General features: G+C 42.6%; 10 protein-coding genes and 1 pseudogene across 13 annotated transcripts; 2 read left to right on the top strand and 9 right to left on the bottom strand.

The window, feature by feature from the left end:
* Positions 1-909: 909 nt before the first annotated feature.
* Positions 910-7,120, bottom strand: LOC146634957 (C-type lectin domain family 10 member A-like). The gene is made up of 9 exons (XM_085344138.1): positions 7,059-7,120; positions 5,804-5,872; positions 5,603-5,710; positions 5,311-5,409; positions 2,182-2,247; positions 2,007-2,099; positions 1,774-1,928; positions 1,345-1,454; positions 910-1,100 (listed from the first exon to the last, which is right to left on the bottom strand). The coding sequence occupies exons 2-9, from the start codon at positions 5,856-5,858 to the stop codon at positions 947-949; spliced, it is 840 nt and encodes a 279-aa protein (XP_085200264.1). The 5' UTR covers positions 5,859-5,872; positions 7,059-7,120; the 3' UTR covers positions 910-946.
* Positions 7,121-8,554: 1,434 nt separating this feature from the next.
* On the bottom strand, positions 8,555-15,271 carry LOC146634956 (C-type lectin domain family 10 member A-like). The gene is made up of 8 exons (XM_085344198.1): positions 15,217-15,271; positions 15,041-15,142; positions 12,205-12,303; positions 10,587-10,652; positions 10,412-10,504; positions 10,176-10,330; positions 9,438-9,547; positions 8,555-8,699 (listed from the first exon to the last, which is right to left on the bottom strand). The coding sequence occupies exons 1-8, from the start codon at positions 15,269-15,271 to the stop codon at positions 8,555-8,557; spliced, it is 825 nt and encodes a 274-aa protein (XP_085200324.1).
* Positions 15,272-17,077: 1,806 nt separating this feature from the next.
* On the bottom strand, positions 17,078-20,134 carry cyb5d1 (cytochrome b5 domain containing 1). Its single transcript, XM_085344211.1, has 4 exons — positions 20,011-20,134; positions 18,520-18,596; positions 17,421-17,639; positions 17,078-17,308 (listed from the first exon to the last, which is right to left on the bottom strand). Exons 1-4 carry the CDS (start codon positions 20,132-20,134, stop codon positions 17,078-17,080), a joined length of 651 nt encoding a protein of 216 aa, XP_085200337.1.
* Positions 20,135-22,214: 2,080 nt separating this feature from the next.
* LOC146634954 (cell adhesion molecule CEACAM20-like) lies at positions 22,215-23,090 on the bottom strand. The gene is made up of 4 exons (XM_085349997.1): positions 22,949-23,090; positions 22,624-22,869; positions 22,390-22,548; positions 22,215-22,252 (listed from the first exon to the last, which is right to left on the bottom strand). Exons 1-4 carry the CDS (start codon positions 23,088-23,090, stop codon positions 22,215-22,217), a joined length of 585 nt encoding a protein of 194 aa, XP_085206123.1.
* A 3,935-nt stretch (positions 23,091-27,025) lies between these two features.
* Positions 27,026-45,213, top strand: plod3 (procollagen-lysine, 2-oxoglutarate 5-dioxygenase 3). Its single transcript, XM_085343943.1, has 19 exons — positions 27,026-27,245; positions 32,284-32,375; positions 33,398-33,534; positions 35,715-35,878; positions 35,959-36,071; positions 36,569-36,632; positions 37,292-37,389; positions 38,336-38,431; positions 38,520-38,651; positions 38,958-39,079; positions 40,011-40,115; positions 40,963-41,088; positions 41,888-42,032; positions 42,160-42,273; positions 42,356-42,427; positions 42,559-42,663; positions 42,744-42,890; positions 43,804-43,929; positions 44,031-45,213. The coding sequence occupies exons 1-19, from the start codon at positions 27,161-27,163 to the stop codon at positions 44,184-44,186; spliced, it is 2,199 nt and encodes a 732-aa protein (XP_085200069.1). The 5' UTR covers positions 27,026-27,160; the 3' UTR covers positions 44,187-45,213.
* A 2,683-nt stretch (positions 45,214-47,896) lies between these two features.
* LOC146634952 (uncharacterized) lies at positions 47,897-52,923 on the bottom strand. Of its 2 annotated transcripts, none has more exons than XM_085344222.1 (5): positions 52,868-52,923; positions 49,395-49,584; positions 49,058-49,216; positions 48,704-48,834; positions 47,897-48,105 (listed from the first exon to the last, which is right to left on the bottom strand). In XM_085344222.1, the coding sequence occupies exons 2-5, from the start codon at positions 49,573-49,575 to the stop codon at positions 48,052-48,054; spliced, it is 525 nt and encodes a 174-aa protein (XP_085200348.1). In that variant the 5' UTR covers positions 49,576-49,584; positions 52,868-52,923; the 3' UTR covers positions 47,897-48,051. The 2 variants fall into 2 exon arrangements, with proteins under 2 accessions (XP_085200348.1, XP_085200356.1); XM_085344230.1 differs by having other exon boundaries at positions 52,822-52,907.
* A 15,254-nt stretch (positions 52,924-68,177) lies between these two features.
* On the bottom strand, positions 68,178-69,566 carry LOC146634951 (zinc-binding protein A33-like; annotated as a pseudogene).
* Positions 69,567-78,914: 9,348 nt separating this feature from the next.
* On the bottom strand, positions 78,915-80,315 carry LOC146634950 (nuclear factor 7, ovary-like). 2 transcript variants are annotated; one of them, XM_085343998.1, is made up of 2 exons: positions 80,273-80,303; positions 78,915-80,062 (listed from the first exon to the last, which is right to left on the bottom strand). In XM_085343998.1, exon 2 carries the CDS (start codon positions 79,698-79,700, stop codon positions 78,915-78,917), a length of 786 nt encoding a protein of 261 aa, XP_085200124.1. In that variant the 5' UTR covers positions 79,701-80,062; positions 80,273-80,303. The 2 variants fall into 2 exon arrangements, with proteins under 2 accessions (XP_085200124.1, XP_085200133.1); XM_085344007.1 differs by having other exon boundaries at positions 78,915-80,315.
* Positions 80,316-88,067: 7,752 nt separating this feature from the next.
* On the bottom strand, positions 88,068-95,367 carry LOC146634949 (nuclear factor 7, ovary-like). Of its 2 annotated transcripts, none has more exons than XM_085343955.1 (2): positions 95,332-95,367; positions 88,068-89,441 (listed from the first exon to the last, which is right to left on the bottom strand). In XM_085343955.1, exons 1-2 carry the CDS (start codon positions 95,365-95,367, stop codon positions 88,068-88,070), a joined length of 1,410 nt encoding a protein of 469 aa, XP_085200081.1. The 2 variants fall into 2 exon arrangements, with proteins under 2 accessions (XP_085200081.1, XP_085200091.1); XM_085343965.1 differs by lacking the exon at positions 95,332-95,367 and having other exon boundaries at positions 88,068-89,215; positions 89,429-89,459.
* A 4,551-nt stretch (positions 95,368-99,918) lies between these two features.
* On the top strand, positions 99,919-100,902 carry LOC146634948 (uncharacterized). The gene has a single exon (XM_085344075.1). It carries the CDS (start codon positions 99,919-99,921, stop codon positions 100,900-100,902), a length of 984 nt encoding a protein of 327 aa, XP_085200201.1.
* A 14,498-nt stretch (positions 100,903-115,400) lies between these two features.
* LOC146634947 (nuclear factor 7, ovary-like) lies at positions 115,401-117,953 on the bottom strand. Its single transcript, XM_085344187.1, has 2 exons — positions 117,932-117,953; positions 115,401-116,791 (listed from the first exon to the last, which is right to left on the bottom strand). Exon 2 carries the CDS (start codon positions 116,784-116,786, stop codon positions 115,401-115,403), a length of 1,386 nt encoding a protein of 461 aa, XP_085200313.1. The 5' UTR covers positions 116,787-116,791; positions 117,932-117,953.
* Between the last annotated feature and the right edge of the window lie 4,360 nt (positions 117,954-122,313).

The raw sequence follows: 122,313 nt of genomic DNA, 5'->3' as shown, positions 1-122,313 counted from the left end.
TGATGCAAGTCTGAATCATCCTCGCAAGGAAGATCTAGTAAATTGATTGTGTTCATCGTGATGTGTTTCTTCCACCGAAAACGCCGGGACATCACAGAGTGTTCTCTCACAGGTTGTGGAGTTCCACAGAGCTCAATTATTGATCACCCCTCCAGGTACTCCTGCTTCCACCAACAGTCCAAAGACATGCAGTTAGTGGGGTTATGTTAATCAGTGATCCTAAATTTCCCTTAAGTGTGAATATGAGTGTGAATTGTTGTCTGTCTCTTTGTATTAGGCCTGCGATGGACTGGTGACCTGTCCAGGGTGTACCCGGCCTCTCGCCCTGTGCTAGGCTCCAGCCACCCCACGACCCCGACAAGAACAAGTGGAAGAGAATGGATGGATGGAAGGATACTTTTTATTTAGGTTTACATTGTAGCATTGTTTGTACAACTGTAGTACAATTTTTATGTTTCAGTTGTGTGAGATGCAGACAACTGATAACTTAACACTTCACCCAGTCTGCTTATTGTTTCTGGCACCGAAAACCCAACATAGTGAGTCTATAATCAATGTGTGACATCACAGTGACTCTTGTGTACTATCTAAAACATGCACACAGTAAGCCTGTTCAGTTTGAATGGTGGTAGGTGAAGCTAAAGAGCACAAAGGGTTAGGCTTCGTGATCTGGGATAAACTGGACCTGGTGGTGTGATGTCCCTAATACTCACAGAAAGGTATTTTACTACAACAAAAACACAACCTGTAAATCATGGACTCCTTAGAGTCCCATTCATTCTGGTCAAGCTCAGCAGCGCCCCACTATGGAACAGGAAGTCCACATTAGATGAATTCTACTTAATAAGATAAGATTTTTCTGTCTTATATCTTAAAGAGAAATTTTCTTTGTAATCAACAGTAGTTGGAGAGCAGTTTGTGAGCGGAGCCAGGCAAACGAATTTGTTCAAATGTTCAGGCTGTGTTTCTGACAGATGAAGCGGAACCTGGCGGAGCAGTGGTGGTCATTCAGGCGTCCATCACTGTGAAGGTGAGCACAGTCTTCATCCCCTCCAAGACCGTGCCCAGTCCAGCTGTCAGGCTGCCCAGGTCCCCATCGCCTGAAAATGCACATTCATCAAGGGGAACACAGGTAAACAGGAGAAAATGTAACAGAAAGTTTTCAGATTTTTAATTGGACCTTGAGTTTTAAATTGCAGGTTAGAGAATATTTTATAAATGCAAGAAATAGTCATTTTCATCCTTGTGTCTCGAGTTAATTGATATTAAGTGGCCGTACACAGTTAATGCAGCATGACAGGAGAAAATAACAGAGAATTTATATTTTTTGTTACTGAAACAGACCTGCGCTCAATCCTGTATGGTGTCTGGTTCACCCACTCCCACCTCCCAGTTCTGGAGTCAGACAAACCGATCCAGTACAATTGAGGGATTGTATTACGGGTCACAAAGTCCTGGATAAAGAAACAATGACGGCATTTGGAAAAAAACAAACAAACAAAAAATTATTGTTTGTGTGTGTGTGTCTCAATTTGTTGTGAGATGTGTTCCTGCTCTTTTGAATATTTGTCTCTGCTAAGACAGAGATAAATATTCAACAGGAGGCCTTTTCCCACAATATGTTTGCAAATAAGAATTTGTATTTAATGACTAAGCTGTTTAAATAAAAATTACATTGACTCACTACTCCATCTTGTGGTACAATACAATATTGCACAATATTGCAAAAAGTGTTTCATAGTAGATTATGTGACGGGTGTGGGCAGGTCTTACCCACTCCTTGTCGTTGCGCAGAATGACCAGGTGGGCTTGTTGTGTTTCACACCAGTCTCTGGACTCGTTCCAGGACCGAGAATCACTGCTGAAGAAGTAACAGTTGGACTCAAACACAGTCCAACCCACAGGACAACAACCACCTGTAGTTGAACCTGACAGAGAGAAACAGTTACCACGGATGTGAAATTCAGTCTGCAGATGTGTAAAATGGTAAAATATGGTAAACGCACTGTTATTGATGATGTGTTCAAGGGAACATTTGATGGCTGCAATATTCTTGGTGAGTGTGTCGATGAGTGCCAGCTGCTTCATGGCCTCCGACACTGATCACACAGCACAAACAGAAGTTAAACATGATGTTTAGAGTCATCACCAGCAGTAAAATCTACAGCGGGGCAAACAGACCTGAGGTAAGCCGGTCCTTGTTGTTCTCAACAGTAAACTGTAGCTGCTGAACTTGTTTAGCTGTTTCTAGAAAGAAAAAGATTTAGCATGTTAGCATATTTGACACTGTGGCTAGTTCACTGATTAATTTAGAATATCTCAAAAATCCTTCAGATAAGATGTTGTTAAGGAACAGAAGGGCTATGGGAAAACCAAATTGTCTTAATATGAAATGGAATAGGTGAAAGGCAGCTATTTAAAAGCACCTAGTACTGAGACAGCACTGGCTAACCGGGGCCTCAAGGGAACTGGTAGCTTTGGGGGGTTAGACCTCGATGGGGTTTGCCTTAGCGAAGACCAATTGGCCTGCTGACCCTCAGAATTACAGACTTTTTTGTATCTGGAACATCACTACAGTCGTAAGGAAGAAACCTGGGGCCCGTTCTTCGTACGTCGCTTACTACATCCAAGATCAAATGACACATCCAAGATCAAATCATCGCGCTAACTCTGAGCTCGCTATTCCGGTTCCCCGAACACACCTGTTGTTGACGATTAGTATAGCTGGATGAAGTAATGTGAGATCACTGGGTGGCCCAACAGGGGCTACGCATCGATAGTAGAAACATTGATCGGCAACCCTTTGATTGGTCGGCGAAAATGTCGAAGGAGCGCGCTCGGTATTCTTCGGCAGCAGAGCAAGAACTCTTGAGTGAGGGATTTTAGGAGTTTCAGAGTTTAATTAAAACGCAAGGGAACACTGCAAAGGCTGCAAAAGCAAGGAGAGAGGGCTGGCAGAAAGTTGCTGACAAATTAAACTCGTAAGTAATTTAATAATAACAATAATAATGGAGTGGATCTATATAGCGCTCTTCAAGGCACCCAAAGCGTTTTACAATGCCACTATTCAGTCACTCTCACATTCACACACTGGTAGCTGTCACAGCTGCCCTGGGACAGAAGCCAGGCTGCCATATCGCGCCATCGGCCCCTCTGGCCAACACCAGTAGGTGGTAGGGTAGATTTATCATATCACACTATATTATCCAATATTATATTACATTATATTATATTACATTATGTTATATTATATCCCCTTTCACATTAGAGCCACAACAGGACCCACTAGAACATGGGAACAAGTAAAAGTGAAATATAAGAATATTCTACAGAATGGTAATATTTATCACTTATATTGCTTTTCGTCTCTTGGACAGAGACCCTGAAATAATCTGTTTGTTTGTTTATAACAGCAACCAAGAAAAGGGGCAGCGCAAAAAAAGACAGGTGGTGGTCCTGCACCCCCTCATCAACAAGTTGGTTAAGTGAATAATACCCTCACGGGAAAATCGATATCTCTCTATGAGCACACTGTCGCGCTGAGCTAAAGGATCCTGTCTGTCCCGCAATATATGCTGAATTCTGAAGACTCTCCTTATCAATCTTGCACCTTCCGCAATGGGTGGCTCGCGTATACGGACAGGACATGGCTGCAACAGGCTTCCCAAATCCACCTTCGCTTTTATAGCCGTGGTCTCCCATCTTGATTACACGAAGTAAATTGCAATTACTACTCTGAAATCTGAATTACATCTGTAATAATCACATACATGTAATAGAATGTTAATAGTACATTTCCCTTTTTTAGGAAATGACCTGTATGTATCTGTGTGACATCAATAAAAGGATCAAGTGCTGCATTATCTTCAGTTACATTGATGTTATTTATTTATGGTACAACAGTGGTGGAATATCGCTGTTGCTTTCGTATAAATGAAGCGGACATACCTGTGTGGCCGCGATCTAATCCTGTTTACATAAAGTAAACCTGCTCCCGAGCAGGTTTACGCTTACGGCTCTGTTGCTATGACAGCAAGTCCCGGATGGGCTTCGAAGAACCGAACGATCCAGGATCACGCGAAATCGTCAACAGTCAAATCCGGCTAACTTACTTAGCGAGGTACGAAGAACGGGCCCCTGACCTTGTTAAGAAGGTGGAGTGACATTGGTAGTGATGTGGCCTGTGTGCCGAAGCTTCGAAGCATGTGTCGGGTAATCTCGGGGGAGTTTTGATTATTAATCTGATTTCTGTCTTTTAGTTTATTAAAAAGTGAAGCGCCACACACTAGTTTGTGTCATTATCCAGATGTAGATATAAGCATGATTACACAGTTAAAATTCTGTCCTGATAGTTTCCACTTTCTCTTTTGTATCAGACTGAGACAATATTTGGGGTAAATAACTATGAAAACAATTTATTTATTTAGTTTAGAGGTTTACACATCACATCATTATAATCACAGAGCCTGTTTCACTTGAATCGTCCACTTGATGGCGCAGTAGAGCAAATGAATCATCACAATACTTGGAACCATATTGGACAGTCGACCTGTTGGATGGAAAGCTTCAGTTCATCACGAGGCTTCATCTCACCATCACTAGACCTTGGCCTCACTTCTCTCTAAAGGAAGGATTGTGGAATCACAATCCCAGAAAGTGAAAGTCACCTCTATGAACATTTAGCTCACAGAGGGTAATCCTTTTGAATGTGCGCACTTGTGCAGCAGTTGAGAACACCAAATCTTCTTGGTTAATTTTTGATCGAATCCTACAGTCCTTGTTGGGGACTACATAAATCGCCGTGGTGCCTTTAAAAGCTCATGTGGGTGACATAGTAGACACCTGTAGATTGCAAGCACTACCCAGTCTGATTTGAACCAGACTGGTATTTTGTTATTTCACTTCTGTACCAGGCATCACAAACATCATGTTCAAGGTGGCTCATAAGTGCATATGGTGTTTGAGCGCCGTAGGCTAAGGGTCAGTAATTAACTTTGTTGTCATATATTCTGATCTTATGTCTTAGACTCTCAGAGAGAAAAGCAGCACTGTAAAGTGATGACTACGTTCTAGTGACTTGGATTAGATGAATGCTGCTGGTCAGACCCAGTTATCCCAAATGACTGGAAAGACCTGGAGCAGGTCTTGTCTTTAGGGAGCCATAAAATTCTGGATGTTGTGGGTTACACTGCAAATCCGCAAATCTGTTAACTTGGAAAGTCTGACTTATAAAGTCTTTACATATGAACTAACCACATTTAGTTTTCTAATACTATGTGTGACAAAGACATTGACTAACAGGCATTTTACCTTGAGCTTGATGCAGTGAGGTGTTAAATGACTGGATGATGTCACTCATGTTGGAAACTCTCTGATCCACAGACCACAGATATTTTGATGTCTTTGTATCTGAACACAAAACGACAGCAAATAAAAATAATATTTAGCTAAGCTTGTGTTATAGTAACTAAAACAGTGAGCATAGCCTGTAATGTAATAAAAGTGACAGCCTTACAAAGCATATCAGCATAATCACAAAAAGGTCAGCGGAGTAAAATTAGTCATAAAGAAATCTCTGTTTATGTGTCTGTTTTATACTCACTGGTAACTCCAAGCACTATGATCAGAATCAACAGGATCACAGCAGTCAGACCAGGAAATAACCAGCGTTTGAACCTGGACATCGGTGAGACGAAGTGCGGTGGAGAATCTGACAGACAGAGGCAGACATAGTTACTGCTTCACAAGTAGATCTTAAAATCCTAAAATCAAATAAGTTGCTTACTCAAGCTCAAACAGATACCTTTGGTCCAGAGGGCAGTGTTGTCCCAATTATTCTCATAAGGTACGTCAGACATCGCGGCTACCTAGTCTGGTTAAATAAGAAATTTAAAAAAGCAAAGAAATCTGCTCAAAAAGATTCTCAAAAAAACAGCTATTCTAATCCTATTGCATTAACAGTGTGTTTGGGATCGTTGTCATGCTGAAAAATGAAGTGTTTAATTTTTTCATCTTTCTCAATGATTTGATTTTCAGATACTGTTTATCTGCAGCACACAGTTTTTTGTTGTTTTTTAGACCTGCCACTTCTTTGTCCAGCCAGTTTTCTGATTTTCTTAAATCAAAATTTTCAGGTAATAGTTATTTGGGAATCACCTTGTTGGTGCAAAAATACTTGATTCCTGTCAAACTGTATTATATCAGATAATTTTCATAGATTGAGCCACAAAAATGGGAACTAATGGTGTGTTTTTGCAGCAGGCTGCTGGTAACAAAGTGCCTAAAGATACAGTTTTAAAATTGGTTCGTTCTATAATGACGGTGATGTAGTTGTGGAAGGAGGCAATCAAAAGGATAGTTCGATGGTTTGAGATATTTATTCATGAGTGGGTCTTATTGTTCCCATGTGACAAAGACACATCCACTCCACATTTACATTTATACCTGCTGTTGCTTCACCTTTGATATCATATATGAGTATGCTGAAGACCCTTCTCTTGCTGGAGGTCTCCTGACCTCAACCTCCCCCGGACCTGCTGTTCCTGAAATAGTCTGAGTTACAGGGTACACGTCTCGTATGCTCCCCTATCCTAACCTCAAACTGGGTTCATTAGACTCTTGTTCTAATTATAGAGGTCAGCAACATTTGTTGAGCCTTAAAATGTGCCCAAAGATGGAAGTTCTTTATGTCCCCATCGGTAAATGCGGTCTATGCTGAAAATGTTAAGGAACTGGACTGACAATGGGTGAAAAAGCAGCCAATGGAAAAAAAAGACCTTAAGAAAGCCTGGAGAACTTCTGCTCAAGACCATCTTAAAGTCTTGCTGCTTGGAAGCAAAGTATAAAGAATCAGTTCTGCATTTTAATTTAACCTGTTATAGATTTGAATCTTTATGTTGAAAAGAATCAAACCAAAGCAGTTTAAATGTAAACTCTAACTGCATTTATGTATATTTTCAATAAATATACAAAGCTGTGTTTAAAATTACTAAACTGATTCAAATATCAAACCCAATTCACACTGTTACAAACAAATTAATAATGAAAGAGTTTGTCACCTTTGTTCTGCCTCTGAAGTAGCAGGGATTCTCAGACATAAAGATTGATATTTCCTCCTCTTCCTGCCCTTCATGCAACTAGCTGTGTGAAAACACTCACTCATCATTTTTATGGGTATGTCACAACATTTTGGGGGTCTTAGCTTCGTGTTTATCATCCTATTCGTTAGATTTTAAAGTGAATCAGCCCAAGTTTTACAGAAGTTGCTTTCAAAACTTCCTTTTTAACGAGAAACAGGCAGCCATTCCCTGCCAAAGCGCCACTTTTCAGTTGATACTTCCCCAAAATCAACCAAAACCTACAAAAACTGTATGCAATCTGTGTGACGATTATACCATCCTAATATCTGACACTGACACGGCTTTATTCAGATGCTTTAAAAAAGTTTTGTTGCTATAAAGCAGGGGTGTAGATATAGAGACCAAAACTATTTTTTGTAATCAGGCTGTAACATTTTTTATTTCTGCTTTGAACTTGGACATTTGAATGTGAGAGTCTGTGGGTAACTGTCCACTAAGTTCGTCCCCTAGCTTGGAGTGGCCAGCATTTCTACTTCAGGACCACAGACTTAGATAAGTTTACAAAATTACCACATCATGGTTAACTGACTCGAAGCATGGTTAAAGGTTACAGTGAAAATACTGTTAAAATATTATTAGATCTTGCTAATTATTTGGCACTGATGAAACACCTTACTGAGATGTTACATGGCCTAAAAGGATTAAAGCAAACTAACAAGAAAAACAAATGTGCAGCCACAAATGATTAGAAATAGCAAAATAAAATAATGTCATGTCCTAGCATATGCTTGGTCACAAGGACCCCATTTAGAGTTAGGGGTAGGGTTTGGCTAACATTTACATCTTTATACATAATTGTATTCATTCAAATCGTAGGTTTTTTGAATAAAAAGTTCCTCATTAGTATGTAGCTAAAACAAAACCCAACTCCATGACCAAGTGAAAGTCCAACATTCAAGAAGTCAGAGGTCAGCCCTCAGTGAGGTTGTCATTTAAGAGGGAGGCAGACAGCGGGGCTGAGCAGATCTCACTGGAGCGCAGTTCTCATTCAGCATCTTCATGTCCCGACAGTGCTGTTGTTGTTGTATTTCCAGATGTAGCGTTGGGCGTCAGAGTTGTAGTGCAGGTAATGTTGGAAGATCTCCTCAGATTCTCCTCTGAGCACACCTGAGGGCATCAGGACGCTCATTAAAGAGCTCATGTGTTGCAATTACAGGTCTCTCTCACTATTGTTTTTCCACAGTCTCAGTTTTAGTCCATGTTCTATTCAGTCTTTAAAGTAAACACCTTGGGAAATTTTCTACAATTTTACAATTTTCTTCTACAGCTCCATATAGCCTCATTAACTCTGGACCTGCTGGAGAGCGCCCCCTGTAGAGCAGTAAGTCCAGAAAGTGGGATATCTTCATTATATTATATGTTTTTGCGGTGTAATCTGAGAGCAGATGTGGGCAAAGCCAGGGAAGCAGGTGTGTTCAGGCATTCACGGTAGGTTTCTGACAGATGAACTGCATCTTGATGGAGCAGTGCACGTCGTTCAGGAGTCCATCATCATAAAGGTGAGCGCAGTCTTCATCTCCGTGCCCGGTCAGGTTGTCCGGCTGCCCGGGTTTCCACCGCCTGGAAAAACACACATACATTACTTATGTTTGTGAGCAAATTCTATGCAGAAGTGAGCATAATTGTCCTATTCTCATCTCCAGGGTTACAGCAGCTTTTGTCAAAGCTGGCATGGCTCATTTCTGCACTAAAAGCTGTGCTAACACTGAGTAAAGCCACAGGGAAAATGCTGCTTCTGCTAACATGCTAATTTTGTTTCTACAGTGTCTGACAGGAGGGATTTGCAGCTGGAAACCGGATATAAAATTCCCGCCAACTCTGGATCACTTTCTTTTTCAGTCGAGTCAGTCTCTTTAAGGGCAATCTGTGGACATGTGTGCATGTTTTTGTAATTTCCGAAAAACCTATTTGAAAAAAAAAAATACTAATAAAAGGCATGATGTGTCTTTGAGTATGGCCCAAACATTTGGGGAATTAAAGTCAATAAAAAGCAGGATGAAACATGGAAAAAGGAAAAAAGGAAAGTAAGTAAATAAGTAAGGAAGACTTGCAGACTCACAGACTTGCAGTCACAAAGCACAGTACAGAAAAATAGTAAATGGGAAAAAATAAGTTAAAGAAAAATGGAAAATAATTTTTAAAAAGTTTGGAATGGCTGGTTTGGCTAGTATGATGCCAGTATGGCTTTATGATTTTCATCCTCTTTCATCTGGAATTGTTTGATTTTGATTCTTTCCATATCATTAATGCAAGACAGAAGAGAGGTCACATCTGTTTGTTTGTTTTTTTTTTAAAGACCTGGGCTCCACTGTGTACGGCGTCTGGTTCACCCACTCCCAGCGCCCAGTCCTCCAGTCAGACAAACCAATCCAGTAAAAGTGAGGCATGCTCCTGCGGGTCACAAAGTCCTGGACAGAGAGAAGTATAAAGTAATTTTTTCTTATTTTCTTGTCTGCAAACTACTAAAAAAAATAAAATAAAATGCAGGATATTCATAACTTGAAGGTCATTTGTGTAAATTCCACTTTTACCTCTAGAGGGCAGCATTTAAGCAGTGGATTTGTTAACATTAGCCTTGGTACAACGTCCTCATGTGACTTTGACTTTTCTCAGCCTTCCATTTTAAATAAAAACTTACTTGCTTAGTTAAAGATGCTTTTGACTGTGTGCACATAAAGTTTTCAAATCTTTTCTTAAATCCAGAAAATGTCAGACAGTACATCTTAAACCTCGACTCTTTATCTATGAGTCATTTTGAAGCTCTTTTCTAAGTGTTTCTGTCCTACTTCAGGCCTGCTCACAAAAAAGATAAATAAAATGTTGTCTTTATGGGTGAAAGAGTTAAATTATGTTTTAAAAAGTGTGCCATGCCCATGACATTGTCCACTGACACCTCTGAGGCTCTGAAGTCTCTGCTGTCTGAATTGTTGAGATGCTGTCAACCAGACACATTTTTACAAACTAGGAAACGTTACCATTCAAATAAAGACTGGTACATTTCATGCTGAATCATGTGAATAGTGTGGCAGGTCTTACCCACTCCTTGTCGTTGCGCAGAATGACCAGGTGGGCTTGTTGTGTTTCACACCAGTCTCTGGACTCGTTCCAGGACCGAGAATCACCGCTGAAGAAGTAACAGTTGGACTCAAACACAGTCCAACCCACAGGACAACAACCACCTGCAGCTGAACCTGACAGAGAGAAACAGGTACACAGGTGTGAGCGTCAGTCTGCAGATGTGTATTTTCCTAATATAAATATGGTATACGCACTGTTGTTGATGACGTGTTCGTGGGAACATTTGATGGCAGCGATGCTCTTGCTCAGAGAGTCGATGACCGACAGCTGTTTCGGCGCCTCTGACACTGAACACACAGCACAAACACAGGTTAAACATGATGTTTGGAGTCATCACCAGCAGTATAATCTACAGGGGGGCAGACAAACCCGAGTTAAGCTGGTCCTTGTTGTTCTCAACAGCATACTGGAGCTGCTGAACTTGTTTAGCCGTTTCTAGAAACAAGGAGACTTAGCATGTTAGCATGTTTAGCAACTTGGCAACTGGAACACTTAAAACGATGAGGTTTGGTTTAGACTTTCACATTGTTAGTGTAAGTCTGCATAAACCCCTTATGAGATAAATATTTTAGTGTCAGGGACCTGGGTCTGATGACCCAGGTGTCCTCTGCAGTTTTGGACTTATATTACTTGTTATAAGTATATTTGATGTATGGTATGGCTGTCACTGGTTTCCCTGATTGCAGGTATGTGTGTGTGGGTGTGTATATGGGTGTGGGTGCATCTGGTAGGCTGGTTTACGGGCACCATTAGGCCTGGTGGGTGTGCCCTGCCAGGTGGCTGGCCACACCTGAGGAAGATGTTCACACAAACCTGCAGATGATCAAGCCTCTTTGAGGGAGCTACTTAGCAGTGTGGTGGAGCTCTCTCTGATGCTGGATCGTTTTGTGAGACTTCCTGTTAGTTTCCCAGCTGGAAGTCAGTGAGTGTGAATTTGTCGCAGTGTAGTGTATTTACGGCTCCTTCTGTTATTTTCTCAGGAGAATTGCGGGACGAGAGGGCAGCAAGCACAGGTTACACGAACACTAAGGAGCACATGCACAGAGCACTGACACTGGATGAAGACACGGCACGGGAGTCTGGGACACACGGGGATTTATTGGTGAATTGTGTTTTAATATAAATGTGTCATTTTTAATTTAAATATGTTTCAATATCTAGTGTTATCTAGTGTTACATTGTCCACCTGTACCAGATAGCTGTAACTGTCATGATAGGCTGTGTGGCAGGCAGGCCGGAGAAGTGGACCCAAGAGCAGGACTCAGAACCGGCAGGTTAAACCTAAAGCACAGCTTTGTTGCTCAGAAAAAACTCCACATGGATAAAACGTCCAAAAAACCAAAACAAAACTCTGAACATAGGAACTGAAACACTGGAACTGAGCAACTAAACAGAAGTAGAAGACAAACACACAGCATACTGAGGGTAGCAAACATTAACGACACAACAGAGGGCAAAGGCAAACACAGGGCTTAAATACACAGTGGAGTAATCAGGGAATAGGAAACAGGAGGGAGACACAGCTGGGAGAAATTAGGGCTAACGCGACAGGGGGAAGTAAAATGGACACTGACATAAGACATGGACCTTCAAAGTATAACAGAAAACAAATCACATCGAGACACAGACTTGACACAAAACCTAAAAATTAAACTCATAACCAGGACCAAACTGAAACCTAGAATAATAATAATAATCAAAACAGCACAACTAAAGAATCAGAACATAAATCATAACACAGAAGAAGAAGAATACCAAAACACAAGAAACTGAAAATGCTGGGTCAAAATGACCCAGAACTGGGACAATAACTAGTTATGCTGTGGATCTAAACACCTTTAAGTTTGATGTATTAAATCTATATAAGCTAACCACATTCAGATTTTAAGTGTAGCAGAGTAATGTACTGAAACTGTGTCCTGTTTTTGTTTTGTTTTTTTGTTTTTTGAGTGTTCTCCAAAAAGACGTTAACTAACAGGTGTGCTACCTTGAGTGTGATGCAGTGAGGCGTTCAGTGATTGGACGATCTTACTGAGGTTGGAAACTCTCTGCTCCAAAGTCCCCAGACGATTTGACATCTTCCTGTCTGAAAAAAGAGATGGCCAAGGTCAACTGTACACATCCCCAAAAAGAGGAAATTCTTCTAGTATAGCAAACTAAACACTCTATAATACAATAAAATAGTGTAATAAAGAAATTTGCTCAACAAAATAAGACAAAATAAAAAAATGTTCAGTAAAGAAAAATCATTAAAAGAACAAAATGAAACAAAACTAGAGATGATAAAATAAAAAGCTGATTTTAAAAACTGGCTCTATTACATAATGAAGATTCAATATAACAAAAACTGTAAATCAAATGACTTTTATCTTTCTATTCATTTAATAATTTAATTTCAAGATGATGTCATGTAAATATCTACTGTGTGATTAGAGTTTAGTTATCATTTGTTTTTCTCTTTGTCATGTTGAAGGATCAAAAATTATTTTCAATTACAAGAAAATTCTGTAAACCATCTTTGCAGTCACAGTGATTTTGCTACTAACGTACTCTGCTCGTGCTGATTCTAATAATCATTTTGCACATACAAGAAAAAGTTTGTAAGTGTTTATTTCACTAGAGACTATAAAGAATGCATATGAAGTGGAAAGCTGAGATGGTTGAGAGTGTGCAGTGGAGGGATCATTGATATATTGGACATATAGGAAAAGAGAAAGACCTCGAAGGATGTTTATGGATGTAGAGGTGGGATTTAGCATGTGGATTTGGACCCCAAATGCAGACCTAGACATGAACGGCTCAAGATGGTGGCATGTACGCACATATGCAGTGGCACAGTGCTTCCAACTACTGTGCACCTTTTTGTGTTTTTCTACTATTTATATTTTATTCCTTTTTTTTTTTTTTTTTTTTTGCCTGTCCCGTTTGGCTCTTTTGCCATCAGAATTATTGTCTAAAGGCAAAGAAAGATGCCCAATGGATTTACTTTACCAAATTGACCATCCCAGCCTTGCCGTATTATATTTTATTCCAACACAGTTGATGTGGGACACCCAGAATTTAGTTGTACAATAAAAAGGACAAAAGACTAGTCTATTCTATTTCTATTTTAAAAGGCAGACTGAAAACGCAGAGCTTACTTATAATATTGGTAGTGTGCAGTGATGGGAATAACGGCGTTACAAGTAACAGCGTTACTAATGGTGTTATTTTTTCAGTAACGAGCAATCTAACTAATTACTATTTCTATCGTTACAACGGAATTAGAGTTACTAACAAGGAAACGCCGTTCGTTACTATTTTTCAACAAACAGACGGTTGAAGCTGTGCTCAGCTTACCGCATCTTATATCAGTCACACGGAAGTAGCTGTAAGTAATCTGGACGCTACAGCTTTAAGCAGCTGCGCGCTCCCGCGGACGGTAATCACGATCACTGTCTAGCACAACACCTGGAGCTAAGGGGGCAAAACAATCGCATGAGTGCTGCTGTTTGACTGAGGAAGAATAAAGTAGTCGTGGTAAGACAATCACATGACCACTTAAAGACAAAGCAACAAGGTGATAGATACCAGTTTGTAAATTGTGTTGATAGGCCTCGTAAAACCAGAGTCATTGTAGCACTCTCGTGTGATGCAACAAGTCAATAATCACACGTTTACTGTCTAAGGACAGTGCTAGCAAGCACTCTCTGCTTATGAGCAAAAAATAAAATAAAAACAACAAAAAAACAGGAAGTTTTAGGAGTGACGGCGAGAGAGAGAGAGACAGCAGAAAGAGAGAGAGAGAGTTTTGAGATGTGAGAGATTTGTGATGTTTAGCGTGTTTGGAGTCTGTAGTTAATGTGTTGTCTTGTGTAGTTAGTGTGTAGTGTGTGGATAGTTTTGTGTTTGTGTCAGAACAATAAGGCGACTGCTGTCTCCAGGTAGAAACAGGAGTGATACACCTGCTGCTGTCAGACCTGCAGGTATCAGGCTGTGATGTTCTCCTTTATAGTGGACAGAAATTATGTTTTTGGAGTGGCACAAATAATTTGTGGCATCTTATTGAAGAACAGCTGATTGTTCTGTAAATAGTTTGAAATGGTTATTTTAAAAAATCAAGGTAAAAGGTAAATGGATGTAAATAACTTTGTTTGCAAACTTGTGCATAGGATTTTAAAATTGACAATTTATATTTGCATTTAAAGTTGTGAAATATGATCATTAAACATGTTTGTGGTTGTTACAGTAAAAAATATAACCTTTTCTACTTTGATCTTGTGTTTTTTGTCTGATTTTAGACCAATTGTGTTAATACAGTATGTCAAAATGAAAACATAACTGTAAATTCAGACACGTGAGTTTGTGCTGAAAAGAATGACACCAAACAAGGCAAAGTAAATAGTTTTTAAAGGTAAAATGTGGAGGGAACATCAAAAGTAGTTAAAAATGGCCAATTATACCCTGGACCCCAGAGGGTTAAACGTTTTTTTAAAGTAACGCAATAGTTACTTTTCAAGTAATTAATTACTTTTAGAATCTTGTAACTCAGTAACTAACTAAGTTACTTTTTTGAAGAAGTAACTAGTAACTATAAGTAATTACTTTTTCAAAGTAACTTGCCCAACACTGTTGATGACTCCCCCCCCGTATTCCAGTCCAGTCCGTTTCCCTCCGAGTGTGTCATTGTTGTAACTGAAGTCGACCCACAGTGTTACTAACTTGAAGAAGTAACAGTGGTCACCACATTTAACCTAAACTAGAATGTATGTATGTATGTGTGTGTGTGTGTGTGTGTGTGTGTGTGTGTGTGTGTGTGTGTGTGTGTGTGTACACGCACTTACTGGTACTTCCCATCACTATGATCAGAATCAGCAGGACCACGACGATCAGACCAGGAAACAGCCACCGTCTGAACCTGGATGCAGATGAGGGTGCTGGACTGTCTGCTTGACAGACGCTCAGTTATTACAGGTGCACGCTACAACCAAGACATTCCCAACTTAAATGAAACGGATACCTGTGAGAGAGAGCGTCGTCTGGTCCCAGTAATTCTCATAATATGATTCCTCCATTCTGCTCACCTCTTACTGTGGTTAAAATAGAGTCAGTCAAGTTACAGTACCTTTGGAGAGACGAACAAAAGTCTCAAAAACTACCCGGTGATGCCTCCCTTTATTACTTTCAAGTTAAACCGTAAAGTTATTTTAAACGTATTAAATATAAATTGGATCAAAGTAGTTTAAAGGAATACACCTGTAGCTGGATTTATGTAGATATTCAGTATATAAATACACCTATGCTAATCTCAACAAAATCAAGTTGTTCTTTCTACCAAACTCACTTAAATATCAACACTAATTCAAACTAATAATGGAGAAAGAATAAAGTGCTCCTCACCTCTGCTCTGCCTGTGAAGAATCAGCTGGAAAGCATCAGATAAAAGTTTACATCACCTCCTCCCTCCCACCCACCAAGTAAGAAACTATGTGCAAGTACCCGTTTTATTAAGCGCATCATAATTATTTTTGAGGATTTAGCTCCTGGTCTCACATCCTATTTTAGTATTTTCTGTAAAATGAGCCTCAGAATTTCCCTTTTGTTCAGAAACATTTTCTCCCAGGGAGGGAAGCATTCCTCAGTCTGAACTTCCCTAAAATCAACCACAGTGTTCACAAATTCAAACTATGTGTAAATGCAAGATCACAAACAAACACAGACATGTGGTCTTAAACTTTAACACAAGATAACCATAAACACAAAGCTCGATATAAAACAAGAGCTGCTCGGGACACAGTGTTCATCTAAACCTTAAATGGTTTAATTGAAACACCTTAAACTGTGGAAAACCATCTGGATCCGTTTTTCTATGACATTAATTCATAATCACATTAACATTCACCAGGTTTTAGGGGATGGTCTCAAGTACAATTTTAGTCACATGTTTGCATTAAACATAATGTTCCAACAGCAGCAAAAAGGCCACACTACCATTAATGGAAACTTTAAGTGTTAATACAATTTAAACAGGTGAATTTAGATTATAATTTAAATCTGAACAAAAGTAAAGGACCTATAACAGAGCCCTGTGGAACTCCATGACCTGTAAGAAAACACTCTGTGACACCCCATTCTGGGTTTTGTTACTCACAGTGTTCTCAGATGGTTATGCCATCCAGAGATACGCCAACTAGAGGCTAAAAAGCTTCAGGTCTGACTTTTACAGGCTTGTTGTACATCTATACATGTGTTTTACTGACGTTAACTTCCACTTTTTTAAGCCTTTAGTTGTAGTACGTTATATGTTATTAATATATATCTCATTCTACCTGAAATCTATTATTTGTAAAGGTTGTAAACATGTTAATTTCACCTGAAGACTTGAATATTTTAACACGGGAGTCTATGGGGCCTGACTCACTGGAGTGGACACTGAAGGAATTGCAAATGAATTAGGTTTAAACCAGGGGTGGCCAACATTTTCTCTTCATATTCATCTCGTCATATTTAAAGATGTTTAAAGATGTGAGGGGCTGAACTGATAGATGTAAAAGAAGATGTAAAATTAAGTTAAATGCAAGGAAACAACATATAGACAGATAGACCAAACAGAGTTTGGCTCTGGATCAGCCTCTTGATGCACAAAATTTGCCAACTGCTTAGCTCAGTTAGCCATCAGGGGCCTCAGCTAACCCTAACTGAGTCTCCAGTGACTTTGTGGGAGTCCATCTGTGCTAATGTGCAGCTCAGATTGGCCTTTAAAGAGAATTTAAGGTCTCTCTTTGGTGAAAACTTTCATCAAACGACAGTTAGAAAAGGCACCTGTTAGCACAGCTTTAATAAAATAACTTATGTTCTAGTCCACAGTTCAGGGTCAGAGGTCAGCCCTCGGTGAGGTCATCGTTGTAGTGGAGGAGGATGGCGGGGGTGAATGCGTCTCGGTCCAGACGCAGCTGTTCGAGCTCGAGGTCATTGTCTGGGACATTGTTCTCACTCAGCGTCTTGTTCATGTCCAGGACGGCGCCGTTGTATTTCCAGGTGTAGCTGCGGGCATGCGAGTTGTATCGCAGGTAGCGCTGCAGGATCTCGTTCAGAGTCTCCTCTGAGCACACCTGAGGGCATCAGGACACACACTGTGTTTGTAGCTAAACGTCTTTGTGACCGTTAACCACATCATGAAGGCGCAGTTACCCAAAGTGCATCTGGCTGAGGTGATGTGCTCACCTCCATCCGCTGCTCCTGTGACGTCAGCGTGTTGATGATTCGCATCCACCTGGTTTTAGCGGACAGCAGCCCCACCTCGTATCGGCTATCTCTCCACCACGGCTGTCCGATGTCGCTGTCCCAGTCGGAGCGCGGACCGTTGGGGGGGATGTGCAGGAAACGCCCCCTGGGGGTGTAGTACGCCACACAGCAGGTCAGAGGGTCCACGTACTTCAGGATCTGAGGACAGGTGGGAAATTAATTTACTATCTTTTTACATTGACAGCACAGGAGCATAAAACCACCAGATGCTGTTTCAGGTTTCAGGTCTGAGGCGGGCCACTGCCCACAGACTCCAGATCAGAGAACTGAAATATCCTCATGAAGTAAAAGCAAAACCTGCTGGAGAAAACAGTGAAGTGTGTTTACTTTAACTGTCCAAGTACAAAGCAACAGAAAATGTTGTCTGATTATCTTTAGCTGAACTGTGATAAGAATTTTTATTTCTCTATATTTTCTATACGAGAAAATTATGTGACCTGGAAACTGATTCTGACCACTCACACAAGCCTAGAGAGCAGTCTGCACTCCCATGGAAACCACAGGTCTCTAGGAAAAAGTGTTTTTTTTCCTGAAAGTTGCTCGAGGTTGGAAGGATTTGGGCTGACTGAGGCTCGAGGCCTGTGTGACTTGGGCTTAAACCTCAAGTGAAGCTTCCTGTAGAGAAGATTAAACAACAGTATCTCAATTTTCTCCAAATCAGAACTCAGTAACAGGCGAGTACATTCAGGTGAAAACACTCTTCAGCAGGATTAGGAATGCACGACTATTACTCAAGCTGCCCTTAATGACAGGTGTAGGAGATGACTGAGTGTGACTGTGGCTCAGGAGGATGTTTGATTCCAGCATGCTGTAATGCCCTTCAGCAAGACACTGATCCCCTGAACGGTCCCAGAAGCATCCATACAAGCAGTGCGAAAGTGCCTAAAGTTGAAAGATGAAGTAAAATCTAAGACATAAATGTAGCTTAAGTAGTAAAAATGAACTCTTGGGTCTGTGCTACAGTAGAAAAGCTCTGCACAGTCTAACACCAGTCCACGTAAGTTTGATCGGCACTCACGTCTTCAGTTTTGGGGTCAAACCAGCTGCTGATGTCCTTCCCTGCAAACTCCATGATGGGCAACAGCAGAACATCACCTGCAGACAGAAACACATGTTACCCTCATAAACACCATCTTTCTTAATACTCTCCACCTGAGAACTCCCACAGTGGTGTCTGATTTTAACCCACTTACATTTTAAGAAAGCTGTAGGAGGAAATACTACACAGATGTTTACTTATACTCTTTCAAATTAACATTACAAAGGCTTTCAAACAGCAACAAAACAAGCTGATCATAGAGTCTAAAGCATGAAGCCAGTGTTGATGGAACAAAAACTGCAGTTCCTCTAATGTCCACTTGAGGCTCCAGCAGCGAGTCAACTTTAAGGAAAGATTATTTTAAAGTGTCTTTGTTTTCAAAATAAAAGTGTCCAATTAGTAATTGGAAGGTAATGTTAGGTGAGGTAAGGTAATGAATGTTATGAAATCTCACATTTTCAAAATAAAACCTAGAGTTAGTTAAAAGAATTCATCATTTTCAAAATAAAAGTGTATTAGATAGGGGATGGTAACAGGATGCTATGAAATCTCTGATTTTCAAACTAAAATTCCACCTTTAGTTATAGGAATGCATCAAAATGCTTAAAAGTGTAATTTTTTCAGAGTAAAACTGTCCGATCAGTTATTAGAGGAAACAGGATGCCTTGAAATATTAAGATTAACTTCCACACAAAGTTAATTCATCCAAGCGGTTTAAATATTCTCTTTCAAACTATTTGGGTCATTTACCCACCTTCGGCTTTTTCATCTAATCTAATTTATGTATTTATACACATAATTTAAACAGTAGCTGATCTAGTTCATCTTTAGATGTTACAGTCAATCATTAGTTGTGTCTTTAAAATATTACAAGCAAAAACACTTTTTTTTTTAAATCGGTCTTTGACGCTTCAGTGCAGAAATGCCTGAAATGACCACCAGAGGGCAGCCTCTTGTAGTAAATGACTTGAGGTCCTCGTGTCATTTCATCCACGAGCTCCATCATAATAATAATAATAATAATAATAATAATAATAATAATAATAAGAAGAAGAAGAAGAAGAAGAAGAAGAAGAAAAAAAAAAAACCCAATATGCAGCAAGCACCATCTTTTGCATACAGTCTATGGATTAAATCAATGAACTGAGTGGGAAAACTGTGATCCACGTTTTCAGGGATTATTTTTTATTTATTTTTTCCCTTTGTTGTCATTTTGTGTCTTTGTACTCTGCGAGTCTTCATGTCGGACACACAAGTCTCTCACACACAGTGCAACTCCTTCTGGTTACTCGCTGTGTGGATTAGCAGCAGGAACAGACACTTCCGGAAACTCGTTTTCCTGTTGTGTAACTAAAGAGTCAAAAACAGGAATCACTCTCACTGACTCTGACTTCTCACAGAGGCACTTTGTGCTTTTCAGCCTGCCCTGTCTTCAACTGGTGACGCAGTAATCTACCTGCTGCGGCTCACCTTTGTACTGGCTCATCAGCGGGCTCAGGTCGTACACTTTGCCCAGAAACGACACCCACAGGTCCTCCGCCGTGTTGTGAGCCGCCACCTCCGAGGGAGTGAAGTACCTGGGCCGTCCCATCATCTGCAGGCGGGTAGCTGTGTCCAAGTCACGGAGAAACGCGGAAAAACAGCCCCGGTTCAGGTTTCGCCGTCTCCATGGAGCGCTGTTGACACGCTGCCATGGCAAGAGACGCCGAGGGCGGGGCTTCTGTTCATTGAAATACACGTGTTTATCTCGAGATCTAAAAATGACCTGAATCGATTTAATCAATAAAGATAGGGATGGTTTTATTTCCTAAACATTAATAAACTAATTAAAATTAATAAATTAACTGTATGTATTTGTTAGAATCATTACTCTCCGGACAGTAATATATATATGAAAAATTTCAACTCTACCCACCTGTAAATATCACCATGTTGTCTCATCCCGCAGCAAATTAAAATAATGACCCAGGAAACATCAATTTGAAAATAATCAAATGTATCTGACTGATCAAATGATTATCAGAATGATTTGATCAATAATACTGTTTTTTTCCTTAAAGTGTCCTTAATACTCAGTAGTTGTTCATCCAGCATCTGCACCAGCCTCTATGCTTCTTTAACGTTTTTATTTTGAAGGATTCAGAATGGCTCTGTTTCCTCTTATTATTTAGTGCAGTGTAGAGACCAAGCAGATCCATAAGAGTATTTACTCCTTTAATTAGACATTATAATCATTTGGTCCTTTACTTCAAGAAATTTTCTCTAACTGGACCTTTTTAAATGCTAGCTGAATACCACTCATGCCATTTTATTACAAATGAAGGACTAGTTCTGTGCTTTGTTGTTCTGTTTTTGCACATTTCTGTCCAGTTTGAATGTGTTTGATCAGGCGCTTCTTTCTTGGTCAGCACCCTTGGTGGTGTAAAACTCACTTGACTGTGGCCTAGCTTTTTTCCTCTCAACTAAGGCTCAAAGTTTGGGTTTTTTTCCAGGCCTTGGCAAACATGATTACACATCCAAATAACGTGTCAGAGCAGGTGAGCTTGGAATGTGGCTCCATTTCTCTCTCTCCAAGAGATTTTCCTAACTTCTTTAAATTTAAAATTTTCCTTCTGAGATCTTTACTGTCATCACTGAGTCCTTGGACTGTACGTAGTATTGGTCAGTCCAATGAGTGCTGACAATTTTTCACCATTCATTTTCAAGTCATTAAACATGTATTTTGTTCAATCATTCCACTCTGTAAAATGAATAAGTCAAAGAAATTATTAAAAGCTCAAAATTACCCATGAAGAGTGCATATGAACTTCTGTTTACAACTCTAGGTATGTTAAGATTAAGGCTACGTCCACGGGTATTTTTGAAAACGGACGTTTTAAAAAATAATCCCATCCACACGTGAATGCAGAAATGAAGGAAAATGCTGCTATGAACATGCCAAAGCAACAGGTGGCGATATATTCCTCACCGTGTAGAAATGTTGGCCAATCAGAAGTCTAGAAGCCTCGGTGGGAAATAGTAAACAAAGCTGGGGAATAGAAGCAGAACAGAGTCGTATGTGTGGAGGGACAGTAACTGTGTGTATGTAAGCATTTAAACACTGCAGAGAGTAGAATTAACAGTATTGTAGAAATTCATTTCACCGAAACAATAACGTGATGTCAAAAAAGGCGCACACCTTTAACGCTGCATTTTCTCCGTTTTTCTCGTCCACACTTTATAGCAAAAACAGAGTTTTCGAAAATATCCACCCTGGCCGGAGTTTTTAGAAATCTCAGTTTTCAGTGACCAAAAACGCCGTTTACGTGTGGACGAAAGGTGCAAACGCATAGAAAAAGCTGCGTTTTCAAAAATACCCAGGTACGTGTGGACGTAGCCTAAGACTCAGTCTATGCTGCTCATTTTGTCGGGTCTTTACATAAGTACTTCAAGATGAATAGTGTTTTGAAGTGATAAATCCTTGAACCTTTCCAGTTACTATTTTATGTTTTTAACTTAAATTACATTATTTTCTGGGTTAGAATCTTTTTTTTTCCTATTTCATAATTTATTTGAACACCTGGCTTAAACACAGATTTGTACACAGGCTTTGTTTTTGAATGAGCCTCAAAATCTTAGATAAAATTTACAATCAGTGCTCTTTGATGACATCCTCTTCATCCAATCCGTCGACCTCAAGAGCTCGGATGATCACTGGTGGGTGGATTGTTCCCTGCAGTCAGCAAATCAGAAAAGAAACACAGATGCAGTCTATAAAATGTTAACAGTTGTAGTTATAGACAGATATCTGTCATCAGTTCATTGATTATTGATTGTTTAATAATTGATCAGTGAATGAGTCAGTGTTACCTGTGGCTCTCTGTCGATGTAAAGATGCAACAAGAAGAGTGGAGATTAAATATGGACAGAACACCAGCAGGTAGCGAAGCAGTGTGAAGTCAAAATGCAGGGGGCGTGAGGTAGAAGGTGAAGGTGCTGATGTGGGCGGGGCTGTAGTCGCAGGTCTACCTGCAGATAGAATCCCATCTATTCAGGTAAACTTGTGGCTGAAATAAGACATGAAATGAGTGTGAAGCTCCTCACCTGTGACAGTGATCCAGCTGGATGGAGACTCTCCATGACCGCTGATGTCACACTTGTAGAGGCCTTCATCAGACCTGGAAACATGCTGGATGGTCATGTGACCTGTAGGCTGCTTCCTGATGAGGGAGCCATCTTTATAGAAAGCAGCTGGGAGGTTGGAGGGAGTGGTCTTTGTTTTACAGAGCAGAGTGACGTCATCTCCCTCCATCACAGGGAGGACAGGACTCTGCAGGATCACTGATCCACCTCAACACAGAGACAAACTACAGCATTTCATCCATTTACACACAGCTTCATCAACACTAACTCCACACACTCAGCTTACCAGTGACTGTCAGGTTAACCATGTTACTGATGGGACCCTCTCTGGACTCACACCAGTAAACTCCACTGTCCCATGTGTACATGTAGCTTATCGTATAGGTAGATCCAGACCATCTTCCAAAGTTCTTTCCACATTGAATCATCACTTTATTGCTTATGTTTCTCCTCAGAGTCCATCCAGCAGAGCTGTCATCGTCCTGACAACTCAGAGATACAAAGTCTAATTCAAACAGCTGAGAGCTGCTGGGACTCACAGTCAGACGAGCTGTGAAAATAGGAGAGGCTAGACTCATTTTCATGGCTGCTTGTGCAGTCGGTCCACACATTGGCTCACATGATTACAGAGATTATCATGATCTTGAAATATAAAAATAAAATTATTTTTTAAATTATTTTTCATCATAATATTACAATTTAATCAAAATAACTCGCGGAAGTCACACTCGCGGAAGCCGGTATATATATATGTATATACCGGCCAAAATGCAATGCATTTATTGAGACTTTCAACCCCAAGTAGGTAAATTATGGAGAAATGTAAGATAAGAAAAATATCTGAAGAAGATTTAATGTTGTCTGGGCAGATTTGTTTGCATTTACTTCTGACGAGAGCGGCCTACCAGTATGCCTAATTTGTGGATTGTCGATCTTCGGATCCGCATACATAATTGAGCAGCTATTCCCAACCATGAACTATGATAAAAACAAAAACCACTCACGCCTCACAGACGACAGCTCACAGTCCTGCGTAAAGATGAAAGTGACTTCGTACAGCCCCAGTCTGCAGACGCTGGGCGCAGAGGTTCAGGAACAGAAGTCCCGTTGTAAACAAACCACGGCAGACCCGACGATGTTTGCTGTACACATGCAGCTGGCTTCAGCTTTCCGGCACACAGCCCGACACATAACACAACATCAGAGAGAGCACAGACTATAAGGCGGTGTGGCTCAGGCGCAACCACCTCTCCTGCAGCAGCACTGCAGGCCACGCCCGCCATACAGGTACCAGGTAACCAGGTAAAATAAATATTCATGCAGAGATTTTGCGAATATTTATTATTCATTTTTTTAGGAGCGTAGTGTTTTTTCCAATTATTTTTAAAATTCAGGTTAAGGCTCTACATGCTCCGAAAGCCCAAATGTGATATAAGGATCAGTTTTTGTTTGCTACATGGATAATTTAAGTTCAGCTTTTTAATTGATTTAAATTGATTTTTTTGTTATAAATTTTTTAAGAGTTTAAAATGTGTTCATTACATAAATAAAATTTCATTTACTTTGTAGCATTTCGTGGACTTCATAAACAACACACTATAGTGGTTTATACAAAGCATAAAGGTAAAAAACAATGTATGCAGTGTTCTCTTCATTTTAGATGTCAAAAAGTATTTGCGGCTCCCAGTGTTTTCTTTTCAGTGAAAACAGGGTCCAAATGGCTCTTTGGGTCTTAAAGGTTGCTGACCCCTATTTTAGCCCAACACAGAGGCATATCAGTGGCCTGCAGCTATTACCGCTGCTGTTGGGAGAGGCGCAGTCCGAGGTTCTGAGCCTGCCGGCAGCCCCACAGCAGAGCTTCGATGACATCGGCAGGGCCATTTTGGATAGATTGGGCCTCTCTGTCCAAAATCATCGGCAGAAGTTCTGGATCATCACATGCAGCCAAATGACGGCAGCAGAACAGCTGTTTGGGACGCTGACTCTGGGGAGGAGACACTTCTCTACCCTGACGGTTTGTACCAATTTGGCTCATTTCAGTTACCTTCCAGAGCCTCATGGACCGGGTGCTGTGGCTGCATGCTGCATATGCTGAGACCTACCTCGATGATGTGATCCTGCACAGTAACACCTCGGCAGACCATGTGCAGCGGGTGGCCGTGGTTCTGGAGTCCCTAAAGCAGGCAGGCAGACCTCAAGGCCAAACTAAAGAAGTGTGCAGTTGGATAGAGGGAGGTACGGTATCTGGGATTCCACTTGGAGGGAGGGCAGGTGTGTCTACAGATGGAGAAGTAAGCCGCCATTGCATCCCGCACACACCCCAAGACAAAAAAGGAAGTGAGGCAGTCCATGGAGCTGCCTGGGTACTATGATCAGTTCATGCCTGGGTTCGTGGGCCTGACCTAGATCTGGTCTCATGGATGGATCAGTGCCAGGCGGCATTTGTGCAGGTGAAAAATGCTCTCTATGGGGAGCCGCTGCTCCACACACTACGAGGTTGAGGTGAGTCTTACCTCCTCGACCACCTCTTGAAACTGAAGTGAAACACATCAAAACTTTGTTAAGTCATGGTCATGTGACCTGGGTGTGTTGAACCATGCTTCCGTGCAGTGTTTTGAAACATATGAGCTTAAGAAGCTCAACACAGTCTTGAAACAACTGTTTCAAGATTCCCATCCCTAAAGATTATGAGACACAAAGTGATGAGCAAAATCTGGTGTGGATTCTGGGGGGAAATTGACATTTTCTGGATTTAAGCCTGGAAGAGATTGGACCTTTAAACTTTCACTGTAAATAAAGTGTGGTCACTTGGATCCCTGCCTGTATGTCCTCCCTCTTTCTCAAATGTGTACCTTAAAGCAGATAACATAGGCTGGAGGAAAGCATGTATAATGTAAGCAGAATTGGTCTTAGCACAGAACCCTGTGGAACTCTATAATTAGCATGATGTGGAAGCATGGTGTGTGTGACTAGTGCATTTATACACTATTCTGAATTTAATCATCTCTGGATCTCTTCCATAGCATGCCTTTGTCATGTTTTGTTAAAACATCCTGCTATGTGTTCCAGCATAATTGGTCACTTCCCACTAGTTAATCCAGGGATTACTGTGATATGACTGAAATCTGTTTAATAAAAGAAAAAATACAATAACTAAATGTCTGATTGTTGTAATTGCTAACAAAGTGTGGCTACTGTCTCTTTCTCCAGATCTTTACTTTCATATCTTGAGTAAAGAGTTAAAGAGTTTAAGAGTACAAAGAGTTAAATACTGTCTTTAAAACAAATGAAAATTAAAACCAGGTCAGTTTGAAAGAAAATGGTTTTTAAAAGGTATTATAAAACCTCTGCCTCCTTTTTATACATCTATACTTGTGTTTTACTGACATGACCCCCCTATTGAATAGAATAGATTTAATTGTCAATGTTACAAGAACAACGAAACACAGCACAAATTTTGCCTCCGTGGGGTCAATAAAGTCTTATCTTATCTTATCTCATCTTATTCTTGGTCCCAGTTGATTAACACTGCAGTGTTAATCAACTGGGACCAGGAATAAGATGTTGGGCCCCTTGTTGTGACACTGTGGTGTAGATTGTAGTTTTATTAAATCCTGAGACACACAGAAAGAAACCAGTGATCTAGAGTTTAGAGCATCCCATACATCCACCCTCTAATAACGTATGCTTTTAGCTTACTAGATGGTAAATGTAGAATAAATGCTGGATTGCTGTATTTACAGAACAGCTATGTTTGCAGTCTCTTCACCCAGTTCTTTACTTTTATATTTTGAGTCAATTATTTGGGAGAAAGTGATTTTTTACAAAAGAGCTAAAGAAAAACGATTTTGAGAGTTTATTCATGCATGCTATGTATGTCAGGAAAAGAACTCGCAGTGTTAATATTTCATTAGGAAAATGTTAATTGTTTCTTAAATAAATTATGCAAATAAATACTAAATTATGAATACATTTTGGGTGTAATTATAATGATTAAACATCATTATAGATTTTATTGCAGACATGCGACTTTAAAGCTATATAAAACCTCTGCCGACGCACGCTCTCTCTCCGTTTTTCCATGTCCTCGCTATGTCTCTCCCTCTCCCTCCCTCTCCTGAAAGCCTCAGACGTGGCAAAGATTCACGTACTCCATTTTTCACAAACTTTCTGTGGTTTAGCCCACCGAAAAACGAAGAGAAAAAAAGTTCCCATATGTCTGCCTCTTATTGGCTGGTGGATTTCCGACTATCTGTGCTGATTGGATACCAGCTCTGTCCGTCAAAGCTGTATCGCGTCATTTCTGTTCTCATTGGCTGGATAGCTTTTTGCGGTTTCTGTTGACTTTCTTTTAAAAGTCGGAAAAGGTGACGAGTATCGCGAGAGTCGGGTGCCGACTGAGCGGTGAACGTGAAGAGAGAGGGCCGGGAAGAGAGGAGAAAGAGTGGACTAAAGCTACGGCCTACAGTCTAAACGGAGCCGTGTCCAAACATCCAATATGTCCTCCAGTTTTCTTCTCCGCCTGCTGTCTCTCGCCTTTTTCCAGGGCGCCGTGTGGGCCGAACAGCGGAAGCTTTCTCCAGGTAAGACCGCTGTGCGGGGTCCCCTGATCGGCCGGGCGGACCACCGTGACCCGCTGGAGCTGTGGAGCTCGGGGTGGGTTACGGAAAGGCTGCTCATCACGTCACAAACCTTTTCACTATTTTCAGAGTTTATTCCGTTATTCAGCCGCTGGGTGAGTTTAGGAAGGATGTTTATTAATTATTAAAACCGTTAGCGCCACAGGACCGTTAGCAAACTTTAACAGGGGGTTGTGTTCATGTCAGAGCAAAATGTAAATATCACAAAAAGTCTCAATAATGACCCCAAATACTCACCCGAGGGGCTCACGGTGGACCTGCTCCCTTTATAACCTCATATACTCTTATTGTAATCCCTACAGGTTATTAATGATTCCCTAAACTCTGGAAAATCTTAATGCGCAACTTTGTTTCCTGGATCTTTATTTCCATTTTTCCACGTATAATCTACCACACAGCGTGGTTAACATGTATCAGTTTTAATCGCAGAAACACAAAGGTACAAAGTGCTTCGCATATCGGATAAAATTCAAATATTAAAGAAAGTTAGACATCCCCACAAACAGACACATTCACGCAGGGATGCTTACATCCAGCAGTAAAGATTACAAATCACTGATCAACCCACTCAAACGAGGTTTTACAGCCTCAAATGAGAGCTGGGACTTTTAAAATAGTGTGATCATTTTGATTGCATATTTTATAATCGTATTAGAATAAAGAATTTTAGTTAACTGCATTTAAATGAGTAAAACATTTATTGTAAGTGGATTAAATTAGGTTTAAAAAGCCACTGTGGGAGCCCACAGCACGTTTTATGTAGCAGGATTAATGATTTCCATCATGAACCTCTCACTGGCAGGTCTGTGAAGCAGAATAAACGTTTTTCAAAAGAATAGCCGGTTTAAATCTGATCTGTGTTTTCCATCCTGTCTTTGGTGCGTCCCTGTGAGGTTTGTTTGCTCAGCTGTGGTTTGTATTCATGTTTATATTACTTATGTGAGGCGTTTTTAAAGGGAGCAAAGTGAGACTGAGGACGAGATGTCCTTCTTGTTGTAAACCTGTTTTTTTTTTTTTTTTTTTAAAAGTTCAGACACTCAGATAATAACAGAAAAAATAACTGAAAAAAAATAGATTTTTAAATATTTGACTGAAATCTGAGGCCATTTTCACTCATTCATGGGATCCAGTTTAAAGACTTCTTTTGCTTTATCTCGAGATTAATTCATTGATCAAATCAATAATCAGTTTACAGGTTCTTCCTCCTTCAGGATCCTTGAGTATGGCTGCTTGTTTATAGTTGAGACACCGAGTCAAACAGAAGTCCTGAGCACTGTCCTCATAGTTTTGGTCTTTTGATACATAAAAGTGAATTCTTTGCTTGCACTTTTATCCCAGTCCTGATGCTTATTCTTCAGAGGAACGCCAGGATTGTTATATTTTAGTAAAACACCTTTTTTGTGTATATAAAGAAGCTGTTAAATTGTTAATAATAGATAATCAGCTGGTTGGTGTTTTAGCTCATCTGAAGGCTTCAGATATCTGAGCTCACAAGAAGTGTCTCAGTTTTTCTCAGGTTCTGTGGCACATTTTAAACACAGCTCAGCTGAAGACGTATTTCCCTAAAACATCTCAGACAATCACAGACACAGTGAAGTTAACCCCGAGAGGCTGTACCTCTGTCACAAAGTGAGTTTGTGAACCAGTGAGAACATCTTACTTAAACTCGCCTTCTTCCTCTGGGAGGTTGTTGTATATCTGAGCACTTCCTCCATGTTGTGCTCAGCAGCTCTGAATCTGACTTGTGACACTGAGCATGGCGAGTTTCTATTGGCTGAACGTAACAGAGTTTGTGTTTCATCAGTTTTTATTTATTTTTTACATTTCTGTGACAGACTTTTATAGGAGTCATTTACAGTGTTGACTCTTCAAATTTTATTTGTCACGTACACAGTCACACACAGTACGATATGCAGTGAAATGCATAAAGGGTAAATTTAACTGGGAAAGAATAAGATCAAATATATAAATTAAAGTTAAAAAATAACTGTACAACAAAATACACAGTATAGAACTATATAAGAATGTATGAAGAAATATAAATAAATATATACACAATAACAACAGCTGTACAAGTATTAGCTGGAAATGAGGAGTATAATGTCCAGTGTTGTGCAATCCACATTATGTCTTGTGCAGTGCAAATATGCTTAAAGTGATTTAAGTGATGAAGTGAAAACAATGTCCAGAAAGTCCAGTGTGTGTGTAAGAACCATATGTGTGGGTCAGTACTGTGTGGTGGTGTGATTGAGAGACCGTATCGCCTGCGGGAAGAAGCTCCTCCTCAGTCTCTCTCTGTTGGTCTTCAGGGAGCAGAATCGCTTTCCTGACCTCAACAGAGAGAACAGTCCGTTCTTCTTCATAACTCCTGCAGATCTCTGTGGCTCTTAGTTAACCACAGTTTGTGGGCTCCTGTTTGTCCACCTGCTTTTTAAGCACTGATCATAGATTGTGGATCAGATTAAGATGTGTCCATGGGCCCAAGATGTTAATTTGGGGATCTTTTCGAGGCTCTGTGTTGTCATGTCTTCTGACACGGTGCTCCCATCAGGCTGGAAAATGCTCCTGGCAGGTTGGAAGAAGGTGGTTTTTAGTGTGGTTGGTCCTTAAAAAGCAGAACAGGGATCAGCTCAGACATGGTCGGTAGTAGGGCTGCCACAAATGATTATTTTGATCGTCGACTAGTCACCGATTATTTTTTCTATTAGTCGACTAATCAGATCATCATCCACTGGACGTAAAACGTACAGCTCATTGCACCAGCAGCATCTGCTCTTATATAACTATCATTAGCTTACAGCTTTAAGTGTTTAAGGTGCTAACTAAAAATAAAGACAAGATGATAGTTTATTAAATTTTAATGAAATTTGCAGATTGTTTGGGTGAAGTTTAATAAACTCCTTGCTATCTAAAATATAACAGGACACCGGAGTAAATTCTCAGCATCTCACACTTCTGATAATCAGCTGTCTGCTTGATGTTTATTCAGCTGTGTAAAAACTATAACTTTGATCTCAGCCAAACCAATTTACTCAGGAACAAATAAAATACTGAAAAAAGCCAAACAATAACATTTTTAAGTTATCTAAGTGACTTATATATATGTTTAACCCGAGTAGAGAATAAAAATGTCCAGATAGGTTTAACTTCAAACACCTGAACCCGGCAGGTAGTTCTGAACGGTCTGTAGGCCTGCATGTGTGAGGCTCTGAACGGTTCTGCTTGTTAACACTAGCACAGTGACATTATGCTAACATTATTTGGACAAACATTAAACGTTTATGCTGATATAAACTTCCTGTATTTCCTTCATATGGGCCGTTCCTGTGAAACGTTCCCTCCTGACCCCTCACAATCAGCTGTAGTACCTTCATAGTATGAACTGCTTGTGTTTAAACTGTGCTGACAACGTGGAACTTATATAGCTAAGAGGGCTATGAAACGAGTAAAAAGTGCCACATTTGGGCCAATATTTCTTTGTACTTTGAGAGCCTGTAACCCTAAAAACACTCAGGTGGAAAAAATTTTGGGCTTCATTAGAAGAAGAAAATCCCCAGTACTCGATGTTTAAGTGTTCTACTTGTCTTAAAAAATATTTGACCAAAGCTGAGAAAGAATTCAAAATGTGTTTATGATGTGCGCGCTGTGCAAACTGATGTGAAAACGAAAGAAATGAGCCCACTCAGATCTGCTGCTTGGATCTGTAACATTCTCCAAGGCTCCACACCTCCGGCCTGGTCCCACAGATTCAAATCAAGGAACGGAAAAAGGAAGTCTTTACATTTTTTACATTTTCATCATGCATGTCAGGAACATATTTCCATGAGAGTCGGCAAACACACAAACATCTTTGTAAGAAGGAGCGAAATATGAATTCTGCTCATATTTGGTTATGGAAATGATTCAGTATAAACATGGAGGGAAGACCTGGGCAGAGGTCACTTTATGGATCGTTTGTCAGGATGTGTTTATAGTTTCAGAGCTGATGTATTCCGTAATCCTTCCTTTTAGTTCGAGACCCAGAGTCTGCCCTGCAGGCAGCTGCAGAGACTTTCATGGGTTGTTGACAATGCCTTTTGACACACCCCTAGGAATCTATTCAATTCAATTCAGATTTATTTATATAGCACAAAGGCATAACCACTTTACATTTTAGGGCAAAGACCCTGCAATAATACAGTGAAAACCTCAACAGTCAGACTGAGTGAGCACTTGGCAACAGTGGGAAGGAAAAACTCCCTTTTCAAAAATCTAGAAGTTCTGAAGAATAAAAACGATGGTTAAAAACAGGAGAATTTCCTTCCATATGCACTCGCACAGCTCAGCTGAACTCAAACACAACTACTCATGAGTGCTGCTGGTGGGAAGGGGACGTCGTTATTTAATGACGTGTTGAAAAACCGTGACACCTGGCTGGAAACTTCACAGTAAACTTTCGAGACACTTTCAATCAAACGCTGCCAAAAAAGGGGAGGGGAGGGGAGGAGGAGGGGGAGGAGGTTTTCCCATGTTTGGTTTGATGGTATCTGAACCAGCTGTTTGCACAGAGAGTGGATGGGAGCGATTTCTCGGGATATTTAAGGAGCTTTGTTGCACAGCCGAGAGCTGTTTTCTCGGCGCTGCAGTGAAAGTGTTATTGCTCTCGCACGTTAAAACACGTCAGACCCTCAGGAGCACAGCAGGGGCTTTGGTCACAGACCCTCTTCTCCTCCCCCATGCTACGCCTCCCCTCTTTGACTTTCCTCGGAATTTCAGAGGAATTCTGCTCCCAATTCCTAATAAAAGCCTGCAGGGAAACTCTGGCAGCTGCTCGTGTCTGCAAACAGGACTGAGTGTTACCAGCATACAGCAGCACATCCTCCAAATATTTCAATATTTGCCAAAATGGATCGTTATATATTTACGAGTTGTAAAAAAAACAAAAAACAAGAGTTCTCTGTTGATTTGACAACGTCATGCTGATCACCTGATGTGTTTGCAGAAAATTTGCTGGTCATCACCGTGGCAACAGAGGAGACGGACGGCTTCCTGCGCTTCATGAGGACAGCCCAAGAGTTCAACTACACTGTGAAGGTAACACACACACACAAGTTACATGCTGGGTAACTTTGTGTTAAAGAGTAACCTGTTACCTGGTGAGGTTAGTGTCATTAAAGAGTAATCCATTACATCCCTGGCTGAGGTGCTGCTGATGTCTGATGCACGGCTGCACAGCCGTCGCTTGCTGAAGTTTGACTCAGGTCTGAGATTAAATGTCGGATCGAAGCGGTGGGTCTGTACAAGTGTCCACACAGCTTCCCTCCATGATACTTGGAGTCAGCTGCTCCAAAGTTTGCACATTTCCAGCCTTATTTAGAGGTTTAGTGAGTTAGTTTGTCAGTGGAGGTGTTTTCATACCTGTGGTGTTTAAATCAAACCCTAGACTCGTTTCCTCTTTTGTCTGGTTCATTTCTGAACACCGTAATTACACCACATCATCCACACTGAAACCTTTTGAAGGAGGTGGTCTCAGGCCGGTTCCTAGCAAACTCCAGTGCATGCTTTACATTCTGGGTGCCATAGATTTGAGAATATCATTGAAATTAAAGTAAATTCTTGGTGTTCGGTTCCTTGTGTTCAGTCTAGATCTCATCACCTCCTTCTGGTGTTTACCTTTGTTGCTCCACTCTGATGAGTTTGCTTGGATTTGTTTCTGTGTGTTCAAACTGCATGTGTGGAAACGGCCTTAAAGCTAAAGTGCTTCAGTCACATCTTGACTGTTGGTAATATGCAGAGACTAAAGACTAATGTGTTGTTGTCCAAGTGGTCGGTACCTGAAACAGAATGAATGAGTGAATGAGCCGATTGTTCCTGTACAAAGTTCCTGAATGCAGGGAGGACCTGTCGGGCCACACAGTGCAGCTCTGACTGCAGTAAAACGTCTTTGTTTAAGGTGTAGGAACAACTCCAGCAGAGAACAATAAAACTGTTTCTGTTTTTTTGTGCTGCAGATCCTTTAGAAACACTTTCAGTGATCACATGAGCAGATCAGCTGTCAGAGGATTTATTGGATACAAATGAGCAAATGAGTTTAATGATGTGATGGTGGTGTACAGGTCCTGGGTCTGGGCGAGGAGTGGAAGGGAGGCGACGTCGCTCGAACGGTGGGTGGAGGTCAGAAGGTGAGATGGTTGAAGAAGGAGGTGCAGAAACACTCGGAGAAGACGGAGCTCGTCATCATGTTTGTGGACAGGTAAACACCGTGTGTGTGTGTGTCATATACTTATCGTTCCCATCAGCTCAGTCCTGATTTCTGTCTTTTCACAGCTCTACTCTTCCTGTTCTTTATCTTGTCAGTCTCAGTTTTCGCTGCTTTTGTTGTGTCTTTACTTTTTCTTTCTGACCTACTTTGACACACACGAGGACAAAGCTTTTCTCACAAAAATGAATGATATGAGTTTTCGTATTGTTCGATTAGCAGATAAGCAGTGAAATCAGAGCTCAGGCACCACCTGTGACCTGTGCAGGGATTTCACTGGTTCTGAGCTCCAGTGTTGTTACTGTTAACTAAAGCTAAAGTTCAGACCAGTCCAGAAATACAAACCCAGTCACGGAGGCCTATGGAAGGATGGGTGGCCACTGGTTGTTAGGGGAAAAATGTTTCGTGACAAGTTAGCAAATGATAAACCATGAAGATGGAAGAAGCACACGGTGCTGCACTGAAAGCTTCCTTTTTTGGATCGCTTTCGTCTTTAATAGACTGCCACGGTCTTGAAGGTAAGGTTCGGTCGACCTTTTTCAAGTTTGACAGTCACATGGTGGTAAATTAGCGAGCGTTTGCAGACAGGTCATCATCTTTCATGGCAATCTTCTTGCAACCAAAGCAGTCACAGGTTTGTAGTCCAGCGACCTCCAGTGGCCACTCACTAACAGTTTAGGTCGTACAAATACATTTTTTCCTAGCAGCTGGTGGTTCCCAAACTGTCTGTGTAGCTAGGGTCCAAATTGTGGACCCAAAAATAACAAATAAATTAAAATACTATTTTGGTATTGGTCAGTCTGACAGGTGCTATCAGCCAATCGAAAGAAAAGCGTCTGGACTTCTTTAAGTTGCTTGAAGACGTTTCAACTCTCATCCGAGAAGCTTCTTCAGTTCTAAGGTCAAATGGTGGAGAGTCCCAGATATAAACCCAGTGGGAGTTTCCCCCCAAAGAGGGACAAAAGGACCCCCTGATGATCCTCTACCTAATCACATGAGCCGACACGTGAAAACTTGTGTAGGCCCCAATCAGCCAGGGTTTTGGGTGTGCTCATTGTGAAACCTGGCCCACCCTATCATGTGATGTCCTGAGGTCAGATGGCCCAGGATGTGAGTGGGCGTTAAGGCGTCTGGGAAGGGATCTCAAAACTGGATTATAGATGGCAGAGAGTTGGTGTCGTAAACCCCCGCCTCTGTTCAAAGATGGTCGCTCACAGTGGACACAAATGGCCTCTTTGGCTCCCACTGGGTTTAAATCTGGGACTCTACACCATTGAAACGTCTTCAAGCAACTTAAAGAAGTCCAGACGCTTTTCTTTCCAAGCTCCTTAGACTACGATGACCTGGATGACTGAGAACCTTCACAGACATACTGTCTTCCTCTTATTCTGCCAAGAGAAGCCAAGTGTAATCAATCATGATCTCTAACAGGAAGTATATATGCTTTGGCCTTGCCCAGCTAAAATACACTATAGAACCTTCAGCACCACAAAAAATTTAACTGAGTGAATGCATATATTTGACCCTTACAGAGAAAAGGTTAGAGAAAATCCAAAGCACAGTAAATTCAAACTCAATTGAGTTTGTTTTGGTGATGTCTGATGTTTGCTGCGCAATTCTTCCACCCTGAAAAAGCCTGGGACAGTTAAATAAATCATGGAAAGTCCAGAATCGCCATGAATTCATGCCCTTGAAGACTGTATTTAAACCTCTGACCACAACTGTAAAACCCCCATTTCCTCCAGTATAACCCAGTTGTGGAACATCACAGAGACGAGGTGATCATCTGGTAGAGAGGAGACCACAGCAGGAGCAGGAGACCCCTCTGTGTCCTGTTTTAGGTTTTAATGAACACCTTAAACTCTGTACTGGAGCTGCTGTAGGCGGTCATTACTTCAGCCTTTCTGGAAAGAGACGGATAAAGTTGGGAATGAGCCACACTCGACTGTGGAGGTCTGCAGCTCACGCTGAACTCTTACTGTTCTTCCATTTATCGTCCTTTAAATGTTTTTCTTTCCTGTTTACATGTAAGCTGATGTGGCTCTCACTCTTTCTAGCCACTGCTCAGTGTTCAGTCCTGATTGTTTCTGTCATAAACATGCTCTCTGTCTGCTTATCCCACACATTCAAACTTGCAAACAGTAACAGGCCCCCCTCTTTCTCTCTCCATGCAGTTACGATGTGATCTTTGCATCGGGTCCTGAGGAGCTGCTGTCCAAGTTTTCCCGTATGGGTCACAAAGTTATTTTCTCAGCTGAGGGTTTCTGCTGGCCTGACCAGCGCCTGGCCTCCAAATACCCCGAGGTGCGTACTGGGAAACGCTACCTGAACTCAGGAGGTAAGGAGCTCACTGCTATTCCTTTAAAATACTATAAAAAGTTTAAAGCAGTAAGTAACACACGACTTCTTGCCCTTCAGGGTTCATCGGCTATGCTCCAGAGATCAGTGCAATTGTCCAGCAGTGGAAGTACAAAGACAGCGATGACGACCAACTTTTCTACACCAGGATCTACCTGGACAAGACGCACAGGGTAGAAACAACTTCACAAACATTAAAAAAACAAAAGTAACCCACAGTTTTAAAGCCACTGTTGGAGCCACTAGAACAAGTCGCAGTCGCAACAGGAACATTTTCATGTAAATACTTTTTCTGTACCAATTGTAATGTAAGTTAAAGAACAAGACCATCTCACACTCTGTTCCCTTCAATGACAGAATAATGGCTGCAGTTCACTTTGCATTTCTTGTTACCATTAGTAACAAGTAACAGTCTGAGGTTGGCTCCTTTAATGTTACCTCAGGTCGACGGTCTTTGACGTTGCAGACAAAACAAGTTAATCTGTACTGCTGGGTAAAAAACTAAATTGTTTCCAATGTTTTGAACATATTCTTAGAAAACTAGGCCAGCAGTGATTTCAGAGAAGAAGAGTTTTTGAATCTCAGATATTCGCCCAGCTTGTCATGTCTGAATTTATCTGTAAAAGTCTAAATCTTGACAAAGCTGCTCTGTTTATTATTGTCACATCAGACCAAGTTTAACATGACCCTGGATCATCGATCCCGGATCTTCCAAAACCTGAACGGAGCTGTTGGTAAGAAACACAGATATGTGAGAGCTCAGTTTACACGCGAACCAGCTGTTTCACATGTAGCAGTCTGTCTCCATCCAGCTGTTATTCAAAGAGGCTACACTCCTGTTAATGCAACTCTAAGCCTGTTGTAATGAGGGGGGAGATTAGCTACAGAGACAAAAACAACTTTTTGTATCAGGCTGTAAACATGTTTATTTCAGTCTGTGGGGAATGACTCACTTTACAAGCATACAGTTTAAACCTGAGTAAAAAGTAGAGGATCGATAATAGAGCCCTGTGAAGCTCCACGATTTGTAAGGAAACATTCATTCTGGTTTTTGTTACTCACTCTACTGGTTACTTCATCCTGAAAACCTCTGATTTGAATGTGAAATACTTCAATTCAGATATTAAAAGGTTTATTATACATGTGTATTCATGCCTTTCTGACATAAATCTGTCCCTCCAACTTTTTCAACGTGCTATTACTGTACTCAGGCTCTTATGAGGATATATCTTTGGTCTGACTGAATCAAGGTGTATCATGTTTGTTTCTACGGTAAAGTTGGACATTTTAACACGAGCTTATGGACTGACTTCCCACTGGAGCCTCAAGTGGACATTTGAGGAACTGCCGTTTCTTATTGAGCAGAAACACTTACACTAAATCTCCTCTCTAGATGAGGTCGTCTTGAAATTCGAGAGGGCAAAGGTCAGAGCAAGGAATGTCGCCTACGACACGCTTCCTGTTGTTATCCATGGCAACGGACCCACCAAGGTAACACGACAATGTGATGGTAAAACCAGAGCACAGACAGATTTTGTGATCAGGAGTCAGGTGTGACGTGTTAAGCTGGGCTCACACTGCGATTTCTTTCAGTCGCATTCAGCTCCTGCTCAAACTGCACGATTGACTCACAGGGGTTAGAAGTTCGTAGGTCACGGTGCAGGGTCTCACACTATACGGCCCGATGCTCTGATGCGACCTGAGTGCTCACACTGTGCGTCCATAACATGAAGGTTATAACAGAAAATCTGTCGCTCACTCCCTCTCTGTCTTTCACTCACACAGACACACCACCACCATCAACTTTGCTGAATTGCTAATGAAAAACATTGATCAGGCAGCTGTGATTGAGCAGCAGTGTAAATCCAACTATTTTCACGGTTGTTGAGGTCGTGATAATTTTGTGAGGCCACATCGAAAAGGCTCGGATGAGCTTTCCAAAGTTCTACAAGTTGTGCCTCCATCGCTTGTGTCCAGATCACAGGCTGCACAGCTGTGCTACTCCGTCATTTTCACCGACATCTATGTGTTCGCGAGTGCGCAGTGTGAGCGGCTGCGGTGACAGCCTGTTTGAAATCCTCACGACTGTTGTGAGGATTTCAAACAGGTTTGAAATCCTCCCGACCAAGCGATTGATGATCGGGAGGTGTTAATCGCTTCCTGTTACCCCACATATACACGATGCACGACACACGATGAAGGCCAAACTCGGGCCGATCACCAAAACGGTCGCACGACTGAAATATTGGCTCAAAATGGGCCAAACATGGCACAGTGTAAGCCCAGCATTAGAGTAAACCACTGTGCTGCTGTTTAAAACTAATGAAGACTCTTTGATCTTCTCACACTTGAAACTGTTCCTGCCTATCATTAAAAATCTGATTATCAAACACAACAAATATATTTAATAATTCTGCACATCTGCTTGTCTCTGCAGCTTCAGCTGAACTACCTCGGTAACTACGTCCCCACGGTGTGGACCTATGAAACCGGCTGCGGGATTTGCGACGACGACCTGCTCTTCTTCAATGAGGTGCCTGCACCACTCTCGGTGGAGGACATAATGAGGAGAAAAAGTTTTCCTGTCAGTGTTTGAACTCTACGTGTGTTTGTGTGTTCAGGACGAACAGATGCCTCTGGTCTGCGTCGCTGTTTTCATCGAACATGCAACTCCCTTCATGGAGGAGTTCCTGGAGCGCCTGTCCACTCTGAACTACCCAAAAACGAGGATTCGCCTCTTCATCCACAACAACGTACGATGCACACTCGCACAGAGTTCCAGTTTCACTGCCTTCACTGGAACATCAGAGGGAGGAAAAAGATTCACAATTAAAGAGTCAGAATTGTCTCTGTGGAATTCACCGAGAGATTTTAGGCAACTTTGACACAAGGAAAAGGTTCCTGACTGTGGCTCAAGCAGAGAGTAGTTTGAGTAGCCTTCAACTGTGAAAAATGTTTTGCCTGTTCACGAAATTTAGAGCCAAAGTTCATTTTTGCAGCATACAGAACTTCCTTCCTGTGTCATGTGCTTTCTGACCTGTTGTGTCCCTGTACTGCAGGTCGTGTACCACGAGCGTCACATCCAGAAGTTCTGGGAGCGTCACAGGTCTCTGTTCCCAGACGCCCGGGTAGTCGGACCAGAGGAGAACCTGAAGGAGGACGAAGCCAGAACCATGGCTGTGTGAGTGCACAACCTCTAAGGACATTATAAAAACTTTAAAACAGTAAAATATAAGAAGTCCTGGAAACAGGAGATATGACACCAAAACGAAATGTAGGTTTCAAAGATGTTATCAACACTGTCAGCAAAATTGGTCTCAAATATGTACAAATATTTAACTATTTGCATTTTTAGTACCAACCTTTAAAACCTTTATTTTATTTTTTTTACAATAAGGCAGAAATCAACAGTAGTTTTCCTTCTGTGGTTTTATTTGGATTTATGTACAGCTCATAGTGTTCATCAACTGCATGTTGCAGAACTTTGCCAACATATAAATGAAATAAAAGTGAGCAATTAATTCATCTGAAACAAAAGTTTAAATTTAGGAAAATCCAAAAGATACGATAAAACCTAAATCCCCAAATAAGCACCTGCAAGAGGCAGAGAATAAATTCTGAGGACAAATATACTCTACAGGTGGAAACAATCAGAGAATCGGGAGCAAGACAAAGACAGGAAATAAAAGGACAAAACACACGCAAAGATCAGGAAAATAAAGGTAGACATATTGACGAGACGGAGAAACATAAAAAACATGGAAAAACAACCAGGAATTGAGCACTGCTGTATAAAACCTTGAACCTTGAATCTCTTTCTTTCCTTAAAACCCAGCATTAGCAACCAGGACTTGTCCTGCTTTAAAGTTCCTGCCATTTAAAGACGGAAATGAGGCAGAACAAAACACTTAAATTGCTCTGTGAAGCATATTTATAAACCAGGAAGTTAAATCTGTTTAATGAGAGGAGCGTATTTAGAACAATTACATTAAAAAAAGGTCAGATTCCGTCTGTAGTAAGATAAAAAATACGTCTGACCATCACCTTTATGGAAACTCTCTAAATACGAAGGTAATGAACCTTCCTGGCTGTTTGTGTTTGTTTGACTGCAGCGAGGTGTGTAAGAAGGATCCAGAGTGCGACTACTACTTCAGCATCGACTCCGATGTGGCTTTGACGAACCCCGACATCCTGAGGATCCTGATGGAGGAGAACAAGTACGTAGAAGCTGTGTTTACACCATCAGTAAAACCCTGAGCATATCCTGCACTGGATGAGACTCTCAAAAACTAAAAAGACTACAAAAAAATGTCGCATATTTGTTAAGTTTTTAAAAACTGACAGCCAAATATTTAAATGCTTCAGGCCAACGAGGGTTTCGTTGTGGAGATTCAGCTTATGATCAGGACTTCTTCATGGTGACTGATCCAGGATTGATCATTTCAGATTTCCTTTTTGTGACGTTTGGTTCATTTTTGCTATTTTCCTCCTGGCCTATGATGGTATTTGTGTCCAGACTATCACTCCAAGGTCAAATTCAGCTTTCCTAAACAGCTCTGACACGAACCGAGAGCTCAGGCCACATTTTGCCTCAACGTTCATTGCAGGCTCTACCCCAAATCAAGATACTATCCCAAGCTCTAATACAGATCTCTTCCAGCTTAGACATTAACCCCCAAAGCTCAGTCCAGACTCTGCGCCAAGGTACCATCTAGACCCTAATAGCATAGAGGGTGTACGAGACGATGACCATTAGTGTAAACCCAAGGTTCAGTTCAAGCTGTCTGGAGTTTAATGGATGCCTGAATGTTAACAGCAACACTGATTATTCTACTGGAGCCACATAACTTTGACTATTTTGAGCTCACTGTTTGATTTTAAAAACGGCTAATGGCTTCAGACTAAAGGAACCTGCGTCTATTTTAATACTCTCAGACTACTTTCTGTTACTTCTTTCCAGATATTAGGCGCTATGTGTAAACACCTCAGTACTCAGGCTTTATGTTAGATTCTGTTGGTTTTTATTTTAATGCAGTTCCCTGAAATCCTTTGCTGTTCTTGCAGGTCTGTCATAGCACCCATGCTGTCCAAACACGGAAAGCTGTGGAGTAACTTCTGGGGCGCTCTAAGCCCTGAAGGATACTACTCCAGATCTGAAGATTACATTGAGATCGTCCAGGGCAAGAGGGTGTAAGTAACACACAGAAACTGGTTAATGCTGCCTATTGTGGCCCAGTACACTGTCACAAAAGAGATAATTTCAAGTTTAAATAAAGGTTAAATGAATGAAACAGAAGCACAAAACCCACCTATAGCTGTTTATCCATTTCTAAATTTTAAGGTAATAAAAAAATGGGTCAAACTGATTCAGTGATTTTATTTTAGATTGTGCTATCGCTTTGTCTTAAATTTTCCATTATTTAGTGAATAGATATGTCATAATGAAAATAATAATAATGATGTATGTGTTGCAGTTGGTGTGTTCAGATTTTAATTCTAAAAAATATGAGAGACTACATATGTTTTTAGTTTTTTCATTGAACGAATGAGCCCTCATGTGAAAGCGAGTGATTTCTAGTATCCAGTGAAGAGGTGACTGTTTAACATCTGGTTAAACCCAAACCAACCCCAACCTTAGATGGGTTTCCCATTAAAGAAAAAAAGTGATTCTTCTTCTCCTTTCAGCTGATCTCTTGCTCTTAAGTGCCACGGTTGTGTTTCCAGTTGTTGAGATTTTGCTTTGGCTATTGTTTTGGGGTAACTGGTGTTTCAGTTTCTTTGATCCCTGTGCCAGATTCTATAGCATAGATAACCAAATGTGGGATTCAAACATGCAAAAATGGCAAAAAAAAGCATTTGGCAGATTAGAAAAAGTCCAGAAAGTCAGCAAGTCCAACTACAGATGAGTCCATAAGACTTAAGAACCAGCACCAAACTCTGAGACGCGACATCCTGTCTGTAAAACAACCTTCTGCCTGTGTTTGTGCAGAGGTCTGTGGAATGTGCCGTACATCACTCAGGTCTACCTGATCAAAGGCAGCGTGCTGCGGACTAAACTGTCCCAGGTGAGCCTGTATATGGATGAAGGGGGCATGGACGCTGACATGGTGTTCTGCAGGAGCATCCGAGACCAGGTAACACAAACGTTCTCTGCTTTTAACTGTAAGCACAGTCAGAGTGGATTACAAAAAAGCTCTTTTGTAAGCAGCAATGCTGTTGTTTCATTGAACTTTATACAAACAAAACTTAATATGTCCACAGGGAGTCTTCATGTATGTGTCCAACCGTGACGAATTTGGCCGTTTGGTGGCCTCGTCCAATTACAACACGTCCAGGCTCCACCCAGACATGTGGCAGATCTTCGACAACCCTGTGGTCAGGAAAATGTACATGAACACTCAAATTAGATGATGTGGGTAAAGCTAAAACAACTCGGACTGTCTGTCTGTATTTGCAGGACTGGAAGGAGAAGTATGTCCACGAAAACTACTCCAAGATCTTTGAAGATGAGAAGACTTATGTAGAGCAGGTAATAAAGTCAGGAAGGGGAATCAGGAACCAGAGGCAAAAAAACCCCACCTCCCATGTAGAGTGTTTTCAGATTATTATTAATGATTGTTACAGAATCATCGTGGGTTTAACAATCTCTCTGTATTTCAGCCCTGCCCAGATGTTTACTGGTTTCCAACTTTCTCAGACAAAATGTGTGACCATATGGTAGAAACCATGGAAGACTGTGGCGAGTGGTCTGGTGGAACGCACAAGGTAAACATTTATTCTAACTGTCACACAAGGGCAGAAGTAAGTACTAAGACTTAACAGTTTTGTGTTTTCTGTGTTTCTAGGATGAGCGTCTGGCTGGCGGTTATGAAAATGTCCCAACTGTGGATATCCACATGAACCAGATCGGCTTTGAGAAGGAGTGGCTCAAGTTCCTCAAAGATTATATTTCCCCCGTCACTGAGAAACTCTATCCTGGCTACTACCCCAGGGTACGGTAAAAGCCTAACCCCAGTCTCACGTTCAGACTCCCTACCCCACCAAGGAGTTCAATCCACAACCTCCCTCACGGGAGAGCCCAGAGCTTACTCCAAAGTATAGTTTACACTCTAACCTAAGGGTTCAATTCAAGACTTTGTGCCAAGGTATTGCTCAGGAGATCCTAATCCCACAGTACAGTTTAGACCCTCTGAGTCCACACTTTAGCCTAAAGTGTAGTTTAGATCCAAATCTTGGTTTTCAGTGTAGAGTCTTTGCCAAAGTACCATCAATACCCTAACTCCCACCTAAATATACAGACCAAACCCTAGGTTTAGACTCGATACCAAGGTACTGTCAAGACCCTTACGCTAAGATACAGACCAGACGTTAACCAGAGGGTCGGGTCCAGACTCAACATTAAGGTTAGAGTCACCCCATGGGTTGAGGTACAGTCCACACAATAACCATAGTGTTCAAGTTCCAGATACGTTTATCATTCAGAGCCTTCCTCTAAGGTAGGGTGCACACCCTGAACACAAGGTGCAGTCCATCAGAATAACTCCTTACCGTCCTCAGAGGTTCTCTCAAGACCTTACCCAAAGTTCAGCCCAGAAATATCTCATGATCTCAGACCGATGCTTACCTCGAAATTAATCCCAGATATTGAGCCACTACAAAGGTTTTGACAGTGCAGGCATTACAGAAAAAAAACTCAGTATCTGCCCCAGGGTACGGTCAGGGTACACTGTGCTCTACTGCACTCTAAGAGAATACAAATTCACAGTGCTAAGGAGCTATACATTAATCATGTTTTTCTTTAGAAAGTTTCTGAGTCAGAGTTTTATCTGATGTTGGGAACATTGTTGTGTTTGTGCCGTCTTTTGTTAATCCTCTTAAAAATGATCTGGTACTGTCTACATGCAGGCTCAAGCCATTATGAACTTTGTGGTGCGTTACCGTCCAGATGAGCAACCATTATTGCGGCCACATCATGACTCCTCCACCTTCACTATCAACATCGCCTTGAACAGGAAGGACATTGACTACGAGGTAACGCAGCCTGCTGATCTAAAGAAGCCAAAGAACATGCTATCCTGAATAATTTCCCTAAAGCTCTGCCTTTCTTAACACAACATGTTTACTTGTGTCAGGGTGGAGGTTGCAGGTTCCTGCGGTACGACTGTAAGGTGGAGTCTCCTAGGAAGGGCTGGTCCTTCATGCACCCAGGTCGACTGACACACTACCACGAAGGCCTGCGCGTCACCAAAGGGACCAGATACATCATGGTGTCCTTTGTCGACCCCTAAGCGTACAGAGCGTGTGCATAAAAGGCTGCTGGTGTGTCTGTGTGAGCATGAGAAGATTAGCCAACCTCATCATCATATTCGTAATGGAGGAAAAGACGTGATGACCTTGAATGCATCATGTTATTATTTCACTGTGTCCTTATTTCAGGTGTACATAAGATTTGACTTATCATCGTTGACATTTCAGAGTTTTCTGTTTTTTACCTTGTTTTTATTCCTGACACTAGTGAAGCAAATAAAAACGGGAGATTTGTGGTCTTGAAGGCATCGCTGTCGGACATTTCAAAATAAGAGTCTCATGCTTAAATTCAGTTGTCACCGTGCTGCCTTACGTTTAAACGTTAACTAAATCTATGCAAGCAAAACACTCCAAGTTGTGTTTCAACAATCAGCTGTTACACTCCAAACTCTGAAAGATTAATGCCACCTGTTGTGCCAAGTAGAGGGTGTTACCCGTATTAGTGATGTGCTCGAGGGTAAATCCACCTCAAAGACAAGTCGGCTGGATTTGAGCATCAATATTCTAGACGTGCAAATCCTCAATATCAGTTAATATGATACAGAGAAAAAAGATGGGTATAAAGATGCTTTAAAGAAAACCGTGTGAATGATGTGCCAAGAAGTCTATATGTTTGGTAAAAGTCTGTAAAAACAAGATTTAAGCAAGTGGAGCTCCACTTTGAGGAGTTTTTAGACTCTTACTTTGTAAACTCTAAAGGCCTTTTATGTATTTGTTTTATTCTTTGTTGTTTATTCTTGTTTTTAAAATTTACATGTCCTCCTTAGGTTTCCATGGGGCAGTCATCATTAGGGTGTGAAGCGCCACCTCCTCTTGCAGGATTATGTCTTTATTTAAAAAAATGCTGTGATGGTTTTTAGTCTGATTGAGGTGCAGGGTTTCCACCCAGCCTCTGGTTTTCTTCTATACGTGCCTGTTTATCAAAAGTCTCTGGCTTTGTAAAAACTGCATTAAATTATTTGTTGATGACTGACTGAATAAAGTTTTGAGATTTTAATAAAAAAAAGACCTGTCACATAGTTTAAGTAGTCCTTTTTTGGGGCTATCAAACTGTCAAGAAAACGACTATGATTTTTACTCAAGAATATTCTTAAAGTAAAAAGATAAATACTAATTTACTTTTGCGAGTTTGTGCTGGTGGCACTAACTGGCAGTACTTGTCTTATTGTAGTACCAGTATTTCCCCCACTCAGTGCACTGTTACTGCACCATCCTATGTTACAAATTGGTATTACAGAAAAGTATGACCTGGCCTGTCTGGAGTCAAAATAAAAAATTTAAATACAGGTGTAGCCAAGGTGATGTTACCTACAGCTTTGAAGCCTTGATTTTAGTGCTTTTGCCACCACTATATTAATTATTTTCTAATTGCATCACACAGAGACATTCTGTTGAGTAGCATCCAAAAAAAAGAAAAACTATTTCACTCACAAACTTGGAGAATAAATTTCTTGGACACTGTCAATTGATTGCATAGGAGCCGTATTATTGGTTAGAAAATTGCACTAAAAGTGGATGCAGTGAAGTCTAACAGACAGCTAACCTTAAAATCCTAACCCCTGAAAGCGTACCTTCACTCAGTGCTGATTGGTGGATCTCTGGTCCACGGAAGCAGCAAAAGAAATTGTTGAAATGGACATTTTAATTGAAGACAGCATTTTGATTCAAAGGATTGCACACAGTACATTTACCCCAGTATTTTAAACCCTGACGTCTAATATGAATAATACAACTTTTAAAGATCACATACAGGGAGTGCAGAATTATTAGGCAAATGAGTATTTTGTCCACATCATCCTCTTCATGCATGTTGTCTTACTCCAAGCTGTATAGGCTTGAAAGTCTACTACCAATTAAGCATATTAGGTGATGTGCATCTCTGTAATGAGAAGGGGTGTGGTCTAATGACATCAACACCCTATATCAGGTGTGCATAATTATTAGGCAACGTCCTTTCCTTTGGCAAAATGGGTCAAAAGAAGGACTTGACAGGCTCAGAAAAGTCAAAAATAGTGAGATATCTTGCAGAGGGATGCAGCAGTCTCAAAATTGCAAAGCTTCTGAAGCGTGATCATCGAACAATCAAGCGTTTCATTCAAAATAGTCAACAGGGTCGCAAGAAGCGTGTGGAAAAACCAAGGCGCAAAATAACTGCCCATGAACTGAGAAAAGTCAAGCGTGCAGCTGCCAAGATGCCACTTGCCACCAGTTTGGCCATATTTCAGAGCTGCAACATCACTGGAGTGCCCAAAAGCACAAGGTGTGCAATACTCAGAGACATGGCCAAGGTAAGAAAGGCTGAAAGACGACCACCACTGAACAAGACACACAAGCTGAAACGTCAAGACTGGGCCAAGAAATATCTCAAGACTGGTTTTTCTAAGGTTTTATGGACTGATGAAATGAGTGAGTCTTGATGGGCCAGATGGATGGGCCCGTGGCTGGATTGGTAAAGGGCAGAGAGCTCCAGTCCGACTCAGACGCCAGCAAGGTGGAGGTGGAGTACTGGTTTGGGCTGGTATCATCAAAGATGAGCTTGTGGGGCCTTTTCGGGTTGAGGATGGAGTCAAGCTCAACTCCCAGTCCTACTGCCAGTTTCTGGAAGACATCTTCTTCAAGCAGTGGTACAGGAAGAAGTCTGCATCCTTCAAGAAAAACATGATTTTCATGCAGGACAATGCTCCATCACACGTGTCCAAGTACTCCACAGCGTGGCTGGCAAGAAAGGGTATAAAAGAAGAAAAACTAATGACATGGCCTCCTTGTTCACCTGATCTGAACCCCATTGAGAACCTGTGGTCCATCATCAAATGTGAGATTTACAAGGAGGGAAAACAGTACACCTCTCTGAACAGTGTCTGGGAGGCTGTGGTTGCTGCTGCACGCAATGTTGATGGTGAACAGATCAAAACACTGACAGAATCCATGGATGGCAGGCTTTTGAGTGTCCTTGCAAAGAAAGGTGGCTATATTGGTCGCTGATTTGTTTTTGTTTTGTTTTTGAATGTCAGAAATGTATATTTGTGAATGTGGAGATGTTATATTGGTGTCACTGGTAAAAATAAATAATTGAAATGGGTATATATTTGTTTTTTGTTAAGTTGCCTAATAATTATGCACAGTAATAGTCACCTGCACACACAGATATCCCCCTAAAATAGCTAAAACTAAAAACAAACTAAAAACTACTTCCAAAAACATTCAGCTTTGATGTTAATGAGTTTTTTGGGTTCATTTAGAACATGGTTGTTGTTCAATAATAAAATTATTCCTCAAAAATACAACTTGCCTAATAATTCTGCACTCCCTGAATATGTGACAGCAAGTGGAATCCTAATCTACCAATCAGTATTGGGAAAAAACTGGTCAAGAGAGAAAAAGTTCAAGAACTGCTCTTTAGACGCTCCCGGCTGAGCTATATCCACAGCAATAGCTACGCAAGTACCCTAATTATTCAATTCAACACTTACCTCTTGGATATCAGCTTTCACTCCTTATACCTTTGAGCTTTAGTATTCAGAACTCTGAAGTGGTGAGACAAGATACCCTAGCAACAACAAAGTCATGGCTTGAAGTCCACACTCCAGCCTGCATGACCAGACATTTGGTTAAATTAATTATTTTTTTCTTTCTCTAAAAATGAACTGAACATTTTTAATTGATGAACAAATATAAATCTGCAGAGCCTTGTTCTGTACTTTATTTCAGGGTCTTCTACATGGTTCAGGAGCTGGTGATGAGTTTTTACACTTTCAGCATTCATAACATTTAGCTTGTGACACTGTATTTACATAATTAATACGGAGAATTAGAGTTCATAGTCTGGTTGACACGTTGCTCATAAAGTCAGCGAGAAACCCTCGGATTGGCCGGTTTGGTGGGTGTAGTGGAGTCAGACGCCTGAAAAGAAAAATTAAAGAATTTAATTCAGATCATTTAATTCCTTTAAATGTATCCTTTCCTAACTTTGTCTCAGAAAACCGACACATCTCTGGTTGCTTTAGGAAGTCACTCTTTGGATGGCCCCAGTGCTGAACCATATCTGCAGGTTTACAAGTAGCACATGCCGCCATCCAGACGACACCTTTCTTACTCCAGCAAGACGATGCTAAATCAAATTCTAGTAATGAGTAAAGCTGTTAAACTGGCCTGTCTGTAGTCCAGAACCGTCAGCCACTAGAAGCATCTCAAACTCTATGAAATCAAAGTAGGACTATATGGAGCAACTGAAATACATCAGTGGAAAGATTTGCCTTTCAAAGTATTACAGGTGATCAGACATTTTTTAAACATAAACAAAATTTCTCAGTGTCATCGTTTCACACATTGGTTATGAATGTTATAAAATAAATGGATAAAATAAATAAAGGCTTTAAAATGTTTCTGAATCTTTACATCATGGCTGCTGTGTTGTAAGGTTTTAATAAAGTTAGTTTGTAGTCTTAATGAAAAGAAGGAAAGCTGGAGAGCCAGACGGAGAAACGTTGTTTCTGCTCACCTGTCTTGATGCTCTTCCTCGCCCTGAGAAAACGGTGGTCATTCCCTTTTGCGCGGGGACGTGTCGGAGGGAGCGGTTTTTGGATTCCTTCAGTTCAGAAAGGAGCTCGGGGCTGGACAGTGACAGACGAGCTGAACAAAGACAATAATTTTAGTTTTCATATGGGTCCAACCAAATCTCTAAAACACAAAATGCCACACCCAAGAGTGGAGCCTGTTTGTTTTACATCAGCACAATAAACCAGTAACAGCTCGTCAAAGTCTCTCAGAGATATGTTTTCTATTAATGGGTCCTCTCCACCAGGGCGAGCTAGTCACTTCACATAGGTTAGGACAGTACTTCCAGCCGGCTCACCTTGTCTGTCCTTGAAGCCAGGGGACGGCGAGGTGGATGAAGAACTGGAGGGGGAGGAGGAAGGAGTGAGGCTGAAGGGGGAGGCCACAGGGGAGGTGGTGGAGGAAACCCCGCTGGATTCACTGTCGTCGCTGTGAGGCTTAAATTTGTTCCGACACTCTGGAAAGACAAAGATAAGAAGACATTTGTGGCTGTTTGTGCTTGAGATTTGGGGTTTTGCAATTCTTCTGTGGTAGTTTGATACAGAAACCCAGGACCACCCGGGCCCCTCAGGGCCCTGTTTCAGGTTCTGTTCAGTTATCCATCAACACAAAATTGAGCCTTAGAAAAAGGTTACCTCTTAGAAACTCTGCTTGCAGCTCAGGACTTCTGAGAGACAGAGTAAAAGGAGGAGGAGGGGGAGAGGATGAAGAGGAGTTCAGCTGGGTTTGTTTCCCAGCTCTGATCGAGGTAGATGTTGATGCCGGTGATGATGATGATGATGATGATGATGGAGGAGGTGGTGCTGAAGAATTCATGATGAACACCTGCAGTGAGACAAGCTTTAGTGAAGTTTTAATATATACATTTACTTATAAACAACATTTCACAGTTTTTCAATTTAACTAAATTTTGTTTATATAACATCACCTCAAGGTGCTTTATATTGTAGGGTAAAGACCCCAACAATAGCACAGTGGCACACTGAGAAAAAAACTCCCTTTTAACAGGAAGAAACCTCTGATAGAACCTGGCTTTTCTCAAATCTTTGACAAGAAACGACGGCCTGGATACCAATCCACAATGTTCAGGTGAGGATGAGTCCAGGTGAGATTGTTTCTTGGGTTTTGAATTAAAAACATTTAGCACAGTGATGTGGGAAGCACACCTGCAGGGCTCGATGAAAGTTTCATTTTGCCTGTCAGATCAGTGATACTCAACAGGGTTTTGAAAACAATCCAGATTTAAAGAACAAGAAAAATCAGTAACAGAGTGAGCAGATGAAGGCACAGCATTTTTGCCAACATTTTATTTTACTTTATTTACCAAATAAATACAATTTATTTTTTAATAATAAAAGTAAGAAATGTTAGAGAATACCTGTTAAAGAACACGTGTAAGTATGAAAAAGCAGGAGATACCTGTCTGCTTATTTTTATTAAAAGGACATTAAGATTTCTTTTACTGAACAATATAATACTGATAAAATATGCAGACTCCCTTTTCTCATTCCTTCACATGATGCACTTTTCATTCGGTGGTTTGGACCTTCTAACTGCAGACGAGCTTCATTTATCCAAAAGAAATGACTCTTTGAATGCCTGTCTTTTCATTAAAATCTCTAACAAACATTTCTGCATCCAATACTGACTCTAACTTAACATTAAACAAATCCGATAAAGTTCAGTGGCATGCTGGATGATAATATGCTGACTGAATAACTGTTTAGGAAGGGTAAGCTCTATATTAAAAGACAGACACAGACAAAAGTTGTGAAAACTCCATGACTTGGTTAATTACAATATAGCACAGATAATGTTTAGAGCTAGAAATAATCTATTACCAATCAATATTCAAGAGAGATGGAGGCTACAATCTGAATGGGAATAAGGTTTTTAAAAGATTTTTAAATAAGATTTGTGTGTCTGTGTGTAGGGCTCAATTGTGGAATGGGTTAGGGGCTAATAGGGGGATAATGTTGACGCGCCCGCTGTTCAAAACATAAGTCAAAGTTCCAGATTAAAAACTTCTTTATTTGTTATCAAATCCTTAAAATCTGTAGAAAAACAGTGATCAAAATAAACATTCTAAGCTTGAGCGGTGAGCAAAAGTCAACTTCCCCCATCACCCACTCATTCACAAAAATTCCCTCGGGCTGTGAACAGGTGATATAGCAATCACTATTACTATTACCGACACCACATGACCCAAAGCTACGCCTATCCACAACAAGTTGTTTTCGATATAGATATGTCCAAAAAACACAGACTAACAAATAACGCAGTTCTTAAAGATGACGGCGAGTCCACCACCAACAAAGGAGCACTATTTTGGACAGAGCTCAGTCAGATGATTTAATTCCAAATTGTGCTGCCAAGTCTTTGTTACGAAGTCCAAATTCTCTTGACTGAAGACATCACTGAGAAGAATGAAATTAATAGAGCGAGCACTGGGGAGGGCCATCCTGATGGCAAACGTGTGTCAGCAATCTCACAAACCGAATCGACAGGTGCCCGTGCAGATGTCATACCATCATAATCCACAGATTACACAGGTTAAGGGTTGATGACCTGACAGAGCCTCCCACAGACCACCAGGACACAGAAAAACCACACAGATTTCTGAGTCTGACTACACCTTGCCTCCAAAGTTGTCTCAACTACTGTATGTTTCTTTGGACTGGGATTATCTCAGTCCCCAACCAGCAACAGATACAGGGGTTCAGCTTGGAGCATTCACCATGCACTTAGATCAGGTCAGTGGGCTGCAGCACTCCACAAAAACTCTTGAAGAATGGCTTGATGTGCAAAGACTTCTATGTGAGAGTCAAAGCTGCCTGATTTTAGTGCCACAGACTTTTTAGAAACCAATGAGAGACACTCTTCTTCTTCTTCTTCTTCTGGTTGCTCCCTTTAGGGATCATCATGGCGGATCTGCCTACCTCACTAACAGCCTTCCTTTACTACATCCATAAACCTCCTCTGAGGTCTTCCTCTTTTCCTTCTGCCGCTTTTGTCCAATATATCCACTCTCTATTCTGTCTTGTTTCTAATGACTTTTATTTCTCTCATCTCCAGGGCATACCTCCACCTACTACCTACCACTCCTGACTTCCTCATCTGTAGTGCTCCTTCTCAGCATGAAGCTATACTGCTGCTCAATAGTCACCTCTCTTCTTAAAATAACGGCTCTTTCCTACACTGCATGCTCCTATCCATGCTCTAAATCCTTCCCTACTCAGCTCAATCCTCCAATGGGTCCATAAGTTACAAACTGAACACCATGTTGTATTTGATAAGACCTGGAAGTGGAGACTGAGACCATAAACTCATTAGGAAAGTATTAACTGAGGTGAGAGATAAGTTGTGTAATAGGCTCATTTTCTCATAGACTTCCATACAATCGGACCCCAGATGTCGCCCCCATAGGGCATCAAGAAGATTGCAGGTTGAATGCACTTCAACAGTGGCTACATCAAAGACCTGCTGTTGGAGAATGTCGTTTTTAATTGATTACCTGAACAACAATATTTCTGCTGTGCAGTTAATTGTACTAGCAGACCATTCAAGAAGTCTGTGAATGAAATTCTTGGATTCTACTTGGACTCAGAACTAATGACCAGGTGTCTGTCTGTGTCTGTGTAATGCTCCTCACTCTATGGATGCAGTCCAGAAATCAGTCTTCTATATACAATCAATTATTTTCGTTCTAAAACAAAGTAAATCAAATACTTTAAAATACTGCAGTGGGAAATGTAAGATCAAACGAGCGGCTCTGGATACTTCCTGGAGCGACTGCCATTAAGTCATCAGGAGGTTCAAACAGCTGAGTAACCACAGGTAGAAGCGATCACACTGACCATGAAAACTTTCCCCCCAACTTTGATAAACCATAATATTCTCATACAGAAGTGTGTTAGTGTTTTCACCTCATATATAAACACTGGCCCTGCTATGATGTCACAGGTGAGGCCTTCAGTCACATGACTGACCTCTGAGCTGGACCTGCAAGCTCAGATTGAACATAGGATCAGTGACACAGGCATTAAATGTGGTCCCCCTCACCCCCAGCTGTGAATCTGTTCTTCCAGTTCTCCCAGTTTGTACTCACTGGCTGGTGTGAAGTTCCTCGGCTGGTCGCAGCGTTGTTGGTGGTGTGGCGACTGAGCGACAGTTTCCTGCATGCAGGGCAAAGTCTGCTCTGCTCCCTCCCTCCCTACACACACGTGCGCACACACACTGACACCTACACACACACGCAAGCCCGTTCAGCTATCTTAGTGAGGACATTGACATAATGCTTTTCCTAGCCCCTTACCCTAACCCTAACCATTAAAAATGAAATCCTAACCCTAACCCTTACCATCAAGTGATCTTTTGCTTTTAGCTGTACCAAGGTCGAGGCTGGTTCATAGAGGTGATCGAGCATTTGCAGTCGTAGCACCTAAGCTGTGGAATAATTTACCCCTACACATCAGACAGGCTCATACTGTCAATCTTTTTAAATCTCATCTTAAAACACATTTTTATTTACTGGCTTTTAATACGGCATGAGAGTTGTTTGTTAATTCATATTTGGTGTTTGCTTTTAATACTCTAAGTTGTTTTATTATGTATGTTGTATTCTTGTACAGCACTTTGGTCAACGCTCCTGTTGTAATTATTGTGCTATATAAATAATTAAACTATTAAACTACCATAAAGCTAACCATAACCTAATTGTAATCCTGACACTAAAACCACATTTTGAGCCTCAAAAAGGCCTTCAAATTTGTGAGGACCGGTGTGTGTGACTGTTGGCTCTCACAAGACAGCTAGACAGGAACAGACACACACACACACACACACACACACACACACACACACACACACAGACTGTAATAACAGAGAGAGAGAGAGAGAGAGAGAGAGAGTGTGTGTGTGAGGAAAACTTTGAAAGCACGCACACGCAAAAGTCCATATTAATTATTGACGTGCTTTTATGACAACGTTACCATGGAGTCCAGGTAGGAAAATAAGCCAGCTGGACTTTTACCCTCCTAACACACACCGAAGACAGAGTGACTAATGTTCAGACTTTACATTTAAATACTCTCTCTCTTTTTGTGTTACAGCAAATGTGTGTGTGTGTGTGTGTGTGTGTGTGTGTGTGTGTGACAGAGAGAGAAGGTGATTAGGTCTTAATGTGGTCCTGATTCCACCTGTTACGGTGGCCCTGAGAGGCCAAACGGACTGCAACTTCAGAAAACACTTGCAAAAAGAAAAATGCTGCAAAAGCAAAAACACCTGCAAAAGAAAAACACCTGCAAAAAGAAAAACACCTGCAAAAGAAAAACACCTGCAAAAAGAAAAATGCTGCAAAAACAAAAACACCTGCAAAAGAAAAACACCTGCAAAAGAAAAACACCTGCAAAAAGAAAAACACCTGCAAAAAGAAAAATGCTGCAAAAACAAAAACACTTGCAAAAGAAAAACACCTGCAAAAACAAAAACACCTGCAAAAGAAAAACACCTGTAAAAAGAAAAACACTTGCAAAAAGAAAAATGCTGCAAAAACAAAAACACCTGCAAAAGAAAAACACCTGCAAAAAGAAAAACACCTGCAAAAAGAAAAATGCTGCAAAAACAAAAACACCTGCAAAAGAAAAACACCTGCAAAAACAAAAACCCCTGCAAAAGAAAAACACCTGCAAAAACAAAAACACCTGCAAAAGAAAAACACCTGCAAAAAGAAAAACCCCTGCAAAAGAAAAATGCTGCAAAAACAAAAACACCTGCAAAAGAAAAACACCTGCAAAAACAAAAATGCTGCAAAAACAAAAACACCTGCAAAAGAAAAACACCTGCAAAAACAAAAATGCTGCAAAAACAAAAACACCTGCAAAAGAAAAACACCTGCAAAAACAAAAACCCCTGCAAAAGAAAAACACCTGCAAAAACAAAAACACCTGCAAAAGAAAAACACCTGCAAAAAGAAAAACACCTGCAAAAAGAAAATTGCTGCAAAAACAAAAACACTTGCAAAAGAAAAACACCTGCAAAAACAAAAACACCTGCAAAAGAAAAACACCTGTAAAAAGAAAAACACTTGCAAAAAGAAAAATGCTGCAAAAACAAAAACACCTGCAAAAGAAAAACACCTGCAAAAAGAAAAATGCTGCAAAAACAAAAACATCTGCAAAAGAAAAACACCTGCAAAAACAAAAACCCCTGCAAAAGAAAAACACCTGCAAAAACAAAAACACCTGCAAAAGAAAAACACCTGCAAAAAGAAAAACACTTGCAAAAACAAAAACACCTGCAAAAAGAAAAATGCTGCAAAAACAAAAACACCTGCAAAAGAAAAACACCTGCAAAAAGAAAATTGCTGCAAAAACAAAAACACCTGCCAAAGAAAAACACCTGCAAAAACAAAAACACTTGCAAAAACAAAAAAGTGTCCAGAGTGAGGACAGACTGAGGGACACACTGCCACTGGCATGCACAGATAGAGACGAGGTGGTGCTGAAGCACTTGCCCTTTTGCCCTCAGTCCAAAAAAGTGCCCTTTTGAAAGACGTGATTTTTTTTTTTTTTAAAGCTGCGCGATTTAAAAAGGTGTGAAAATAATGGCTTGATTTGTGCCCCTTCTTCAAAGACACCCGAACCCTGTCGCTTTTTCACTGTCACCGTGTCACGTGAACACGCTTGCAGTTCATTTGTTGTGAGGCGTGTAGCAGCGGCATGACATAGGACTACTTGGAGTAGGCATAGTAGGCTAACTATAGCGACTGGGAACCACGGCGGACAACACGGCAGCTCTTTCCCTTCCCAACCAGTCAGGTAACCCATGAATCGAGTGAAATTATTCTGTTTGCCCTCTAAGACCAACCTGCAATTGTTTTGTTGTGAAGTAGCCTGTCAGAAACTGCACATGACAAACTTTGCCAGCTTGCCCCCTCCATCCATCCATATGTATAAACAAAAAAACGACACATTTAAAATGTAACCTAAACCATTTAGGCAACCCTACTCTCCATCAATTCCGACCTTTTTGCATACACTACTGAAAATATCACGTTATGCTATAGGCTACATGCCGTTAGGCAGAGGGCTCTTTTGAGCCCATTTTTCGTTACAAATTTTAGGATGATCTCACGGAAATCTGTGAATAAATACAAAGTTTTCAAACTGAAATCAGTGACGGGAAGACATCACACTTTTTAGAGATGGAACTGCAGAAAAACCTAAAACCTTGACATGATTATGAATAATGGAATTATGGACGTTTCTCCGTTTTTGTGGATTAGCCTTTCCATAACTAACGTCAACTACTGTCCTACTTTGGTAAGATTGAAATTAATGTCTTTGACTGTCTTTAGTAGGTGTCTCCTGTGAGAAAGTTAGAACACCGTCCAACTGTCTAAAGATGCAGTCTTTAGCCTAACTGGTTGTTACTGACTCAGCGATGCTCGCAGACATTTACGCACTGTGTTGTGACCTGATTGTGATAGAACAGTGACGTTGTTATTGGTAGTTTGAAGGGTACGGTGTTGGGGGTGGTGCATGTTAAAAGTTTTGAGAAGCACTGGTTAGACATGTTAATTTTTTTTGGTGTAACATATTGGCAACATTAACACATTAATTTGCTAAAGGAAAAATAGGCAGTTCCCGATTGCCTGTGAAAACGACCATTCTGCCCTGTTCTTGTAATGACCACAGTCAGTCTTATTCGTTCTCATACATTTTGGTCTATTTATTTACTAATTTCAGCAAGCATAATGCCTAGGAAAGAGATGCTGAGAAAGGAGAAAGAAAGGGATCTACAACAGGCAGCCCAGGGAAGCAGTTCTCTGCTCTCCTGGATGAAAGCAAAGGAAAATGAAGATGAAAGGTAAGAGTCAAGGGCAGAGTCAGGTTCTATTTTAATGTTTTAATGTAACCTGCTCCTTGCAGTTAATTCTATTGAAAAATCTTAAAAGCTTTTCACACTTAGTTTTTAATGAACTTAATCAGCAGGCATTGAGCTAACTATTATTTTGTACCTACGAAAGTTATTTCTATGTTACAAGACTTGCAGTATGGGTTATTATTAAAACTATCTGTTTAAGCTTATTATTATGATAAATAATAATACTATTATTATTATTATTGTTCCATTGTAGTCAGTCACAGCAGGGAAGCAGCTCTATGCCATCTACCAGCATAGCAGAAGAGGGAGATATAGAAACAGATGAAGCCGCGACCAATGCAGCAACAGGTTCAGTTAGGCCTACAGACACTGATGTAGTGCTCTCTGAAGACCACAATGAGGAAGAACAGATCGATCACATAATGTCAAAGTTAGCAGCTTTACAATACCCAACAGATCCAACACACATCCATACATTTAAAATAAAGCGCAATGACAGATACGTTTCAATGTGCTGCCATTTTGATGCTCCTTGATGACATCAGTGACAGTGACCCACCTAACCTGGCCCAAGGTGATGCTCAGATGTACAGAAATGCCATTACTTTTATGTTCATTCTCTGCATGGAAATCACCACACCAGTATTCGAAGTCACTGCTTTGGCATCAGATTCTCTGCAGGAAGAAGGGTTGGACCATTCCACTGCCTACAAGGTAATTGATGGTGTGCTTCACACATTGCAAACCATGAGGTCTGAGGAGAAATTTGGAGAGATATTTAGATGTGCATCAAAGAAGGCAGAGAGTTTCAACATTCCAGTACCTACCATGGTGCCTGGTCAGGAGAGAAAGCGGAAAGTTCCAGTGCGTTTCCAACACAGCAACACAGTGTCTCAAGTAGGTGCTCAGGTTGAGTCAGTGGAGGCATATTTCAGGAGTGGTGTATATTTCACCTTTCTGGACATCATGACTGGGGAACTGAACAGGAGGTTCAAAGGGGACAATACTGGAAGCCCAACGGCCAGAATCATTCAGTCCTTCCAGCCCTTAACTGTGCATGCTAACTGGGTAGGCCCACCAAACCCAGAAGCCATTGAAGCTGTCCACATCCTCTGTGAATTCTATGGAGAAGATGAGGACCAGCTCAAAACAGAATTAAAGGTCTTCCACTCCAGCTTTAGTTCAAAAGACCTCAGAGAAATATTTCTGATACTGAGGGAAAACAATGGCCAGCTGATCTTTCCTGCCTTTGTCAAAATGATTCAGATCTACGCAACACTACCAGTGACAACTGCGACAGTTGAAAGATCCTTTTCAAAGCTAAAAATAATCAAAAATAAACTAAGAAGTTTGTGTGGAGAAGAAAGGTTGTCTGATCTCCTCTTGTTGGCCATTGAGAAAGATGTGGAGATCAATTACAACGAGGTCATCAACATCTACAAAGACATGGCACCAAGAAGGATGCTTCTTTAGAGCAGTACACTCCATTTAATGGACACTTGAGAATATGTATGTATATAGTTTAGAGTTGGATACAGATTTTATCTTTTTGTGGTGTGATTTTTGATTTTTAGAGAATGTTTTGAAATAAAAGTCAAATTGCATTTAACCTGTGCGATTTTTTTATTATAAAAAGAAAAGGTTTTCCACATATGCAAAAAGTGCCCTTTTTTCCCCCTGGAGCACTTGCCCTCCAAAATGTCTGTGCACGCCACTGCACACTGCTGCACATCATCTGTGAGGCTTTGCACCCCTGATGATCCACCAGGATAAACTCAACAGTGTGTGAGGAAGAGGAGGAGGAAGAGCCATCAGCAGCTGACAGATGGAGAGAATAGACAGACTGTTCCCTGTTTGTGAAGGACTGCTAGGAAAGTTTATTAACATAACTGTCTGTCCTGAATCAGTCTTATTAGGTAATGTTCAAATAATGTGATCATCCCAGTGTTTTCAGTGTGGGAGAAAGTACTCAGGGCCTTCAAGTTACACACTATGAAAGGCAGCAACAAGTTTAATCTTCAGAAACCTAAAGTATGTATCAGCAGCAGAATGGAGCTAAAAATAAATGTTTGTTTCAGTTCTATGAAGCTTTGAGTATTTTGGATCAGTAGCACTGCTGTGTTTGTTGCATCATATTGCTGTAATTGTTTATATGCTTTATATATTCTGAGGTAAGTTGATCTATAGTGTTACATCATATTCTATAAGGATGTTATGTGTTTGTAGACTTTCTGCCCAGTTTGACCCATTTAGCAGAAGTCAGCCTGTTTAAGGCTCTGATTTCTATTCTGTATGACTTAAAGCAGTTATGACATGGTGTGATTTTCTCACCCAATAAAGGAATATTTTATATATCAGTCTACTCCTCATTCTATCAGACACAGTTATCACAGCTCGTACATTTGCTTTTTACACATATATGTAAGCATTGAGCCAAATTTAGTAATACCAACATACTGAAGGAACAACATTTGTCTCTTATATATAATACATCTATATATGCACTGTCAAAGATACTTGTCTTTGAGTGAAGATTAAGGTGATAGGAAATATAAATAACTGCAACTTGAATCTTTGACCCAGAGTTCAAGCTCACTGCTGTAATATATCCTGTAATATCTATCTATCTATCTATCTATCTATCTATCTATCTATCTATCTATCTATCTATCTATCTATCTATCTATCTATCTATCTATCTATCTATCTATCTATCTATCTATCTATCTATCCATCCATCCATCCATCCATCCATCCATCCATCCATCCATCCATCCATCGGTCCCTCATCCTATTCGTGTAGTCCCTTCCGCCAGGGTTACTTGCGTAGTAAGTAACCCTGGCCAATATCAGGAAGAAGGAACACGAGAAGCTGGAGAAATACCAAGGGCTCAGAGAAGAGCTCGAGAGGATGTGGAGGGTGAAGGTAACGGTGGTCCCCGTGGTAATCGGAGCACTAGGTGCGGTGACTCCCAAGCTAGGCGAGTGGCTCCAGCAGATCCCGGGAACAACATCGGAGATCTCTGTCCAAAAGAGCGCAGTCCTGGGAACAGCTAAGATACTGCGCAGGGCCCTCAAGCTCCCAGGCCTCTGGTAGAGGACCCGAGCTTGAAGGATAAACCGCCCGCAGGGGCATGCTGGGTGTTTTTTTTAAAAAAAATTTATACATATATGTATATCATAATAATCTGATAATACATATAATATTGGCCATATCATATTTACATTACCACAGTGAGATGATTTTAGTCTCATGAACAACATTAACTAATTGTTATTTACTAACTAATCTTAAATGACTGTTCAGCACAGAAATGAAGCCCAACAATCATGTTTTACAGTCCCGTGGTCTCAGCCTCAGATACTCAACTAATCAAAGTGATGTCATGACAAAAATGAATGACCAACAAAACATTTTTTCTCCTTCATTTCTGTCAAACAATGCTGTATGTAATGTTTCTCGTGGTTAGTATTATGGTTGCTAGGCAACCTGAACAGTGCGACGAAGGCTAGACCGTCCCATTTCACAAGCCTCTCACTTCCGCACTTCTCGTACTTATAGTACGCACTGTACGTAGTACGCGTACTTCAAGCATGCAGACCCTGAATTGGGATACAGCCATACATACATGTTTTGGTTCGTGCATCTGATCTGTCGGGTTATTGTCTCCCCAGAAACATTTCTGTTGTGTCTTGTGTGCTTTTGCAGCGTTTTTGTTTTTGCAGCGTTTTTGTTTTTGCAAGTGTTTTTCTTTTTGCAGGTGTTTTTCTTTTTGCAGCATTTTTCTTTTTGCAGGTGTTTTTCTTTTTGCAATTGTTTTTCTTTTTGCAGGAGATGTTGTCCCCGTCCCCGTGTTTCCCCGTGTGGAGTGTGGAAGGAGTGACAGGGGGCTAGCGGAGTGGAGAGAGGCTGGAGAGAACATACACTCAACAAAAATATAAACGCAACACCTTTGTTACTGCTCCCATTCCCCATGGGATGGACGTAGAGACCTAAAATTCATTCCAGATACACAATATAACCATCCCACCCAAACAGTGGTCACAAATCAGTCCAAATGTGTGGTAGTGGGCACATCTGCTATATTGAGATAATCCATTCCACCTCACGGGTGTGCCACATCAGGATGCTGATCTGACATCATGAGTAGTGCACAGGTGTACCTCAGACTGCCCACAACAAAAGGCCACCCTGGAATGTGCAGTTTTTTGCGCTATTGGGGGTCTGGGGACCCAGAACCGGTCAGTATCTGGTGTGACCACCATTTGCCTCATGCAGTGCAACACATCGTCGCATGGAGTCTATCAGATTCTCAATTGTGGCCTGTGGAATGTTGGTCCACTCCACTTCAATGGCTGTGCAAGGCTGTTGGATATTCGTGGGAACTGGTACACGCTGTCGTATACGCCGGTCAAGCACACCCCGAACATGCTCAATGGGTGACATGTCCGGTGAGTATGCTGGCCATGCAAGAACTGGGACATTCTCAGCTGCCATCTGCCCTGAACAATGTGAACCATGATTCATCCGTGAAGCGCACACCTCTCCAACATGCCAGACACCATCGAATGTGAGCATTTGCCCACACAAGTCTGTTACGGCGACGAGCTGGAGTCAGGTCAAGACCCCGATGAGGACGACGGGCATGCAGTTGAGCGTCCCTGAGACGGTTTCTGACAGTTTGTGCAGAAATTGTTTGGTTGTGCAAACCAATTGTTCCAGCAGCTGTCTGGGTGGCTGGTCTCAGACGATCTTGGAGGTGAACCTGCTGGATGTGGAGGTCCTGGGCTGGTGTGGTTACACGAGGTCTGCGGTTGTGAGGCCGGTTGGATGTGCTGCCATATTCTCTGAAACGCCTGTGGAGACGGCTTATGGTTGAGAAATGAACATTCAATGCACGGGCGACAGATCTGGTTGACATTCCTGCTGTCAGCATGCCAATTGCACGCTCCCTCATTGCTTGTGGCATCTGTGGCATTTTGCTGTGAGACAAAACTGCACATTCCAGGGTGGCCTTTTGTTGTGGGCAGTCTGAGGTACACCTGTGCACTACTCATGATGTCAGATCAGCATCCTGATGTGGCACACCTGTGAGGTGGGATGGATTATCTCAATATAGCAGATGTGCCCACTACCACACATTTGGACTGATTTGTGACCACTGTTTTGGAGGGATGGTTATATTGTGTATCTGGAATGAATTTTAGGTCTCTACGTCCATCCCATGGGGAATGGGAGCAGTAACAAAGGTGTTGCGTTTATATTTTTGTTGAGTGTATGAAAGTGATGGAGCTAAGATAGCCTTTTTTGTTCAGTTACTCCGTGGTCAAGCCTTAAACTGGGCTCAAGCAGTGTTACGAACCAACCCGGAGATTACCTATGCTGATTTTCTCTCAAAGTCAAAGGAGCTTGCAAAGAAAGGCGTCTGGACTTCTTTAAGTTACTTGAAGACGCCTGAGACAAGGTGTGAAACTGGGTGTGGGCCCCAGTCAGCCAGAGTATCAGCCAGGCGATTAGAGGATCATCAGGGGGTCCTTTTGTCCCTCTGTGGGGGGTTACTCCCACTAGGTTTATATCTGGGACTCTCCACCATTTGACCTTAGAACTGAAGAAGCTTCTCAGATGAGAGGTGAAACGTCTTCAAGTAACTTAAAGAGCGGGGTGGCTGTAGCTCAGGTGGCAGAGCAGGTCAGCCACTAATCAGAAGGTCGGTGGTTCGATCCCAGGCTGCCTCCTGGCTGCCAAATATCCTTGGGCAAGATACTAACCCCATGTTTGCCTACTGGTGGTGGTCAGAGGGCCCGGTGGCGCCTGTGTCCGGCAGCCTCACCTCTGTCAGTGCGCCCCAGGGCAGCTGTGGCTACAATGTAGCTTGCTATCGCCAGTGTGTGAATGAATGGGTGAATGACTGAATGTAGTGTAAAGCGCTTTGGGGTCCTATGGACTAGAAAAGCGCTATACAAATGCAGGCCATTTACCATTTACCATTCTTTGCAAGCTCCTTTGACTACGATGACCTGGGTGACTGAGAACCTTCACAGACATTTTCTCTCAAAGTTTAAAAGTATGTTCGCAAGGGGCACCGGAGGGCCACCGTTTGCTGAACTTAAAACAAGGAAGACGGTGTATGGCGGACTTCTCTGTGGAGTTTTGGACACTGGCTAAGGAGACTGGATGGGGGCAGCCTGCGCTGATAAGTACCTTACTAAACAATGTTTGTGATGAACTCAAGGGCGAACTATTAATGAGGGAGCTGCCCAAGACTCTGTCGGAAGTAATCACCTTATGTGTTAAGGTAGATGAACATTTGAGGGCGTGTCACCGCGCCAGCAACTACGGTTCCCAGAGGACCGTGGGGCGAGCGGAGACGGCTTCCAGAGGAAGTAGCGATCGGGAAGTGGACCGCGGCGACGAGCATGAGCAACCTATGCAGATCGGACGCTCCCAAATTTCCCCAGAGGAGAGAGCACGCAGATGGAGGTCTGGTGAGTGATTTTACTGCAGCCACAAGGGCCATCTCGCCAAGGTCATTCCTGCACGGCCAAAAGACCTCCCCCGCCGGTAGAAAGGAGGATACGGGTGGGCGAGGTCTCCTTTTCACATTCTCCTCCACGCTTCATGCTAGCTGCTAAAGTGACTGTCCACTCTGCCTCTCACTCCCTTCAGGCGCTGATTGACTCTGGGGTGGAGCAGAGCTTCATGGATGCTTCCCTGGCTCTTAAACTTAAGATTTACACACAAGCATTGCCCCACTCGTTGCAGGTCACCGCTTTAAATGGTCAGCGTCTCCCCAACATAACCCACGTTACAGAACCCGTGTCCCTAACTCTGTCTGGGAATCACACTGACCTGTTGCAGTTTTATGTCTTTGAAGCTCCTCTCACGCCCGTAGTGCTAGGATTTCCATGGTTACGCCAGCATAACCCTGTACTCGACTGGAAGATGGAGAGGGTTCTGGGGTGGGGGGAGGAGTGTCACATGACCTGTTTAAAAGCAGCTACTCCAGTAAAAGCATCTAACCCACTACCACACAAGCCCCCTGAACTTTCAGCCATCCCGTCAGAGTATCATGATCTCAAGCAAGTATTTTGTAAGGACCGAGCCCGTTCTCTTCCTCCTCACTGCCCGTACGACTGCAGTATTGATTTGCTCCCAGGTGCACCTCTTCCCACTAGTAGCTTATACAGTCTCTCTCAACCTGAACGTGAATGCATGGAGAAGTATATTAATGAATCCTTGGCTGATGGACTGATTCACCCCTCTTCATCCCCTGTGGCTGCCGGGTACTTTTTCGTCACTAAGAAGGATAAAAGCCTTCGGCCATGTATTGATTTCCAGGGCCTCAATAACATTACCATTAAGAATAAATAACCTCTGCCACTCTTATCCTCCGCCTTTGAACTCCTGCAGGGGGGGACCATTTTCACTAAGCTCGATCTGCGGAATGCCTACCACTTAGTCAGGATGAGAGAGGGAGACGAGTGGAAAACGGCCTTCAACACGCACTTGGGCCATTTTGAATACTTGGTCATGCCGTTTGGACTGACTAATGCTCCAGCTGTGTTTCAGGGTCTAGTCAACGATGTTCTCCGAGATTTCATCAATCGTTTTGTGTTTGTGTACCTTGATGACATCCTCATCTTCTCCCACTCTCTCTCTCTCTGATCATGTACAAGTCCTGCAACGTCTCCTGGAGAATCACCTCTTTGTTAAAGGGGAGAAGTGCGAGTTTCATGTGAGTACTGTGTCATTTTTGGGCTACATCATCGAACAGGGCGATTTAAGAACCGATCCAGCTAAGGTACAAGCAGTCTTGGACTGGCCCACTCCACCTAACCGTAAGCAGCTTCAACGGTTCCTCGGTTTTGCAAACTTTTATCGGAGGTTCATTCGTGATTACAGCAAGATTGCCTTACCACTAACCCGTTTAACTTAACCTAAGGTACCTTTCTGCTGGGATGATCAGGTTCAGGAGGCTTTCTCCCGGCTAAAGAAACGCTTCGCGTCAGCGCCCATCCTCCGGCAACCGAATCTCAAGCGGCAGTTTATCGTGGAAGTGGACGCCTCGGATGTAGGGGTCGGAGCCGTTCTCTCCCAGCAACTAGAGGGTAAGCTCCACCCTTGTGCTTACTTCTCCCGTCGTCTCTCTCCTGCAGAGCAGAACTACGACATCGGGGACAGGGAGCTGTTGGCAATCAAACTCGCCCTGGAGGAGTGGCGCCACTGGCTAGAGGGCGCAACAGAACCCTTTGTGGTATGGACTGACCACAAGAACCTCGAATACATCCGGTCGGCTAAACGACTAAATGCCCGACAAGCCAGGTGGGCTCTGTTCTTTACCAGATTCTGCTTCACCATCACCTACAGGCCCGGCTCTCGGAACGTGAAACCAGATGCCCTTTCCCGCCTATTCACTACTGCAAAGGACCCCAACCGTGAGGCTCCCATTCTCCCTCCCACATGCATTATCGGAGCCCTGTTGTGGGAGATCGAGTCCGCCATACAGGAGGCCCAGCGGGCAGAACCGGATCCGGGGACTGGTCCCCCAGGATTGCTCTTTGTTCCCACGTCCGTTCGCTCACGAGTGCTATAATGGGCCCACGGCGGAAAACTCACCTGTCATCCGGGCATTCATTGCACTGTCACCTTCATCAAGCGGTTCGCCTGGTGGCCTACACTAGCCAAAGACGTCCAAGAATTCATCGCCGCCTGTCCAACCTGTGCCCAGAATAAACCTGTCAACCAGCCCGCTGCTGGCCTACTTCATCCCTTACCTACGCCAAGCCGCCCCTGGTCCCACATTGCGGTTGACTTTGTCACTGGTCTTCCGCCGTCATCAGGTAACACAGTCATTCTCACCATTGTCGACCGTTTTTCTAAAGCTGCCCACTTTGTTGCTCTCCCCAAGCTCCCCACCGCCCTGGAGACCCCCCTCTTCTGTCAACTCATGTGTTTCGCCTCCACGGGATCCCCGCTGAAGTGGTCTCGGACCGAGGCCCACAGTTCACGTCACGTGTTTGGAGGGAGTTCTGCACCTCCTTAGGGGCCCAGGTCAGTCTCTCGTCAGGTTTTCATCCACAGACCAACGGTCAAGCGGAACGGGCCAACCAAGAACTCAAAGCAGCTCTCCGTTGCTTGACGTCCACTAATCAGACCACCTGGAGCGAGCAACTGACGTGGGTGGAGTACGCTCACAATAGCCTTACCTCGTCGGCCACAGGCGTCGCATGATAAGGTGGGGCCAGGTTTCACAATGGGCTCACCCCAAACCCTGGCTGATTGGGACACACACCCGCTTTCACACCTTGGCTCAGGCGATTAGAGGATCATCAGGGGGTCCTTTGTCCCTCTTTGGGGGGAAACTCCCACTAGGATCTGGGACTAAATCTGGGACTCTCCACCATTTGACCTTAGAACTGAAGAAACTTCTCGAATGAGAGGTGAAACGTCATCAAGCAACTTAAAGAAGTCCAGACGCCTTTCTTTGCAAGCTCCTTTGACTACGATGACCTGGATGACTGAGAACATTCGCAGACATAATTTTGAAGCTATCTACATATTTAATTAATTTGAACAATAAACATTAATGCCTGAGTGTAGGGTAGACACTCTGCAACGTTAACATCAGCTAACTTTCAAATCAACAAAACACACTTTCCATAAAGAGGCCATTGTGATTTCTGTGTACTTACAAGCAGACAGTGTTGAATTTTTAACCTTTTGATAGAGAAGGAAAAGGCGTTAATCAAATAGCCAGCAATAAGAAAAATCTGGGGGATAAAAATGGACCATTTCTAGTTTGAATCAGGTGAACAAATGGACCTTACAAGGACAAGAACAATGAGTGTTTACTTTTTGAAGTTGGAAAAAGGACCATTCATAATCAACAGCAGGCACAGCAGTGGTGCACATTGCCACACACCTTTAGAAACGTTACCATTAATATTAAACAAAAGTTTAATGTGACCAGTCATATTGCATCTGGTTAACAGAGGAGTCACCTAAATATTACACTATTAACCCAGTGCTTTTCTCTCATGATGTTGAGAGTGGGCAGTAGTGAGTGAACACAGTAGTGTTCAGTACACATGCTTCTTTGGATTTAAAGAAATGTATCTATTCAAGTGTCCATGGAGCACTGTGAAAGTGACATTCCAACAAAAGCATTTTAAGGATGTTCATTGTCATAGATGTGGTGTCTCAGTGAAAACGCTAAAAAGTTACTGACACATAAAGAAGGCCTACACAACAATGAAGCACAATCGGAGTGCCCATGTCGTGAAGTAGGTTGCAAGTCTCACTTGAGAAATTACAGTGCTTTTAAGTGTCTTGTTTATCATCATCATGAGCCACAACAATCACAAATGTTTGAAGTTACTCTTTATAGTCACATAAAAAGGACAAGAACACTGTTGTCCCTATTATTAACTTTAAGGTGATCCCTCAGTGTTCTCTCTCTATTATCCTTTGGTGTAATTTGTTCTGTAAACTTGTTAGTCAATTGTCTGCTCTGTTATGCATTTAGCCTTTATTATTTTGTTTCATTGTCTTGAATAGTTTCAGCTGTGCCCTTTTCTGCAGTTGTGTCCACTTCCACTAACTATCTAGCATTTATAATCTATTCCCTTTGTTCTTTCTCAGATACTTTGGTTAAGTTCCCTCATGTGCTCCTTGTTCTCTGAAGAATTTTGGATTTGCTTTTTACTTTTCCGTCAATGGATTTCCAGATACTATCTAACTGAAAGTTAGATTACAGTTTAACCTGCTGGTAACCTGGATAATATACAATTTTATTAAATTAAATACAAGTAAATATATCACAGTTTAAAAACCTAGTAATAACAGAACTTTTTGACAATTTTAGACCCCATTGAATTGTATCACAATGGTGTTTGACCATATTATCAAGGAATTCCATTGTTCTTACATGTGAATAGATTTTATTTAATATAAAAACTTAAATTTTAACTACAACATTTTTTGTAAAAACACAACAGATGGCAAATTTACATTATTTTTCCAGTCCTTTTTAAACAGTGATGGAAAAAATGGTATTTGTCTAGCAATAAGTTTTAAGAAGTTCAGACACAGGAAATAAGCACTACTTATCATGTAGACATTAATGTGTGACAGACAGTTATACCAGGCTGGTTGTGTTGATTAAGAAAGACTAAAAACACTTTTTAAAATATCTGTTATGTGAATATGCCAACATTTCCTGTTTAAACTTGTTTTATCTAAAGTTTTATAACTACAGCAACAAATCATCTCCATTTACACATCAAATAGAAACATGAATCACTTGTAATGATTAGAAACTTGATAGAATTTCAAATCTAGTTTGGGGAGTCATTCAGTGAGAAACAGTGAAATGATTTTCCATGTGAAAAGGTGGACAGCAGAAACAGAAAGAAACAGTGAAACTAAAAGAGAAACAAAGAGCTTTGGAACAACGAGGCAGCAGGAGGACAGCTGCAGTTTAACAGCTTCAACTCACTGACAGGAAACAACATTAGAAACATCATCATCCTCAACTCATCTGCTGCACTGACACTGACACCTTCAACGGACACACCTTCAGTTTATCATAAGTGTTAATGAATGGAAACATCCTGTGAGTGAAAGTGTGTGTGAAGGTGTGTATGTGTGTGTTAGTATCAGGATCAGAGAACGACAGCTTTCCTCTGTTCCAGTCCAGATTCACTCTGATCCTGTGGAGCTTCTTCTGAACTGGGAGAACACTAGATCCAGCTGATGGTGAACATAATGAGTATTGACTTTCATGAAACCCTATTCCCCATAATCCAGACTGTATGTGTCTCTTTCTCTGGACAGACTCTGGTGACACACCCACTACCTATAATGTACTGTATCCAACCTCGACATCCCAGCTGTGAGTCCCTGAGTTAAAGCCCTCAGAGCTCAGGACAGAGTTGTATAAATCAAACCTCTCTGGATTATCAGGAAGCTGCTGCCTCTCTCCTCCTAGTCTCACACTGGTCAGATCTTCAGACAGGATGAGGTTTGGATGAGCAGTGTTTGGGTCCAGAATGAGAGAAGTGTAGGAGACCATGTCCTTCATGTTGTTCCAGATGTTGAAGGTCAGGTTGCCCAGGTGTTTGGCCTGGTCTATCAGAGCTCCTGAGGGCAGCTGTGGATCATCCAGCAGGGGGCAGCGCTGGACTCTTTCCACTGCAGCCTTGTAGTTGTGCAGGAATGAGACGTCTTCAGCTCTCAGCTCCTCCTCTGTGGCTCTGACTGTGTCTGAAAGAGCTGCTATCTCTCTGCTCAGAGCCTTCATCTTCTCCTTCATCATCCCACTCTTCTGCTCCTCTTCCTCCCTCAGTGCAGCCAGCCTGGCCTCCTCTTCCTCTGCTAGAAACTGGTGAAGCTTCTTAAACTGCTCCTTAATCTGCCTCTCTGTGTGTCGGGCCTGGACCTTAATGTGTTCTGCTGTTTGATCAAACTTCACTTGAACTTCTTCACAAACCTTTAACTTCTTCTTTAAGGGCTCCAGAGTTTCCTGAAGTTCCTTCTTGTGTTGTTGTGCAGCTTCATCGATGGGTCTGAATCTGTGATTGGTGTGATTTTGTGAGATGCAACAGACGACACACGCTGGCTGCTGATGGTCCAGACAGAAGAGTTTGAGTTTCTCAGAGTGCAGACTGCAGAGAGTCTCTGAAGCTCTCTGATCTCTCTCCTGTAAGAACGACTCACACAGATTCTTTAAAGCCAGGTTTGAAGGTGGATCATACTCTGATATTTCCTTACAAACTGGACACTCGTGTATTATTCTCTCTCTCCACCATCTCTTCAGACAGTCTTTACAGAAGCTGTGGCTACATGACAGAATAACAGGATCTCTGAAGACCTCCTGACAGACCGGACAGCAGAGATCCTTCTGTGATCTGGAAGCCATTGAGTCTGTGAGTGAAGCTGAAAACAGCAGACAGGAAGTACAGTCAGTCCTGGCTCCCCTCCCTCCTCTACCACCTTCACTGAAACATCCTTTGAGTCGTGTTTTTGCTCAAACTCACATTCAGTGTGTGGAGCGTCAGCAGCTTGAAGCAGCAGTGTTGGAGTTTTCCACGTTTCTCTCCTGTAGCTGGACTCACTCAGAGGAAGCTGCTAGTTTGGTCTGAGCTCAGTCTGATCGTCTGTGCGTCTCTCTTTACCGATGAAAAAGAACAGCTTGTTTCCTGGTTAGTTTCAAATGAGTCAGGATGAGGAGGGGAGGTTAATTCACTTTCCTTTCTCAAATACTCTCGCTTTACAGAGAAACGAAGGTGTGTTTCATTCCAAAGTTCAGCCGTTTACCTGCCGGCAGCTGTAAAACAGGTCACAGCATGAAGCTCAGAAAAGAAAGTGTGATTCAGTCGTGGAGGTGTTTGTGAGGTTTCATTTTGAAAGTGCTTGAGGGTCTTCAAGTTTAAAAAACAATCGAGTTTGTTCTTTCTTTTCCACATACCTCAGGAGTGTAATGCAGGAACATATACACAGGGAATTTTGTGTGTTTATTGGTAAAAACAACAGTTTTCAGCTCATTAGTAATAAATCTTGTGAACTTGTTTCTCAGTAAGGTTGCACTGTTTATAGTGTCTATACTAGGGTGCTGGAAAACAAAGTATGTCCATATTGAAATAATTCCACCCTTTGTCAATACTTTCAAGGAAAGAAGACTAATTATACCAAAAAAATTTTCAGTTTATTACTGTATTTTAAAGTCAAGATGAGTGATATTTCTCTTTACATATTAATCACACATTACTGATTCAGGTTGTGCTACATTATAGCACATTAACAGAGTCTGTTTGTTTCAGAGAGAGGATGAATTCAGTGAGTAAACTCTGACCTGGATAGAAAAAGATTTACAAATGATTCATGTAAAGGTACTGTTTTGAATTTTCAGAACAAAGCTCAAGAGAAGAAAGACATTAAAGACAAAAGAAGATGCTTTAGATGTTCAGATGTCATTCTGAATCCTGAAGTATGAGAATGTTCAAGCATCTACAAAGGGGAAGAGATTCAATGCGTTCAGTCAACTTAATAAAAATTGAAACTTTTTATTTAATGAACAGAAAGAATACCTTTTCAGTAAGTATATAAGATCAAAATAATCAGAGCATTGGAAAGTGAAGTGTCTTTTTTTGCATGTAATGAACACTTTAATTAAATCATTGCGAAACTGATAAATTATTAAATAAATGTAAAGATTCTCACAAAGCGAACAGTTCCTGCTGGCTCCTTCTGTCTGTTTTCTGTTTATGATGATAATTCCTCTTGAAAAGGAAGAGGAACTAGTATAGTCTGAATTTTCATTAAGCCTTAAAAAGTGCTTTAACATATGTGAAAAACTGAGAGAATTGTTAGGAATAGCTTTTTGACTTTACTATAATCCCTCCACCACTGATCCCACTGATAGTTTGGTCATGTTGTCTGACATGATCAAAGGAGCAAAATTTAAATTTCATGTTAAAAACTTTTAACACCCTGGACTCGCTTGTTGCGGAGTCGTGGTTGATATTAGCCTGAAGTACCTAATAAGAAACAGTACCACCCCACACAAGGTTACAGCATTGTTACATTTCCCGTTGACCTTGAGGTTGACATCACTGGCATTAAACCTTGTCCAAGGTTTTTAGTAGAACGATCTATGGTATCGCATTGCCTTATCTGAAGTTATCGCATTCACTAACTTATGTGTCCAAATTGCACACCCATCCCCCTCTGCTTTGAAGCAAGACCTGGCATGACAGTGTATTTATGTCCCAATTGTTTAGCTGAGCATAAAATACAAGTATGCACACTACAGCCTGTGCATACTTATAGTTGTAGCATATTCATAACATACCTTCATATTGTGTACATTATAACATATCCATAATAGACCCATATTTTGTACCCTTATACCTTTAATAGACCAATTTTTGTAATATATCTATATTATTGCCCAAGCACTTTCTAATTTCCTCTCAAACTCGTGAGTGAGGGAGGGGGCTGAGTAGGCTAGGCCGGATGGCTCCTGGCCTAAGTCGGGCAATGGGAGTATGTGGTGGGAGTGTGTTTGTGGCTATCTTCACTTTTTTATTATTACTATTGTAAATATATAAATTCCTGCACTCTCTGTAAGGCATTACCCATGACCTTTAGTGCTTTTTTGTTTTAACTGTGTCGTTTATTTGTTATGTATTGTAGACTGCTATTCTTAGTCTTGATCGTTCTGCTGTAACACAAAAATTTCCCTTGTGGGATCGAATTACCATGGAAAAAATAACTATGTACTTCATTTTTCAAACTGCATTTTACCTTATTTTTTGTTGAATAAATAATGACACAGTATAATATGTTGTGTTCTTTTGTTTTGTTTTTTATTATGTCCTGATATATAAAACTTTAAAACTGAAAGAGTATCTTTTTAGACATCATGTTTAGGCACTGGGTAAATCTAACTTTTGGGGTTTTTTTTTGTTTTTGTTTTCTAGCTGCAGAGAGGTTCATCATCATCGTCATCATCATCATCATCATCATTCTAATCCACAGTAAAAAATCTGATGGCTAACACGGGGGGTTCTCAAGCAGAACTGATGACAATGCAGGGTTTAAGATCTAGTTTCTTGAACATAATGTCCATGTGAGACTGGTCCCTTTCAGAGACTCATTACTGTTGATCAGCCACTCAAGTGGTCACTTTATTTTTCATGTTTGTTCATGTCACCATGGATTATTCTTCAGATTTATATGGTGTTTGACACAAAAAACAGAAGATTTCAACACAGTTTTATATGCAATTTGGAGATGTAATTGGACAAGTTAAATGTGTTTTTCACAATGTTTAAATGAGCACTAAAATCTTCTAGTCAGATGTTCTTAGTTCATCCAAGGTCTCGGCTGAAGTTCAGAGGTGATCATGCCTTTGCAACTGCAGCACCTAGACTCTGGAATAACCTTCCTGTTGATATTCGTACTTCCGAGTCTATTCAGTTTTTTAAATCATGTCTTAAAACTCCCCTTTCTACTTTGGCTTTTGAATCAAATAAATTTATATTCGTCACCTGTGCTGTTTGTTGGTCTGTTTGTTTACTAATGTTTTGAATGTAACTTTTTATTCTCTGTTTAGCTGATTGTGAAGCACTTTGATCAACACTGTTGTTTTCAAAATGTGCTATAGAAATAAATTTTGATTTGAAATGCGAAAAGTTTTTCCCCCTCAGCCATAAAAGGCTAATGGGGTATTGGGAAATGGGGAAACCTAAGTTTGTGAATGTGCTGACCTGATAATTTTCTATTAATTATGAAGATTAAAGTATTTTTAAAGGGCTACCAGACTATAAGGCACACTGTGGATGAATGGGTCTGTATTTATACATAAGGCGCACTGGATTATAAGGCGCATTAAGCGAAACAAAAGAGTCAGATACAATAAGTCAAACTTTACTCATTCTTCTTCTACCATTGCTTCATTAATGACTAACTTCCTATTGTTCTCCTGACTGAAGTTTGGTCCGTTTACAGCATCTTGCCATGCGATTGCATTTGTCCCTAACCATCGGAAAACCTCCCATTAACTTTTATCAAGTGGAAAAAAGTTAGCATTCATCCTCCAGCTTCACTGTGTTATGGCTGTGTAGCTAGCAATCACGTAGCACATCATTATATATCAGCTAGCCCAACTTCAGTAACCCTACAAACATCAATGCTATTTAGTTTTCTGTATTTATTTATGTTGGAAGTGATAGCAAAGCCGTACGTTTTAATTTTTTTCAGAAATCTCTCAGTCAAAACATGGTATATCATGTGTAGGTGTAAGCTATGGCCGGGAAATGATTTTTCAGGCAACTCATTCAAAGCCCATGGGCAGACACATGGTGATGCGAAAAAACTCTGGAGCGGATAATGGCCCGATTCTATTGGCCTGGCATCTGGACGTGCGCCGCCGATGCTCGTTGCGTCTGGAGTGTCAGCTGGTTAGCCAGCCGGTCATCCTGAAGGCGCCTTTGCACCTGTTACCCCTCATTGAGGTCCTGTTTGACCGTATCGGTATGGACCTCATTGGGCCATTTCACTGGAGTGCACGCGGGTATCGCTTCGTATTAGTCCTGGTGGATTATGCAACACGATACCCGGAAGCAATGCCACTGAGCATCATTTCCGCGAGAAGTGTGGCACAGGCACTGTTTCAGGTTGTCTCCCGGGTTGGTATTCCGAAAGAAATACTGATCGACCAGGGCACATCGTTCATGTCTCGCACACTGAGGGAACTGTACGGGTATTAAAGCTGTTCGGACCAGCATCTACCACTCTCAGACCGACGGGTTGGTGGAGCGGCTGAATAAAACCCTGAAGTCCATGATCTGTAAGTTCATTCACGAGGATGAACGCAATTGGGATCGCTGGTTAGACCCTCTGTTGTTCGCAGTGCGGGAGGTGCCCCAGGCCTCCACGGGATTTTCTCCCTTTGAACTGTTGTACGGCAGAAAGCTGCGGGGGGTGCTCGACCTGATTAAGGAAAACTGGGAGGAGGGTCCAAGCCCTGCGAAAAGTGAAGTTCAGTACGTGCTGGACCTGAGAGCAAAGCTACACACACTCTCACAGGAGAATTTGCTCCAGGCCCAGTAGCGGCAGCAACACCTGTACAACAGAACTCAGGCAATTTTCACCAGGAGATAAAGTGCTTGCGTTACTTCCTTATTCCAGCTCTAAATTACTCCCCAAGTGGCAAGAGCCCTTTGTGGTCACACAACGAGTGGGGGACGTTGATTATGAGGTAGTACGATGGGACAGGGACGGAGCCACGCAGATTTACCACCTCAACCTCTTCAAAGCCTGGAGGGAGGCGGAGACTGCTTCTCTGGAGAGCCTGGTAAGGGAGAGAGCTGAGTTGGGGCCGGAAGTGCCAAAATCTAACATCCCCACTTCCCTCCATTGTAGTGACCATCTTTCACAGGCCCAGAGGGCGGATGTTGCTGCATTGCAACAGCGCTTTGACGACGTGTTCTCCCCCTTACTCAGCCGTACTTCTCTCATAGAGCACCATTTTGAGATGCAGCCTGGCGTGACGGTGCGTTCACGGCCCTACAGGCTGCCGGAACATAAAAGACAAATTGTGCTCCGGGAACTGAAGGAAATGCTGAGGTTGGGAGTAACAGAAGAGTCACACAGTGCTTGGTGTAGCCCCATTGTTCTTGTGGTGAAGAAAGATGGGTCTATACGGTTCTGTGTTGATTATCACAGGGTGAATTAGGTGTCACATTTCGATGCTTATCCCATGCCCCAGGTCAACAAGCTCCTGGACCGGTTGGGTACCGCTCGCTTTTTCACAACACTGGATTAACCAAGGGCTACTGGCAGATTCCCTTGTCAGCAGAGTCCAAGGAAAAGACAGCCTTCTCCACCCCGTACGGTTTATACCAATTCGTTACGCTTCCATTCGGCTTGTTCCCCTGCCACCTTTCAGCGACTCATGGACCGGGTGGTGCGGCCCCACGCTGCCTATGCTGCTGCCTATCTAGATGATGTCATCATCTACAGTGACACGTGGGCGGAGCATGTGTGGCGTGGGGCTGCGGTATTGGAGTCTCTGAGGCAGGCTCACGGCCAACCTGAAGAAGTGTGCGGTTGGGCGGAGGGAGGTACAGTATTTGGGGTACCACTTTGGGGGCAGGCAGGTGCAGCCTCAAGTGGAGAAGACGGCGGTGATTGCATCATGCCCGCGCCCCAAGACAAAAAAGGAGGTGAGTCAGTTTCTGGGGCTGGCCGGCGGTTCGTACCAGGGTTCGCGGACCTGACCAGCCATTTAACTGATCTCACCCACAAGGGTGCCCTGGATCTGGTCCAGTTGTGCCAGGCGGCGTTTGTGCAGGTGAAATGGGCTCTCTGTGGAGAGCTGCTGCTGTTCACGCCTAACTTCTCCCTCCCTTTTTGTCTGCAGACTGACGCATCAAACAGAGGGCTGGGGGCCGTTTTGTCCCAGCAGGTAGGGGGAGCTGACCGGCCGGTCGTCTACATCAGCCGGAAGCTAGCGCAAGTCAAGGTATATTACCATGGAGAAGGAGTGCCTGGCGATCCGGTGGGCGGTCGACTCCCTTCGCTACTACCTCCTGGGATGCCCACTCACCCCCTGCTCAGACCATGTCCCGCTGCAGTGGCTCCACCATATAAAGGATGTCAATGCCCGGATCACTTGGTGGTATCTGACTCTGCAGCCCTTTAAGTACAACGTGATCCATAGGCCGGGCACGCAGATGGTCGTGGTCAATTTCCTCTCCCGCTCGAGCGGGGGGGGGCAATAAGGTTTGGCCAGATGGCCCCGGCCCCAGTCGGGCGGTGGGGATGTGTGGCGTTGGTGTGGTCTCTGGCCGGCTGCAGATGAGGGGTGATGCAATGAGCTCCCAAGGCGGCGCAGGGGTGGGGTTGAACAGGTGTGCTGGGATGTGAGTGTGATGATGTCTCTTTATATGTTCACAGTGACAGTCGGAGGGAGAGAGCAGACGTGACAGCAGAGCGGGAGTGTCTGTGTCCCAGTATAACGAAAACCACATTATAATCACAGTTGAAAATAAAGTAGTGCTGTCAGTACGTTCGTGTCCTGCCTATGATTAACGGGTCCAATGTTACAGACACATTTATTTCATTTTTCAAATCTCCGTTTTCAAAAATACCCATGTACGTGTGGACGTAGCCTTGGTGTTGTTGAATGTTTCCCCGGTCATGTCTCTGTTTGTCTCTCTCACCCCTTGCCCTCCCTCCTCCCTTGCTCTCTCACCCTCTCTCATCATGCTCTTTCGTCCTGCTCTCTTGCCCTCTCTGACATCCCTCGCTCTCTATGTTCCCCGGGTTATGTCAGATCCTTTCTCAGTTTGTGTGTTCCTGTATTTCCTTTATCCCTTTAATAGTCTCTTGCCTGGTGTGCATCATATTCAGTTTTTATGTCCCCTGTCTTGTTTGTGAGATTGTGTCCAGCTGTGCTTCCCAGGTGTCTCCTCTTAGCCATGATTCCCTCGTTTGCCCTTGTGTGTATTTATGTCTGCATCTACCTCTGTCTTCAATCACAGTCTCCCTCATTCCCTGGCTGTGTGTTCCACCTGTTTATATAGTTTTCCTACGCATTCTAGTTTAGGCAAAACACCAAAAAAGCTGTTTTCGAGTTAAGTCCTGTGTATGAGTCTGCATTTTGGGCCCTCAATCCTGCCTGCTTCACACCACCAAATGACACTCTGTTTAAAAAAGTCTTATCTCTGATTCTATGTGTATTACTCAGCAAGCAGTGCAGAGTTTAAATGGCGCTGATGTGGGTGAGGGGACTTGCCCAGTTCTGGCTCCATCAAAGTCTGGGTTTTTTCCTTGCCTTCTCTGATAAGAGCTGGGGGCCTGAGTAGTGATTTTAAAATAGTTTAAACTTAAAAATCATGCCATTGCATTTTCTTCTTTTCAGTCTCATTCTTAATATAGAAAATTCCATTACATATGAACATTCAGTCACATATGGGTAGGCTTCACTTCATGTGTCATCCATTTTATGCTATTTTACTTCAATTTCATTAGTACATTCTTGTGTACTCATTCAGTTCAACAGTATCCCTTTTAAACCAAATACTTTCATATCTTTAAAACTCTGTGTTTGTCAATCACAATTTACTCAAAACAATTTCTTTTTACTAAATTGTACACCTTAAAAGTCAGAGACTCAGAAATCAGTGTGTGTGTCTGCTCTCTCTCATGCACATCCTTACATGCACACACACACACACCTTTATCTTATCTCTACCTTACCTTATCTCTTTTGTTCAAGAACAAAGAATAAAGTTACTGTTATTAAAAGCACACAAAGAAACTCTATTATAGCACACTATAATCACATATAACAGTGGTCCCCAACCCCCGGGCCTCGGACCGGTACCGGTCCGTGAGTCGTTTGGTACCGGGCCGCGAGAGTTGAGGCTCAGGTGTGAAATGTATAGTTTTCAGGGTTTTTATCAGTTTTCAGCGTTATTTTGTTATCGTTTTGATTGTTAACTCGGTTTTCCCGGGACTTTTCACGTGTGTTATGAATAAATCTTCTTTTTTTAGGTACCGGTACTAGTTTTATTTTGTTGTATTTATCCGCGACACATTAAAAGCCGGTCCGTGAAAATATTGTCGGGCATAAACCGGTCCGTGGCGCAAAAAAGGTTGGAGACCACTAACATATAAGACTGGAGGTTGTGCCTTTTTACCCTATTTTGGACGTAATGTAATTTCAATCTCTCTATGTCCCAGTGATTAAAATACAATCAATATAATTTATTATACTTTTTATATACTAATATACTAATATATATATATATATATATATATATATTTGCATTCAAATAATGAAATACTTTAGTAATGTCTAAATGACTAAAACAATTAAAAATAAATTCAATTTACTAATGCGTCCATTATTGCCCAATTCATTATTAAAGTGCAAAATGTTTTATTTGATAGATTTGACCATAATTACTCCATAATGAATAATGATTACAGTATTTAAGCTTATGATTTTTAGGTAGATCAACATTTACAAATACCAGAAAAGATATGTGTAACAATGACCATGGATAGCTGACTATAATGTGAGCCGCAGATACAGGATGGAATCATTGCCTTTATTAGTAAATACATGCGTTGCCTTTAACATTCACACCTTTAATTTTGATACATGCCCTGCAACAACTGCCTTACAGCAAGATTAGTTAAAATTTTTATTTTTAAATATTTTTAACAACAAAGATAGCATATTGACATGGAGCAATCCTGCATTACAGTAGTATTATGATGTTAGTGAACAAAATAAAACTAATGTTTTACTCAGTGCAACTTTTTCAGTGTTCATGTTGATTAAAATTTACAGGATTGTATGTGGAATCAATCCATCCATTTGCTTCTGCTTATCCTTTTCAGGGTCGCGGGGGCGCTGGAGCCTATCCCAGCTGTCATAGGGTGAGAGGCAGGGTACACCCTGGACAGGTCGCCAGTCTGTCACAGGGCTAACACACAGGGACAGACAACCATTCTCGCTCATATTCACTCCTGCATTCACACCTATGGGCAATTTGGATTAACCAATTAACCTATCTCCACAGACTGCATGTCTTTGGATGGTGGGAGGAACAAATCGTTGTTGTCCTTATATTAATAAGTTAAAACTGTCAACATTTCATGATGAACAACGAGGCAGCAGGAGAACAGCTGCAGTTTAACAGCTTCAATTCACTGACAGGAAACAACATTAGAAACATCATCATCCTCAACTCATCTGCTGCACTGACACTGACACCTTCAACGGCAACACCTTCACTTTATCCCATGTATAAATGTATGGAAACATCCTGTGAGTGAAAGTGTGTGTGAAGGTGTGTATGTGTGTGTTAGTATCAGGATCAGAGAACGACAGCTTTCCTCTGTTCCAGTCCAGATTCACTCTGATCCTCTGGAGCTTCTTCAGAACAGAGAGAGCAGTAACAGGAGCTGATGGTGAGCGTGCTGAGTATTTGCCTAAACTGAAACCGATTTTCCATATTCCAGATCTTATCAGTCCCTTCCTCTGCACAGACTCTGCTAACACACCCAGTTCCCACCCTGTACTGTCTCCAACTTCAACATCCCAGCTGTGAGTCCCTGAGTTAAAGCCCTCAGAGCCCAGGATAGAGCTGTATGAATCAATCCTCTCTGGATTATCAGGAAGCTGCTGCCTCTCTCCTCCTCGTCTCACACTGGTCAGATCTTCAGACAGGATGAGTTGTGGATGAGCAGTGTTTGGGTCCAGAATGAGAGGAGTGTAGGAGACCATGTCCTTCTTATTATTCCAGATGTTGAAGGTCAGGTTGCCCAGGTGTTTGGCCTGGTCTATCAGAGCTCCTGAGGGCAGCTGTGGATCATCCAGCAGGGGGCAGCGCTGGACTCTTTCCACTGCAGCCTTGTAGTTGTGCAGGAATGAGACGTCTTCAGCTCTCAGCTCCTCCTCTGTGGCTCTGACTGTGTCTGAAAGAGCTGCTATCTCTCTGCTCAGAGCCTCCATCTTCTCCTTCATCATCCCACTCTTCTGCTCCTCTTCCTCCCTCAGTGCAGCCAGCCTGGCCTCCTCTTCCTCTGCTAGAAACTGGTGAAGCTTCTTAAACTGCTCCTTAATCTGCCTCTCTGTGTGTCGGGCCTGGACCTTAATGTGTTCTGCTGTTTGATCAAACTTCACTTGAACTTCTTCACAAACCTTTAACTTCTTCTTTAAGGGCTCCAGAGTTTCCTGAAGTTCCTTCTTGTGTTGTTGTGCAGCTTCATCGATGGGTCTGAATCTGTGATTGGTGTGTTTTTCTGAGGCACAGCAGACGACACACACTGGCTGCTGATGGTCCAGACAGAAGAGTTTGAGTTTCTCAGAGTGCAGACTGCAGAGAGCCTCTGAAGCTCTCTGATCTCTCTCCTGTAAGAACGACTCACACAGGTTCTTTAAAGCTCGGTTTAAAGGTGGATCATTCACTGATATTTCCTTACAAACTGGACACTCGTGTGTTGGTCTCTCTCTCCACCATCTCTTCAGACAGTCTTTACAGAAGCTGTGGCTACATGACAGAAGAACAGGATCTCTGAAGACCTCCTGACAGACCGGACAGCAGAGATCCTCCTCTGATCTGGAAGCCATTGAGTCTGTGAGTGAAGCTGAAAACAGCAGACAGGAAGTACAGTCAGTCCTGGCTCCCCTCCCTCCTCTACCACCTTCACTGAAACTTCCTTTGAGTCGTGTTTTTGCTCAAACGCACATTCAGTGTGTGGAGCGTCAGCAGCTTGAAGCAGCAGTGTTGGAGTTTTCCACTTTTCTCTCCTGTAGTTGGACTCACTCAGAGGAAGCTGCTAGTTTGGTCTGAGCTCAGTCTGATCGTCTGTGCGTCTCTCTTTACCGATGAAAAAGAACAGCTTGTTTCCTGGTTTGTCGCAGTTTACTGATGTCAGGGGCGGAGCTCTTTTCACCTCCCTTGGCTGTCAAGAGTTTTGCTTCAGCCATAAATAAAGGTGTGTTTCATCACAGAGTTCACTTGTTTACCTAACAGCAGCTGTAAAACAGTTCAAAGCATTAAGCTCAGAAAATAATGTGTCACTTCATGTAGTTGTTTGGGAGGCTTTATTTTGAAAGTGCTTTATCCTGCCTCAATATTTGGCAGATTCTCTAGCTGCTGGTGTGTAATACAAACACAGGGGATTTCATGTGTTTACTGGGATGCAAATTCTTCTTCTACCTTGTGGGATTATAATATTATTTTATGCCATGTTAGACCCCTAATTAAAGATTGTGAATTATTATGTAGTTTTAGTTTGCATTATTCTCCTGAATTAGAAGAAGCTGACAACTACTGCATTTGTTAAACTGATTTGCATTACATTAGACTGCTGATTTATTGTGAATGAATGATATTGTTTTATGATGCAATATACTGCTGAGTTATAAGAAATACTGTTTGCAGAAAGTCATCGCCTTATTTGTCTGATTAGAAGAGAACAGAATATACTGGAGTTTTCTGCCCCATCTCAGCAGGAGCAGATAAACAGGGAGCCAAGGTCGTAGCTTAGGCGCCGTGTGAGAGAAAGAATGTGAATGTTTAGGCTTTTATGATAAGGTGGGGGCCACTAGAGGCTATAAGAGTTTGAGCAATGCTCCACCATTTTGAGATCTGATGCTGTCTGCGTACGGTGTCCATCTCCCACGCGTGTGATCATTAAAATCATTGTTTGACTCAACCCGGCCGGACCAGTGTTGTTATTGTGGTGTTTCCTCCTGTATCCATCCCCAATATTTGAATCCGTAACAACCTTTAACTCTCACAGACCCAGTTTCCCTTTACTGGGTCTGCAAATGTATAGACATAGTATATTGTTACACATTTGTACAGTCTCACACAGCTCTTGATAGGCGCACTGCATTATGGTTAGGGGCCGAGCTTGTTTACTCCTGCTAGAGCTGCTCTTTTATTGAGAGACTCCTTCTTGTGGTGTAAAGGAGGGATAACTACCTTTCCAGCACTTTGTCTTATTGGAGACTGGGGCACACATTATTTTACAACAACCAAAGAAAATAACATATTTGAACAATATGAACATTTCAACCAAATATTATATTGTAACTAAAAGATTGTGGGGGTGGGGGTGTCTTGTTTTTGTCCTTAATGCCTCTCTTGTCCTTACATATGTATACTTATCAGTATCTTGGAGTAAAATTGTTAATTGCTCATATTATTTATATCCAGCAACTACAACTTCAAAGTTTAAGTAAAACATGATAGTAGTAATTTACTATTAGTGAAGAGCGTACAGCCTCACAGGAAATCTTTCATTTCTGCACATTTCTGCGGTTAATGGACACAAACTCACAGCGGAGCCACCTGGAACATTTGCTGGTAAGTGGACTGAGAGCAAACTGTTAATGTAATGTTAACCATGTGTCACCCACTCTGTAACTTTCTCAAGAACTAAAGTTCCATAGTACCTGAACTTTCATTCTTTTTTTTTTTTCTTTTTTTTTGCCTGTCCCATTTGGTTCTTTAGCCATCAGAATTGTTGTCTGAAGACCAACAAGGATACCCAATGGATTTACTTTGCCAAATGGATCATTGTGGCATTGCCGTATTGGTCCATTTGATCGACCTTTGTTTTTATTATTTATTATATTTTATTTTCAGATGTTACAGACGGGACAGACATGAGTGAGGGATAGGAAAGGGAGAGAGAAAGAGGAAGGAAAAGAAAAACAGAAGGGGAGAGGGACAGTGAGAAAGGGGGGGAGAAAAAAAATCTCCTGGATCACCTGTTGAGAGAAGAAGAATAGAAAACAAGCAAAAAAAAAAAAAAAAACTAAACCAACATACTAGACACAACACCATCGCATTAATCTAGCTAAGTGTAAACAGCAGTAAATACTAAATATTCAATGTTGTTGTGCAGCACGCAGGACAGACAGCGCACAATGTACTTTCATTCTTAAGCCGTTTGCCCATTGTCAGTACCAGTCAGAGTGCCTTATTTTATTTTTTTATTTGAGACTATTAAAAGAAACATAACTCGAAGTTAATACTTTGTCCTACAATTTGATTTGTAATAAGCATATTTTTTCTCAGTAGTGAGTATGTTGCAGAATGTCTCTGTGTGTTCAGCCTTTTTTTCTGTTTATATCTTTTGTCATCATGGAACAACCTGTTCATTGGAGACAACGGTGCTTTTGCCTATCAGTACAAATAATAAAAAGGTTGTTCCATGTTCTTTTGTATGCATGAAATCCATTAACTAGTCACCAGAGATGGGCAGTAACGTGTTACAAGTAACGCGTTACTGTAATGCAATTACTTTTTTCAAGCAACGAGTAAAGTAAGGGATTACTATTGCAAAAAAGGTCATTAGATTAAATTGGTACACCCCAAATCTCCACCATGAAAAGAAAAAACAAAACTGATAGTTACTGCTTTACTGCGTTACTAAAACCGTTAATTTAATGTTATTAATGTAATTTAATGTAAAATAATGTTGTACTACGTGATTGCTAGTGACACAGCTATGTTAGCATAACATTAGCACAGTGAAGCTGGAGGATGAAGCTGGATTCTTGTGGTCAGGGACAAATGCAATCGCATAGCAGGATGCTATACACGGGGCAAACTTCAGTTAGGAAAGCAACTGAGATTATTCATCCAGTCATTTGCTATGATTGTTGCCCGGCATAATTTGCAGATGATAATGGTTGTAGCCGCTGCGATGCTTTCGACAAAAACAGGCGCAGCTTGATGACATCATCAACATGCGCTATCGCGGTAGAGCGGTATAGTCAAAATATCTATCGTTGGTCAAATTTATATCGTTTGTATCTTATATCGTTTATATCGCCCACCCCTAGAATCGTGTATGTTTTTCGTTCCACTTCTCACGTGTGCACCACTTTGTGTTGGTCTTTCACGTGGAATTCCAATAAAATTGATTCATGTTTGTGGCTGTATTGTGACAAAATGTGGAAAAGTTCAAGGGGGCCGAAAACTTTTGCAAGCCACTGTGAATATATTAAACCACTCTAAAATACAATCGATACATGCATTGGTGCCTAGTGATACAGTGAAACAACAAAAACAAATAAACAAAAACAACAACCTAGCTGTTGAATTAAGCAAGAGTGAAATAAATTAAAAAAACCACTGGTGTATCTGGACCTCGGCCACGAAGCCAGAGATCCACCCTGGAAAAGAAGCAGCTTGACAATCTGTAAATCAAAACAGGACATCACTTTGACTGAACAATTGACCGCAGCAGGAATAGCCCTCCCACCTTGCTTCATATGTATTGTTCAGCTACCTGTTTAAAAGATGGGGACTAACAAATATCGACAAACGCTGGTTGAGTCCCTTACATGTTTTGTCACAGGAACAAAACAATGGTTTCTTCCTACAGGGGGTAAAGATACAGCACACTTTAAACCTCCGCCAAATCACCAAAACACAAGCGGACCATTTTCGGTGACCTAAAGCTTCAATAAAAGGCTAAGGGACCCACATCAAAGTTCAAAGTGCCAAATACCGCGGCTTGGACCAGACACTCACAGAGCTCCAGGTTCACTCAAGAGAATGAGTAACTGCCTGTAGTGATGCGCGAATCATGAACGAATCGTTCAATACTCGAGAATCACTTTACTGACTCATGAATCATGATTCACAAGCCCAACTGACTCACTGACTCATCCCTGTTGCTGTTAGCAGCAATATATCTAGCTTATAATTAAAATTGTGGAGAAAAACACATCATCCAGTATCTTAACAAAAACATTTCTGCTCTGAACTGGAAGAAAAAACCCTGAGTAGAAGCTCACATCAAGAAAATAGCTCCTTGGTTCACAGTAGCATCGCTATGCTAACAACACATTTGAGCTACTCACCCCCTTCCTCCTGTGCTGAATGTATTTCAATCAATGATAAACCTTTTTTATTGGAAGTTAATTTAAGAGAGTTTAAGTAATATTCAATTTCAATCAAAAACAAATTAAATGATGGGGTTGAGTTTTGAAATTTACATTTATGTATTTGGAATTTCCCTAATAAGATGGAGCGGCCGCCGAAGAGTGAACTGTCAAAAGTACTGAATATGACGTCACTTATTTATGTGCGAATGTTTAATAATTAAACTCAGTCATATATCCACAAACACAACAAGCTGAAAGTCAGTGATATATGTATATGTGTGTGTATATATATATATATATATATATATATATATATATATATATATATATATATATATATATATATATATATATATATATATATATATATATATATCATAATAATCTGACAATACTATAATATTGGCTATATTATATTTACATTACCACAGTGAGATTATTTTAGTCTCATGAACAACATTAGCTAATTGTTATTTACTAGCTAATCTTAAATGACTGTTCAGCACAGAAATGAAGCCCAACAATCATGTTTTACAGTCCCGTAGTCTCAGCCTCAGATACTCAACTAATCAAAGTGATGTCATGACAAAAATGAATGACCAACAAAACATTTTTTCTCCTTCATTTCTGTCAAACAAAGCTGTATGTAACGTGTCTCGCGGTTAGTAACATGGTTGCTAGACAACCTGAACAGCGCGACCAAGCGTATACCGTCCCATTTCACAAGCCTCTCACTTCCACACTTCTCGTACTTATAGTACGCACCGTACGTAGTACGCGTAGTACGTACTTATAGTACGCACCGTACGTAGTACGCGTAGTGCACGTAGTGCGCGTACTTCAAGGGTGCAGACCCTGAATTGGGACACAGCCATAGAGCGAACGACTCACTCACTCACTCACTCACTCACCCCCTCCCTCCTGGCTCACAGCTTCTTCTTCTTCTTGGTTGGCAAACAATGTTAAGGCGCATTACTGGCTCACAGCTCAGTGGAAATTTAGATGAGAAAATATATATTTGACACATTTAAGGAAAATACTAATAAAATAAAAATAAACAAAATAAATGTTTATTAAGTAATTTTGATAGGAAATTGCTTACTTTTAGAAATGTTTTTGCTCTTTTTTGCTCTATAAAATAGTTGTTTTCTTTTAGAATCATTCATCTTAGCAGTAGGATTTACATGAAAAGAGAAACAAATTAAGTTTGAGTGAAAATGTACATTTTTTGCACTCTCTGGGCAACTGACTCAGTGAATCAAATGACTCAAAAAACACGATTTACTTTGGTGAGTGACTCATTAAAACTCGATTCAGAAAAAAGAATCAAATTTACCATCACTAATTGCCTGCACCTGTGCTTATAAAAGGGAAAGACCCAGCCCCACCTACTAGGGGCGGTTCCCAGTCTCAGGTCTCACCTGTCACAATAAGGTCTGGATGTAATGTCCTTTTACCTTCTCAGGCTACGTCCACACGTACCCGGGTATTTTTGAAAACGTAGCTTTTTCTATGCGTTTGCACCTTTTGTCCACACGTTAACGGCGTTTTCGGTCACTAAAAACTGAGATTTTTAAAAACTCCGGCCAGGGTGGATATTTTTGAAAACTCCGTTCTTGCATTTACGTGTGGACGAGAAAAACTGAGAAAATGCAGAGTCAAAGGTGTGCGCATTTTTTGACGTCACTCTGTGCGCCACGTTATTGTTTCGGTGAAATGAATTTCTACAATACTATTACTGTTAATTGTACTCTCTGCAGTGTTTAAATGCTTACATATACACACACAGTTACTGTCCCTCCACACATACGACTCGGTTCTGCTTCTATGCCCCAGCTTTGTTTACTTTTTCCCAACGAGGCTTCTAGACTTCTGATTGGCCAACATTTCTGCACGGTTAGGAATATATCGCCACCTGTTGCTTTGGCATGTTCCTAGCAGCGTTTTCCTTCATTTCTGCCTTTACGTGTGGACGGGATTATTTTTTAAAACGTCCGTTTTCAAAATCTCCGTTTTCAAAAATACCCGTGTACGTGTGGACGTAGCCTCAGATTTAATGAGGAAAGCCGGGAGGACTTTAATCTTTTTCTCAAGAATATACAGTAGTCTGCGAATTAATATATATGGTTTTAATAATACTAGATGTTATTCTGCTGGGAAAAGATAGTGCTCAGCTGCAGATGAGAGAACATCATGATCACACGTCCCTGTGAGTATAAGTCATCTGTTTTATAGCGACATGTGGCATAACTCCATCTGACACTTTGATGTTCATCTATATTCACCCAGAAATCAGGACAAATGAGCCAGTCTCTGTGAAGACGTCTCAGAGCAGAAGTTTTTCATCCCATAAAGCAGGGGTGTCCAATCCCAGTTCTCGAGAGCTACTATCCTGCATTTTTTAGATGCATCCCTACTCCAACACAGCTGAAATTAAATGGTTTAATTACCTCTTCAGCATGCAATCATATTTGGCAAAGGCCAGATAACAAGCCATTCATTTGATTCAGGTGTGTCAGAACAAGGATGCATCTAAAAGCTGCAGGACGTTAGCTGTCGAGGACTGGGATTAGGCACCCCTACCAGAAAGGATCTCACATCAGCTGCTACCATCTTGTGGCCAAATTTGGTTACTGTCTTTGGAATCTGTCTGAATGAGACATTTGTTTTAGAAATGTTTAACATGTGTTTATTATTCATCACACAGTTATCTACAACCTCTAACTCCATATTAAGCTTCGAAGTCATTGATTCAGTATTTAGCTGTGTGTTTTTTTTATGTCATCAAAAACTCAGCAGTCTGTGCCTTTTTAATACAAATTGAAGAATATAAATAAAAAACAATAAAAATCAATCTTATAGATTCATCCCATCTCTGCTCCATCTGCTCTACATTATCTGATCGTTATGAGAAAATTCTGTCAGGATTAGAAACTTAAATTTTTATATATTTATTTTAATTTATGTTAAATAACCTTTAAATTAAGTTCCAGAGTGGGTTTAATGGTTTTACTTTAGTATTTACTGTTCAGACATTTTGAGCTTTTTCATTGTGGCATGTGTGGTATTTTTCAGGCTGTGAGATTTAAGAAACTCTATTGTGGTATAAATTTTTTGACAATATATATATTTTTTGTCATAAACAGACAAGAAAAAAACAACAAACTGCTCCTCCCATTCAATACATGTCAGTCCATATCCCAGCAAACTAAATCATCTCCATTTACACATCAAATAGAAACATGAATCACTTGTAGTGATTAGAAACTTGATAGAATTTCAAATCTAGTTTGGGGAGTCATTCAGTGAGAAACAGTGAAATGATTTTCCATGTGAAAAGGTGGACAGCAGAAACAGAAAGAAACAGTGAGAACTAAAAGAGAAACAAAGAGCTTTGGAACAACGAGGCAGCAGGAGGACAGCTGCAGTTTAACAGCTTCAACTCACTGACAGGAAACAACATTAGAAACATCATCATCCTCAACTCATCTGCTGCACTGACACTGACACCTTCAATGGCAACACCTTCAGTTTACCATCAGTGCTGATATATGGAAACATCCTGTGAGTGAAAGTGTGTGTGAAGGTGTGTATGTGTGTGTTAGTATCAGGATCAGAGAACGACAGCTTTCCTCTGTTCCAGTCCAGATTCACTCTGATCCTCTGGAGCTTCTTCTGGACTGAGAGAGCAGTGAGAGGAGCTGATGGTGAGCATGCTGAGTATTTACTTTCATAGAACCGTATTCTCCATAATGCAGACCGTATGCTTCCCATTCTCTGCACAGACTCTGCCAACACACCCAGTGCCCACCATGTACCATCTCCAACTTCGACATCCCAGCTGTGAGTCCCTGAGTTAAAGCCCTCAGAGCCCAGGACAGAGCAGATAAATCCATCAAACCTCTCTGGATTATCAGGAAGCTGCTGCTTTTCTCCTCCTCTCACACTGGTCAGATCTTCAGACAGGATGAGTTCTGGATGAGCAGTGTTTGGGTCCAGAATGAGAGGAGTGTAGGAGACCATGTCCTTCATGTTGTTCCAGATGTTGAAGGTCAGGTTGCCCAGGTGTTTGGCCTGGTCTATCAGAGCTCCTGAGGGCAGCTGTGGATCATCCAGCAGGGGGCAGCGCTGGACTCTTTCCACTGCAGCCTTGTAGTTGTGCAGGAATGAGACGTCTTCAGCTCTCAGCTCCTCCTCTGTGGTTCTGACTGCGTCTGAAAGAGCTGCTATCTCTCTGCTCAGAGCCTCCATCTTCTCCTTCATCATCCCACTCTTCTGCTCCTCTTCCTCCCTCAGTGCAGCCAGCCTGGCCTCCTCTTCCTCTGCTAGAAACTGCTGAAGCTTCTTAAACTGCTCCTTAATCTGCCTCTCTGTGTGTCGGGCCTGGACCTTAATGTGTTCTGCTGTTTGATCAAACTTCACTTGAACTTCTTCACAAACCTTTAACTTCTTCTTTAAGGGCTCCAGAGTTTCCTGAAATTCCTTCTTGTGTTGTTGTGCAGCTTCAGCAATGGGTCTGAATCTGTGATTGGTGTGTTTTTCTGAGTCTCTGCAGACGAGACACACTGGCTGCTGATGGTCCAGACAGAAGAGTTTGAGTTTCTCAGAGTGCAGACTGCAGAGAGCCTCTGGTGTTCTCTGATCCCTCTCCTGTAAGAACGACTCACACAAGTTCTTTAAAGCTCGGTTTAAAGGTGGTTCTTCCCTTGAAGATCTTCTCTTACAAATTGGACAGTGTTGTGTTGGTCTCTCTCTCCACCATCTATTCAGACAGTCTTTACAGAAGCTGTGGCTACATGACAGAATAACAGGATCTCTGAAGACCTGCTGACAGACCGGACAGCAGAGATCCTCCTCTGATCTGGAAGCCATTGAGTCTGTGAGTGAAGCTGAAAACAGCAGACAGGAAGTACAGTCAGTCCTGGATCCCCTCGCTCCTCTACTACCTTCACTGAAACTTCCTTTAAATTGTGTTTTTGCTCAAACTCACATTCAGTGTGTGGAGCGTCAGCAGCTTGAAGCAGCAGTGTTGGAGTTTTCCACTTTTCTCTCCTGTAGCTGGTCTCACTCAGTGGAAGCTGCTAGTTTGCTCTGAACTCAGTCTGATTGTGTGTGTGTTTCTCTTTACCCAGGAAGTTGAACAACCTGTTTTCTCATTTCTCGTAAGGTGATTGACATAAGGGGCGGGGCTTCATTCACCTTCATTTTACCTTCCTTCCTTCCTTACCCAGGAAGTTGAACAACCTGTTTTCTCATTTCTCTTAGGTGAGTGACATAAGGGGCGGAGCTTCATTCACCTTCATTTTACCTTCCTTCCTTCCTTACCCAGGAAGTTGAACAACCTGTTTTCTCATTTCTCTTAGGTGAGTGACATAAGGGGCGGAGCTTCATTCACCTTCATTTTACCTTCCTTCCTTCCTTACCCAGGAAGTTGAACAACCTGTTTTCTCGTTTCTCTTAGGTGAGTGACATAAGGGGCGGAGTTTCATTCACCTTCCTTTTACAAAGCTGTTGCATCACCTGAGTTCTGCCAGTGAGGAAGTCCAACACCCATGCACACAGGTGACTGTTGAGTCCTAGATACTTCAGCTTTGTGAACAGTCTGCCGGGCACTATTGTGTTGAACGCTGAAGTGTAATCAACAAACACCAATCTCACATAGTTACCCTATTTCTTGTCCATGTGACTTAAGGTGGTGTGCAGGACATGGGCAATGGCATCCTCTGTGGTTCTGTTGGGATGGTAAGCAAACTGGAGCCAATCTGTTGTGTTTGCAATGGTGGAGAAGATGATATTCTTCAACAGCCTCTTGAACACCTTCATAACCACTGAGGTCAGTGCAACTCGCCGGTAGTCATTCAGGCATGAGGGCGTGTTGTACTACTGGTTCTACTGGTGGTGGTCAGAGGGCCCGGTGGCGCCAGAGGACACTCCGTAGGATGCCTTCTCCAAGTCCACAAAACAAATAAAGACTGTTTGGGCAAACTCCCATACACCCTCAAGTATCCTCGAGAGGATAAAGAGCTATCTTCCGCGACCAGGACGAAAACCGCATTGTTCTTCTGAGGTTTGACTAACGGATGGATGTCCTTTCCAGCACCCTGTCATAGACTTTTCCAGGGAGCCCGAGGAGTGATTCCCCTATAGTTGGAATTAAGAATGGGAACCACTACCCTGGTCTTCTAATCCAGAGGTATCACCCCTGATCTCCAAGTAACATTGTAGAGTTGTGTCAACAAGGACAGCCCTACAACATCCAGAGCCTTCAGCAACTCAGGGCAGACCTCATCTGTCACGGTCTGCAGAGACAGGCCGTGCGGTGGTGTGTGTGATGGACCCAGGTGCATACACAAGTGAGTAGACGGGAGTGGACTTAACAGAAAGCGAGCCTTTATTATGGCTGAAGACAAAGTGCACAAACAAAGCAGGGATGGCGTGACTAGACTATAACTAAACTGGGAAAACTAATACTGCGACAAACTAAGAAAACTCAGACTATGATGATCACTGCAAGGACTGACCGTGAAAACATGGAGGTGAGAACACAGACGACGCGACACAGACTGTACGAAACACAGAGACTAAATACACATGAGGGAAGATCAGGGGAAGTGGATGCACACGGGGAACACAGGTGACACTGATAATCATAACAAGACACGGCAGGAGTGAACGTAACACTGATGGGAGATGGGCAAAGTAAAGCAGGAAGTACACAGAGGTTCAAACAGGAGGAGAGAGAGCACGGGGAGAACGCAGACATAACGGGCTGGGGAAAACATAGAATAAAGCACAAAGAGAGACGAGGGCTCATAAATACACAGAGGGGCACACAGGGGGTAAGAGTCACGAAGGGAAAACACATAAGGAACAACGTAACAGATCAACCCAGGAAGCATGGCCTAAATAAAGAACAAAATACAAAAATACATGAAAACTAAGAATACTGGGCCCACATGGCCCAGGACCATGACACCACCCCCCCCTAAAGGGCTGGCTCCCGACAGCCCAAACCCGAGAAACAAAACACAAGCGAAACAGAAAACACCCCACCCAGGGCGGGAGGCGGGGGACCAGGACGGAGGGAACAAAACGAACCAAAAACAAGGAGCACGAGAACAAAACTGAGTCCACAAATACACAAAAGAGTCCAGAACAGGAAGGCAAATGTCCAAAGAGGCCCGAAGGCCAACCCGAGAGGCGACAACACAAAAGTCCAACCGTTCCGGAGGCCGGCCACGGGAAAGGTGGCCACGGTGACAGAACAGATCCGGAGGCCGACCGCGCGGAAGGCAGCGGTGGCGGCGAAGGCGGAGCAGTTCAGGGGGCCGGCCGCGCGGAAGGCAGCGGCGGTGGCGAAGCAGTTCAGGGGGCCGGCAGTGCGCAAGGCGGCGGCGAAGCAGTTCAGGGGGCCGGCAGTGCGCAAGGCGGCGGCGAAGCAGTTCAGGGGGCCGGCAGTGCGCAAGGCGGCGGCGAAGCAGTTCAGGGGGCCGGCAGTGCGCAAGGCAGCGGCGGCTCTCCAGTGTCAGGCGTACTGGCCGAGGCCCGGTGGGCACGGGACCAGTCGAGGCGGGACCAGACGAAGCACAGGCTGAGGCGGGACCAGACGAAGCACAGGCTGAGGCTGCAGCGGACGAAGCACAGGCTGAGGCTGCAGCGGACGAAGACTCTGAGGCTGCAGCGGACGAAGACTCTGAGGCTGCAGCGGACGAAGACTCTGAGGCTGCAGCAGACGAAGACTCTGAGGCAGACGAAGACTCTGAGGCTGCAGCGGACGAAGACTCTGAGGCTGCAGCGGACGAAGACTCTGAGGCTGCAGCGGACGAAGACTCTGAGGCTGAAGCCGGAGCCGGACCAGGCGGAGCAGGAGCAGCTGATGCAGAGGCCGGACCGGGCGAGGATGACAGCTCTGAGGCTGCAGCTGACGAAGCACAGGCCGGAGCTGCAGCAGACGAAGCACAGGCCGGAGCTGCAGCAGACGAAGCACAGGCCGGAGCTGCAGCAGACGAAGCACAGGCTGGACCAGGCGTAGCAGAAGGTGGCTGGATGGGCTCCTCGGGCCCTCCAGCAGACGAGGCGTGAGGCCGGAAGGGCTCCTCGGGCCCTCCAGCTGAGACAGGAGGCTGAACGGGCCCCTCGGACCCTCCAGCGGAGACAGAAGGCTGAACGGGCCCCTCGGACCCTCCAGCTGACGTGGCATGAGGCTGGTGCGGTTCTCCAGAACCCCCAGCTGACGAGGAAGGTTGCTGAACGGGCCCCTCGGACCCTCCAGCGGAGACAGGAGGCTGAACGGGCCCCTCGGACCCTCCAGCGGAGACAGAAGGCTGAACGGGCCCCTCGGACCCTCCAGCTGACGTGGCATGAGGCTGGTGCGGTTCTCCAGAACCCCCAGCTGACGAGGAAGGTTGCTGAACGGGCCCCTCGGACCCTCCAGCGGAGACAGGAGGCTGAACGGGCCCCTCGGACCCTCCAGCGGAGACAGAAGGCTGAACGGGCCCCTCGGACCCTCCAGCTGACGAGGTAGGTGGCGGCGTGGGAGCCGCGGAGTCCTGGATGAGCTCATCCGAGCTCCCAGCAGGAGCTGATGCAGAGCCAGAGAGATTTGAGACCCCTGGCTGAATGTTAAGCTGACCAGCGGACCGTACTGCTATCGGGGACTGGGCTACAGGTGGCACTGGAGACTGAACTGAGGGTGGCTGCGAGGGAGCTAACTGAACTGAGGGTGGCTGCGAGGGAGCTAACTGAACTGAGGGTGGCTGCGAGGGAGCTAACTGAGTTGTGAGAGGCTGCAGACCCTGGTGGCTCCGAGGGCCCCCGAGAGCCAGGCGTGTTCCCCGAAAGATGTGCTGACTATCGGGGGTAGGCCACGGCTTTCCCCGGAGCTCCTCCTCTACGTGGGTGCAAGCTGCTTGCTGCTGCTCACAGAGACCGGACTCCATGATTTCCTTAGTAGGTCTTTCTAAACAACTAAACACTGTACTGTCAGTCTCCGAACACGATTCAGTCATAGTGTCCGGCCCCGGCAAATCAATGCTCATCTCACTCTGCTTCATAGAGGGGACGTGAGGCACGAAAACGCAGTCACTCACCGGAGTTAATGCGGTGCCACGGCGGCGCCGGCGCCGCCCCCTTCTGGTAGCTGACGCGATGGGCGCTGATGGCACCAATGCAGGGGGTGATGTAGCGGCGATCTCCCGGTCGTCCACCCACATCCTTGCCAGAAATGAGGCAGGCGAAGTAAAGTCTAAGCGGATTGGAGACGGCGAGCGGCTGGTAGGCTGTGCAGCAGGTGAGAGGTCCTCCTCCGGGATGAGCCAGGGCTTCCACCGGAGCTCGTCCTCCCGATAAGCCCGTAACACCTGCTGCCGCTCTTCCTCGCCAAAGTCTATGGCCTCCGTCGTCTCCGTGTGCCACGCCGTGCGGCCAGACCGCGGTGAAGACGCGGAAGCCGACGGGGCGCGAGCGGAGGGTGTGTCGGTGGCGAGCCTCACCGTTCCAACCGCAACTGCTTCTGGCTCGCGAAGCAGCGGGGAAACGGGACAACAGCAGGGCTCTGGCGGCACCGCCCGCACACTAGGCAGCCGTGGCTGCGGACAGAGTTGGAGAGCGGTGATGAGAAAGTCAGTGATCAGCGGGTGTAGTGCCTCCCATAGCCAGGGAAACACAGACACGCATACTCCCGCTTGGCGGGCTAACTCCTCCCGTTCCTCCTCTCCGGAGCACCGCAGCCATTTACCACATAGTGACTCCACCGTCTGGAGGATCTCCCTCTCTTGTGTCGCTGGGTCCGACATGGTCGCGTCGTACTGTCACGGTCTGCAGAGACAGGCCGTGCGGTGGTGTGTGTGATGGACCCAGGTGCATACACAAGTGAGTAGACGGGAGTGGACTTAACAGAAAGCGAGCCTTTATTATGGCTGAAGACAAAGTGCACAAACAAAGCAGGGATGGCGTGACTAGACTATAACTAAACTGGGAAAACTAATACTGCGACAAACTAAGAAAACTCAGACTATGATGATCACTGCAAGGACTGACCGTGAAAACATGGAGGTGAGAACACAGACGACGCGACACAGACTGTACGAAACACAGAGACTAAATACACATGAGGGAAGATCAGGGGAAGTGGATGCACACGGGGAACACAGGTGACACTGATAATCATAACAAGACACGGCAGGAGTGAACGTAACACTGATGGGAGATGGGCAAAGTAAAGCAGGAAGTACACAGAGGTTCAAACAGGAGGAGAGAGAGCACGGGGAGAACGCAGACATAACGGGCTGGGGAAAACATAGAATAAAGCACAAAGAGAGACGAGGGCTCATAAATACACAGAGGGGCACACAGGGGGTAAGAGTCACGAAGGGAAAACACATAAGGAACAACGTAACAGATCAACCCAGGAAGCATGGCCTAAATAAAGAACAAAATACAAAAATACATGAAAACTAAGAATACTGGGCCCACATGGCCCAGGACCATGACACTCATCCACCCCAGGGCCTCTGCCACCAAGTTGTTTAACTGCCTCAGTGACTTCACCTCCTCCACAGAAGACGTGCCAGTAGAATTAAGGAGGTACTCGAAGTATTCCTTCCACTGCCCGACAATTTTCTCGAAGTCAGCAGCTCTCCAACCGCACTATACACAATGCAGGTAGAGCACCACTTTCCCTCCTTAGTTGCCTGATGGTTTCCCAGAATCTCTTTTTCATGGCCTCTCTGAACTCCTCCCACACCTGAATTTTTGCATTTAGCCATTGCCCGAGCCGCATTCTGCTTTGTCTGTCAGTACCTATCAGCTGCTTTCAAAGTCCCACAGGCTAACCAAGCCCAACAGGATTCCTTCTTCAGCCTGGTGGCTCTGCCATTTGGTTTGGGGGTTACCACCACAACAGGCACCAACCACCTAGTGACCGCAGCTCAGTGCAGAGACTTTGGCAATGGAGGTGCTGAACACGGTCTGTTTGGACTCAATGTCCCCAGTCTCCTTCTGAATACTCTTGAAGCTCTGCTCTAGGTGTGCGTTAAAGATCTTGCAGACCATTGCTTCTGCCAGGCGTTCCAAGCATACCCCCACTATATGTTTAGGTGTGCCAGGTCTGTCCAGCGTCCTTCCTCGCTACCTGATTGAACTCGCAACCAGGTGATGACCAGTTGACAACTCAACTCCAGTCTTTACCCAAGTGTCCAGAACATATGGCTGCAGGTCTGGTGATATGATTACAAAATCGATCATTGACCTGCACGCTAGAGCGCACTTATGTTCGAACATGGTGTTCATTATGGCCAAACTGTGGTTTGCACAGAACTCCAACAACAAAACACCGCTCGGGTTCAGATCAGGGAGGCCGTTCCTCCCTTTCTGTCTCATGGGCCCTCCTCCACTGCTTCCTCAGTTGTCTTCTCTCTTTCACTAATCTGTCAATTTCCCACTGTCTCCTGGACTTTAACTGGTTTAAATGGCCTTTCTTGTTCTTTACCCCAAATCGCTTGGCCCAATAGCTGTAGATTATGGTTCTTAGGTTCTCCAACTTCCTTTCAACTGAACCCTTTTGTTGATCTAGTATAAGAGCCATTTCCAAGTCAATGGTTTCCCACTCTCTTTTCTCATTGGATCTGGGCCACAGAATCTGATCTTTCCTACCTTCCATCTTCCTTTCCCTTGCTGGTAGTGGTTGGCTAGACACAGTGTTGGAAGATTCTGTTAGCTGTTTCTGGATGAGCTCTGGGCTGGATGATGGTGTTGATTGATGCTGGGTTACCTCTGTACATAAATGTGTTGCTAGCTGTTGGTGGTTAAACTCCAAGCTAGGGGCTAATTTTAAATGGCTGGGCCCTGGGCTAGAATCTAATATTGGGTGTGGCTGGCTAAGCTCTAGACTGGGAACTGCTATGGCTGGGTTTGACTGAGTTCTAGTCTGGAGACTATGGGGGAGTCTGTTTGACACTTTGATTGGGATGCTGATACCCTGAGGACTGTGGGGATTCACCTGCCTCTGATCTTCAATCGACTGATTTGACTTACTTCTCAAAAAGTATGTGTCAATGCGAGGCCCCTTTCTCGCTGAGGCACTTCTTCCTTCCTTCGTGGATTTTAAGACCCATGTCAGTTGTTAGTTTTGACCAGCCACAAATGCAGTTCTGCAGCTTCTTTCCTACCGTCATTGATGGTCCATTATTTGCAGTGGTGGTTGATCTATTCATCGTTGGTGCTGTTCCGTGGTTCGTTGCCATTAAATCCGTCCGGAAAGGTTCTTCTTCCACCCCTGCTCTCGCAGACCCTAGGGGTATCTTCTCTTTTGAGATTTCTGTAGCAATATTGGGTGTACCCAAGTACTCTAAAAAGCGCTATGTCCTGCTGGTATCAGGCGCTAAACCACACCAGCCCCATTAGGGTCTATTCCCTCCTGCTAGCAGTCTTTCCAGGCTTTCCTTGACAATGCATTGCTTTTAATGGTGAGAATCTTGGCTGTTATGAGCAAAGGCAGCCCAGAAACCTTACCATCAGCACAGATTGTAGCGGGCCACAACTTTCGGTCTTTCACCCAAGCTAATCTGCCTTTTTTGGGGGGATTAAAGATCTGATCTAGATTATCATATTAAGATTTGGGACGCATCATCAGTAGTGGATCTTGGCTCTATAGGGTGTTTCGGCCATTATCACTAGACACCCTCATCCAAGGAGGCCTTGCCAGATGTGATCAGGCCCTGGAGTGTGTCACTGGTTTATGTTAAATTGTTATTTATCTTCTTCTTTCTTCTGTTTACTTTCCTACAGTTTATTTTCTCCTATCTATTCACTGCAACTGAGAAATAACACTTACCCCTTTAGCATTTATGAAGCCTCACCTCTTCAAAGGGATAGAATATATATTAGAGATGCATTAGAGTGCAAAGCAGCTGGTATTTGTATCTGTATTTGTATTTGTTGAGGGGAAAAATTATTTGTATTTGTATTCGAGTAAAATACAAAATTAAGTTTTTTGCATTACACTTCTAATTAATGTTATAGTGTAAGTATTCTTCAATTATACCCATTATAATAATTATGAATATGCAATATTAGTTGATGTTTTTGCATAAATCCAGCAATGAACATGTAACAAGGAACATCATTGAATATATGATAATGATAAAAACAATAAATATTAACAATAAAAAGAAATAAAACCCCTGAAAACCGCAAATTTCACATCCGAACCTCAACACTCGTGGCCCAGTACCAAACGACTCACAGACCGGTACCGGTCCATGGCCGGGTGTTGTCTATTCAACAAAAATAGTAATGCAGTTCAGTTTTTTATAGCTCAGCCGAGCCTTCTCTGTTACTGTGTGGAGCAGCCTGTGTCACTCACTTTTTACACATCACTTACTCACTCTCCCGGCATGCACTATGGTCTCATAAGGAAACCCAGCATTTTGATTTAAAAGTTTTTCTTGTCCCCGAATACAAATATTTTTGTATTTGGGAACAAGTATTTGTTCGAAATAAGTATTGGTAAAAAACGCGATATTCATGCCTTTCCAAATACCGTATTCGGGCTCAGCTCCACCCCTAATACACATGTGTATGTATATATACATCACAATGAACACCTGTGTACCACAAAACTGTGTGATGAGCCCAGACCTGCCGATGGTTCCAACACCATCATTAAGTTTGCAGATGACACCATGGTAATTGGCCTCATCAATGACAACAATGAGGCCGCCTACAGGGAGGAGGTGGATCGTCTGGCTGAGTGGTGCGACACAAACAACCTGCTACTCAACACAGAGAAGACCCAGGAGCTCATCGTGGACTACAGGAAGAATGCTGACCCACATCCACCCATCTACATCAAAGGGACGGCTGTGGATCGTGTGAGCAGCTTCAAGTTCCTGAGAGTCCACATCACCGAGGATCTCATCTGGACGACCAACTGCTCCAAGCTGGTCAAGAAAGTGCACCTCTTCCTGAGGACTCTGAGGAAGAACCACCTGATATTTCTGTAGTTTTCATATTTATATCTTGCACACTACATTTCGTTGCCTTGTACTAAGTAATGGAAATAATGGCTTTACAAGTAACGGTGTTACTTTTTTCAGTGACGAGTAATCTAACTAATTACTATTCCTATTATTACAACTCCATTACCGTTAATCACAAAAAAATGTGGTGTGGTTGCGTTACTATTTTTCAACAAACAGCAGGTTGAAGCTGTGCTCAGCTTACCGCATCAGGCTCATAAACCAGCGTTTATGAACGTGATAAATGCCAATTCTAAATACCACACAGGGTGTGTTTCAGTGCATACACACCAAAATATCCTGGTGAATGTTCAATATTTTTCAGTGGCTTTAAGATCAAACACTACCTACCAGGCTTGGCTCCTCCCTTTTGCGAGTGTGGACGCTTCATCTCTTTGCTCCTTAAATGCTTTTCTTCTTTTATTGATTTTTATGCTGATTTTTTCCCTTTTTTCCGTATGAGCTTACCTGCGATAGCTTCTGGACACTTATAGATCATTAGGACTAAAGTGTTCTTAACAGAAACAGCAACATTTTTATAGTTACCTTATCCTCAGCGCTCCGTGTGTCTGTGGCCTAGACACAGCTGAAGCCTGATTACAGCATCTGGGCACCGAACAGCCTCAATAGCCTGGAAAGGTGCTAACCGCTAGGCTAACTAGCAACAAGATGCCTTCCCTCTCCACAGATGACTACCACAGCCTCCTGCAGAAGATTGCAGTACTGGAGACAAAAATTCATCGCTTAGAAGTAAACGTGGAGGTAAATGGACTGTGTGGAAATGAAACAACCTTGCCTTTGATTCAAAACAATGGCGATGAGCAAGCTAGTACACAGCTAAGGAGCACAGATAACATGACCAAGAAAGTAGACTCTGTGCATTATTATAAATCCTCAAGCGATAATCCCCCTTGGACTGTCTTGGTGCAAAACCAAGACATAAATCATGTCTCCTGGAAGGGGGAGGACGTATCACGGGCAGAGCACAGCGAGCTGAAATCTCTGAAACCAACTGGCCTTCACTTCCTACGAGACAGAGAAGCTCTTCTACCCCTGTATACGAGAGGAAACAGGACTGGACAACCGTGAATAGGAAGGTTAACAACAAACCTTCAAAACAACTGAATGTGAAACTGCACAACAGATTTGCTCCACTATCAAAGGACCCTGGATCTATATCTGACAACCATCCATCTAAAAGCAGCGAAGTAAGGTCTGAAAATCTGTTGAAAAGTAAAAGACCACAGGGAAAGCTAAAGGCTAGGCCTGAAACTCTGATTGTGGGTGACTCTGCCGTAAAGGATGTACAAAGGATGTGCGGTAAGAACACTAAAGTCCTCTGCTTTCCTAACGATATGGTCAACAACCTGAAGGAGAGAATTCTTCAAATTGCAGATGAATATCCAACTGTGACAAACATTGTTCTGCATACAGGGTCAAACGATGTGTCCAAACAACAGTCGGAGGTTCTGAAACGGGACTTTACTGGATTACTAAATACTGTAAATTCTCTGAAGGCAGCTGTATTCATCAGTGGACCTGTACCGCCGGTCAGAGGAGGAGACGAGAGATTCAGCAGGTTGTTTACACTGAATAAATGGCTTATACATTATATATGTATATGTATATATGCTTATATATGTACTGACCACTCGGTGCATTTTATCAACAGCTTTAATATTTTTTGGGAACGCAGGCATCTGTTTAAAGCAAATGGATTTAATTTTAACAAGTCAGGGGTGAAACTGTTCACCTCCAACTTGTTTTATTCCATACGTCATCCATCTGTGCTTGGTGCCAAGGCTGAGATAAACGAGGAGTTATCTCATAAAGAGGAACAAACAGTACTCCAAGAACAGACAAAGCCCAGCAGAAACCTTGAGGAGGAGCTCCATTTGCCCCCACCTGGGAAGAGCCTCAGAAAGGAGAGACATCTGAGGCAAGAAGAGGGGTCCCTATTTGCCTCCAACTCTCTCAACAACACCAACGACCAGGACCAGGGACCACGATCTTCCCCAGTCCCCCAAACCCCTGACAGGCCATCACCCTCCTCCCCCTCCCTTTCTCCCTCCTCCCCACACCTGAAATTCACTGAGGAGATGATGGTCAATGCTGGGCTCAGATCTACCCCCCGGCCCAATCCCTTTTTGTCCCCCATAAATCCCCCACCAGAGCGGCCAAAGGTTCGCCATCGAGCCCCACCCTCAACAGAGCAATCGAAGTCACATTGCCCAGCCTCACCCCCCGTAGTTCCTCTTTACCACCTTCATGCTCTGTCTCCGCAGTCTGATGTGTGATGTGTGAAGTCACCACTGCCATACCACTGATAACTGTCTGTTGATAACTGCCGACTGTTGTTTGGACACATCGTTTGACCCTGTATGCAGAACAATGTTTGTCACAGTTGGATATTCATCTGCGAGGATTATGGCAGTGGTGACTTTGCCCAGGAGAAGCTGGGACCCTGTTTACAAGAAGGTTTTAAAATCTCTGTACTTTTAGGTGACAGGAGACATGTGGCCTGGTCAAAACACAGAGAGCTGCACTCTAAAAGATCTTTAAACATAGTAAACATACCTTGTGTGTCACAGACTGCTCCCAAACACGAGGGGACAAGTAATGCCTCTAAAACACTTAAGTTGGCTTTATTAAATGTTAGATCTTTAGCTGGGAAAACATTTTTAATTAATGATTTAATCACTGAGCACAGCCTTGATTTTATGTTTTTAACTGAAACTTGGTTGGACCAAAGTAACAGTGGAGCTGTTCTCATCGAGACGACCCCTCCTAACTACAGTTTTATCAGTGAGGCCAGGGTGAGCAGGAGAGGAGGAGCGGTTGCTGTCTTATTTAAAGAATCATTTCAATGTAAGCAGCTATCTCCTGGAAGTTTTCAGTCTTTTGAATATGTGGCTTTACAGCTGAAGGCCCCATCCAAAGTTGTGTTTCTTAATGTTTACAGGCCTCCCAAATACTGCACAGACTTTTTTAATGACCTCAGTGAACTGCTGTCTGTGATCTGTGTTGATTTTGACTGTGTAATTATTGTTGGGGATTTTAACATCCATGTGGACAACCCTCAGGACAAAGGGACTAAAGACCTGAGTAACACTCTGGGCAACGTTGGGCTGACTCAGCATGTAACAGAGGCCATCATCACTAAAAACTGCCATAATGCTCGGGTCTTATTTTCTACAGTAGACAGGCTAACAAACCCTCCTGTGTCAGTGGCAGCTGAACTTCATTCGACCATGGCCTGCAATGACTTTGCCAAATTCTTCACAGAAAAAATCCAAAAAATTAGACAAGCAATTGGTACATCAACAGCAGATTCAGGATATGTACTGTGTCCACCAAAAAACTGTTTAAACACCATGAAACAGTTTCACCCGATTAACAGCAAAGACCTGGAGGACATCTTAGGTCAACTGAACTCCTCCTCCTGCTTTTTAGATGTCCTGCCAACAAGTTTTTTCAAAAAGGTCTCAAAGACTTTAGAGTCAGACCTGTTACAGATCGTCAACTTTTTTTTATTATCAGGTGTGTTTCCAGAATCACTAAAAACTGCTGTAATAAAACCTATACTGAAAAAGGACAATCTTGACAAGACACAAATGAACAACTACAGGCCGATCTCAAATCTCCCATTTTTAAGTAAGATCATTGAAAAAGCAGTTTCTCAACAGCTCAGTTACTTCTTAAAACAGAATAACTGCTATGATGCCTACCAGTCAGGTTTTAGACAGAACCACAGCACTGAAACCGCTCTGACCAAAGTGTTTAATGACATATCAAATCAAATCAAATCACTTTTATTGTCACATCACATGTGCAGGCACACTGGCACAGCACATGCGAGTGAAATTCTTGTGTGCGAGCCCCACAAGCAACAGAGATGTGAAAAACACAACAACACAAACGAGCAAAATACAAGAATGGCCAACCTGAAACTAATAAATATATGTACAATATATAATAGTGTATGCATTTCTGGATGTGTATACTAAATGTTTTTCTACGTGTGTGTGTGTGTGTGTGTGTGGGTATACACATTTTTACAAATTAAATAGTAAAAAGATAATAAAATAAAATATATAAAAATATACAGAGTTGAATATGTGCAAAACAGCGGCATTACTGTACAGTGTGTAGTGCATAATGTTGAAGTTCCAGTAGTGAAGCTGAGGTGTCTATGACGTGTTCAGCAGTCTGATGGCCTGATGGAAAAAGCTGTCTCTCAGTCTGCTGGTACGGGACCGGATGCTGCAGAACCTCCTTCCTGATGGAAGCAGTCTGAACAGTTTATGGCTGGGGTGACTGGAGTCCTTGATGATCCTCCCCGCTTTCCTCAGGCAGCGCTTCCTGTAGATGTCTTGGAGGGAGGGAAGCTCACCTCCAATTATCCGTTCAGAGCACCGCACTACTCGCTGGAGAGCTTTGCAGTTGTTGGCGGTGCTGTTGCCATACCAGGTGGTGATGCATCCAGTGAGGATGCTCTCAATGGCACAGTGATAGAAGGTCCTGAGGATGCGGGGGCTCATGCCGAATCTTTTCAGTCTCCTGAGAAAGAAGAGGCGCTGCTGCGCCTTCTTCACTGTTTAGTTTATGTGTACTGACCACGTAAGATCCTCAGCCAGATGTACTCCAAGGAACCGGAAGCTGCTCACTCTCTCCACAGCAGCGCCGTTGATGGTGATGGGGGTGTGTACTTCTCTGCACCTCCGGAAGTCCACTATCAACTCCTTTGTCTTTGCGACATTGAGGGTGAGATGGTTGTCTTGACACCAGTGGGTCAGGGCGCTGACCTCCTCCCTGTAAGCCGTCTCATCACCGTTGGTGATAAGACCCACCACTGTAGTGTCGTCCGCAAACTTCACAATGATGTTGGAGTTGTTAGTGGCCGTGCAGTCGTAGGTGTAGAGTGAGTACAGGAGAGGGCTCAGTACACACCCCTGTGGAGCACCAGTGTTCAGTGTGATGGGGGATGAGGTGATGCTGCCCAGTCTGACCACTTGGCGTCTGTCAGACAGGAAGCTAAGGATCCAGCTGCAGAGGGAGCTGCTCAGTCCTAGATCCTGCAGTTTCCTGTCCAGCTTCAAGGGAACGATGGTATTGAATGCTGAGCTGTAATCTACAAACAGCATTCTCACATACGTGTCTCTCTTCTCCAGGTGTGACAGGGCAGTATGTAGTGTCAGGGCTATGGCATCATCAGTGGACCTGTTGTGGCGGTATGCGAACTGTAGAGGGTCCAGTGAGTCGGGTAGTGCAGAGCGGATGAAGTCCCTGACCAGCTTCTCGAAGCATTTGCTCACGATGGGGGTCAGGGCTACAGGTCGCCAGTCGTTCAATGAGGAGATGGTGGAGGATTTGGGTACAGGGACGATGGTGGCCATTTTGAAGCAGGCTGGGACTACAGACAGAGAGAGGGAAAGGTTGAAGATGTGTGTGAACACTCCAGCCAGCTGAGCCGCGCATGACTTGAGGATGCGGCCGGGAATCCCGTCCGGACCAGTAGCTTTGCGCGCGTTCACCTTCCTGAAGCACTTCCGCACATATGTCTGAATACAGACAGTGGAAAAATGTCAGTCTTAGTTTTACTGGATCTCAGTGCAGCATTTGATACAGTTGACCACAACATATTACTCAAACGACTGGAGAACTGGACAGGTCTTTCAGGAACTGTACTAAACTGGTTCAAGACATACTTAGAAAACAGGAAATACTTTGTATCAATAGGTAACTTCACATCTGAGCAGACAAGTATCACATGTGGAGTTCCCCAAGGTTCCATCTTGGGACCCCTGCTGTTTAACATTTACATGCTCCCACTGGCACAGATTATAAAGAACAACAAAATAAACTATCATAGCTATTCAGATGACACACAAATATATATCACAATGTCACCATGAGACCAAGGCCCTGTACAGGCTCTTGGTAAATGCATTGAGGAAATTAATGACTGGTTGTGCCACAATTTTCACACACCCCTAGACTGGGGCGTAACAGACAATAACAAAGTCAGCTTACTATCAACTCAAGAATATTTCAAGGATAAAAGATCTGATGTCTCAACAGGACCTGGAAAAACAAGTCCATGCATTCATCTTTAGTAGGCTTGATTACTGTAACAGCATCTTTACAGGTCTACCTAAAAAATCAGTCAGACAACTACAGCTCATTCAGAACTCTGCTGCTCGAGTCCTCACTAGGACCAAAAAAGTGGACCACATCAGTCCAGCTCTGAGGTCTTTACACTGGCTGCCCTTCCGTCAGAGGATAGACTTTAAAGTTCTGATGCTGGTCTATAAAGCTCTGAATGGTTTAGGACCAAAATACATCAGTGACCTCCTGACCCAGTATGAACCTTCCAGATCCCTCAGGTAGTCTGGATCCGGTCTTTTATCAGTTCCCAGAGTCAGAACCAGACACGGAGAAGCTGCATTCAGCTTTTATGCTCCTTATATCTGGAACAAACTCCCAGAAAGCCTCAGATCAGCTGAAACACTCAGTTTATTTAAATCCAGGTTGAAGACTCACCTGTTCTCAGCTGCATTTGAATAAAGCACCAAATCCACACTGTTAGATTTTGTATTGTTGATTGTCATTTATGCTTAGAAATATTTAACCACACATGCTTAGAGGTATATAATCAATTGTGTAGTGGTAGGCTGTGTGAACTTTAACAGGCTACAAAGGCTTGGTGTGTATTCCATACTAGAATGCACACCCACAGCCTGGGAACATGGGAGAGATCCTTTCTTCTCCTTATTGATATATATGGTATAGCAAACACACGTATATCTCTTTAAGTATAAGAGCCTTTTGTTTAGATGGACCCGCTAGACTCCTGGCACCAGCTTTGGGGAGTCTTCACAGGGTCACATCTTGACCTCACACAAATCACACCACACACACACACACACACACACACACACACACACACACACACACACACACACATACAAATACACACACACACACACACACACACACATACACATACACACACACACACACAAACACAAACACATACACATACACACACACACACACACATACACACACACAGGCAAGGTACTCTTTGTTTGTATGTGGACGTCATATGTTAATGAACCTATGCATATTCATGTAACCTCAATAAAAGAACAGTGGTACGGGAGAACGGAGAGAGCAACTGCGGTCAAGTGAAGGAACGGCGTTTGTCCTGTTCTCTCCCGTGCACGAGAAACATGAAGAACTTTGCCTACTCGTGTCTTGCTTTGCTGCGTAATTATATTGTCTTCAACGTTCCAGCGGATGGGTTCAAGCTACAAACCTATCACAAACTTTTAAGCTTAAATTTCAAAACTTACATTAACTACTGATTTTATCTACTGTTCTGATTTTATCTGTTTTGATTTTATATACTGTTTTGTTTGTTTGTTGGTTTGTTAATTAGTTAGTTAGTTTTTTTGCTTGTTTTAATCAATTTTAAATCATGCTTTTTATTTGTTTTTGTTTCTAATGTCTCTGTAAAGCACTTTGAATCACCTTGTTGTTGAATTGTGCTATACAAATAAATTTGCCTTGCCTTACCTTTGCCTTTAATTCAAGGGCATTAGCAAAAGTGTGGTATTCATTGTTTGTGAATTACAAAATTTTTATACCCAGTTCCTCACTAGGTGGCTCACTGGATCTCTAGTTTGAATGAAAACTTGAATCAGTGAAAATACCCACAAGTGCCACAGAGTTCTTCACAAATTTTCAGTGGGGTTGAGGTCAGGTGACCATGGAGGGCAGTCAGCACTCCTTATATCATGGTAGTGGGTCTGTGACCCAGTGTGTGTAAATTGTAGTTTAATTTTATATTATTAGATTTTTTTGTTTTTCGTGGTTTTGGTTCTCTTTATTGGTTTTTGCTTATTTTATTTTTCTTGTTACAAGTCTCTAGGTTTCTGTCTCTGTGCCTTTCCTGTGCTTTACATTTCTTGTTTAGTTACTTCTGTTTCTTTGATCCATGTTCCCTCTGTCTCCCCCAGTCAGTCATGTCTCCGTGTCGTCAAGTCCACATATTAGTGTTTGTCTCATGTTTCCTGTTTTATTGTGACAGTTCCAAGTCCTGTGTTCAGTGTGTTCAGTTTTGCTTCCTTCCTGTCTCATTGTACTTTATTAATTCGAGCTGTGTTCCCTCCTGTTTCCCATCCCCTCGTTATCCTTTGTGTATTTAAAACCTCTGTCATGTTGTCCCATATTACTATGTGTTTCCTCTGTGCTGCATGTTACTCCTAGTTCTCGGTTCAAGTCTTAGCTTCACTGTTTCCCAGATTTATTTCCTTGTTTCTAGTTTTTTCCCCTTGTATTTGGTGTTTGAATTGTACAGCACAATACAGCTGCCTCTTTTAGTTTATCCCTTTGGGTTTATGAGTCCTGCATTTGGGTCTTCTCAGCGTACCCTGAAACCTTAGTCTTCAGATAGTTCTTCAGAGCTTTGAGGTGTTTTTTGGTCTCATCCTCCTGCTGCTGTATGAATCCTTCACCACAAAGATCAGATCAGATGGAGCATGTCTCTTAAGGGTGGAGTGCTGCTTCGAGTGTCCAGTTAGCAGCCAGTCACAAAGCCAGCTTTCCTGAATGCTTTATTCAGTCTGTTGCTGTCTCCAGCTGTGATGCTGCTCAGCCAGCAGACCAAAGCACAGTACATTAATTGATATTAACTCTCAATCTTTAAGCTGGACATATTGAAGAACCTCAGATTCCTTGGGAAAGTCCGCTCATCTCCTTTGTTGTTGTACAGTCTTTGTGTTGGTCTTCAAGTTCAGTCAGTTATTTACTTGGTCCACTCATCTACTGCATCAACTTCCTGTAGGCGAAGGGGCTCAGTGTTCAGCCAACGGCCAAGACCTAAAACTAGTACAGAGTAGCTTTTTTAATTCAAATGTGCTCCATTTGATATATTTCAGCCCTAGCTGGCAGTACTAGTGTAGCCTCCCTTGTTGTAGGACACCAGAAAAAAAAGTATTTGGGCTGAGATCAGGGTGGTTTGGTGGTTTGCGCTGTTGCCTTACTGGAAGAAGATTTGGGGACTTCCTTTTCAAAGGAAGGATTTCTTTGTTCAGTTTGAAAAGACATTTTTGTTAGATTAACTGGTGACTCTAAATCATGCAGAGGTATAAACATGATAATTCAAAGAGGTTACGAAAACTAATTTATAGATAGTCTGGGAGCAGTTTGAAAGACAGCTGTAATGTACAGATCACCAGTGTTGGGACTAACGCATTATTAAGTAACGCGTTACAGTAACTACGTTATTATTGTGGTAACGAGCACGGTAACTAGTTATTATGCCAAAATCAGGAACGCGTTAGTCGTTACTGGGATTTAGATAGGGTCGTTACTAGGGATGGGTACCGGTGTCCGGTGCCCTGATGGCACCGGTTCTGACATAAACGGTAGTAACCAGACCGAAAAGCAGCGCACATTTCGGTGCTTTATTTCGGTGATTTTTTTTCCTGAGCTGTGATACACTTTAGATTCTAGCCAATCATTTTATGTTTCCGAGGATAGTAGGCGGGTCCAGGTACGTACGTTCTTTTAGAGCAGAGCTACAGATTAAAAATGCCCAAGGCGAAGCAGTCGAAAGTCTGGCTGTACTTCACAGCAAAATATGCAAACTCAGCAGCCTGCAACAAGTGCTTTAAGCTGATACTGTGACACTGTCAAAGGAGGTAACACCTCAAATCCGATGAAACACCTGGCGACTCATAGAGTTTTTTTTTTTTTTTAAAAAGCCGAGAAATGTGCCGTATTTGATAGCTTGGCACCGAGCACATTTACTGCGGGTGGGTTGCCTGTTATCGCACCCGGAGCAATATCCCCCAAAAACCCGAAGAGGAGAGTCCTGGCCCCTAGCCCTGCCAGTGTAGCAGAAATGATGACGGATGATGATGGCAGCAGCAGCAGCCGTTCTTCTCTGCGTGAGCAGCTTAATGTTGTTCGTGTGTAATTTACGTTGAGTAGGCTAACCACGTTATTACATTAATGCATGTAAGGTGAACTAGCAAACATCATCATAGCTACATGCGGCTGTCTTCTTGTTTGATGGCAGATACTCCCTTCACCCTGGCCAAAAAGGCTAAAATGACCAAAGAAAAAGTGGAAGACCACTAAACATGAGAGGTTTTTGGACAAAGTTGGTGTTTTTTCCATTGTTTAAGCACTGCTTCCAGCCAAGAGTGATACCATATATGCCCCATAGCTGCAGAAAAGGCTAACATTGTTATCTTTTTACAAAAAAACAGCTGAACATGGGAGGTTTTTGGACCAATTTTGTGTTCTCCATTCTTTAAGCACCGGTTTGAGCACCGTTTAAGCACCGGCACCGTTTCAAAAGTACCGGTTTGGCACCGGTATCGGATAAAACCTAAACGATATCCATCCCTAGTCGTTACTCGTTACTTCGTGTGGTGGCTATCGCAGAGCTTCCACAGATTCAGTAACATTATCAAGTGGTGGAGGCCAGCAGGTGGATGAGAGAAAGCAACACGTTCTCGGGCTGGAGAAAGGGGACGCAGAAGGAAAAGAGACCCGAGGCGGCCGCCGGTCCAAGTGTGAACTGAACTTCAGGTAAGAAGTTATGACCTGCAGTCTATCTGGGTCAGATATGAACCAAGTTTAGGTGGAGTTTATTTTCTTTATTCTGACTTTTTCCGTACTGCGTACTAGCTAGCATGACGGAGTTTCTATACAGCTGGGTGGGTGCTATGAAGTTAATGATGTTGAACTTTATTTTGTTCATAAGTTATTAGAGTTGCCAACCGTCCCGTCTGGTATTCAGAGAAAATATTACGCGTTTCTTATTGAGGTGAAAAGGAACAGTTTGTCCCGTAATTCAGCTACAATGAAAAAGGCACAAAGCTGGAGTTATTCTGTGTCTTTGCTGCACAGCTGCCTCTTCTTCTCTCATCCTCTCCCCCCTCCCTTTCCCGTTTCTACTTCAATCATGAAAACTGATCAGTGATCAGCTGATCGGCTCTCTTGTTTGTTTATCGCTCACTTTGCGCCGAAAGAGGAAACCAGCGGATGTCGCGCTAAATAACAGCAGCACGTTTAAGCTTGATCAGCTGTTAGAATTTATTTAATATTAATTTCTAGTATCAGCTGATGTTTGCTGGAGCCACAGCTGCAAAAAAGCTGCTGGTCATGATGTTGGTTTGGTTATCTGGTGAGAGGGAAACATGAAGATGAAACCAGGAGATGTCCTTACTGAATCATCAGAGCTGTGATGGAGAAACAGGTTTAACCTTTTAGGTGACATGAATGAGTTGAAGGGAAGTTATGAACTGTTTCTGAGAGACAAATAACTCCAGGATCCTTTTTCAGGTAGCTGACAGCTGGTAACTGTGCAGGTGCGGATCTAGCAAAGTGTTGCCAGGGGGCCATGTAGGGCATTAACAGGGAAAGGGGGGCACAAAGAAATACTTTTCTTTCTTATTCTCATTTAAAATGTCTAGCTTTTAATAAATTATTATCTGAATCTTACAACAAACGATTGATAGATTGATGCATATATACCATCAAAACAGTGAACATCACTGTCACAACAGCGTTTGTTTTCATTCAAAGATGATTTTTCCTATAATGATGTCAAAATGCCCGGGACGATTTATTTGTCCCAGTCCAGCCCTGTATGCAGCTCGTCTGCAGTCTGGTGTTGCCTACATCTTCCTATTTAGAAGGCAGAATTTCCGAGTTCTGAGTACAATCGAAAGCACCACGACTGCAGTTTTTGTGTTGGATGTAAAAGGCGCACATGACACTTTGACGTAGGCTAGAATCATGGCTGTAGTCAATGACGGTCCAGGCGTGGGATTTCTCTCGTGGAAATATGCACATTATCTTTTCCTTTCTATTGGTAGGTGGCACAGTGCACTTGTGGCAAGTAAGCAAGCTAGAAGACTGGCAAAGTTATGGAAGCAACACATTAACAAGAGAATTCTGAGTAAAACCAAAGTTACTTTCCCTAGTAACTAGTTACTTTGAAAGTAACGAGTAACTTGAAGTAACTGAGTTACTTTTGAGAGAAGTAACTAGTAATGTAACTAAGTTACTATTTTAAAGTAACTTACCCAACACTGCAGATCACACAGCTGTTTCTGTTTTTTAAATTTATTATTAATGTAAGATGAAGGGATAAAGGGTTTTGCTGTTTAAATAGGAACAAGCTCCACCTTGTGAGCACACATCTCTTATAGGCAAAGGTGGTAAAAGTACAGACATTCTGTGCTTAAGTAGAATTGCAGATATTAAAAAAAATCTTTTACATATTGAAATTCTTTGATCAAGCAAATATCAAAAAGTCCAGACTCCAAAATTTACTTAAAATAAGAAAGTAGCTTGCAGGACAATTCTACCAGCAATTCTTGTACAAAGCCAAATGACCCTCATGGTATGTTAATATAATACAGTGAGTTCATGGGAATATAAACTTTGTTTCAGTCTAAATTTACACTCCAATGAATGTACACAGCTTCAGTTTCATAGAACATGATCAGAAGAAGACATATTTTAAAATTAGCTCTATTTTCTGTTGCCTATATTGTAGAATGTGGGTTTACCTTCACATCTACACAGTAAAAATTACTACAGTTAGGGGTTAAAGTGGGATTTGGTAGGTGGGGAAACCCTAAGCTTGGCTATGATGGCTAGGCATGGGGAAAAGAATCATAACTTAAGGTTCAAGTCGATTTTCTTAGTTTTAGCTGATCTGGGCTACTGCTACTGGTACCAGTACCAAAGACCTCCCATCCCAAGGACCTCAGCAGCTACAGGCCAATAGCCCTGACATCACATCTGATAAAGACCCTCGAGAGGTTGGTTCTTCATCTGCGCCCAGTGTCCCATGTCCCAGTGGATACTGGACTACCTCATAGGATGCCCACTTTGTATGAGGACACAGGGCTGATGGGCTGGTCTGCAGCCACAGGGAACTGTGCGGACACCGTTCCTCTTCACCCTCTACACTGCAGACTTCTCCATCAACTCCCCACACTGCCACCTACAGAAGTTCTCTGACAACTCTGCTATAGTCGAACTGGAGAGTGATGGGAGTGTCATCTGTAACTACTGTTGTTGTTGTAATCATAGTTTTTCTTGCATCTGAACTGTGCAAACACAGAGGTCATCCCACATATGGTCCACCCGTTAAAGGGGGACAGAGGGCCTCAAGGGCAACAAGAGATGGACCTTGTAAAACTGGATTGTAATGTTAAATTGCAAGGTGTTAGTGATCTCTTTAAGAAAGAGATCAAAGGGGGAATTGTGGGATTATAATATTATCTTATACCATGTTATACCCCTGATTAATGATTGTGAAATTATTATGTAGTTTTAGTTTGCAGTATTCTCTTGAATTAGAAGAAGGTGATAACTATTACAGTTATTAAACTGATTTGTATTACATTAGACTGCTGATGCAGTGTGAATGAATGATATTGTTTATGCTGCATTATACTGCTGAGTCATAAGAAATACTGTTTTCAGAGAGTCAGGACTTTGCTTTTTCTGATAGTAGAGGACACAGAGCACATTCCACGGGAGCTTCACTCCCACCATTGTTGAAGGTAGACAAAAGGAGCCAAGGCCATAAGTCAGGCTCGCTAGGAGTTAGAAATAATGTGAATGTTTAGGTTTTTACGACTAGGTGGGGGCCATCAGAGGCTATAAGAGTTTGAGTAACCCTCCACCATTTTGAGATTTGCTGTGACCCTCTTCATGCATGTCTCCCCATCCAGATGGTTCATGCTCAAAAGTGTTGAATTGTATGTAATAAAGTAATTGTTGATTGAGCGTTTATTGTCACGGCGGGGCGCGCCGGCGTGAAGAATGAGGTAGACCCAAGAGCAGACAGAACTAGGTTTCAAAAATAAGGCAAGCCTTTATTGTGGCTGCAGGCATAACAAAAACACTAGGGGACACTGAAACTGGGAAAACTAAGAAGACAGAGAACACTGTGTAAACTAAAAGGCTAAGGCACTCTGTGAAGGAACTATGGAAAAAACTATAAACACAGAGTAACTCAGCAGGCTATGAAACACAGTGTCACAATAAGAGAAAATATGAGGTGAGGATAACAGACGATCTGACACTGACACAAAGACACACTGGGCTTAAATACACTGAGGCAGTCATCAAGAAATTAGAGACAGAAGGGGAACACAGCTGGGAGGAATAAGACCTGATGAGACAGGAGGAACAAAGCTAGAAACACAGACATAAGACGGGAACATGAGCCTTCAGAGTAAAACAGGAAACAAGACATGAACCGGGGAGACGTAGTACAGGGGGAGGTGACAGACGCGACAGCATGAACTTGACAATACAAGACACACAGACATAAACACACGAAGGGCAAGGGAGGCTTGATACAAGGGTAACATAATTACAAAAGGACTGGACTACCTTAAAGAACCTAAACAAACAATAAACATCAAAATAGGCTAAACATAACACACTGGGTCACACGACCCAGGACCATGACATTTATACACCGAGTATTGTCCTTCCTTCAGCCCAAAGATCGAAAGAATTGGGAGGATTTAACACTACCCAGGCATTATAGTGAAAGGGTTATTATTAGACTTACCATTATATAATTTACCATTATATTCTCATATTGTATTTATAAATTTTTAAGTAAGGCTACTATTAGCCAAAGTATACAAAGAAAAGAGTGCTTTAGCTTTAGCACTATAAATCTCTTATAACACTGGATGTTGAGGCTATTACTCCGTCTCAGGTGTAATAACAAGGGTGACCAAAGAGAACTTCAAACTCTCTACTCCATGTTCAGTTCAGTTCAGTTCAGTTCAGTTCATTTTTATTTCAAACATTTCAAACATGTGCCTTCACAATCATTACAAAATATCATTCCATTATTTGTTTGAAAAGGAGTAGGCTGAAGTATTTACTTATTTGTCCCTACCCCCTCAAGTTTTACCTCTCATTCATTTAATTTTTTTTTTGTCTTAAATTAAACAAACAACATATGAAACATATAAACATACGAAGTAAAACAAAACATAACATACATAAATCAAAAACAAGAAATTAGCAAGCCCCACCACAGTATAGTTTCTTTCATATGAAAAATACAGAATGTGTATATTTGCAGATACACAAGTTATGGAAAAACAACAAACCAAAACAAAACAAAAAAACAAAAAAACAACCAAAAAAGAACCGCAACACCATTACCAGCAACATTACCATCCTGGGTTAACCCCGTTTTCTTCATTCTTATACTTATTTAAAATTAGGTTTTTATATTTTACTTTAAACTGTTTTATGTTTTGACTGTCTTTTATTTCTTCTGTTAGACTGTTCCATAATTTAACTCCTGCAATTGAGATTGACATAGTTCTTAAAGTTGTTCTAGCACTTTGTATTTTTAAATTCCATTTCCCTCTTAAGTTATACCCACCTTCTCTTTCTATGAACAATTTACAGATTTCTTTGGGAAGCAATTTATTTCTGACTTTATACATTATTTGCGCTGTTTTAAGCTTCACCAAGTCTTGGAATTTAATAGCTTGCATTTTGACAAAGAGTGCATTTGTATGGTCCCTGTACCCTACATTATTTATTAATCTAATGGCCCTTTTCTGTATTATAGTTATTGTTTGTGTGTTACTTTTGTATGTGTTTCCCCAGACCTCTACACAGTAGCTCATATATGGCAGTAGTAAAGCACAGTATAAAATGTGCAGTGCTTTCTGATCCAACATATGCTTTGCTTTTCCCAGGACGGCAATGCCCCGTGCCAATTTCCCCCGAACATAAGTAATGTGTGGCTTCCAACAGAGCTTGTGGTCAATGATCACCCCAAGAAATTTTATTTCATTTACTCTTTCTAAATATACATTGTCAACACATATTTCTACTTCGATGTTTTTCTTTTGGTTTCCAAACAACATAAATTTGGTTTTATCGAGATTCAATGATAATTTATTTATATCAAACCACTTCTTTAATATCGTTAATTCCTGTGTGATCATTTCCAAAACCTGTGGCAATTCCCCACCTGAACACAGTATATTTGTGTCATCTGCAAATATTACAAACTTTAAAATCTCCGATACTCTGCAGATATCATTTAAGTACATAATAAACATTTTTGGACCCAGTACTGAACCTTGAGGTACTCCACAAGCTATATCCATCAAATTAGATTTATATTCATTTATTTGTACATATTGTTGCCTATTCCCTACATAGCTTTTTAACCATTCCAAAACCACTCCCCTAAACCCGTACTTTTCCAGTTTTTTTAATAGAATTTCATGATTAACAGTATCAAACGCCTTCTTTAGATCTAAGAAAACTCCGAGCGCATACCTCTTATTATCCATACATTCCGTTATCTTTTCCATTAAATCTATCAGTGCCAAAGCTGTTGATCTGTTGTTTCTGAACCCATACTGACTATCTGTCATTAATTCATATTTTTCCACAAAACTGTCAAATCTTTTTATGAAGAGTTTTTCCAGTATCTTAGAGAACTGGGAGAGTATTGACACTGGTCTATAGTTTGTAAAATGATGTCTTTCACCGGTTTTGTAAATGGGAATAACTTTAGCAACTTTCATTTTTTGTGGAAAAACTCCTTTTTGAAACGACAAGTTGGCTGAATTATGACACTTTTTTTTGTGATTATTACACTTGTCTGTGAAGCTTTGGGAACAGAAAGAAACCAAGTTTCAGTTTAAAAACTTTAATTCACTGACAGGAAACAACATTAGAAATATAATCATCCTCAACTGATCTGCTCCACTGACACTGACACCTTCAACGGACACACGTTCAATTTACATGACCAAATATATGGAAACATCCTGTGAGTGAATGTGTGTATGAAGGTGTGTATGTGTGTGTTAGTATCAGGATCAGAGAACGACAGCTTTTCTCTGTTCCAGTCCAGATTCACTCTGATCCTCTGGAGATTCTTCTCTACTGAGAGAACAGTGGGTGGAGCTGATGGTGAAAATGATGAGTATTTACCTTCATAGAACCCTATTCCCCATAATCCAGACCGTACACTTCCCTTTCTCTGCACAGACTCTGCCAACACCCCCAGTCCCCACCCTGTATTATCACCAACTTCGACATCCCAGCTGTGAGTCCCTGAGTTAAAGCCCTCAGAGCCCAGGACACAACAGGAATAATCAATCCTCTCTGGATTATCAGGAAGCTGCTGCCTCTCTCCTCCATATCTCACACTGGTCAGATCTTCAGACAGGATGAGGTTTGGATCAGCAGTGTTTGGGTCCAGAATGAGAGGAGTGTAGGAGACCATGGCCTTCATGTTGTTCCAGATGTTGAAGGTCAGGTTGCCCAGGTGTTTGGCCTGGTCTATCAGAGCTCCTGAGGGCAGCTGTGGATCATCCAGCAGGGGGCAGCGCTGGACTCTTTCCACTGCAGCCTTGTAGTTGTGCAGGAATGAGACGTGTTCAGCTCTCAGCTCCTCCTCTGTGGCTCTGACTGTGTCTGAAAGAGCTGCTATCTCTCTGCTCAGAGCCTCCATCTTCTCCTTCATCATCACACTCTTCTGCTCCTCTTCCTCCCTCAGTGCAGCAAGCCTGGCCTCCTCTTCCTCTGCTAGAAACTGGTGAAGCTTCTTAAACTGCTCCTTAATCTGCCTCTCTGTGTGTCGGGCCTGGACCTTAATGTGTTTTACTGTTTGATAAAACTTCAGTTCATCCTTTTCACAAACCTTTAACTTCTTCTTTAAGGGCTCCAGAGTTTCCTGAAGTTCCTTCTTGTGTTGTTGTGCAGCTTCATCGATGGGTCTGCATCTGTGGTTGGCATGTTTTTCTGAGTCTCTGCAGACGAGACACACTGGCTGCTGATGGTCCAGACAGAAGAGTTTGAGTTTCTCAGAGTGCAGACTGCAGAGAGCCTCTGAAGCTCTCTGATCTCTCTCCTGTAAGAACGACTCACACAGGTTCTGTAAGTCCAGGTTTAAAGGTGGATCATACTCTGATATTTTCTTACAAAGTGGACACTCGCATGTTGGTCTCTCTCTCCACCATCTCTTCATACAGTCTTTACAGAAGCTGTGGCTACATGACAGAATAACAGGATCTCTGAAGACCTCCTTACAGACCGGACAGCAGAGATCCTCCTCTGATCTGGAAGCCATTGAGTCTGTGAGTGAAGATTGATGTTCAAAGCAGACTGTTGTGTTGTTTATCAGATACACCTGAAATTAGAGAAAAGTAAAAGAAAGGAATAAGAAATATTGAAAGAAAGAGGACACAACTTATACTTCCATATTTTACCATAACATTATTCATTTAAGTCACAACTTAACTGTACTCTAGTGTAAAGGAAAATTAGATTTTTGTCATTGTAATCACATTGTGTAATTACATAGCTCTACTATTATGTATTCTAGATTCCACTTTTATATTTTAATACGTTAACTGAGTAAATTTTCATGCAATGCCAAGCTCTCTTGAGGTTGTTTCTACTGAGTTCTACCTCAATCTTATTTTTATACCTCATCTTAACGTTCTTTATTGCAGCCCTCACCTCCTTCCTCAATGTTCTAACAGTGGAAACGGCTCCCTCGTTAAAAGCAATTGGCCTTTAAAGAATGAAATCGTTGATGTCTTTAGAGAGCCACAGTTTGTTATTGGGGAAAGTCTTAAATTCTCTAGATGGAATCACTTTAGCTTTAACTCTTTAGAGATGTAGCTACACACCACATCGCTACGTTCATCCACATCGGAAGTGCTCTCTTGAAATGGGGACCACTCAGTGCAATCAAAACACCCCTGAAGGGCAACACAACTGTCTTTTGTCTAGACATTAGCCCGCTTCACACAGGTCTTCTCCCTCCCGTCACAGGTACATAAGCAGGGAGGAGATGAACATCATTGTGATCTGAAGAACCTAGTGCAGGTCCAGCCACAAGACTTTTTTGCCCCCTTAATTGGTCCATAACACAAATCCAGAGTTCCATTACGCCTTGTAGGACAGGGGACACATTGAAAGAAATTGTTCAGTGATTTCTTAAGATTACAGTTGTTAAAATCACCAAGAACAAAATTAGGAGCATCCGGAGAGAGGGACTGCAGATTGTGTACCACTTTAAAAACGGCATCAGCAGCAATTCTAACATTAGCTTTGAGATGAGTGTAAACAACAGTGACAAAAATTTTAGGGAATTCTCTCGGTAAGAAAAACGGCCTGAAAGATACTGACAAGAGCTCAATGTGAGGAAGACAACCCTTCCCGCAGAGTAAAATTATTACACCAGCCCTGGTTGATATACAAACATACCCGTCCTCCATGAGATTTGTGTGTTGTTGTATGTTCTCCAGTACATACATGATCATGATTAGTGTCTTTCTGAACAGTAACAGGCTCAGGCAATATGTGTCTGCGATTTCTCCTGTAAGTGTTTCCATCTGACTGTACCAGGTAGGATCTAGGTTCTTTTCGAAGTTCCTTCACCATACCTGTGCGGTCATAACCCTGTGGGGTCTGTAACCTCACTACGTGTCCTTCGTCAAGAGGTGGAAGTGGTCGGCTGGATCTGTCATAACAGACCTTCTGAGTCAGTCTCTTGTTGAGTAGTTGGGCTTTCATTCTCTCAGATTCACGGTGTTGTGGTTCAAGCAGTTTGGTTGTGATTGGGAGCGTAGTTCGAGTCTGTCTGGATAGAAGTCGTTCTGCAGGAGAACCCAGGTTCACATCACGTGGAACATTACTGAGATTCAGCAGGTTGAGAAATACATCAGTGCCATCTCTGTGAGATTTCTCCATCAGCTGTTTAGCACTGCACACTGCTCTCTCAGCAAGCCCATTGGATTGAGGATACTCTGGACAGCTGGTGACATGTTTAAAGTCCCACTGTGAAGCGAAGTCTTTGAAACGCTGGCTTGTAAACTTCCTTCCATTGTCTGAGATCAGAGTGTGTGGAGCACCATAAACTGAGAAGTGTCTTTTTAGCTTCTTGATGACTGTCGCTGATGTCAAATCCTTTAGCAGGTCAATCTCAAACCAGCCTGAGTATAAGTCAACTACTTCTAAATAGCAGTGCCACTCAAAGATATCTGTAGCCACAGTTGACCAAGGAACTTCATGCAGATGAAGGGGCTCTTTTTGTTGATGAGATTTAGTGCTGTTACACACCGAGCAGGAAGTAACTGTTTTTTCAATATCTCTTGACATGAACGGCCAGAAGACGATCCCCCGTGCTCTCCGCTTGGTAGCTTCTACGCCGGAATGTCCTCTGTGCATGATGGTGGTGTAGTCTCCTTGCAGGGATTTTGGGATCACGGCTTTGGAACCTTTACGAATGATGCCATTATCCACAGTCAGCTCATCCCTGAAAGGAAAATATGGATGAACTGCCGTGGGAAGGTTGTGGAGTTGTTGTGGCCAACCATGTTTGATGAACGAGCTGAGCACTTGCAGTGTCTCATCCTCAGCTGTGTGTCCTTTAAGTTCCTCCAGGCGTGAAGAAGAGATGCAGCTCACCGTCATGACATCAAAGTTGTCCTCTTCTTCAGACTGCTGGAAAGTGGATCTGCTGGGAGCTCCAGCATGTCAGCCAGATACATGTGTTTTCCACATTTATATGTGAGGGTGATGTTTTATTTTTGGAGCCTTAACAACATCCTCTGTAATCTGGCTGGTGAGGGGTGAATAGGTTTCTGTTTGTGACCCGTGGTAGGTACCTATTTAAAATAGGACAGAGCCGTAGGCGCACAGTCAGTTTAAAAGAGTTTAATTTTTAATACAAAATAAAAGAAACAGTGTAACAGCAGCACCTAAAAACAATTAAAAACATTACCTTATTAAAAAACGATAAGACTGTACGATTGCCCGTGAGGCAGGACAAGCGCTGCGGAGAACAGTTTAAAAACAAATCAACATAGCACACAGGTTAAAAATGGACGGCAACTCACACATGACCCCAAATGGGTAAAACACTATAGAAAAAAAGGCAAATCTTCGGTGCCGTCTTCACTCGGGCCCCCCGCTGTGCATGCAAGAGCGGGGAGACAAAAAAGGATTTGTTTTCCCTGCAGCGCCTTCACCGCCTGCGAATCAATATCTGTGGTGCCTACTGATACAGAAAAAGTAAAACAAAAAACCAAAACCATCGACAGCCGCAGCAGTCAGTCTGTCGGCTTACACCAGTTTAAAACAAATTAAAACACACTGATGTGTCGGGTCCTTTGCCCGCAGCCAGAAATCCACCTGGCAAAGCAGCAGCTCGGTACTCTGTAAATAAAAGGCAGGAGATCACTAGCTGGACAATAAAACACAGGAATATTCCTCCACTGAATTGGTTTTGTTACCTGTCCACAAGTTCGTGTCACACCCTAATAAATGTGGGTCAGTGGCGATGAAGTCCACTATACCGTTCTCACGGGAGCAATGTTTCCCACCTACAAGGGTGCAAATAACTGTAAACCTCTGCCAACAGCCAGAGCTCAAGTGGTACATTTTTGTGTAACCTACCGTTCTAACAGAAGTTTAGGGGAGGACGCGTATCAGACTTTCATAGTTAAGAAACACCAACTTGCCCAACTCGGACCAAGCACTCGCAGCTTCAGGTTTGCAAAGGAATACCCAATTGCCCACACCTGCGCTTATGAAAGGAGCGAAGACCAGCTCCGCCCACCAGGGGCGGTCCCAAGTCTCCAGGTCTCACCTGTCACATTCTCCCCCCTGGTTTTTGCATTGGCGACCCGACAATGAAACCTTAAAGCCACGGTCTATAAAAAGCTGTAACTGAATGTACACTAGGTGGCCTGGCTTCAGCTGATTGGGGCAGATGGTGTGGATTGGAATGGTGGCCAGCTGTTGAGCGTGTCGTTCTTCTAACTGTACCACTTTCAGCTAATGGAGTGGGGACACTACACTGTGGAGTCAGGGTACCAGGATCAGTCCTTCTGGACTGCGGCCTCATTACTATAGCCAGGTCCTCTGGGAGTTGTTGGGGACAAGGTGCAGAATCAGTTTGTACACTTTGGGGGTCACCTCTTGGGGACTCCCTTCGTTGCCACACATAAAAGTCTCCCCTATCCTCAGACGGGGGTAACCGGTCAGGTGAACTTCTAGGGTTAGCAGTTTGCTGGAGCTCTGCCCTTATTTTCTCACAGATATCAGCAGGGATCGGCTTGATAAATTGTCTATTAACCTGTCTTTTCTGTTCTGGATCATTGAGTGGGGCCACTGTATACACAGGACCAGCATCAGCAGGGGCACGGACAATACAATACGGTGTAACGCCCCAAAAATCTTGGATTTTATTCCGTCCCCGAATGCTATGATCTCTCAAATACACTAACTGATGCAATGGCAAGGGGTCAGAAGCTGGGGCAGGTTGACGATCTGCACGCAGCGTCGCTGCTGCTTTGGTGCGGTTACTCACACCTTTATAAGCTACATCTAGACGTTTCTGATGCTCTTGGACCCAAGTGTGTACCGGGCCGTGGGTGGGTTCCTCCACTCTGCCTAACAGGAAGTCAACTGGGAGCTGGGGATCTTGGCCAAACATAAGAAAATAGGGTGACTCACCCGTAGTTTGATGGATTGTGGTATTGTAAGAAAAGGTGAGCTGCTGTAAATACATGGGCCAATGACGCTTTTGCTCAGGGGGCAGGGTTCTCAACAGATCATGCAGAGTCCGATTAAAACGCTCACACTGGCCATTACCTTGTGGGTGGTAAGGAGTGGTGCGAGTCTTTTCCACACCATATAACTGGCATAGCTGCTGAACTAATGCTCCTTCAAAACTCCTCCCCTGATCGGAGTGGATCCTAGAGGGAACACCAAAGCGATAAAACCACTCATAAACCAAAACACTGGCCACAGTAGTTGCCTTTTGATCCTTAGTAGAAATGGCCTGAGTGAACTTTGAAAACACATCAGTAAGAATCAATACATTTTCACGGCCATCAACGGAGGGTTCAAGGCATGTGAAATCAATTGCCAGAATCTGATTGGGCCTCGCAGCCATGAGGTGACCCATGGTTGTTTTAGGTTTGGGATAAACTGCTTTAGCCTGCGCACAACGTTCACATTGCTGACAGTAATCCTGAACCTCCTTAGACATACCTGGCCAATAACACCTCTTGCATATCAAGTCTGCAGTCCTGTCAGTTCCCTGATGACCATGGTCATTATGCAAGCCATGTAAAACCTCATTCTTGAGACTCTGAGGGACCACTAATTGGCACACTGGTTCCCCCCCATCTGGCTGAAAGATCTGCCGATAAAGGACGCCCTCCTTTTCTACCAGTTTCCTCCACTGGCGCAACATTTCCAGCACTGCTGCTGGCAAATCTCTTCTCTCCTGGCGAGTAGGGCCAGTTCCTCTGCGCCAAAACTTCAAAAAACCACTAATCGTGGGGTCCTCCCTCTGCAAAGTAGCAAGGTCTGCAAGTGAATGAGAGGGTAAAACCGAAATCATAGATTGGATTACTTGCTGGGGTGGTAAAACTGTTTGCACTAAAGAGTCTGGAAGGGAAGTACCAGGAAGCAGTGTTTCTAAAGACACAGTTTGATCGGATGGCTGACACTGTCGGGACAAAGCATCTGCATTGCCATTTGTACGACCCGGACGATACTTAATTGAAAAATCAAAAGAAGAGAGCTGAGCCGCCCAGCGCTGTTCCAAAGCTCCAAGCTTTGCTGTAGTCAGA

This window comes from Diplotaxodon limnothrissa, linkage group LG3, assembly GCF_057381915.1.
Source record: "Diplotaxodon limnothrissa isolate DT_005_m linkage group LG3, D_limnothrissa_male_GT1.1, whole genome shotgun sequence".
Classification (NCBI taxonomy): Eukaryota; Metazoa; Chordata; class Actinopteri; order Cichliformes; family Cichlidae; genus Diplotaxodon; species Diplotaxodon limnothrissa.
Note: the sequence above shows the minus strand (reverse complement) of the source record. Positions and strands in the feature narration are given on the sequence as shown.

Coding starts and splice junctions, on each gene's coding strand:
- cyb5d1 (XM_085344211.1), bottom strand. CDS start 20,134: ATGATGGGACGGCCCAGGTACTTCACTCCCTCGGAGGTGGCGGCTCAC. Junction 18,597..20,010: donor GCTGATGAGCCAGTACAAAG/GTGAGCCGCAGC, acceptor TTCTGTCTGCAG/GTGATGTTCTGCTGTTGCCC. Junction 17,309..17,420: donor CACAGGAGCAGCGGATGGAG/GTGAGCACATCA, acceptor TGATGCCCTCAG/GTGTGCTCAGAGGAGACTCT.
- LOC146634954 (XM_085349997.1), bottom strand. CDS start 23,090: ATGATTCAATGTGGAAAGAACTTTGGAAGATGGTCTGGATCTACCTAT. Junction 22,549..22,623: donor CAGCTGGATCACTGTCACAG/GTGAGGAGCTTC, acceptor TTCTATCTGCAG/GTAGACCTGCGACTACAGCC. Junction 22,253..22,389: donor ACATCGACAGAGAGCCACAG/GTAACACTGACT, acceptor TGCTGACTGCAG/GGAACAATCCACCCACCAGT.
- LOC146634956 (XM_085344198.1), bottom strand. CDS start 15,271: ATGGAGGAATCATATTATGAGAATTACTGGGACCAGACGACGCTCTCT. Junction 10,505..10,586: donor CAAGGACCAGCTTAACTCGG/GTTTGTCTGCCC, acceptor CTGTGTGTTCAG/TGTCAGAGGCGCCGAAACAG. Junction 9,548..10,175: donor TGCGCAACGACAAGGAGTGG/GTAAGACCTGCC, acceptor CTCTCTGTCCAG/GACTTTGTGACCCGCAGGAG.
- LOC146634948 (XM_085344075.1), top strand. CDS start 99,919: ATGTGCGGTAAGAACACTAAAGTCCTCTGCTTTCCTAACGATATGGTC.
- LOC146634949 (XM_085343955.1), bottom strand. CDS start 95,367: ATGCGGCTCGGGCAATGGCTAAATGCAAAAATTCAG. Junction 89,442..95,331: donor GGCTAAATGCAAAAATTCAG/GTGTGGGAGGAG, acceptor TCCAGATCAGAG/GAGGATCTCTGCTGTCCGGT.
- LOC146634952 (XM_085344222.1), bottom strand. CDS start 49,575: ATGAATTCTTCAGCACCACCTCCTCCATCATCATCATCATCATCATCA. Junction 48,835..49,057: donor TGGCTTCAAGGACAGACAAG/GTGAGCCGGCTG, acceptor GTCTTTGTTCAG/CTCGTCTGTCACTGTCCAGC. Junction 48,106..48,703: donor GAGGAAGAGCATCAAGACAG/GTGAGCAGAAAC, acceptor TTTTCTTTTCAG/GCGTCTGACTCCACTACACC.
- LOC146634947 (XM_085344187.1), bottom strand. CDS start 116,786: ATGGCTTCCAGATCAGAGGAGGATCTCTGCTGTCCGGTCTGTAAGGAG.
- plod3 (XM_085343943.1), top strand. CDS start 27,161: ATGTCCTCCAGTTTTCTTCTCCGCCTGCTGTCTCTCGCCTTTTTCCAG. Junction 36,633..37,291: donor AAACCTGAACGGAGCTGTTG/GTAAGAAACACA, acceptor TCTCCTCTCTAG/ATGAGGTCGTCTTGAAATTC. Junction 43,930..44,030: donor GGAAGGACATTGACTACGAG/GTAACGCAGCCT, acceptor TACTTGTGTCAG/GGTGGAGGTTGCAGGTTCCT.
- LOC146634957 (XM_085344138.1), bottom strand. CDS start 5,858: ATGTCTGACGTACCTTATGAGAATAATTGGGACAACACTGCCCTCTGG. Junction 2,100..2,181: donor CAAGGACCGGCTTACCTCAG/GTCTGTTTGCCC, acceptor CTGTGTGATCAG/TGTCGGAGGCCATGAAGCAG. Junction 1,455..1,773: donor TGCGCAACGACAAGGAGTGG/GTAAGACCTGCC, acceptor TTCTTTATCCAG/GACTTTGTGACCCGTAATAC.
- LOC146634950 (XM_085344007.1), bottom strand. CDS start 80,303: ATGGCTTCCAGATCAGAGGAGGATCTCTGCTGTCCGGTCTGTCAGGAG.